The sequence below is a fragment of the Eschscholzia californica genome, unplaced genomic scaffold (assembly GCF_041429995.1).
Source record: "Eschscholzia californica isolate CP2 unplaced genomic scaffold, dmEscCali1.0.p SCAF_5, whole genome shotgun sequence".
NCBI classification, from domain to species: domain Eukaryota; kingdom Viridiplantae; phylum Streptophyta; class Magnoliopsida; order Ranunculales; family Papaveraceae; genus Eschscholzia; species Eschscholzia californica.
In genome coordinates this window covers 38,996,824-39,140,368 of record NW_028238472.1, presented here as the reverse complement: position 1 = coordinate 39,140,368, position 143,545 = coordinate 38,996,824, and the positions used below count along the sequence as shown (strand labels likewise).

The 143,545-nt window shown below is 36.6% G+C and overlaps 10 protein-coding genes, 1 long non-coding RNA gene and 4 pseudogenes across 15 annotated transcripts; 5 read left to right on the top strand and 10 right to left on the bottom strand.

The window, feature by feature from the left end:
• Positions 1-5,440: 5,440 nt before the first annotated feature.
• Positions 5,441-12,535, bottom strand: LOC147539103 (acetylserotonin O-methyltransferase-like). The gene is made up of 4 exons (XM_086643071.1): positions 9,863-12,535; positions 9,377-9,661; positions 6,317-7,093; positions 5,441-5,938 (listed from the first exon to the last, which is right to left on the bottom strand). Exons 1-4 carry the CDS (start codon positions 10,625-10,627, stop codon positions 5,642-5,644), a joined length of 2,124 nt encoding a protein of 707 aa, XP_086499197.1. The 5' UTR covers positions 10,628-12,535; the 3' UTR covers positions 5,441-5,641.
• A 9,859-nt stretch (positions 12,536-22,394) lies between these two features.
• Positions 22,395-23,068, top strand: LOC147539102 (putative F-box protein At4g22030; annotated as a pseudogene).
• A 387-nt stretch (positions 23,069-23,455) lies between these two features.
• Positions 23,456-28,286, bottom strand: LOC147539101 (scoulerine-9-O-methyltransferase 2-like; annotated as a pseudogene). Its single transcript, XR_015225740.1, has 2 exons — positions 27,516-28,286; positions 23,456-24,032 (listed from the first exon to the last, which is right to left on the bottom strand). The product of XR_015225740.1 is annotated as a scoulerine-9-O-methyltransferase 2-like (transcript).
• Positions 28,287-34,751: 6,465 nt separating this feature from the next.
• On the top strand, positions 34,752-36,337 carry LOC147539100 (uncharacterized). Its single transcript, XR_015225937.1, has 2 exons — positions 34,752-34,996; positions 36,105-36,337. It is a non-coding gene; the product is annotated as an uncharacterized LOC147539100 (long non-coding RNA).
• A 4,347-nt stretch (positions 36,338-40,684) lies between these two features.
• On the bottom strand, positions 40,685-41,961 carry LOC147539099 (uncharacterized). Its single transcript, XM_086644681.1, has 2 exons — positions 41,685-41,961; positions 40,685-41,129 (listed from the first exon to the last, which is right to left on the bottom strand). The coding sequence occupies exons 1-2, from the start codon at positions 41,732-41,734 to the stop codon at positions 40,808-40,810; spliced, it is 372 nt and encodes a 123-aa protein (XP_086500807.1). The 5' UTR covers positions 41,735-41,961; the 3' UTR covers positions 40,685-40,807.
• A 1,689-nt stretch (positions 41,962-43,650) lies between these two features.
• PRA8 (PRA1 (Prenylated rab acceptor) family protein) lies at positions 43,651-44,566 on the bottom strand. Its single transcript, XM_086644195.1, has one exon. It carries the CDS (start codon positions 44,369-44,371, stop codon positions 43,826-43,828), a length of 546 nt encoding a protein of 181 aa, XP_086500321.1. The 5' UTR covers positions 44,372-44,566; the 3' UTR covers positions 43,651-43,825.
• A 3,799-nt stretch (positions 44,567-48,365) lies between these two features.
• LOC147539097 (amidophosphoribosyltransferase 1, chloroplastic pseudogene) lies at positions 48,366-54,392 on the bottom strand (annotated as a pseudogene).
• A 2,572-nt stretch (positions 54,393-56,964) lies between these two features.
• On the top strand, positions 56,965-60,222 carry LOC147539096 (protein neprosin-like). The gene is made up of 7 exons (XM_086643069.1): positions 56,965-57,105; positions 58,622-58,708; positions 58,784-59,026; positions 59,125-59,286; positions 59,385-59,426; positions 59,525-59,671; positions 59,792-60,222. The coding sequence occupies exons 1-7, from the start codon at positions 56,965-56,967 to the stop codon at positions 60,170-60,172; spliced, it is 1,203 nt and encodes a 400-aa protein (XP_086499195.1). The 3' UTR covers positions 60,173-60,222.
• A 5,778-nt stretch (positions 60,223-66,000) lies between these two features.
• Positions 66,001-66,972, bottom strand: LOC147539095 (uncharacterized). The gene has a single exon (XM_086643068.1). It carries the CDS (start codon positions 66,970-66,972, stop codon positions 66,001-66,003), a length of 972 nt encoding a protein of 323 aa, XP_086499194.1.
• Positions 66,973-67,813: 841 nt separating this feature from the next.
• ELF3 (hydroxyproline-rich glycoprotein family protein) lies at positions 67,814-73,074 on the bottom strand. Its single transcript, XM_086639862.1, has 4 exons — positions 71,866-73,074; positions 69,951-70,837; positions 69,272-69,323; positions 67,814-69,180 (listed from the first exon to the last, which is right to left on the bottom strand). Exons 1-4 carry the CDS (start codon positions 72,094-72,096, stop codon positions 68,122-68,124), a joined length of 2,229 nt encoding a protein of 742 aa, XP_086495988.1. The 5' UTR covers positions 72,097-73,074; the 3' UTR covers positions 67,814-68,121.
• Positions 73,075-79,889: 6,815 nt separating this feature from the next.
• On the top strand, positions 79,890-85,414 carry LOC147539093 (3'-5' exonuclease domain-containing protein / K homology domain-containing protein / KH domain-containing protein). The gene is made up of 10 exons (XM_086638984.1): positions 79,890-80,184; positions 81,371-81,546; positions 82,390-82,521; positions 82,615-82,665; positions 83,365-83,461; positions 84,121-84,167; positions 84,363-84,579; positions 84,693-84,822; positions 84,954-84,996; positions 85,164-85,414. Exons 1-10 carry the CDS (start codon positions 80,145-80,147, stop codon positions 85,236-85,238), a joined length of 1,008 nt encoding a protein of 335 aa, XP_086495110.1. The 5' UTR covers positions 79,890-80,144; the 3' UTR covers positions 85,239-85,414.
• Positions 85,415-86,911: 1,497 nt separating this feature from the next.
• On the bottom strand, positions 86,912-93,590 carry LOC147539092 (ENTH/VHS family protein). 2 transcript variants are annotated; one of them, XM_086638981.1, is made up of 12 exons: positions 93,169-93,590; positions 92,995-93,043; positions 92,825-92,876; positions 92,337-92,416; positions 92,165-92,243; positions 91,944-92,027; positions 91,683-91,828; positions 91,347-91,604; positions 89,751-89,890; positions 88,357-88,541; positions 87,664-88,039; positions 86,912-87,319 (listed from the first exon to the last, which is right to left on the bottom strand). In XM_086638981.1, the coding sequence occupies exons 2-12, from the start codon at positions 93,033-93,035 to the stop codon at positions 87,066-87,068; spliced, it is 1,695 nt and encodes a 564-aa protein (XP_086495107.1). In that variant the 5' UTR covers positions 93,036-93,043; positions 93,169-93,590; the 3' UTR covers positions 86,912-87,065. The 2 variants fall into 2 exon arrangements, with proteins under 2 accessions (XP_086495107.1, XP_086495108.1); XM_086638982.1 differs by having other exon boundaries at positions 86,912-87,313; positions 93,169-93,307.
• Positions 93,591-103,285: 9,695 nt separating this feature from the next.
• On the bottom strand, positions 103,286-109,606 carry LOC147539091 (zinc finger CCCH domain-containing protein 20 pseudogene; annotated as a pseudogene). 2 transcript variants are annotated; one of them, XR_015225974.1, is made up of 2 exons: positions 108,134-109,606; positions 103,286-103,387 (listed from the first exon to the last, which is right to left on the bottom strand). The product of XR_015225974.1 is annotated as a zinc finger CCCH domain-containing protein 20 pseudogene, transcript variant X2 (transcript). The 2 variants fall into 2 exon arrangements; XR_015225973.1 differs by having other exon boundaries at positions 103,286-103,377.
• A 9,666-nt stretch (positions 109,607-119,272) lies between these two features.
• Positions 119,273-123,005, top strand: MED6 (RNA polymerase transcriptional regulation mediator-like protein). Its single transcript, XM_086642620.1, has 5 exons — positions 119,273-119,713; positions 120,251-120,425; positions 121,483-121,552; positions 122,014-122,123; positions 122,707-123,005. The coding sequence occupies exons 1-5, from the start codon at positions 119,457-119,459 to the stop codon at positions 122,860-122,862; spliced, it is 768 nt and encodes a 255-aa protein (XP_086498746.1). The 5' UTR covers positions 119,273-119,456; the 3' UTR covers positions 122,863-123,005.
• An 842-nt stretch (positions 123,006-123,847) lies between these two features.
• On the bottom strand, positions 123,848-127,317 carry LOC147539089 (inositol oxygenase 1-like). Its single transcript, XM_086643371.1, has 11 exons — positions 126,933-127,317; positions 126,651-126,780; positions 126,400-126,481; positions 125,478-125,682; positions 125,325-125,384; positions 125,005-125,057; positions 124,771-124,893; positions 124,620-124,689; positions 124,442-124,520; positions 124,202-124,283; positions 123,848-124,120 (listed from the first exon to the last, which is right to left on the bottom strand). The coding sequence occupies exons 1-11, from the start codon at positions 126,949-126,951 to the stop codon at positions 124,094-124,096; spliced, it is 930 nt and encodes a 309-aa protein (XP_086499497.1). The 5' UTR covers positions 126,952-127,317; the 3' UTR covers positions 123,848-124,093.
• Between the last annotated feature and the right edge of the window lie 16,228 nt (positions 127,318-143,545).

Below are 143,545 nucleotides of genomic sequence, written 5' to 3'. Positions count from 1 at the left end.
CCAAGACCCCAGTTCTTCGAAGTAAAGCGGACGAAGGTCCTACCCTTTGACTCCGTCGTTCCGGGTGAGTGAATTCCTTCACTGATCATACCTTATGACTCTTGGTTAATAGATTTCATTAATGAATGACTAATCTATCCTTTTGCCTCGAGTATCCAAGACTCTCTTGCTGATCTCGTTGAGTAGAACCATTTAGACGTGTAGGCCTCTTCTATAGACCTACCCGCATTGTCCCAAGGTAGAGGAGGTACTCTGCGAAGGCCGACCCACCTTCCTCGAACAAGGGCGCAACGAGTGTCTTAATCTGGATAGGCGATTACTCAAGATTACTTTTGGGGACTTTTACGCTAGTCTGGCGTTTGTTATAGTGAACTATTTAGCCTAACTAACATCCACGACATAAAGCGTAAATAAGTAAGTAAATGCGCGCGAGAAAGTAAATCAAGCAGACATGGATCCTAGTATGGCCCCTAACCTAGAAGATCTAATCACCCTTGGTTTTCTTCTTGTTTCGCCTTTTGGTTCGTCTGAGATCGCCATCTTTGAACCTCCATTGATTTCTCCCACTCGCCTTTGGATTTCATCCTCGAGTTTCTTCAATGGACTCATAGACCCTAAACTCTAATTACAAGACTCTAACGATTCGCAGATCATATAATATATCAAGGCTAAGAATTATATATGCATGATTATCTTGGGAGATACTTTTGTTGACATCACATGTCACATTACGGACCTTAAGTCTAAATTCGAAGAATTCAACTAATGGTGCTTTCCGGTTTTATGTTTTATGATTAAAATCATCTTTTAGAAAAACTCCGTTTTGGGCTCGAGAAAGCCCGGGTCAATTTCGGAAAAAATATTGGTTCGATTCTTAATGATTTCATAAATCAATTTAAAGAGAAATCCGTTTTGGGCTCTTGGATGGCCCGGATTGATTTTGGAATTATTTGGTTAGAATCGGAAAATTTTTTGGCAAAAACTCCCACTCGAATGATGGTCCCTTTTCGTGGTCCGAAACGCCTCGAAAAGCCCGGGACAAGTCCTAGACAAGTCCTAGACAAGTCCCGGCCCAAGCCCAAAAAGGGCTCGGACAAGGTCCGGACATAGCACGGCCCATAGGGCCGGCATGTCCTGGCCGGAGCCAAGACGCTAGTCCATGTACCAGACGCGTCCTAGACGTGTCTGGTACTGGACCGGACCAGCACTAGGTGTCTCGGACTAGTCCGAGACACCCAGAACCTCCCAGACGCGTCTGGTCGAGTGCTCTGGACGCGTCCTAGACGCGTCCAGGAAGCTCCTTCGCAGCTGCTGGTCGCGTCTTCAAGACGCGTCCTTAGTAGCTGCTTTGGACGCGTCTTCAAGACGCGTCTTTAGTAGCTGCTTTGGACGCGTCTTCAAGACGCGTCCAGAAGCTTCTGTCGCAGCTGCTGGTCGCGTCTTCAAGACGCGTCTCAGCAGCTGCTCTGGACGCGTCCAGAGGACGCATCCAGGAGCTTCTGGTCCGGCCAGGACGCTTCCTGGCCGGACACTAGGTTTTTCAAAACCCTAGTTTCCAAAAAGGAATTTTTTTTTTTTTTTTTTTTATGCAACTTTAAGTTGCTATTTTCCAATTTTAAAACTTTTCTTAAATTTTTGAAATTCCTTTTAGAACACTTCTAATTTTTCAAAATTTTTAGAAACTTTTTAAATTTTTTCAAATTTGTTTTGAGAGTTTCCCAAACTCAAAACTACTCCTTTTAGAACACTTCTAAAATTCCAAATCTTTGTTTTTCAAAAGTTTCCAAAATTTTAAAAAACAACTCTTAATCAAACCAATTTTGGATCAAAATCTAGGTTTTTGAAATTTTTCAAAGAACAATTTTGAAATCAATTTGAAAAAATCTTTGAATCCAATTCATAATTAATCAAATTTTATGTTTAAAACCTTTTTAAATATAACTATCAACATAATCAAGCATGGATTAGTTTGAAATTCAATGAAATTGAGTCTTTTAAAACACTTTTAATCATCAATTTGATTCTCAATTTGAAAATTTATTGAATCCCATCAAATTATGAGTTTAAAATACTTTTAAAAACATCTTTTAAAATACTTTTATAAACTCAATTTTCAAACTATTAAGCATATTAATTAGTTCGATTCTTAGCAAAAACTAGTTAATGGCAAGAGGCTCTGACGCCACTGTTGGGATTTACACCCTTCTACTAGTGTTTATAGCGGAAATATGACATCTAATGTCTACACTAGTATTCCCAGGATCACATGCAAAACTAGTAATTAATCTAATGGAGATAGTAGATTACCTTAATCGCTTTTCCCTCGAACTAGTTGAATTGATTGAAGAAGACCAAGAGCTTCAAGTGTAGCTCCTCTACTTGGGACACGAGCAATCAATTTGATCTCCCACCTTGTTGTATAGCTAGCACACCAATGGTGGTTGGAAAAGAAGAACTCCTTTCTTCTTGACTAGATTGATAGTTAATGGGAATTAGCTCACTTTCTCCTCTCTACTTGATGTGGTAGAGTAAGAAAGCTTAGAGAGAAATTCCACACCTTATTCTCTGCCCTAAGAGTGTTTATATAGAACCCTAATAAGAATCCACCTCCTTTTAGGTTTCCTAAAACACCCTTTAGAATAAGATTTAGGGAAATAGTCGAAAATAGCAACTATTGGTATTTTCTCAATTCCCTAAGGAGGAGGTTCCCAAACACCACGAAAATTGGCAGATATAATGTTTATTATATCATCAACTAACCCTCCAAAATTCAGCCCAATCCGAGTCCTAGAAGTACCCGAACCGGTCTAGGCCCAAAAACCCTATTTTTGGTCTTTTTGTACTATCTTTGCCTAATTCCTTTTTAGGCCTATGAGATATGTTTATGGGACACTCCCATGATTATATCTCACTCCCACTAGTCATATCCTAGATCAATTTGTCACTCTTATGTGTAACCCGTTGTAGGATCCGATCGAAGTTAGCCGCGAATTACTTCGTAATTCGACGATCGTAGTTGGTCTCTAGCTACAACTCTACGATCCCTAAATCAATCGGACTTGATGATCTTCCACATCAATTGTCCTATCCGACAAATTGTTCGCATTGTCACCTTGGTCGAAGGACATCTCCTTCAACTCCTTCAACCCTTCACCCCCTTTAGTTTCTGACATTGTCCCTTCTAGATATCCTACTAGGGAGCGACGCATGCCTTCTCGATACCTTCTTACATGTAGCACTAACCATCCAATTTCTGAGTATCTTTCTTATCAGGGTATTTCTAGTCAATACCAATCTTTTATTGCTCAGGTTGATTCAATTTCTATTCCTCACTCTGTCCACGAAGCTCTTCAGAATCCTAATTGGGTGGCTGCTATGCAAGTTGAAATGGATGCCCTTCAACATAATCAGACGTGGGAACTTGTTGCTTTACCTCCCGGTGAACGCACAGTAGGGTGTAAGTGGGTTTTTAGTGTGAAGTACATGGCAGATGGTACTATTGACAGATACAAAGCCTGCCTTGTTGCAAAAAGATTTACTCAAGTACCGGGAAAGGACTTTGGCGCTACCTTTGCTCCTGTTGCTAAACTAACTACAGTTCGCTTATTAATATCTCTTGCAGCGTCGTATTCATGGCCTTTGTATCAACTTGATGTAAAAAATGTATTTCTGAATGGCGACTTATCAGAAATTATATACATGGACCCTCCACCAAGATTTCAGGCTCAGGGGAGTATTCAGGGAAAGTATGTCGCCTTCGAAAATCCCTTTACGATCTTAAGCAATCTCCTAAAGCATGGTTTAATCGCTTCAGTGATGTGGTCCAAACTTTAGGATTTGTGCGTTGTCACTCAGATCATACATGTTTCATTCGTCGCCATCACGAGGGAAAATGTATTATCCTTTCAGTTTATGTGGATGATATCATAATTACCGGAGACGACTCGTCTGGTATTGTTCAAATTAAAAAGGCTCTTGGGAAATTTTTTAAGATTAAGGATTTGGGTCTTCTTCGATATTTCCTCGGCATTGAGGTTGCTCGATCCTCACGTGGAATATCTATATCTCAACGGAAATATGCTATTGATCTCCTTCAAGATACAGGTATGCTCGGATCCAGACCTGCCTCTACTCCTATGGACCCAAATCTTAAATTGACAACAGAGTTTGGAGAGTTATTACCAGATCCATCACAGTATCAACGACTTGTGGGTCACCTCATTTACTTGACAAACACAAGACCAGATCTCACATATGCAGTGAGTGTTGTAAGTCAGTTCATGCACTCACCGCGTACTGCGCATCTCGATGCCGTTTACCACATTCTTCGGTACGTAAAGACATGCCCCGGTCTTGGTCTCTTTTATGTCACAGGCCCGCAATCAGGTCTTTCTTGCTTTACTGATGCAGATTATGCGGGATCAAAAGATGATAGGAGATCCACTTCTGGTATATGTGTGTTTCATGGTGGTCATCTTATAGCTTGGAAAAGTAAGAAGCAAGCAGTTGTCTCACGATCTTCTGCAGAATCTGAGTATCGTGCCATGGCCCAAGGCACATGTGAGATCATTTGGCTTCGTTCCCTTCTAACTGAATTAGGCTTTGCTGAAACGATGTCATTTACATTATTTTGTGATAACAAGCCTGCCATAATACTATCATCTGACTCGGTCCTTCATGAAAGAACGAAACACATAGAAGTGGATATCCACTTCATTCGGAAAAAAGTGCGTTCAGGTGTTATCAAACCAAATTTTGTGTCATCGGCTAATCAAACTGCAGATATGTGCACCAAACCTGTTGGTCCGTCATTACTGCAGTCATCTCTTGTCAAGCTGGGTCTCGTCAACATCTTCGCCTCAACTTGAGGGGGAGTGTTGGAATTAGGAATATATGATTTTTATTCTTTCATATTTAGTTTATATTGTTAGATTATGATTAGGATAATATATTAGGATAATATATTAGGTGATCTGTATTTATATTCTTTGATATGTATCTAGGCTATATAAAGAGATGTATAGCATGAATCAATATATACAAAAATCAGAATTCAATTACCACCATTAAATGATGTACAAATTTGATTGCTAAAACACAATGAGAATTATGTTTGATTTTCTTTTTATAAACTTCATTCAAGATAAAAGTTGAGGAATAAAAAAAAAAAAAACTCTCAGATATTTGAATTTAGATTATACTTTCTACAATTTAATTTTTCTTCCTGATGCTAATAAAAATCAGCCAAGTCTTTAACATTTCTATTTACATAATTGAAACTTAAAAACTCAAAAGATGCCTTTCAATTGCTGAATTTGATGAACAAATCCAATTTATTTATTTCTATTCTTGAATCTTGTAACATGTATGAGATTCTAAGATCAATGAGACTAATACATCCCACCATCACTAACATAAAAGTACATAACTAATAACAACATAAAGAAATAAAACACTCCATTATCGAAAAATTAAGCTCTTCCAAATCCTTATTGTTTTGAAGTGTTGCAAATTACAAAGCATAAATTACTAAAACAAAGTAGCCATTTGATTCCACGAAACCAAAACGAAAACCGACCTAAAACTCCAAATGTGATTCTTTTTTTTTATGAAGTCAAATGTTGTTGCTTTTACTCTTAAACTAAGGATAAGCAACAATAACAGATTGAATTGCAAATATGGAAATGAATTCAACCTTGCTAAAACCAGCACTCTCAAGTAGATTTTTCCATTCATCTTTAGTCCTTTCTTTGCCTCCTGAACTCAACAACATATCTAGATCAAGACTTAATCTTGCCCTTGTTAGATCATAATCATCTTCATCTTGATCTACCACCATTTCTATTATAATCACCTTCCCTTGATCTCTTGGAATTGTTTCTTTGCATCTTTTTAGTAGTTTTATGCATTCTTCATCTACCCAATTATGGAGCATGAACTACAAAAAATATAAAGGAAGAAGAACCCATGAAATTTAGCAAATTTATCGAATAAGATATATAAAACTACTTACGAATAGAAATTGGCATAAGAATCGAGCAAGAAAAACAGATGATCGATGCCCTATGATTAGAGATTGAATAGATAAACCAACAGATGAATGAACTCCTTGAGATGTTCATTAATCGGATGAGAAAAAAAGAGGGTGGGTTCACTTTACGTGTCAAGATTCTTTTCAAACTTTGACTCTTTACGAGTGAATTATGTCTTAACAGTCAAGATTCAGTCAAACTTTGAAAAGAGACTTGCCCCATCATTTCGGCAAAAAAATTGTCAAATTCTTTTGTGAACTGAGCATTTCCCAAAAAAAATTTACCTTCAAGAGAAGAGCATCAGCATTTGGGATTGATTCAAACATATCACCACCAACCATTTCGACACCAGGAATCTCCTTCGCCGTTGCAACAACATGAGGCAAATCGAAAACAGTACATTTTATCTCTGGAAAAGCTTTAACAACATAATTCATGGCAGCTCCAGTACCACCTCCAATATCAACTAATTTCTTAACCCCTTTTAAAATCTTCTCACAACCATGAACAAATGCAGGCATTACCATTCTTGTATCACAAGCCATTCCATTATTAATCAATTCATTAACTTCTGGTACTTCTTCTGCTAATTCCCACATTGTTTTTCCATGTAATTTCACAAATGGGGTCGGAGAATCGTCCGGAGAAGAAATATAGCTACCCAACTCATGCCAACTATTGATTGAATGTTGGTCGTCGATTCCAAGTACCCAATCCTTCAAACTCCTTTCTTGATCACAAAGTAGTAATTTTGATATATCTGTTAATGAAAAAGTTTCTTCTTCTTCATTAGTTGTGATGGTTATTAGATCCATCTGAGATAAGTATCTTATTAATCTATATAAATTCTGGGTTTTGAATGAAGATAAAGATGGAGAATTTGATAGTTCAGTAAGGGTAATGGGTTTTTTTGAATTTTGAATTGTATCAAGTAAACCTATTTCAATGGTACATTTAAGAACAGCTGAATCAACACTACCACAAATATGATTCCATATTTGACCTTGCCATTGAATTTCTTCTTCTTGATTTCTTACTTGGGTTTCCATCTTTTTTTTCTTCTTTCAATTTGAGTTGAGGAAGAAAACAGAAGAGATAGAGGGGTTCTGATTTTTTTTCTCTCTAGAATTTCACTGTAGAAATTGGGGGAAGTTGGAGTTGATATAAGGTAAGAGATGAAGTGATGATTCACGTGGGATGCAAGCGTGGAGGTCATTGTATAAAAAAAGTAAAAGAACCATAATTGGGGGAGTTTAAACTCATATATGTTATTCAAGAAGGAAGTTGTTGAATACATATTTTATTTAAATTTAAAAAATGGCCAATTGATTCAAAATATTATCCATAATAAGCAACAAAAAAAATGTTAGTTACTTCTTGAAATTACTAAAAGTGTTAAGATAAATATGGGTAATTGTTGTTTGTCTTACATACTAAGATCTATGTTAGCCGTTACAACTTACAAGGCATTGATACATCAATGAAGATGTGATGAGCACGATAGCCGTTTCCACCGAGACTCGATCCCACGACCTTGTGGGCTAAAGTGGGGTGCCCAACCGTTACACCAAAGGGCGGTGGACATGTCTTAAATAATATTAAAAATTATCAATCAGGTCAAAAATCTAATTTATATTATCGTAAATGCCCTTCCTTCTAAAAAAGTCAAAATTTTAAAAAAATTCAACCAAAATTCTAACCTAAAAGCAGAGAGGAGAGAGAAAGAGGTGGGAGAGAGACGAAAGGGAGACGATGGCTAAAATCGATGGTGACTCTTCTGGCGAACCTTCAAGAATCGATTTCGTGAGCTTTGTCGTTATTATGGTACTGATTTGAAGATTCGATTTCGTCATCATTTTTATCTTTTGATTTACATATGGATTTGAAGTTGTTCTAATGTGTTTGTACTCATAAAAGACTCGATTTCTTTTGCGTAGTTATTTCTTCATCGTCGCCTAAATCTTTTGATTCTTCGTCTATTTGCTAATAAAGTTAAGTTGTAAGGTCGTTATCTTCTTCATCATCTTAGCTCTTTATTTATTTTTTCTATCAGATTCTTTAACCCCAAATGCTGTTATTCAAATGAACAAATATAGGTTATTTGAATGAAGGCATCTAGGTTATTCAGAAGAACAAATCTAGGTTAAAGAATCATAAACTTGCTTAAGCAACTTACTCTTATGAAACCATCATATCAAGATCAACTTACTCTTAAGCAAATATAGGTTACAATAACAAAGTAGTTTGTTCTTGAATCACTTACTGCAAACTGAGTTTGCAATCATCTGCTGTACAAATCGAGAACCTAAGTGTCCCATTCTTCGATTTGAAGTTCCCAAGCTAGATAGAAAGAAGGATATTGAAGTCCCTTCTCGTTCAAGTTCCTACGATTTTTGAGAAACCATCATATCAAGATCAAGTTTTCCTCCCTCTTGAAGACTGAGGAATAATTTTGCATAAGATGGGTAAATTAAGTGACCAATTACTATTCCGTGGTATAATTTTCTAGAAGACAGGAATTGTAAGATGTGGGACCCGAAACTTTAGCTCCGACTAGTGTGAAGGGCCCTAGACTAGTGTCTAAACCATGTTTGTAAATTACAAATAACTAAAAGACACATGTGCCGCTTAAGTAAAACATATTTTGGTAAGCAGAAGGTTGGTCATCGCCAAAATGGAAACTCGTAACACTTGGAATGTAAACACCATACGAGCTACTACTGTGGGTTACGGTAGAATGGATGGTCTCGTAATAGTAGTGCAGTCTCGTGTTGAGCATTTTCAGAAAATGGACATCTAGGATGAGGGGGTCAGTGCGGTCACACACTATCTTCCATGCCCCTAATTTTTTTGGTTTCTTAAATCATTTTCTTTTATTATTTACTAGCAGTAAAGATGTATACTTTTGAATGATCCAAAAAGAATGCATAAAAAGTAATCAAATTACCATTGAACTATCACATGACCTAATTCCCCATATATCATAAATCTAAGAGAACCACAAGAACTAATTGTTGGGAAAACTTGACAAAAGAAGAAATAAGTGAGGAAAAAAAATCAGACAAAGAGACATCATTGAAATGCAGATTGGCCAAATTATAAGAAATGAGTCCAAGGAGTGTCCTACCAAAAATGTGATAAGCATAACCGCCTAATTCAAACTCTTACAATAACGGACCTATAGCCCAACTAAATTATGACCTAAAACCCAAGAACATTATTCATACCTTAATAACCTAAGTCAATAACCATAGAATCCACTTCTTCTGGAAATCGAACTTAGAACCTCCAACATTATCCACCACTTCATTAGCAAATATTGGCACAAATAATTAAGGTTGTGCAACAATAACTGATTGTATGGTACAAATAGGAACAATTTCAATCCTGCTAAAACCAGCCTTTTCAAGTAACTTTTTCCATTCATCCTTAGTTCTTTCCCTCCCTCCTGAACAAACCATCATATCAAGATCAAGGCTTAACTTTGCTTGTGCAAGATTATCATCATCACCATCTTGATCTATAACTATTTCTATTATTATCACCTTTCCTCCCTCAGCCGGAATTGCTTCTCTGCATTTTTCTAGAATTTTTGTGCACCCTTCGTCTTCCCAGTTATGGAGAATGTACTGCAAAAGAAATTAATTGAAAAATTATTTGTCACTAATATATATCAGTCAAATTCATAAGCACGAGTAAGATTCAAATCATGATTTCTCTAATGGAAAGACGTACATATTATACTATTCAATCAAAATAACCTTCACAACAATAACGAACGAGAGAAGCATATAGTATATAAGAATTAAGTGTAAGAGGGGCATAGATACCTTCAACAAAATAGCATCTGCACAAGGAATAGACACAAACATGTCACCTCCAACCATATCCACACCAACCGGATATTCCGTTATTGAATTAACAACATGAGGTAGATCGAAAACTGTACATTTTATGTGAGGAAAAGACTTAACAACATAACTCATTGCAATACCAACCCCTCCTCCAATATCAACTAAAGATGTAATTCCATCGAAAACCTTACCACAACCTTGTATAAATGCAGGCATAATCAACCTTGTATCACTAGCCATCATATTATTTATAACCATGTTCAATCTTGAGTTCTCTTCTGGTAATTCCCATGCAGTGTTGCCGTGAACTTTCTCAAAAGGTGTCGAATCCGTTGTATTCGAACAAAAACTACCAAGTTCATGCCAAACCGATACAGTTAATTCGTCTGTGATTCCAATTGCCCAATCTCTTAAACTTTTCTCTTGGTTTCTAAGTAGTAGTTTAGACAAATCTGTCAATGAAAATATTTCATTTTCTTCAACAGTGGTGATGGTTATGAGATTCATATGAGATAAGTATCTTAGCAATCTATATAAATTTTCGGGTTTGTTAGGAAAAAGTAAGGAAAGAGATTTTGATAGTTCAGATAAGGTGAGATTCATAGAGCTACCAGCTGAACTGTGAATGATATCAAATATGCCTAATTCAATTGCACATTTCAAAACTATTGAATCAACACTGCCACATATATGGTTCCAAATTTGGCCTTGCCATTTCATTTCTTGTTCTTGATCTTCCATTTTGATCTCCTAATTAATTACTTCGAGAACAGAATTTCTAGGTTGTGTGGTAGAAACTGTTGGTTTTGAAAACTTGATATGATTTTGTTTCTTTGCAATTGTTATATATAGATGATTATGTGAGATCATAAGACGGAACTGTAGTAAGCGTGCGAAGTCCCATGAGAACAAAGAGTACCCACTACCCACATAACCATCAATATACTATCTATGTTCTACATACACATTTCAACTGCATCTGAGTTGTATGTCCAAAAGGCGTACCAAAGTTAAGTCGACCAGTTGTAGACTTAATAACCATAGGTACTTCACGCCACTCAAGAAAAAGACGCATGTTAGGTTCAACAGAAGTCCCACATGAGTGTGTGTGTGACAATAATCCTACATACACAAACTATCCATATGAACAAAAAAATATAAGTCATGTCTACTTAGTTCAACAAAAAAAGAAGTCATGTCTACTTATTGACAATCAATCAGTTTTGAATTGAATGAACACAATTTTAACAGGAATGATCAGATTGCTGTCATGAAATGTTGACAGATGATCTAATAATCACAATAGGGAATCGTACACTAGCCATATGAATTGAGGGAGATGAAAGGGCCATCTGAATTCAAGCTTAATCATTGTGCCTATGATTAAGGGTATGATTAATTAAAGAATGACTTTAGCTGGATACTTTTTTTTTTTTTGTTGAAGATTATTTGCATGTGATACACATACCAATATTAGATCTGATCTTTTCAACAAAAGTGAAATATTAGATCTGATCACGATAGACCAACAAATCCATTTTTTTTTTTTAATGTTTTCCTATTTGTCGTGTGAATGACATCCCTGTAAACCAAACCATACTAAAGTTCTAATACAAGATCTCGATTTAATACAATTCTAGATAAGGTTAAATCCATTTTTACACTTATTAAGTGATTTTCACTTATTAAGTGCGGGTCGGCAATTTTTGGTCGTTTGTTTTTTCACTTAATAAGTGAAAATTACTTGTAAGTGGTGCCAAAGTAAGAGCAAAAATGTAAGCTCCAACTTGAAGCTTATTTTTTTGCACTTACTTTGTAAATGAATAAAAGTGATTAAAAAGACATAAATACCCTATACAAAATTTAGAAATTACTAACTATTAATCAACTAAACCCTAAATAACTAAAGATAACCTTGAGTATCTTTAATGGCTAGAGATTTCTTGGCAGTCCAACCAACATCTGTTTCACCCGACGAGTTTTTTTCTACTAAAGGTGACGAGATTGATAAGCAAAGGATTTGCTTACCACATGGAAGTGCACCATCAGTTTTGTGCATTCGATCATGGGTTGAAAGTGGGTTCAAGTTGAAGTATCGTACTGGAAACACCACCTTAATATCAATATTCTTTACTCTGATAACAATATTATCCACGCTTGCATCGACAAAACGTCCACGAACTCTCATATCATAGTGACAGGTTTTTACGGTTGCCCTTATCACAAGAATAAGCTTAAACCTTGGAAAACTCTAGATTCCCTTAAAGTAGACAATACTTTCCCTTGGATAGTTATTGGGGACATGAATAGTATCCTGGATAGTGAGGAGAAAGTGGGCGGCTCTAATGCTTCTAATTCTCAGATCCTTAAGATTCTCTCCCACATCAACCAACTTGAACTTATGGATATGGGTTATCAGGGTACTCCATACATATATGGTTCCAAATTTGGCCTTGCCATTTCATTTCTTGTTCTTGATCTTCCATTTTGATCTCCTAATTAATTACTTCGAGAACAGAATTTCTAGGTTGTGTGGTAGAAACTGTTGGTTTTGAAAACTTGATATGATTTTGTTTCTTTGCAATTGTTATATATAGATGATTATGTGAGATCATAAGACGGAACTGTAGTAAGCGTGCGAAGTCCCATGAGAACAAAGAGGACCCACTACCCACATAACCATCAATATACTATCTATGTTCTACATACACATTTCAACTGCATCTGAGTTGTATGTCCAAAAGGCATACCAAAGTTAAGTCGACCCGTTGTAGACTTAATAACCATAGGTGCTTCACGCCACTCAAGAAAAAGACGCATGTTAGGTTCAACAGAAGTCCCACATGAGTGTGCGTGTGACAATAATCCTACATACACAAACTATCCATATGAACAAAAAAATATAATACCTAAGTCATGTCTACTTAGTTCAACAAAAAAAAAAAAGTCATGTCTACTTATTGACAATCAATCAGTTTTGAATTGAATGAACACAATTTTAATAGGAATGATCAGATTGCTGTCATGAAATGTTGATAGATGATCTAATAATCACAATAGGGAATCGTACACAAGCCATATGAATTGAGGGAGATGAAAGGGCCATTTGAATTCAAGCTTAATCATTGTGCCTATGATTAAGGGTATGATTAATTAAAGAATGACTTTAGCTGGATACTTTTTTTTTTGTTGAAGATTTTGGTGGATAGCTTATTATATTAATTGCATGTGATACACATACCAATATTAGATCTGATCTTTTCAACAAAAGTAAAATATTAGATCTGATCACGATAGACCAACAAATCGATTTTTTTAATGTTTTCCTATTTGTCGTGTGTGACATCCCTGTAAACTGAAGTTCTAATACAAGATCTCGATGTAATACAATTCTAGATAAGGTTAAATCCATTTTGGTCTCCAATTTGTGACTAAGAAGGTGTTTGATTTTTGCACTTATTAAGTGATTTTCACTTATTAAGTGCGGGTCGGTAATTTTTGGTCGTTTGTTTTTTCACTTAATAAGTGAAAATCACTTGTAAGTGGTGCCAAAGTAAGTGTAAAAAAGTAATCACTTGTAAGTGGTGCCAAAGTAAGTGCAAAAAAGTAAGCTTCAACTTGAAGCTTATTTTTTTGGTGGCCAATACTTGGACTACTGTTTTTTTTATATGAACAACTATTTTCGAGCGCGGTGCGAGTCAATTATGCTTGACTTAGTTGACTTTGATTTAATAAGGGGACAACTCCATAAAGTCTTAAATACTAACAGTTACTAACTTGTGGACCATTAACAAAATAATAGTTCAAAATTGAAAACCTAAGTTGTCTTCTTCTTCATCATCTTCTTCTTCTTCCTTCTTCTTAGTCTTATTCTTATTCTTGTACTGCTACTAAAAGTAAACTATAGTTTCTACCACTTCCTTTTGTTTTTTATCAAGCCCTAGATGAATGAAGAAGATAAAACTCATCAATCTCCACTTCCCTTATTTTTTAGTAAACTATAGTTTCTACTTCTTCTCTTTGTTTTTTAGTGAACTATAGTTTCTACTACTTCCCTTTGTTTTTTCTCAAATCCTAGACGGGTTTTAATCAAACCCTACATTGATGGATTTTGAAAGAATACAAAACGATTTTAAGGCAAAAAATCGAAGTGAAGAAGAAATTTTCAGAATTTCGTGAGAAATCTACGAAAATATGCTAGATTTTCGTGGCAAGTTTCCTTCTGTCTTGCCAAATTTTCGTAGGAAATCTACGAAATTGGCAAGTAAGATTTTTTTTTTTTTTTTTTTTTTTTTTTTTTTTTTACAAAAACTCAGAAATTAAGATCTCTCGTGTTTTATCGATTTTCCACGAAGCACGATCAACTCTACTTGTTTGTAAAAAAATATAGGATTTTGAAATTTTTTATTTCTAGGTTTTAAAAGTTTAACGGGTTTTAGAGTTTTTAGATCTGATCTTTCTGGTTAGGAATATCCTTCAACAATTCCCTTCCCTTTGTTGATGTCATAATCTTCTCCAAAAAAATTCTCTCTAGAAGTTTGGGTTGATGATGAAGATGAAGTAGTAGAAGAAGACCAAACTTACTTAGGGGTTATGAGGAAAGAGGGAGGTGTTAAAATAATACATCTAATTCTAAGAGGACTTGAGTGAAAATAATAGAGAGTTGTCCCCTTAGAAACTGGTGTCCATATAAAAAATTAATTATTTTAGTTGTCCACATAAGACAGTTGTCCATATAAGAAAAACGGTTGTCCACGTATTGGCCACCATTTTTTTGCACTTACTTTGTAAATGAATATAAGTGATAAGAAAGACATAAATACCCTATACAAAATTTAGAAATTACTAACTATTAATCATCTAAACCCTAAATAATTAAAGATAACCTTGGGTATCTTGAATGGCTAGAGATTTCTTGGCAGTCCAACCAACATCTGTTTCACCCGACGAATTTTTTTCTACTAAAGGTGACGAGATTGGTAAGCAAAGAATTTGCTTACCACATGGAAGTGCACAATCAGTTTTGTGCATTCGATCATGGGTTGAAAGTGGGTTCAAGTTGAAGTATCGTACTGGAAACACCACCTTAATACCAATATTCTTTACTCTGATAACAATATTATCCACGCTTGCATCGAAAACACATCCACGAACTCTCATATCATAGTGACAGGTTTTTACGGTTGCCCTTATCACAAGAATAAGCTTAAACCATGGAAAACTCTAGATTCCCTTAAAGTAGACAATACTTCCCCTTGGACAGTTATTGGGGACATGAATAATATCCTGGATAGTGAGGAGAAAGGGGGCGGCTCTAATGCTTCTAATTCTCAGATCCCTAAGATTTTCCCCCACATCAACCAACTTGAACTTATGGATATGGGTTATCAGGGTACTCCATACACTTGGACCAACAGGCAATTCAGAGAAAACATGATTCAAGAGAGATTGGATAGAGCGCTTTCTAACCTTACTTAGCTGAAGACCTATCAATCCTCCGGCATCACTCACCTTGAAGCTGTTGGTTCTGATCACCTTCCCATCCTTCTTTCTGATTTAGACCATAATCATCCTAAACCGTTCAAATTTCTCCGCACATGGATATCCCACCCTAACTGCCACGAATTTATAGCTTCTAATTGGACTAGTAACTTCAACATCTCAAGTGGGTTTTAAGAAACTCAGTAAGCATCTCACGAAGTGGAACAAAAGAGTGTTTGGTAATATTGAGCTTAATATTAAGAGAATCACGGAATCTCTCCAGAATAGCAATTATAGAGAAGAGATAAGTTGCCTTAACATCAATTAGAAGAATGGTACAGATATCAAGAGAGCTTATGGAAGGAGAAGTCCAGAAATAACTTCATCGATTTAGAGGACAAGAACACGAAATATTTTCACTCGCAGGCCATTCAACGTAAACGCACCAACAAGATATTGGCCATCAAGGATACTAACGGTGTCTGGCAAGAAGGGATCAGCAGCATTCAATCCACCTTTACCTCCCATCTCCTTAATATCAGTACCACTGCCAACACTAGACCAGATCCCAAAATTCTCAACCTCTTTCATAAATCCATCACCCCTTCTCAGAATCAAGAGCTCACGACCCTCCCCGATCATGAAGAGATAGACAGCGAGCAATTAAGGGTCTTAAAAAAGACGCGGCTCTTGGTCCCGATTGTTACCCCCCTTTCTTTTTCCAGTTTAATTGGGACCCGGTTAGCCCGGATATCCACAACTTAGTTCGAAACTTCTTTATTTCTGCTGAGTTGCCTCCTGAAGCCAATCACACCCACATCTGTCTTATCCCGAAAACGGCCACCCCTCAAACCCCAGCAGACTATAGGCCTATCAGCCTCCTTAATACCACTTATAAGATTATTACTAAGATTCTGGCTGATAGATTTAAGTACACATTATCTCCTATTATCACCCCCTTCCAAGCTGCTTACATTCCAGGGAGACAAATATCAAATGATATCATCATTGGTCAAGAGATTATTCATTCGCTCAAAAAGATGAAAGACGCTACAGGGTACTTTGGTCTTAAGCTAGACATGTCCAAAGCGTTTGATCGTATTGAATGGAATTTCCTGACTGATATTTTGGCTAAGCTAGGCTACTCTGATCTTTGGATTAAAATGATCAACAACTGCATCTCCACCTCTTCCATGGCTGTGCTGGTCAACGGTCGCCCGGGAGACACGTTTTATCCTTCGAGAGGTATTAGACAGGGTGACCCTCTATCCCCATTCCTGTTCACTTTAGCCACGGAAGGTTTGAGTCGTCTAATCGCTGATGACCACGACACGGGTAATTTCAAAGGTTTCCCCACCAACCACCCTAATCTAGTTATCTCTCATCTCCTCTTCGTAGACGATTGCATCATCTTCGGTAGAAATTCTCTAGACAACATCTACACTCTCAAAGTCATCCTTAACACCTTCTGTGACTCCTCTGGTCAGATGATAAACTACAATAAATCCAAAATCTTCTACTCCAAGAACTCTGACCCGAAATTCAAGCGGATCATCATGCGCACTCTCAAAGTCAAATATGCGACCACCTCTGAGAAGTACCTTGGAGCTCAGCTATTCATTGAGGCTCAGAAGAAGGTTTTTAATGACATCATCCATCAGATTAAAAACAAACTCGAGAAATGGAACCACTCGTTCCTTTCTCAAGCTGGTCGCACTGTTGTTATATCGGCAATAGCTGCGACCGTACCCCGATACCAAATGCAATGCTTTGCCATTCCCAAAGGCACTAGGAAAAGCATTTTGACTGTCCAAAAATCATTCTGGTGGGGTAGGTCCAAAGCCATATGTACCAAATCTTGGTTTGCGATTTGCCTCCCTAAACACATGGGTGGTCTTGGTATTCATTGCCCCGAACTTGATAACATAGCTATGTTAAGCAAGTTAGCTTGGAGAATCAAAGCTGAACCTCAGGCCATTTGGGTCCAGTTCTTAAAAGCTATGTATTTCCCGTACACGGAGAACCCGGGTCCAGCCAAGTGATGTGACATTTTCATGTCACATCTTTGAGAGCCTAACTTAGACTAATTATTCCTTTTCGAGTGTTATCAATAACATTTTATGTGTTTTTCTTGTTTAGGTACCATATTTGGAATAAAGAACTTAATTCGGAATAAAGGGAGCGAATTATCACTATCATTTCATGTACCCAAAACGAGAGAAAAAGACTTCAAACAAATCAAAAGAGAAGAGGAGTCAAAGACGAGTCCAACGGTGAAAACGGAAGTCCATTCCGAGTTCGGACAGGGAAGTTGTGAAAGAAAGAAGTCGAGGTTCGGTCTTAAAACAAAGATTCTATGAAGGCACCCCCCTTGATTTCCAAGTGTAGATTAAAGCCTAAGTCTAAAACCCAAGAGCCTAGATATGAAGGAATAAAACCCAAGCCCAAAGAAGATGAAAGAAGGAAGAGATTTTGGAGGCACCCAATGGACTCAAGTTTGAGTCAAAGTCAAGGTTGACTAAGTCTAGGGTTTGAGCCAAATACACTATTCATCTTCTTCCTCATTCATCATCTTCAACCTTGGAAAAGAAGAGGAGAGAGAGGGTGGCTAGGGTTGTGTTCTTGGTTGCTAGAGAAAAAGCTTTGAGTTGGGTTTAAAGAGAAAGACAAGAGAGAAGAAGAAGGAGGATCCGGCCAAAGCATAGGCCGGCCAGCACACTAGGCCGGCCGAGCAGCAGCTCGGGCTGCTCGGGAAGGATGCTCGGGAGAGTTGCAACAGCAGCTTGGGACGCGGGAGCTGCAGCACAGCACAAGGGATCGGAACAGCAGCTGCTCCGAGTACGAGCAGCAGCTCGGGCTGCAATCAAGGGCAGCAGATCGGACGCCAAGAGGAGCAGCTCGGGCTGCAAGCTTTCTAGCTCGGGCTGCAGGTGCTAGCACACGGGACAACACCGGACGCGCACCTCCATGCTCGGGAAAAGCTTCCTTTGGCCCGGATCCAAGCTTTTTGGCCGGAACTTCATCTTTTTGGCCGGATCTTGAAGCTTCTTTGGCCGGAATTATCTTAGGGTTTCCGGCCACTATCTTGGTCCGAAATCTTAGGGCTTTTACTCCCCATCATCTTGGTTAGCTTCCCATGTGGTTTGATTTGATTTTGGACAAGAAATTTCTAGAGAGAGAAAGCTAGGGTTAGCTTTAATGGAGGTTGTGTTCTAAATGGAGAAGATGATGGTGGTCGCTATGGGGAACCCAGAATTTGCTAAGGGGAGATCGGCTGAACCTTAAAGACTCATATTTTCCGACGATCTTAGCCTCGAACCACATCGAAAAAGGGGGATTCTTTCATCATTTCCTTTCCATTTCTTATTCAATTACCATGTTTAGCTAACTTTAGTGTGTCGATTATATGAGATGAAATGTGATGAATTCGTGATTATGTTTTAATATGATTTGATGTTTTGATTATAAATTGATGTTCATTTATTTCGATTATCGTTTTGATCGTATTTTCATGTGTCTTGTCAAGCACTTCGCATAGTTAATAGACGAAACGAAGTATTCGATATCGATCGTAGTCTAAGTCATAATTTCATGTGTCTTGTCATGCACTTCACATAGTTAGGCGACTAGGCGACACTTTCGATGACTCGGGATTAACCGATTTAGACGTTTGTTTGACTAAGTATGATCTCCGGATATACATAGTACTTAGAGACATCTACTTTAGGAGTCGAATATCGATTGTACCTCGACACATCAAATCGGACTACACATAGTCGTAGGTTTATCATTATCGATCCCCGGACTTCGACACCCCTCTCACTTATTTGTTGGCCGAATCGAGTCTTACCGTCTCCCGACACTTGTTTCCTTCGAACTCTTCTCTCGAATCTCTCTCGCCCGTTTACATTGATTGTTTAGTTTAGTTTTACTTGTTTTCTTTTCTTATTACTTATTCAATCTAAAACCCCCATTTATCTTTGTTTCCTTTCCTATTTTGTCTAAGTTAGCTGTTCATATCTAGACCGAGGGATAAGACCCTTCGATATCCAACCTACCTTCCTATCCTTGGATCGATCCCGGCTTTGCTGGATTACTACTTGATACCTCCGCTTGGGTGTGCAACCTTTTCGGGTGCATCACCAAGTCTCATCACTCTTGGCAATGAAAAAACATCAGAAAACACCTCAATAATATCGATTATTTTATTACTTGGGAAGTCCAAAATGGAGAAAAGATTAATATCTGGGAAGATAAGTGGATCCACTCTCTCAGTAACCCTCCTTGCAATAACCATAATTCTAACCTCACCACGGTCTCTCAACGTGTCTCGAATAATAACTGGAATGAGGATACTCTGAACAACAACTTCGATGATGCTACAAAGAACCTAATCAAAGCTATCCTCATTAATGAAGATGGTGAAGACCAAAAGAAATGGATCCTCACTGAATCAGGTAAGTTCACGGTTAAATCTATGTATCAACACCTTTGCAATAGCATGAACTCCCCTATGCCCCAGTCTCCCAACTGGAATTTTATTTGGTCTATCCCTACAGTGCCGAGAATCCAAATTTTCATTTGGAAAATATGCTCTAAAGCTCTACCAATGAGAGCGAGAATTGGTCAATATATTGACAATAATCTAAACTGTCCCAACTGCAATGAAATTGGATCCATAGAACACGCATTGCTACACTGCCCTCTAGCGAAAAATGTGTGGTTTTACTTTAACATCATCTCTAACAATATTTCCTCGGTGACAGAATGGATCTTCTCTTCGGAGAATGCATCGAATAAAGGTCAACCGACAAATAACATTCACTATGCAACCATCTTATGGATAATATGGAAAACCAGATGTGATCACTGCTTCCAACATGAAATCAATTCTATTACGACGATAATAAATATGAGTCAAAACTACCTGAAAACAATATCTCCTCTGAAAAACAAAAATATAATCCATCAAGATAAATGGAAACCCCCAGAACAGTCCTGTTTGAAAATAAATATAGATGCTTCCTTTATAAATGTTGAATCTGTAGCAGGTACCAGCTTAATCATACATGATTCGAACTCGAAATTCATAGAAGCGCACACCACTTCAATTAGGAGTCGAACTAGTGAAGCCATAACTATCCTTAAGGGACTGCTATGGGCAGAAGCAAAAAATTATAACGACATCATCATCGAAAGTGACAACATCAACCTCATCAACAACATAAAGAACGACCATCAATGAATACAATGGCAATCCAAAATGCATATTCAAAAAATTCACGAAGTCAAAAAGAGGCTGCATAAGGTGCAATTCAAACACACGGTCCGGAAATTCAATTCTCCTGCAGAAAAGCTATCGAAATGAGCCAGGATAAAGAACAGAACGAAGACTTGGCATAATGTTCCCTGTTTTCTTGTTAATTTGTATTGTAAGAGTACTCTAATTTCTTAATACTAGATGTTCCATTTCAACAAAAAAAAAGGAAGTTGTTGAATTATTTCAACAAAAAAAAAACAACACAAGTTGTCGAATTCATATTTTATTTGAATTTAGGAACTGGGCAACTACTAATTCAAAATATTATCCATAATAAGCCAAAAAAAAGTGCTTGTTACTTTTTGAAATTACTAAGTGTTAACATAATTATGTGTAATTATTGTTTATGTCTTAAATAATATTAAAAATTATCAATTAGGTCAAATATCTAATTTCTATTATTTCTATATCCTTAAAATACCCTTCCTTTTAAAGAATGAAGATTTAAAAAATTTCTACCAGAATTCTAACCTAAAAGCAAAGAGGAGAGAGAAAGAGGTGGAAGAGAGACGAGAGGGAGACGATGACTGAAGTCGGTGGTGACTCTTCTGGCAAACCTTCAAGAATCGATTTCGTGAGCTTTGTCGCTACTATAGTACTGATTTGAAGAATCAATTTCGTTGTCATTTTTATCTTTTGATTTACATATTGATTTGAAGATGTTCTAATGTGTTTGTACTCATAAAAGACTCGATTTCTTTTGCGTAATTATTTCTTCATTGTCGCCTAAATCTTATGATTCTTCGTTTATTTTCTAATAAAATTAAGTTGTAAGGTTATTATCTTCTTCATCATCTAAGCTCTTTATATGTTTTTTCTATCAGATTCTTTTACCCAGATGTTGTTATTCAAATGAACAAATATAGGTTATTTGAATGAAAGCATCTAGGTTATTCAGAAGAACAAATCTAGGTTAAAGAATCATAAACTTGATTAAGCAACTTAATCTTATGAAAAATCATTAACTTATATTATTATTCGATTTCGATTATAACAAAGTAGTTTGTTCTTGAATCACTTACTGCAAACTGAGTTTGCAATCATCTGCTGTACAAATCGAGAATCCAAGTGTCCCATCCTACGATTTGAGGTCCTTATGCTAGATGGATCTCCTAATAAAGAATTTTGAAGTCCCTTCTCGTTCAAATTCTTACGATTTTTGAGAAACCATCATATCAGTATCAAAATCAATGTCAAGATTTCCTCTCTCCTGACACTGACGAATTATTTTTCACAAGATGGGTGAATTAAGTGACCAATTACTAGCCCGGTGTAAGTAAAAAGTTGGTCATCCCCAAATGGAAACTCGTAGCACTTCCAATGTAAACACCATACGAGCTACTACTGTGGGTTACTGTAGAAGCATTTCCAGAAAATGAACCTCTAGGATGAGGGGGTCAGTGCCATGGCAGTGGTGGCACACTATTTTCCATGCCCCTGCTACCAAAGAGAATTTGGTTGGGAAAGTATATGACTCTTAACTTTTTGGTTTCCTAATTCATTTTCTTTATTATTTACTGGCAGTAAAAATGTACACTTTTGAATGGCGGAAAAAAAAGGCCGCGGCTTTGGGGAATAAAAAAAATTCTCTGGGGAATGAGGATTTTCTTCAAAACTGTTCTAATGAGATTTACTTTTTTGTTTCTTTTTGTTGCTAAAGGGCTTGTAATTTTGAGAGTTAAAAAAACAAAAATTAGAAGAAACCATATGATAATGGAATCTATTGCTAAAAGAATAGAAATGCACAATAATATTGTAAAGCAGAAAAACTATTGAATACCCTTTTTCTCAATTCAATTAATACAATCACAATAACTGCAACAACCATGACAAGACTTGCATCTACTGGTTTAATAATGGGTTCGCCTTCATCTCTCTTGGCTCTCAAGTTATCATCATCTCTGTTATATTCAGCAGCAACAGGGGTGTTGTTAGTGATGAACAATATTCAACCTTCACAACTTGCCCAAGAACAACCAAATGCAGTAAGATTTTTCAAGCAACTTTATGGACAGATCCAAACTAAACTATCTCTCTCTAGTAGTACTAGTCCTCTTACCCAAATGTATGTAAAACTAGCAATGGAAAGGGTTTTGGCTCTTGATAAGGCTTACCCTCTTCCATTACTGGGAGGAGTAATAATCGAAAAATTTCAAAAGAACGTCGAACCTGCAATCGCCCGGCAAAAACAAAAACTAGACCAAGAACAAGAACACAAAGAAGAATTGATTAATGGGAAGATAGAGAAGAATGGGTAGAGTATTAAACTTGGAAAGGAAATGAGAGATATAAGTGAAACATTGAAAAGTAGAGATTCTGAAGTGGAATATTTTTCGAGAGAAGAATGGGTGGAGTATTTTCCAGATAAGAGAATAAGATGAACAAAAAATTTTGTTGAAGTTATGGAGGAGATGAGTAAAGAGAGGAGAGGAACTAGGGTTTCTGATTTTCTCTAGAAGAGGGAAGGACTTGGGATAAAAATTTTACAAAAATTATTACTCAAAGCTAATTACATTAATTTCTAATGTATTATGTATTCCCCATAAAAAATTATTCCCCAGAGAATTTTCAAAAAAATATGGATTCCCTCAAGAATTTATTCCTCGGAGAATTTTCTTTGTTCCCCAAAGCCGCGGCCAAAAAAAAGTAATCAAATTACCATTGAACTATCAGACGGCCTAATTCCCCATATATCATAAATCTAAGAGAACCACAAGAACTAATAGTTGGAAAAGGTTGACAAAAAAGAAATAAGTGAGGAAAGAAAATCAGACAAAGAGACATCATTGAAATGCACATTGTCCAAATTACAAGAAATGAATCTAAGGAGTGTCATACCGAAAATGTGATAAGCACGATAACCGTCTAATTCAGACTCCTAAAATAACGGGCCTATAGCCCAACTAAATTATGACCCAACCCCAACAATATTATTTATACCTTAATAACTTAAATCAATAACCATGAAAAATCCACTTCTTCTGGGATGGAATCTAGAACCTCCAACATTATCCACCACTTGAACTATCATATATTGGCTCAAATAAGTAAGGTTGTGCAAGAATAACGGATTGTATGGCACAAATAGGAACAATTTCAATCCTGCGAAAACCAGCCTTTTCAAGTAACTTTTTCCATTCATCCTTAGTTCTTTCCCTCCCTCCTGAACAAACCATCATATCAAGATCAAGGCTTAACTTTGCTTGTGCAAGATTATCATCATCGCCATCTTGATCTATAACTATTTCTATTATTATCACATTTCCTCCCTCAGCCGGAATTGCTTCTCTGCATTTTTCTAGAATTTTTGTGCACCCTTCGTCTTCCCAGTTATGGAGAATGTACCGCAGAAGAAATTAAGCAAAAAATTATTTGTCACAAATATATATCGGTCAAATTCATAAACACGAGTAACATTCAAATTGATGTAGACGCAGCGGAATTAAAATAAGAACAATAAAATAAACGAAGAACTGTAAAGAAAACGATAAATAAACTTAAACTTAATTAACTTCAATGGTTTTTCTCTTCAATATGAATAACAAAATAGAATAGACCTCATTTTATAGGATAATAGACTTTCCTAGATAGACTCAAACTAGGATTCCTAAATAATAAAATACTTAAAACATAGAAACTCCTAAATAAAAGAAATACCAATTTACGGTAACTTCCTAATCCTATACTAACTAGGACCACTATTGTGGCCGACCGGGACGTGGGCCCACGTGTTATGCGCCTGCATCAGCTCCCCGTTCCCCAGAAGGTTCGTCCCGAACTGATTGTTGGATGGAGGTTAGTTCAGTAGATCCTTCTGCAATCGGCAACAAGATGATAATCTTCTTCCTCCATGGAAACTCATAAATATTCAAACGTCCTTTGTAAGTAGCGTCCACATCCGATTGCTAAGGGCATCCCAAAATAATATGGCATAGATCCATGTCGGTAACGTCACAAGTAATATCAGACAAATAGAAAGAGCCAATAGAGAGTGAAAAGGTACACATGCGATCAACACGTGTAGCAGTACCGGATTGAATCCAAGCAGTACGATAAGGATGTGGTTTTGGAATAGTAGGAATACCCAAGTAAGCAACTAGTCTAGATGAAATCAAATTCTCCATACAACCGTTATCAATAACGATAGTGCAAACTTTGTCTAAAACCGTACCTCGTGTAACAAACAAATTTTTCCTTTGAGAAATATCGGGTTCAAGTGGAGTAAAAGGTATCCTACGAGTTACTAGCATAACACGTTCACCTGAATCGAGGTCAATATTGACATGATCGACCTCCTCACCATCTGAATCCAAGGGAGGATGTTTCTCCACTAAGTTTGCTTTACCACGTAACGGGCAATTATTAGAATAATGACCTGTTTCAAAACAACGAAAACACTTAACTGGAGGTGGTTTTTTATATGGATTCTCAGTTATATTCTTAGATCCGTCATCCGTTGGTTTTGATAAATCGGAGTCATCTGGAGGTGGCCTAACATAATTGGACCGATTATAGTTTCCCCGATAGATTGATCGAGAATCGGACTCAAAAGAACGAGCCACACTAATACATTCAGAGACGGAAGAGAAAGGACGGAGGTTGACAAGATCCTTAATGTCACCTCGAAGGCCATCTTTGAATTTTTCCATTTTCATGGATTCTGTATCGGGGAGATTAAGCCGAGTACTCAAACGTTGAAACTCGGAAGCATATTCTTCAACCGAGCGTCGACCCTGGCGACAACGAAGATGTTCCAAACATAATTGATTTTCGAAATCAGGAGGGAGGAAACGTGCCATCATAAGCGGTTTAAGTTCAGACCAAGAGGATAATGGAGGGAGATTTGATAATAGTCGTTGTTCAGATTCCTGTTTCCACCAAGTTAAAGCCGTTTTTGAAAGATATCCGGTAACACATCGTACATGTTCTTGCCCGTGTACCTGCATAACATCAAAGAAAATCTCCAATCGGGCAATATAATCCAAGAAGTTTTCAATGTTGATTGAACCGTCATATGCCGGGACGTCCATGCGTATACGGTAAGAAGAATATGGTTGTTGATGATCATTATCGACTTCGGGATGGTGATCTTCAGGTTCGGCCTGAGTGGGACGAGTTGGAGGAGTTGTTCGGTGTCGTGGGGTGGTTCTAGTGGGGTTCGGTTCTCGGTAGTTGAGACGGGTATTGTATCGATCAGGTTCATCAGATTGGGTTCGGGTGTGAAGACGAAGTTCATTACGGTTCGTGTGTACGGTGGGTAGTCGGGTTCATCAAAGTGGGTTCGGTGTTGGAGTCGAGTTTCTTCTCGGTTATGGTGTTGGGTTAATGCGAAGTCAGGTTCTCGGTTACGAGGAGGAGATGGGAAATCGTTGGGTCGGTTGGTGAATGATTCGGTTAGATGGGTTCGGGAAGGTGGATAGGTGTCGGGGAAACGGTGATCTTGGTGGGTGAGGGTTTCCGGTTCTCGACCTTGATACGGTTGGTGGTGTTCGGTTTGGCGGTTTGAGGAAGATGCACCTCGGTTCGGTGTGCGGTGAGAGACAAGGATTGAGAGTGTTGGCGAGGGGATGTATCATTGTGGTTTCTCGAGAATTCAAAGTCACGGTTTGGTTGGTGGGTATCGGTTGGTAGAGTGGTTGAGTTAATGATATTGGTGGGTTCTCGAGGTCTTTGTGGGGTTGGTGAGTAGTATTGTCGAGGATCATGGAAGGGGTATGGTTGGGTCGTACTCGGTTGGCTATAGGACGGGTTGGTAATGGATTGGTGAGGAGAGAATGACTCGGCTCGGGTCGATGTGTGGTGTTCGGTGAAGGAGAAAGGGGGTGTGGTTGGAATGTTTGTAGGGTTTGTGTACGCTAATGGGAAAACCGTTGAGAGTGGTGTTGTCGGGTTGGTGTATGAAAAAATCGGTGGTGGGTTGGTGATGGTGTGACCGAATAGGGGTTTTGGGATTGGTGTGGTAATGCCAACGGTTGTGTTGGTGGTGTTTGGAGGTGGTTGTTGTGATGAGGTGGTTGTTGTGATTGGAGGTGGTTGCTGTGATGAGGTTTGGATCGTAGTGGAAGATGAAGAAGTGGTGGTAGAAAAGGGAGACTTACATATGCTTTCGAGTTGTTTAGATAACTTCATGATGGATTCATTGACTTGATCGAATCGATGATCGATATGGTCAAATTTTTCCATGTTTTCCTTCTTGTAATTATCGAAAGCTTCTTCCAATTTTGTAACCTAGGATAACTTCTTGTTGATGTTGTCCCATCCGGAAGCAAAAGTTGGTGTCCTCTCTTTAGTTGTTGTAGGAGGAATGGTAGTATTAACCATTGTGATTGGGTTTTAAAAAAAATGGCTCTGAATACCACTTGATGTAGACGCAGCGGAATTAAAATAAGAACAATAAAATAAACGAAGAACTGTAAAGAAAACGATAAATAAACTTAAACTTAATTAACTTCAATGGTTTTTCTCTTCAATATGAATAACAAAATAGACTAGACCTCCTTTTATAGGATAATAGACTTTCCTAGATAGACTCAAACTAGGATTCCTAAATAGTAAAATACTTAAAACATAGAAACTCCTAAATAAAAGAAATACCAATTTACGGTAACTTCCTAATCCTATACTAACTAGGACCACTATTGTGGCACGCATGGACGTGGGCACGCATGGACGTGGGCCCACGTGTTATGCGTCTGCATCACAAATCATGATTTCTCTAATGGAAAGACGTACATATTATACTACTCAATCAAAATAACCTTCAAAACAAAAACGAACGAGAGAAGCATATAGTATATAAGAATTAAGTGTAATAGGGGCATAGATACCTTCAACAAAATAGCATCTGCACAAGGAATAGACACAAACATGTCACCTCCAATCATATCCACACCGACCGGATATTCCGTTATTGAGTTAACAACATGAGGTAGATCGAAAACTGTGCATTTTATGTGATGAAAAGACTTAACAATATAACTCATTGCAATACCAACCCCTCCTCCAATATCAACTAAAGACGTAATTCCATCGAAAACCTTACCACAACCTTGTATAAATGCAGGCATAACCAACCTTGTATCTAGCCATCATATTATTTATAACCATGTTCAATCTTGAGTTCTCTTCTAGTAATTCCCATGCAGTCTTGCCGTGAACTTTCTCAAAAGGGGTCGAATCAGTTGTATTCGAACAAAAACTACCAAGTTCATGCCAAACCGATACAGTTAATTCGTCTGTGATTCCAATTACCCAATCTCTTAAACTTTTCTCTTGGTTTCTAAGTAGTAGTTTAGACAAATCTGTCAATGAAAATATTTCATTTTCTTCAACAGTGGTGATGGTTATGAGGTTCATACGAGATAAGTATCTTAGCAGTCTATATAAATTTTCGGGTTTGCTAGGAAAAAGTAAGGAAAGAGATTTTGATAGTTCAGATAAGGTGAGATTCATAGAGCTACCAGCTGAACTGTGAATGATATCAAATATGCCTAATTCAATTGCACATTTCAAAACTATTGAATCAACACTGCCACATATATGGTTCCAAATTTGGCCTTGCCATTCCATTTCTTGTTCTTGATCTTCCATTTTGATCTCCTAATTTACTTGGAGAGCAGAATTTCTAGGTTGTGTGGCAGAAACTATTGGTTTTGAAAACTGATATGATTTTGTTTGTTTGGAATTGTTGTTATATTTACTATGATTATGTGACATCATAAGACAGAACTATGAGTAATTAGCGTGTGTAGTCCCACGAGAAAAAAAGTACTCACATAACCAACAACACGTACCAGAGTTAAGTCCACCCGTTGTAGATTTAATAATCATAGGTGCTTCAGGCCACTCAAGAAAAAGACGCATGTTTAGGTTCAAAAGAAATCCTACACGAGTGTGCTTGGTGACAATAATACTACAGGGTATTCATATGAACAAAAAAAAGATAATATCTAAGTCATGTTTACTTATTGACAGTCAATCAGTTTTGAATTGAATGAGCACAAATTTAACTTGAATTACCAGATTGCTGTCATGAAATGTTGATATATGATCTAATAATCACGATAGGGAATGTGAATTCAAGCTTAATCATTGTGCCTATGACTAAGGGTATGATTAATTAAAGAATGATTTTAAGTGGATACTTTTAATTTTTGTTGAATATTTAGGTGGATAGCCTATTATATAACTAATATTAGATCTGATCTTTTCAACAAAAGAAAATATTAGATCTGTTCTCGATAGACCAACAACATTTTTTTAAATGTTATCCTATTTGTCGTGAAATTACCAAATTTGAGTATAGAAGGTAAGTGATGCACGTGGGATAATTAATGATTTGGGAATACTAATTTGAGTAAGAACCTGTATTCCGTACTTTCTTATTAATATGTATTGTAATGGATCTCTGACTTAGTGTTTTAATATATTAACCTTTAACAAAAAAAAAAAAAAAAAATTGAGTAAGAACCTGAGTCATGCACGTGGGATGCATCTATAAAATAAAAAAAAAATCTCAATTTAGGTGGACTAGCTTACCTGGTCGGGCTTTGACTGGGCCTAGACAGTCGGGGTTCAAATAATGTCGGACCATGCTGGCCTATAATAACTTAAATACTGGTCCAGTCTGGGCCCGACATCAGAAGCGCTAAACCCGAACAGAGGCAGTCTGGTTCGTGGGCAGGCTAACTGGCCAGACTAGAGCGGACCAATACATTTTTTTTTTGATGAAATTGGGGCGGACCAATACATGTTATGTTGACATTAATACATGAACAAGAAAATATATATCTATATTTTTAGAATGTTTTTAACAAAAATAGTGAGATTTTATTTCTAAAAGTTTAGAAAAATATCAAACTTGTGGCTACTGCCCGCTTAATAATTAGTAGTGAAATCTTTACTAAAAACTATCAATTATGGTAGTTAGAGGATGTTTGATTTTTTTTAGCACTTATAAGTGCTACCACTTACTAAGTGATGATCACTTATCACTTCTAAGTGCTTCATTTTTATTTTTATATTAATTTTAAATGTCATAAAAATGAGAAATTGTCTATTTCGACCTTAAAGTATTTACATGTTAGCATTTCATATTAATTCATTATGCTCGCGAGTTTGGACACAAAAGGATTACGGTTTATGAATACTTTGTGTTGAAAATATTAGCTTCAAATAATTAAAAATTATGAACGAGAAAGAACCTACGTTGCATCATGGAGTTTGGGTGGTTCCGTGATTAGTGAAGGAAGATGTGAAAAAAATTCAGGAGAAAAACTGAGGTGAAGGATGAGTGAAGAAGGAGAAGAGTCATCGCTAAAGATCACAAAAAGATTTTTTACTTATCAATTGTTTAAGATTTTCTTTTTAGTTATAAGTATATTGGTAATTATTATATTCAGAGAAGGATAAAGATGTCTTTTTTAGCACTTAGAAAGGAAAACGCACTCAGCTAGCCCTTTAGATTAGGTATTTTATATATTTCAGAGGTTATATCTATATTTCCATGTTTATCAGATTAGGTATCTTAGCAAACAAGAAATTAGTATTTAAGTTTTATTTCTTTTCAAGTTCGAGTATATTTTAGGTTTGCTTAAAACCCTATAAAAGGGAGTCTATTATGTTGGTTTTTATTCATTCAGTTATTATCAATAAGAAAATCGTCTTGTTTGCATCTTTTATCTCAGTTATTCTAGTTTTCTTAGTTGTTAATCGTAGTTATTCCTTATAATCCTCTGTGCTACATCAAGTGGTATCTAGAGCCTATTTTTTTAGAGAACCATGGTTAATCCTCGTGGTACTCCATTAAAAGAAAAAGTTCCTACCTTTGAATCCGAATGGGAGAACATCCGTAATGGATTTTCAACAATCACAAACTTGGAGAAAGCCTTTGCTCAATCAAACCAAGAAACCAACAAAAAGTTTGAAGATATTCAACTACTTCAAGATATGAACACCAAACTTAACTGTACGTCTTCTTCTTCTAGTTCCTCTCGGGAACACATTCCTCGAACCACCACATTCGAACCACCCATATCTTCTTCACCCTTATAACTACCAACCACCAACATCTTTAGTTCACTTTCTAGGACCGAAAACCTAGACTACTCACCTTCACCTAGTCGTATTACTTAACCTATAAACGTCTGTAGGTTCCTACCATTATTAGGTAATATCGAATTTTTCCAAAGTCCTACGCCCCAACCAACCATAAACCCTATCTATCACCCTTTCCTAAACCTTACTATGCAACAATATACAGCATCCTGCCACCCTAGTAACCCCATGCCAAACCGTGAGAATCATAGTCTTAGCCGAGACCGAGACCCAAACCGAAACCCTAATCCAAATCCTAGGACACTTAGTCGACCACCTTTCGAAACCGACCTTAACTAATGCAATCTGAACCATGACATTAGCACCTCACATGAGCAATTCGTATTATCGTGGGTCTTCTTCTTCTTCATCATCTTCGCATAGTATTCATATTGATGTACCTACTTTCAATGGGTCAATCAATATAGAAGACTTTTTTGACTATGTTTCTAGACTAGAGATATTTTTTGATGTTATGCAAGTTTATGGACCGGATCAAGTTCGTTGTGTTACGGGATATTTATCGGAGACGACTCTTACATGGTGGAAACAAGAATCCAAAAACAAAAGAATTAGTGTTTTTCCGCCTATCACTCCATGGTATGAACTTAAGCCGAGAACTAATTATGTTCTTCTTATCTTCAGTGTTGACAAGGTAATCGATCAATTGAAGAATATGCTACGGACTTCTATCGCCTAAGCACTCGACTTAATTTACCGATTTCGGATTCCATGAAAATTGAGAAGTTCAAAGATGGTCTTCGTAATGATATAAAGGACTTTGTCAATCTTCGTCCTTATTCCTCTATTTCTGAATATATAAGTGTGGCAAGAGCATTTGAGAACGATTCAAGAGTTATCTAGCGTAGTTGTTTTCCTAAAGGTAATTCTATTGGATACTCAACCGAAGAATCTAATTTACCTACAAATTCTGAGGTAAAGTCAACTATTGAAAACCCATATAAAAAACCCTTCCAGTTAAATGTTATAGATGTCAAGAATGAGTATTACTCCAATGTTTGCCCTTCAAGAAGACAAGCTAACCTAGTTGACAAATAAGATGAGGATGATTTAGATAAAAAGGACTTTGAGAAAGTAGTAACCACGACCGAAAATGGAGACCGAGTTGTCTTTGTTCTCCGAAAGTTATTTTTTACTCCTTACTCTATCGAAAAATCCCAACGATGCAACTTATTCGTTACAAAAATGAACTCTACAAGGTAAAGTATGCACTATTGTCATTGACAATGGATCTGTTTAAAATTTTTTCTCTTCTAAACTTGTCAAGCATTTGGATATCCCTACTCTTCCCAAAAATCATCCGTACAAAACGGCTTGGATTCAATCCGGGTCTGCTACTCGTGTAGATCGTTTTTGCAAGATTCTTATTTCTATTGGTTCTACTTATTCAGACGAGATTTCTTGTGATGTTACGAACATGGATATGTTGTTCGGTTGTGGTGTCTTCTAGTGTTCCTAGCGGAATCTCAGACATCTCATGTCGAACACTAATATGGTCCCAAGATGATTATGCATAAGCTAATAATTAACTAAGAGTTTAGGATTACCTTAACCGCTAGTTTTTCCCTCGAACCTTTCTAATTGAATGCGAAGACAAAGAGCCCCACGTGTTGCTCCTCTACTCAAGACACCTGAATGATCTACTTGATATCCCAATGGTGGTTTCTTACGAAGAAGACCTTGTTCTTTATTGACTAGTAAGATAGCTTGGGAATTAGCACACTTTCTTTTGTCTACTTGATTTTGTACAGTAAGAAAGCTTATTGAGAAATTCCACACGTTATTCAAGTCCCTAAGAGACATTATATAGAACCCGAAGTTAGAGTCCCAAACTAATTAGGTTTCCCAAAAAGTCCATTTTGAATAACATTAAGGAAATAGTCGAAAATAGAAACTAGTTTCTATTTTCTTATTTCCCTAACATGTGACCGTCCAAACCATGCCTAAAGGGAAGATTTGACCGGCCCCATTAGGGAAACCGGCCAGCCAAGGGCGGCCCCAATTCGGGCCCAAAAGGTCTCAATTTTGCCCCCGATCCAAAACCCTTCTTTTGAGCCTTTTTGTTGGGATTTATGTGTCTTTAAGACTCTAACTAGTGTTGCAAGCGGAATCACAAACATCTAATGTTTAACACTAGCTAACTAGGATCATATTCAAGAGCTAGTAAGAACTGAAATCGGGCTAAACTAACCTTTATCGCAATTTTTCCCTCGAGCCTTTCCAATCGCGTGTGAAGATCAAGAGCTCCAATTATCGCTCCTCTACTTGAGACACCGAGTAGGTTAACTTGGTCTCCCTTCCTTAATGACTGCTAGGAATTTGATGGAAGGTTGAGAAGAACCTTTCTTCTTGACTAGATTGATAGAATGAGAGCTTCTTCTCAACCTTCAATGGAATTCTAGCTGACATTAAAGAAGGGAGATCAAGTCACTTACTCGGGTGTCTCAAGTAGAGGAATGACAATTGGAGCTCTCATCTTCGGTATAAAGGAGTTGGAATCTTATTCGGGGAAAGCGAATCCATGTATTTTACTTTCAGTTTCTAGTTCGTTATTAGTTCATGTATGCGATCTTGGTAGACTAGCGTTAAACATATGATGTTTGAGATTCTGCTTACAACGTTAGTTAGATGATAAAGTAGTCTTAGAGACATACAAAACCCAACACATTATTACACTAAATACGAATGAAAAAACTCAAGTACAATGCCGAAACTTAGACCTAAAATGGAAAAGTTTATACCAATAACTATTGTCTTATCAAATAGTCCAGTATATAAATTCATCATATAAATATAAAAAATCTAGTTTGATAGTGACAAAAATTATTTTGCATATTTGTTGCATAAAAAACTAACATTAAAAGGTTTAATTAAGAATTACATACCTTGTAGCTGGTAAAGATCCTATAATATAACCAACATATGAGTACACTGTAGAGACTTGTTTTAGCAATAAAATTAAATCTTAAATTAACTCTCATATAAGAAAATTTAGAAAGAGAAAGAATAGAAAATAAGGCAAGTGAGAGGGAGAGGGATAGAAAGAAAGAGAGAGAACAAGAAAAAAAAAGTTAAGCTTAACAGAAAGTTAAACAAATATGTGAGATAAAGAAAGATGTGAGAGAATGAGTACTTTGAGACTTTAAAGAGAGAATGAGATAGTAATTGAGTATGATTAGGTTTTGCTTTTAGGTTGAATAAAAAAAAAAATTGGGTAAATGTTTAGGTTAGTATGTTTCCTTTTTTCAATTGAATTTCCTTTTTCAGTTGGAATTAAGTTGTTAGGTCCTAGGCCAGTAGGTTACAAGGTCTCTTTCAATTGCTCACGCAGGGGAGAAGTCACGTGCAATTCTCTTGGATTCACGGACTGATTTAAAGGAACAACTCCTTTAAAAAAAGTCGTCGGGTTCCTATAAAAATATGTACTTTGGGGCCCTTCTCTAAATGGGGCCAAAGCAACTACTTTGGGCCTGGGTCGCCCCTGCACATAAAGGTCAACCGAAAAGTGACCCAAAATCATAATAACTTCTTGAGAACTCTTAAACCATCCAAGTGAAATTACTGGTGTCACAATTCAACCATTTACATTAAAGAAAATGGTGTGAGACAATATGCTCAGAATGAATTTTTTTGCTAAATCTAAATACTCATGTGCACTTGGGATCTTGCTCCACAGTAGTGCATCAACTCTGCAACTGAAGAGACTATAGGATCAAACTTCGATGGAGCTGAAAATCCATCATTTATTAGCCGACCTTTAGGGTAGCTTCCATGGCTTTTAGAGTGTTTGGTTATTTTTAAGACAGTTTCATGGTTATTACGAGGATATTCCATCTTTTGATGTATTTTAACCCATGGACATATAGTTGGGGTGCAGGCAGTGCGATCAGACTCGACCCCCACTACAAAGGGCCCTCCAAGAAATTTTTTATTGTAACATACATATACTTAATTTGTGAATCAAGTACATAGATATATCAATGATGGCATCCTTGGGGGGTATGAGCTTCTCTATGACTTCTAGAGAGAAAAAGTAGATACAATGCCTATTAGGACTATAATCTATTTCAATCTTGATCATGTTGGGGGTTCTAAATCAAATCTCTTGCTGCAACCCACAATCATAACCTGAGGGGTACCAGATCTGGGTCTCTTTTCACTGGATTTTCAACTTCGTTAAGTCAGAAGTAATGGTAGAGTCGTGCCTTTAAATGACTTGAATATCTTTGTGTTGGTGATTTGTTGGTTATTTTCTTATTTGATGATCTAAGTATCACGTGTCTTACTACATATCTCTCGTAAAGCTTTAGATTTAATTAATCTTCTTCTTAAATACAAATTTGTTTGTTGTGTTTAGTGGTTTTCTTCCATCTGTTGTTGGTAAACTCTGAGTTTATTCTTTAAGTTTCTTAGAAATTGTTTTTCCCGTACCCTAACTCTTTTTCCTCTTTATTCTCCTAAAATCTCAAGCATCTGCCATGGCTTTATGAAGTTCATGACTATCTCTCTGACGCCGGTGAAGAACACTGGCAGAATTGGGATGAAGAAATGTGTCCTTGGGTTTGAACCCCCTTTGGGTTTTGATGTCACGACTCACGTGTCCTCTTTCTGATCCAGATGATCACTTATCTTTGAGAGGCACGTTTTTTATTTCTGGGCCCATTTATGTTCAATAAGTCTAGAGAGCCCTCCTGTTGGGACTCCCTATCTAAACCGTCTAATGATTTGGACAAAAAGACAACTACTTTTTGGGGTAAAAAAGTGGGAGAGAGAAAAGTACTGTAATTTTTCTCTCTCCCACACGTGAATAAAAACGACATATTTTAACGCCATTAGTGAGAGGTTTCTAGGATTACTTTTCAACTTTCAATCTCAGCCCTTTAATTTTTTAAGGACTGAGATTGAAACCCCTAAATAACTTTTGTAGCCCTAATTTGTTAGTCCAAACCCACTTGAGTTCTTGAGCTGCTGGTTCCCCTTCGAACTTTTTTCATCCTACATTGGGTGATAATTTCTTAATCTCTATAATAACTTGGCTCACTTTTACTTATCTAATTTCTTCAATTTTACATTGGGTAAATTGAATATTTGCACATTGTTTGATCGACTATGTCGTGTGTTCGAATTTTTTTTTGTCATGGTTTAGTTCTAACTAGTGTGATATTATTATAGGAAAGTTTTCTCATTTTTAGATTTAATCTTGTCGTAAATTGAGTATTTACACATTGTTTGATCGACTATGTTGTGTGTTTGAATCTTTTTTCTCATAGTTTAGTTCTAACTAGTGTGATATTATTACAGGAAAGTGACGGACTGAGTTGGAGGTTCAATTCTAGTACTTGACGGAGACAGAAAGAAGAAATGGAAGATGGGTGATCATTAATATAGTTAGCTTTCATGGTTTTTAATTTTTTGCCAAAATATATTGATAGTTGATTTTAATAGTTTTAGATCAAGACTAGTATTATTTCAGTTTGTATTTCTTTTTGGCAAACCATATTGGTAATTAAATGCACATGAACATATTTCACTGAGTCATAGTTGATGAGTTACATTAATCCAACCCAAATTTTTTTAATTTAACTTCATAAACCCACTCAAAATTTTAGTTTTCTTTGTTAGTTTAGAAAAGTGGGCAACAGGGCAACAGGAAAGTAACTAACAACCAATGGAGGATCAAAGTATTAAAAGTAAAGCAGTCTAACTGGCCTTTCAACAACAAAAAAAGAGAAGTCTGAGTGGCTTGGGGGCTGGAATAGTAGAGTTATTTGGGGGTTTAAATCTCAGCCCTTCAAATATTTAAGGGTTGAGATTAAAAGGATTAAAAATCATCCCAACAAGACTTATTAACGGTCACCTTATTAACTGCGTCAGAATCGGATTTGTTCACATGTGGGAGAGAGAAAAGTTATTTTTTTTTCTCTCCCAAGAAGTAGTTGTCTTTTTGTCCAAATCATCAGACGGTTTGGACAGGGAGTCCCAACAGGAGGGCTCCCTAGACTTATTGATTTATGTTTTAGATGGTAGGGTTGGGTCTCTTTATCTGTTAGGCACTCCTTTCGACCCAGAAGAGTTCAGAGGGGCTTCACTACTATTTCTTCTGAGTCATCCTTTTAACCCTGGCAAGAAAATTTTGACTTTTCTAGGAAATGTCTCGGTCTCCTAATACTCAATTAGCACTGCTACTATGGTCTCAGTTATGACCATATTTTTCACCAGTTATGGTTCTCTAGTTCACCATTCACCCTTTGTAGCTTGTCTGCATGATTTTTGCTAGCTTCGTTGAGTCTTTCAACTCAAATTTCGTGATGATCATATTCAATAACTAAAGAAGAAGAAGGATAATGAGAAGAATGTCAAGATAGAGACAAGGCAAAATCAGATAGGGAACTGTAACAACAACAAAAATAATAGTAGGCATCGTAATAATCACTTCAATGGGAAGAGAGATGGCAAGAGACCACGAGTAGATGGATGGAACAATGGTAGAGCAGTAATAGTAATTGGTGGACGACGACGACACCCACTGAACACGGATTGTAGAAGACCAAGACCTTTCAAAGGAAGTTGTTAAAATTGTCATGATCAAGGTCATAAATCATCTGATTGTCCTATGAAGAATGTGTCCCGAAAAACAGACGACAATGTGGCCAGAACCCACAAATGAGGCGACATGGACGTGGTCAACAATTGCAATTGAATGTCGTAGTCCTTATAGATGCTCGAGAGCCTGCTGAGGTGGTAGAAGGTACTTTTCTTATGCATACCAAGTTAGGTAAAATTTTACTTGATTTTGGTTCCATGGGCACGTATAGTCTGTTTCTTTTCTTAGTACCATCGTGTTTGATCTTTCTACGAAACCTTTTATTGTGTCGTCACCTATGGGTGTCTAGAGTGGCAAACCATATTTATAAGGGGTGGAATATTAGGATAGGCGAGCAGCACTTGCCTCAGACGTCTTTGTGCTCTCGTTAGTGTGGTGTGATGTGATCTTAGGCATGGACGACTTGCTTCATATCATACACTCGGTAACTAATTTTCTCAGACATACACATTTTCTCTTTCAAAAGAATTATTTGATGTGTCTGGACTTACAAAACAAACGAGGGAGATTTATTTGGGTAACATAGAACTAATCGAGCATTTGGTAGTGAGTAAGACACTTAGTGCCAAAACTAAGTATTCCAAAGAATCCTAAGATTATCTTAGAAGAAGTACAATGTCGTAAAATCACGCTAGATTTTTCATATATAAGAAATTATGAAAGAAAAAACTTGTGATGCATGCAAGATTATGTGTGGCTAATAGTTTTACTGTACTTATCACATTATTATTTTTGTTGATCAAGTTTTATTGTGCTTATGTAGTATTCGTTCTGCATGCTACACAGATATGTACTAGAACTAAAATTGTTGCAATTACTTAGCTACAACTATAGAGTTCGCACCAAAAAGGTCCTATAAACCCAATTTATTACTATTGGGGACTGTTTTGATATCCACAAAATATAGGAGGCTTTGTGGTGAAAATCTATAAAGGTTTAGGGGCGACTCTAAGAAATTTCACGAACCTTAAGATTCTTTTATTCATGATTTTAAACAAACCTAGGGTGCCACAATATTTCGTAAAAGGTCACGGCTTTGGAGAATAAAGAAAATTCTCAAGGGAATAAAGACTTTCTTTTAAACTGGTCAAATAAGATTGAATTTTTGTTTCTTTTTGTTGCTAAGGGGATTCTAATTTTGGGACCTAAAAATAAAACAAATTTTAGAAGATACCATAAAAAAAATTAGAAGGTATTTATTATAAAATTTAAAGAAATCTTCCTAGGGATACAAAAATAGGACAACTTCCCTATTCTTTTCTTCATCTTCTTCTCCAAAGTTTGATTATCTTCTAATCACTAAACCGTAAAAACATAGAGAACAAACCTAATGATAATGAAGAAGGCATAGATACTAAAGAATGGCCTGGTCTTGATGATATTGAAGAGGTAATATTAAGTTCACATTCTTTTCGATTTTTCGATTCTTCAACTCGATTTTCACAGTTGCATCACGAACAAAATTCGCAGACACGAAATATTTTGTGGTCATCAGCACGAAACATTTCGTGACGTTCCTTCACGAAATGTGTTCCCTGTTCACACGAAACCAATTTGGTTCTGATTTTACGAATTTGCCTTATTATATAGATTATTTCAGACTCTAATTTCTCTTTTAGACTCTTCAATTTGACTCAAATGATTCTTCAATGCCTGAACGTACAACTATTCCTATGGGATTGGGTGTATCACATATATTTCTGAGAGACAAGGTAAGAATACATTTTTATTAGTACCATTATGTGAATGAATTAATTATAGGTTGAGGATAACTTATTTTCTTATATGTTACAATAGTTTGATTCAAGGAGAGAAGTAATAGATTGGTGTAGCAAGACATGTAAAGAAACTGGATTTGTCATTGTGAAAAAAATGAGTAAGTCTAAGAATAATGAAGGAAAATGGTCGTTCACATTGCTTCGGTGCATTCGAAGTGGTATATTCTGTAGCCACAAACCAAAAAATTGAGTTTCTAATACAGTTCCAAGTAAAATGAGGCGTATGGGTTATACTAAATGTGATTGTCCGTTTGTCATAAAATTGAAATATGTCGTACTTCATGAGAAGTGGATTATTGAAGTAATCAATGGACATCACAACCACCAACTTGAGAAGGATCTCACAGGCCATGGATATGCGTCGCGGTTGAATCAATTTGAATCTGAAATGGTTAAGAGTTTAACTAAGAGTGGATCGCGTCCTAAAGAAATACTGTTGCACATAAAACTAAATAGTGATCGTCGTAACTGGTCCACTATGAACACTGTTTACAATGCACAACGAAAATTCTAGTGTGGCGAAAGTGAAGGTAGGTCAGCAATGCAACCGTTTATGAAGTTGTGCACCGACTACCACTGTGTAACGAAACATAGATGTCACAAAAAATCTGAAGAGATAATAGATCCATTTTTGGCACATCCTAAGAGCGGCGCGGTGCTTCCCTCAGTATGTTATCAGTGATTGTACTTACAAAACCAATTGGTTTAAGCATCCTTTGCTCCAGGTAGTCTCGGCCACTTCGACTGGGAAGACTTTCATAGTAGCAAATGCATTTATAGCTAGCGAGATTACAGATCATTACATTTGGGTTCTACAGTGTCTCAGAGATTTATATAATGTTGGAGATACTCCAACGGTGTTTGTAACTGATAGGGAACACGCGTTGATAAATGCGATCGTGGTCGTGTATCCAGATGTGCAACATATCCTTTATTTGTGGCATATAAACAAGAACATTCGATCAAAGGCGGAAAAACAATTAGAGAACATTGTCAAGAATATGAAGATGGATGAAAGTGAGAAGAAACTTGAGAAAGAGAAGATGGTTGATGAGTTTTTCAATGAATGGAACGTTTGGTTTCAGTAGGCTCCAGTCCCAAGGTTTCCTTCATCAACTTCAACACAAAATCCAGGTGCATTGAACTACTTGTTATTTCATGTACCGCCTTCACATCTATAGGGAGATCGAATATGTGTTTCACATCTTCAAGTCTGATCATCATTTCCCCGAATGGTAAATGAAAGATGTTGGTTTCAGGATAATACATTTCCGTAAAAGCACTGACAAGAGCCTCGGCGGGTCTCCGGTATACATAATTAATGATGGGTAAAAATACATCATCATACCTTTTATTGTATGTACACTCTCCACCAAGCACCCATCGATCAATCCAACCAGTCGTGGCCTTAACTGTTAATAGTCGATCCAAACTATGAAAAATAGAAGTTTCATTAAAAAACTATGTAAAAAATATTAAACCAAAATGGTTGAGTTCGACAAAGAAAAATACTGCGCGTTGCCCTTCCATATATGGTTTGCAATGTGCGAAGTATAATATTGAAGTAAGGATCGGTCTGCCGAGACTCCATCGAAGTTCGAGTGATCACTCGATCCAGCAGGTTATTCCTCCATGTTTATCTCGTTGCCCTGGTCATGACCCCCCCCCTCATCACCAGACTCATCGTCTGATTCCTTGCCAGACTGGCTGGCATGCTGGTCTGTAGACTCTTCGTCCGACTCCTCGCCTGTCTCTTTGTCTGACTCTGTCGGCTCGTGAATGTGTTCATCTTTTTGTGACCGCCTCTCAGCTTTTCCCTTGGAACATATCTCCCCAAGCCGGCGACGTTCAGACATTTTAGGAGGTCGTCTTCTTCTAGTAACGACTGCCTCATTATGAACCAGGGACTTTTGAGCCAGAACATCCGCTTTATACTTTTTACGTCTGTAAAACAAAAACAAAAGAAACATGTGTGAGTGGTACTGAAAGATAGTCTAATCGAAATGCATGTTCTTTTCAACAACTAAACATTATATCTCAAACCCTAAATCAATATGAACACTAAAAATAGTCTTACTTCATTATCTAAGATTTAACAAAAGAATATCTGAATCAGAAGAGTAGGCTACTAATGGTTTCAAAAGAAACTAACTGAAACAAGGATCATTTCGCAGCAGGGAAAGCCACGAAACTTTCGTGATTGTGTCTCACACGAAACATTTCGTAGTTGAGACCCACGAAACAGGAAGCAGATTTCGTGGATCGCACCCACAAAATCTGAAGCAGAGAAAAGCCCTAAATCTCAATTAGAAAGTCATAAAAACCATCAAAGTAGGCTATATATGCTTCGAAATTAAAGGATATAGATCATACAAGGCCTAACATGATTCGAATCACAAAAAAAGGTCCAAATCACACAAATTTCTAGGGTTTAGAAGATCTGAAAATTTATTTTAGGGCTAAAAATAACTTGATTTCTAGGGATTAGAATCTACTTACCTCTCTTGAGTAGGATTAGTGGATGAAGATACCTTCTTTGGACGTCCCATTGTAAGATATTGAAAAGATTTTGATGATTTCTAGTATTTTTTTCCTCTTTATCTCTCTAACTTGTTGGTGAGTTTAGGGAAAGAGTAGAGGAAAAAGATTTTTCTGATTTTCTAGGGAAGAGAATGGGAGATGAATAAAAAAGATTAGTTGAAGTTATGGAGGAGAATATGAGATGAGTAAAGAGAGGAGATGAACTAGAGATTTTTGATTTTTTTCTAGAAGAGGAAAGAGAGGAGGGAAGAAGAAAAAGGAGGGAAGGACTTGGAATAAATTTTTTAAAAAATTTATTACTTAAAGCTAATTTCTCAATTTTTAATGTACCCTCTCTATTCCCCATAAGAATTTATTGCCCGTAAAACTTTCAAACAAAACTGGATTTCCTCGAGAACTTATTCTCCGGAGAATTTTCTTTATTCCCCACAGCCGCGGCCTTGTAAAAAAAAAAATTGTCATTTCCACGAAATTTTTGATAAACCAATTTTGATGGGCTATATCCTTAGCAACCTAAATGGCCAAATGAGATCTATAATGAAGCAAGTCATATTATAACAACAGTTACTTCCATGAGCAATGGGGCTGCCAAAATTTAAACTTTACAAGGAGAACACATCACTTTTTTTTTTCATTAAACCAAAGAATCATTAATTGCACAATATTTCTTTGGGTAATTTTGTAGGCAATGCCTAAAGTTGTTAAAGGCAATGTATTTTCTCTCATCAAAAAAAAAAAAGGCAATGTATTTTGCTTCCAAGACTTAGTCAAATCAAGTTGACTAAATTTAGTTAGAAGCAATGCCATCCCCTTCTTCTCCGGCAAAAGTCGCCGGCCAACCGGCGACCTTAACTTTGAAAAAAAAGATAAATATTTGTTTTCTTATTCTACCTTCTTCTCTCTTCTTCTTCTTCTTTTTCTTCTCAACCGTCTAGTTTCCCCTCTCTCTCTCTCTCTCTCTCTCTCTCTCTCTCTCTCTCTGTCTCTCCCTTCTCTTTCAAAGAAACCAGACGATATTTGGTTTGAAACCAGATCTCGTCTGGTTTCGTTGCCAAACAAGATCACATCTGGTTTGGAAAACCAAACAAGACGAGATCTGGTTTGTAACCAGACCTTCTAAGTCTGGTTCGTCTGGAAACCAGACATTCCCGGTGAAGGGGAGGACGAACCAGACATTCCCGGCGAAGGGGCTCCTCCCCTTCACCGGAGATACGAGATAAATGGTAGAGAGAAGTAGCAAAAGAAGCAAGAACAAGAAGAAGGAAGAAGCAAGAAGAAAAAAAAACAATTAAGGTCGCCGACCGACGACGACCTATCCATTTGGTCAAACATCGAATGAGATATTGCCTCCAAACACATTGCTTTTAACAAAATTAGGAATTGCCTTTATCAAAATTGCCTCTAACAACTTTGGACATTGCCTATAAAATCTCCCTATTTCTTTTAGGAGACCGAAAGAAAGAGAAAAGTGACTATTTGAAAGAAAGAGTGGGATATCTGAATTGCAAGATTTCCAGAGGGAGTGGGAGACATTGTGGATGAAAGGTTGAGAGAAAAGTCACTGGAGCGAGTGGTCGAAAAAAAGGTCTCAAGCATTTATAAAAACCAACTACCCATATAATTTCTTATCATTAAAGCATTATATGCCTATCATTGGACCGTTAGGTATGAAGTGGATACCTCTTGGTGCCTTTAAAGGATTCCTACACGCTCTTAACCCAACCTCTCTTGGCACTTTTCGTGGGCCACAGACTGAGCCGTGTGAGCAACCTCAGACTGCCCCAATCCGTGGGGCGCGAAGAGAGAGGGAGGCCCAAGACTAAAATGAAAGGGCACCCTTCTCTCAAGATTATTATTGTCCCACAAACTTTTATAATACCTTTGTATCACCCCCATTAATAATTTTTACTTTCTAATTCATAGATAAAAAAGAAAGAGTAAAATCATATAATTGAAGCAACAATGATAGAGACATCCAAAAGTAAGAAGCAAGACTGGAAAAGAACACCCCATAAATACAAGAAATAACATAACATTTTCTTAATTAAATTACACACAAAAACAATGATAAACAACTTCAAGACCTTCACAATCAAAAATCAAGAAGGTTGATAGAGAGGAAGAGAACCTTCTTCATCAACATATAAATCATCTGTCTTTCTGAAAACCCCATGAATCAAAACCACCAAAACCCCAACCAAAACTGACACCAATATATTCGAAATTGCACCGGTGAACAATAACCCTCCGATCGTCACCACTGATAACACAATTAGAACAGTTTGATCACTAATCGTACGGCTCATAATCACTAAAGGTTCGTCACGAAGGAAATACAGAAACAACCAAACACCCATTAATATTATGAACACAATTAAAGAAATTGGATGCCAAAGCAAACTCAAGAAAATTATTAACAGAATTATGATGGCATAATTCATACGGAAATAAGCTGTGTTTATCTTGATTTTTGAGATAGCTTCAGCAAACCCAGATGGAAATCCTAATGAATGGAAGCTTGGAATCATCTGACTCCATTCTCTTCTTGTACCCAAATCAGATTTGATTCTATCTTTTGCTTTGGATATGAATTCAAGATTTACTGGTAATTTTGATGAAGTGGGGATTGTTCCATATGTTGTCATCCTTTTCCTTAGTGTTTTGTTTGATGGGGATTTGAATGTTTGGTTTTAGAGAGAGAAAAAAAGTAAGTTAAGTTAAGAAGATTATGGTCATGTGCTAATGACGGAAGAAGAAAAAGGAGTTGTGGGAGAAGATTAATTGGGAAGTAATGAAATTTGACTTTTAGTTGTGTAAAATGGATAGTATAATTGAAGACTCTTGATGAACCATATTATCAATAAATATACTCCACATTTACCTACCTTTCTTTATCTTCTGACAACTTTAATAATATGTTTTATGATATGATGGGGTCTTGGGACAATATGACACAATCACATTTAATTTGAATGATGGGTACAAATTCAAAAACATACTTGTATTTTATTCAAAAATTAACATATCAGAGTTAGGTCAACACGTATTGTACGTCACCCGAAAAAATCTTGTTACGCTAAAAGAAAAAAAAACAATCTGAAATCAAGAATATAATGTATAGGTTTGCTCCATTCATTACCAATTATTCTGCATTGAATGACCGGAAACTTACATATGAGTAATACTAGTGTATGAATAGCAGCACTACACTCTCCTTTCATTTGGTATCAAAAGAATTTGTGCAGCTATTAGTATCATATTTATACCAAGTTGTACTTATGCAAGTCCTCATAATTCCACTTAGCCTATCTAAGTTTTGGAGATATTGGTAGCATTAAGTATATGTATAAATGTTCAGACCCACCCATTACTTCCAAAACTCATGATTGGCTAGCTAAAAACTAGTTTATATAACATGAACTAAACTATACAAGCCTAAAATCATTATATGAATATTTGTAGGAACTCATAATATATCTGTTGATACCTCTATTATTTGATGAGGGAAGCAACATATTTAAAGTAAATGGACACTCCATGCGGTCCCAAAGGCTGAATACTGACCAAATAGTGCAAAACAAGAGAAAAAAATGCAAAAGAGTCTGACAAGCACGTAACGTTAGTAAATCGACATTTTTACTCGATTGGTCGTGTTATATGAGCTTAATGAGGATAAACACTAACATCCGGTAGACATGAGAGCTCATTCTGCAAAAGGGGAAGTAGCTCGGATATGCACTCAGCTGTCTCCTATGTGCATTTGATTGTGAACCACACAAACTTGAATAATGAAAAAGCTAAATGCTTCTTTTCTTAGATCCAGCACATGCTCAAGATGAAGATAATTGTAGCCTGCCTAACACCCCTAACAAGGAAGCCGGGTAAAAGTTCGTAAATCATGTTGGAATTATAAGGTAGATCAATGACCGATAAATCAAAAAACGAGAGTAATTGAATAAGTTGTTGTGTTGTGGTAGGGAGACCACCGTCTTGAAAGTGATTTCAGAACTACCTCGGTGCAAATTGTATAGCCCCGATCACTCCTTAAGATTAGCACAACTACTGTTTTCTTCTCGTACTGAAGAGAACAATATTGGTAAAGACAGAAAGACGACTCATTAAGTAGAAGAAGATAGTTTCTCTGTTTTTCGATGTGTCATTCTCTATTAATTGCGGCCAGAGTATATTACCCCAGAGAAGACTGAGCCGACTAGGAAACGTGGATGAGAAGTTAGGGTTTTGGTTTTCTAGATAAACTTAGAAAGATCTTGCTTATCCGACGAAAATTTTGTTACCAGAGTTTTATTAAAAATAAAATTACTCTAGATAGCAAAAGGAGTTTCATTTTATTTTAAATTCCACAATCCCCAAGCCCAAAACCCCAAGTCCCGAAGTTCAAGCCTGCCCCCCGCGTATGTGTGTATGTGTGCAGGCGTGTCGAAGCCCTTCTCCATTCCTCTTAGTTGTTTACAATAGATTATCAAGCAACCTAATATATACACTAGCAAGTTTCACTAGTCTAACCATGTGGGACTTTTGGATTGTCAAGAGAAATTGGCTCTGAATTCATCCCTCCTCTAGTGGTGGTCCCCGCCGCGTGTATGTGTTTGTGTGGGCACGTGTGGGCGTCTTCTCTACTCCTTTAGTTGTTTACAATATGTTATCAAGCAACCTAATATGAATACTATCAAGTTTCGATCCTCCTACCATGTGGGACTTTTGGATTGTCAAGAGAAATTGGCTTTGAACTTATCTCTCCTCTAGTGGTGGTCCCCACCATGTGATAAATACTAAACAAAAGTGTGACCCCGCAAACCAATTCTTATATACCCAACAATCCCCTACAAAATAACTATCAAAGACGGTTGATGTCAAAAATTATCAATTTAGTGTCAGTCAGAAGGGTGAATCCACAACGTTAAATTCCGTCGTGATTGATGAATCTGCTTCGTCGAATCCCGCTCTTGGTCCTTTGAACTTGGGGAAAAACCTGCAAGGAGCTTGGAAACCTCTTTAACGCTCAATACAGTCAGATTGTCCTTCCAATTAAAGAATTAAGTATTGAGTGAACTGTGGAGTTCGTACCTTGTTCAAGGTAATATGGTGACTTTTTATAGGCTGCTTTAGCCGACTATTGTTAGGTGGCGTGATCGAGGTGGTTCAGACTATTGTCTCATAGTTAGAAGATATTAGGGTTTTCTTTTGTGGTTATCTCGTATCTTTGATATTTTCGAGTTCCTCTGTTTTAGGCTCCTTCATCGATATCTTTCCGAGTTGATAGATACTCTAAGAGATGTATCCTCTTTCGAAAACTCTTGAAGCTCAAGTTAGTTGAATACTTAAGATCCCCAGCGACTGGCAGGTTTGATTAGATTCAGGATTAAGTCGGTAAGCGTGTGGCATGCTTCTATACCTCCTCATGTTTCAGAATTAAGGTATCGGTCTGGCTTACATGGACCCCTTAGCCTTCACGTAAATCCCAGGCAAAACCTGGTAGTATTTGAGTAAGAGCAAGGCTTAGGGCACCTAACATAATCATGCCGACCTCCCAATTCTAGGCTTGAGTGGCAGACCTCCTTCAGATTCGACCTCCCTGTTGACTTGATGAGGCTGACCCACATGCTTTCGGTCTTTTCTTGACTCATTGACCTCAGTCAACTGATGACCATTTTTTGGATCATCACGATGAAGGAGATGTCCTTCGACCAAAGATGCAATGCGAGAAATTTGTCAGATAGGACAATTGATGAAGAAGATCATCAAGTCCGAACGATGTAGGGGTCTTGGTGTTTAGCTAGAAAATAACTACGATCGTCAAATTACGAAGTAATTCGCGGCTAACTTCGACCGGATCCTACATCGGGTTACACATAAGAATGTCTATTTGATCGGATGATATGACTAGTGGGAATGAGACATATAATCATGAGAGAGTCCCATAAGCATGTCTCATAGGCCTAAAAGAAGTTTAGGCAAAGATAACACAAAAAGCCCAAAGACGGGTTTTGGGTCGGGGGCAAAAAGGGAGACCTTTTGGGCCCGGATTAGGGCCGGCCTTGGCTGGCTGATTCCCCTAATGGGGCCGTCAGATCTGCCCAATTTGGGTAGGTTTGGACGGCCACAACTTAAGGAAAGTGGAAAATAGAAACTAGATTATTTCCTTAATCTTATTCAAAAGGGACTTTTTAGGAATCTAATTACGGTTGGACTCTAACTTAGAACTTTGTATAATGTCTCTTAGGGACTTGAATAAGCTGTGTAATTTCTTAATAAGCTTTCTTACTCTACCACATCAAGTAAAGAAGAGAAAGTGAGTTAATTCCCAAGCTATCTAACTAGTCAATAAAGAAGAAGGTGTTCTTCATATCAAACCACCATTGGAGTTCTAGCTAGTTACAAGGTCGGAGATCAAGTAGATCATTCGGTGTCTTGAGTAGAGGATCAACATGTGGAGCTCTTGGACTACACATTCGATTGGAAAGGTAGCGATTAATGTAATCCTAAACTCTTAGCTAAATATTAGCTTATGCATGATGATCCTGAGAATGCTAGTGTTTTAGCTATAAACTCTTCTTGATCATGAGGAACAAAAACATCCCTTTCACCATGACTTCCCTAGTCGTTCGTGTGACTCTCCCTTTAAGGAACATTGGTACGACTTTCTTCATGACTCTCACTGGCACTGACCTTTTTGTTGAAGATCTTCAAGCAGAAGTGGAAGGTGAAGGTTTCATCAGAATCTATCGTCTGGGCGATTTGACTCTTCGTACTAATCTAGAGCTAACGCTTAATGCTCGCCTCTTCTGCCCTCTGGTGCAATCCGTTAAGGGGGATTCTTGATGACTCAAGGCCTATTTGATGTAGAACGCAGCGGAATTTAAGAATAAAATAAACTAATACGAAGAACGATAAAATAACGATTAAATAACTCTAAATAACTGTAAACTCGATTAAACTTGATTGGGTTTTCTCTTCAACCTGGGAATAATGGACAAACTAGATATCCCTTTATAGGATTCTGGACTTTCCTAGATAGACTTGAATTAGACTTTCCTAAATAAATAAAATACTGCAACTTCCTAAATAACTAGACTCAAATCTGGACCTTTCCAATTATTGGAAATACTAAAATAACATAATTTCCTAAACCTAAATTCTCTAATAATCATACTAAAATTGGGACTTCCTAAAGCTACTCTCCATGGCCGGATGGCCCATGGCCCGGTTTAGTCATGGAAAAAGCCACCACGCCGGGTGCCCATGCATCAGCATCCCCTTCTCCCAAGAGGTTCGTCCCGAACCGTTTGATGAAGAAAAATATCATAAGCACCATATTCTCCTCTATGGGAAAATTAACCTTGAGTTTCGTCTTCCAAACCATCACGACGAAATCCCCAACCTTCTTTGCTTTAATCTCTGTGCTAGGTGGTGAAACAGAATATTTTCGGGTAAAGCAAGCATAACAGAATTTAGACGAATCTTCTGTTAGCAAACTCTTCCAACTATCAAAAGCAAGTGAATCGGAACCGATAAACTGCCTAATATCCTCAACACTTAACTTAATTGAAATCAACTCTTCCGAAGTAGGTGTATCGACTCCATAATAACAAGCAACCATGGATGGATTAACAATTCTCATATGAACTTCTTTTGCACCTGATTCATTCAATAACCTAACAATCTTAGAAGAAATCGTTCCTCTCACAATTGAATCATCAACCACAACTCTCTTCCCTTCCAAAACAGCTTGAACTAGGGCTAATTTCAAATTTACTTCAAAATCCCTAATTCTCTGAGATGGTTCTATAAAAGTTATACCAACATAATGTGACCTAATTAAACCTTGTTCAAATGGAACTCCAATTTTTGATGCATGCCCAAGAGCAGCAAGAACCTCAAAATCAAGTACAACAATAACAACATCACAATCAACAGGAGTTTTTGTTGCTAAAATCTCACTGAATACTCTCCTTGATTTATAAATAGATCGATCAAATACGATGGAAGTTTTTGGTTGAAAGTGAGGTATGGAAAGAGTTTGAATACCATCATTATCAATAACAATAACCTCACCTGGGTGAACTTCTCTCTCATATGTTGCTTCAATAAGATCAAGTGCACAAGTTTCACAAGCAAAAACACAAGCTTCAGTACGTCGTCCACCCATTACTAATGGTCGAAAACCATGAAGATCACGAACTATAATGAATTTATCTTCAGTAAGAAAAGCCATTGAGTAAGTTCCTTCAAGTTGTTCACATGCACTAACAATCCTAAGAAGAAAAGGTCTAGCTTTTGAAATGGCTATTAAAAGGGAAACAACTTCAGTACTATAACTAGTATAAAAATTTGAACCATTTTCTTCAAGCATATCTTTGAGTTTAGGATAATTGACTAAATTACCATTGTGGGCAACTCCAACAGATCTTAATGGGTAACCAGCAATAAGGGGTTGAACGTTTTTTAGCATAAAAGAACTGGTGGTGGCATGACCGATTGCATAATCGCCGGCAAGTTCATTGAGTTTCGATTTGTTGAAAACTTCTGCGACTAATCCAACTTTGGCGACGGATTTGAGGATATTTTCATGAACAGTAACGATTCCAAATCTCTCAATGTCACTAGTGAAGAACACCTTTTTATTACTACTCTTTAATGCATGAGAAGATTTAAGAAGTGTTTGAAGAGTAGTTCTAGGGTTCGGATTATTATAAGTAATGTTTTTGAAGACCCTAGAATTTGTGTCCACTTTGATACGGGTAGTGATGTTTTTGTTTTTCAACTTAGTGTTAAAATCAACCAAAAATAATTCACCTTTCGTAGTTTGTGATGAAGTAATTGCGTAAATACCTATAGCTTCAACTTCTTCGTACGCTTCTTTTTCTTCTTGTTCTTCTTCTTCGTCGACTTGAACATCGTTGTGAGCGTCTTCTTCAACTTCTTTGTGTTCTTCTCTTTCTTCTTCCTTATTGAAAGATAAAATAGACGATGAATATGGTGGACGTATTATTGTTTTGATGTCGTTCACCACATGTTGAACCTTAACTAAATCGGGTATTAGCGATGGAACTGTTTCGAAAAAAGACGGTTGTGGTTGTTGTGGTGGTGAATAGGAAAGAGAAGATGATTGTGTTGGTGGTGGAGGTGAATACGGTTGTATAAGAGGTGGTGAATACGGTGCCGGTGTAAAATAGGGTACGAAGGTTGCGGTGGTGGTGGTGATTGTGGTGAATAATAAGTGTATGAAGGTAGAGGTGGTGAAAACGGTTGTGAATAATAAGAGTACGGAGGTGGTGTATAAGAAGAATATGGATGTGAAGTTGTATAAGACAATGGTGGGGGTGGTGACGGTGATGATGAATACGGTTGTGGAGGGGTTTCTCGTTCGATTTCTCCCGGATTCCAATGATAATTGTACGAGTCGTTATTCGCATATAAACATGATGAACATAAGCATTGATTCGTTATCTCTTGATGAGTATAATTTGATTGAATATAATCATCTTGACGAATATAATACGATTGATACTGATGTAACTGGTCTGGAAAAAAATTTCCAGAATCATTAGCCAAAAACTTTGGTGGCTCTGAATACCACATAATGTAGAACGCAGCGGAATTTAAGAATAAAATAAACTAATACGAAGAACGATAAAATAACGATTAAATAACTCTAAATAACTGTAAACTCGATTAAACTTGATTGGGTTTTCTCTTCAACCTGGGAATAATGGACAAACTAGATATCCTTTTATAGGATTCTGGACTTTCCTAGATAGACTTGAATTAGACTTTCCTAAATAAATAAAATACTGCAACTTCCTAAATAACTAGACTCAAATCTGGACCTTTCCAATTATTGGAAATACTAAAATAACATAATTTCCTAAACCTAAATTCTCTAATAATCATACTAAAATTGGGACTTCCTAAAGCTACTCTCCATGGTCGGATGGCCCATGGCCCGGTTTAGTCATGGAAAAAGCCTCCACGCCGGGTGCCCCTGCATCACTATTGTTTCAAAGTAATGGGATATCTTCTTCGCCGACGGGAAAGAGCTACGCTCGTGAATTGGTGGTTCTGTCGTCAGTTACTCTGATCGATCCTCTGCCGGCTCTTCCCCTATCCCTTTCTTCTTCTTCTTTTTTTGATATATAAATTTTGTGACCCTTTTTTATAGTGAAAATATTTCCTTCACGACATCAGTGTTTTTTGATGTTGTCTTGTTTTCCTTTTGCCTATAGAAAATGTTAATGGGTTAGTCAGATGACCTAACTTACTAATTGTACGCCCTAGCTAACTAGGATGTTGGCCGCAGATTTTATATCTTCAGAGGAGGGAATATAAATGAGAAGTTGATTTTGAAATTTGGAGATTTGGTTATGGAAAAGGTTTAGAATCTCCTTCAATGTGTGGGTTCTGGAGGAAGTAGAGATGCGTTGAAGATGATCTGTGAAGATTTAAGCAATGTCTCCTTCATTAGAGGTCCACACGCCCTCTCCATTTTTAATCGAAGATATACAATTTTTTCTTTTTCTGCTAATGGCAAGGGAGTGGAAATATTTTGTGTTCTTGTTACAAGGCAACGAAGGCATTTCTAGATTCCTCTTTCCATAAGCTCCCATACTTGCGGTAGAAATTCTCTAGCTGACGATTTAACATATTGTAAGAGGCTCTGTCAGTGGTATTTTGGAGTTTTGTGGCGATGTTTCTAATTTGGTTTTCGATGTTACCAAACACCACTTTGTTCCACTGGGAGAAAGGGTATTAAGTTTAGATTGGATATGAGAGTTATTCTGGTTCCAGTTATTCTCTATGAAGTTATGGCACTCTGGGTGAGACATCCAAGTTTGGATGAACTTGAAGGGCTTAGATTGGTGATGTTTGCGTGATTTGGTGGTAAGCAGAATGGGATTATGATCCGAGCCTACACCGGGAAGATGGGCAATTAATGGGTTAGGGAAAAGAAGGAGCCATTGATTATTTGATAGGGCTCGGTCTAGCCTCTCCTGGATAAGTGTGCCATTAAATTATCTGTTAGACCAAGTAAAGGGTGAGCATGAGTAACCAAGCTCCGTGAGCCCAATATCGATTATGAGCTTATAGATTTTAGAGAAACAGATAGGAGTACCTCAATACCGCCGATTTTTCACTAGGGTGAAAAATGCAATTGAGATCTCCCATGATAGTCCATGGATCGGAAATGGGGCGACCAAGGATTTCTATTTGTTTCTGCGGCCTGAATTTGTGATTTTTATACGGGCACCCATAAAAGCCAGTGAAATAGAACATGTGGTCACTGGTCATTATGGGGTTGTAAACATTTTGTGTTAATTGTGTTATGGTCCAAGAAGAGGATCTCAACTTTCAAGGCTATATTCTAGAAAAGAGCCAGCCCACCACTTTGTTAATCGGTTCAACAGTATAGGCCTTGTAGTTTTTATGAAGGTTGAGCAATTTCCTAAGATTCTTCTTCATGCTTTTTGTTTCTGATAAAAATATCATGTCTAGGTTTTTATCCTTAATGAAAAACCACAAATGTTTTCTGTTGAGGTACTTACCACATCCTCGGACATTCTACTAGAGAATGGAAATGTCAAGAGGATATTACAGGAGGCAGGTCCATAACAAAAGTGAGAGCGGGAACCGGGTCCACAAAAACAAGCAAACAACAAGCCAACTACTAACAGGAAGGAGTAAAGTAAACAAGTACTAAACAAAGAAGGCCAAACCTAAACTAGAAAAGCAAAGTAGAAACAAGAAAGAAAATAACAGCAATGCAAGCAAATATATAACAAGATATTAGCCTCAACTGAGCTTAACAACTGAATATGATCACTGGAATACTAACTCATATGGACATGAACACAAAAGAAACAGGAAAGTAAGTTCCTACAAAACAAAAGCAGTGATCACTAAGCATGAACATTAACCACCAAATCTGAAAGTAAGGAGACGAAATAAAGTATTGTAGCTAATAAAAAGTGAACTCATAAATACGTAAAAATAGATAAACTGAGATGACTACATTCGATTGTGCATCAACACAATCACCCCAATTCAATATTGAGATTCTGTGAAAGCGTCAATGAGTCTTCTGGCAGTGTTAGTGCGCCACTGTTGGGAAGAAGAGCAGTAGTACTCGAACATTGACCTATAGAGTCGATGCCTGTGGATTGCAGTATTTTCCCAAAGCCTCTCTTTCTGTTTTTTTGGAGGGGAGAGTGTGTCGTCTGGTCTACTGTCTACTTTGATTTGTGGTTTCAGTTCCAACTCCTTTCTCTTACGATTATGGGGGAACAGTAGGTGAGGTGGGATTTGACTAGGACTAGAGGAGAAGGGTTCACAATGGTCAAGGAAAGATTTGTAGCTTGTTGCTAAGAGGGATGGTCTTGAGGGATATCCATAGGTTCAGAGGGGTCACCCGAACTAAGGTTCTGCTGATATGGGGCTATGCCTGATTGGGCGGTCCATTAGTCGGTAGAGCTTGCATATAACACTTGGAAATTTAATGTACCTGAACTTTATTTCCATCCCTGCATCAGCGAAAAATGGGTTGACAATCGCCAGGAGAGGGGTGTGAACATCATACAACAAGTGTACTTGCATGTATTGCTTTTCAACCACTCCAAAGTTCCTTGGTCGAATCTGCAGGATGGGGCCCATATATGAAAAGATTGTGAAGAAATCTAATAAGTATAAAAGATAACTCTAAGCCCTAAATCTCATTTATAATTTAAACTCGACAAAACAAGAAGAAGAGTATAACCATTATTATGAATATAAGAGAGAATTAACCAATTCGTCGAGAGTAGGGAATCACCAAAAATGTCACTATAAAAGCAAATGTCCATTAGAATAATCCTCTAAATCCTAAATCTAATTTATAATTTAAACTCATCAAAACAAGAAGAAGAGCACAACCATTGTTATGAATATAAGAGAACACTAACCAATTCGTTGAGAAGAGGAATAAGATGTGGCCAGGTATCTCACTCTAAATGCAATTGTCGATTAGAATGATTTAAAACCCAAAATCTCATTATATACACCCATGCGCAATGACCCCATCCATTATCTATTAATTTTCTCTAATGTGGTCCAATATTTTTCTTAGAGAAATGGTATTACTAGTGGAGCATCCATGCCCAGTGGCCCGATACATCATCCCCGTTTCTCTCGAAGGACATTTGCTCTTGATTTTGAAGAGATTTGGGCCCTTTATGAAGGACACGCCACATTGGCTCATGAAAAAGATCAGTGACCTCTTCAAGTAAAGGGAATTCAACCGGTTTCATCACCAGCAACATGCCCATGAGAATCCAAGGCCTACCATAATTCAAATAGGAGGAATGTTTTCTTTGGTTTTATGATGAAGGAATTCATCAGGACGGGTAAGCAAAGTAGTCACAATCATGAAAGAATTTGGATTGAGCAAACAGGCGACGCTTCAAGTAGGATAAACCTACATCATAGGGGCAGCACCATCTTGCAACGAAGTCAGAGTTGATTGTTTGCTTTTTTTTGGTAAAAAGATGGTTTTGGGTATGAGATAGTAAGGTGTCCATGGGTAGCAAAAGTCATTTGAAGCACCATAGTGACAGTTGGAGAAGACGAGAAAGTCTGATTTTTTCCTTATATTTAGGTTGATATTTATAGTGGAGGGAACATCAATTGGGGGTTGATTAGCAAGAACAAGCCAAAAAGACAAAACGAAATGCCAAAAATTAATCATAAGATCTGCATGCGGGGGGAAGATAGAATTAACACTCCTTAAACAAGAAATTGAAGGCTTAAGTTGGATTGCTTAGTTGTCGTTTCTGGGGAGCGGCCCTCAATTGCTTGTTATACTTAGATCTTTCGGCCTGTGGTTGGGCAAAGGAGTGGTTGAGGCTGATGCACGCGGGTGAGAGAGATATCTGATGCTTTCAACAAAAAAAAGAGATGTCTGATGTGAGTGTTGACCAATCGGATTAACTCTTGTCTTGGCACGATGAATACTAGGATTTTGGTTTTGTGATTTTGGCGGCAGATTTAAGAGGGGAAAGTTGAATCATTTTAGAGGGGTTGAGAGTGGATGTTATGATTAGGATCTGTGAGTTGGAGGACATAGTGTTAATGGTTGGTTATTAAGGAGGGGAAGACTTTGAGCGACCGGTAGCTAGGGTTTTTTAGAAGAAGGTAAGGAAGAGTGAATCGCCTACTTACGTCAGGCGAGAGACGCTGTCTCCTTAAAAATTCTTCAACAAGAACCATAAAAAAATCTCTGAAACGAGGTACGACGTTATTCATTAGGATGCATATAAGCCCATTGTTTGTATGATTCAATATAATTCTTTTCAAAAATTAGAATAGTGACATTAATGAGATAGAGGACAATTAACTCTTTCCGGAAAAATTCTTCAAGTAGGATCTTTATACTCCTTTTCTAACATATGTATTCTCTTTACTGACGAGCAATGCTAGAATAGGCTACAAGTCAAAGCTTACTCATGACCTAAACAAAATCAGCGATCCTGAATTCCAAGTCAAGTTTTTTCTTAATGGATTTTTTTACTTTCCTGATAGACGTTTTATTCATACTTGTGTTTGGATTAGGTCTACTGTGTCCATTCTATCATTTTTGTTTACTAAATTCTGCTCATTATTCTTAGATTTAGGAAAAACTGTGCCATTTACTTTCGGACATAATTTTTAGTCTAAAAGAATCCGTGAATCGGAGCTGCAAACGCATACCTAATTAATGTTTTCTTACTAATTAGGAGTAAGTTATTTCCCAAATTTTACATTTATAGAAAATACCAACAATTTAACGATGAGATAATCAGAAAACATAATTAAACAACAGGTACATGGGAGAGCATTTAGATCTTAGAAAATGAATATAGGAAATCTGGATAATCAGAAAACATAAAAAATTAAGAATCTCTATTAACGCCACCTAAGTGAGAATCTCAATTAGAACTTGACACATAAGATGAATAGAGATTTTTTTGAATTTTGCATTGGAGATGCTCTTATATGTCATTTAATTAAGATCCTTCTAAACTTTTTTGTAGAAATAAATTCATTCTTAATATATATAAATGGTAATGTAAGCTGTAAAAATATAATGATATTGGCCTGTATCTATTCAATTAAAATATTCTATATTATAAAAGATTAGTATTAGTTTCTACTAAATTTATATTCGAAACACACTGTTAATTCTATCATTACTTAGGTTTAGAAAGTTAGGATGGCAAACAATATCAAGTCTGTGGTGCATTTTTCAATTGTGTGGAAGCTGTTTGTTCTTTTCAGTGGATTAGTGTATGGAAAAAAGATTTCCATCAGTGATAATATTATCAATGATAATCCAATGGTCAGGACAACTGAGGTAATTCCTCTCTAATTCTTTTTAAACATATCAATACGCTAGTCATTACAAAGGCTTTGTTATTGACTACGATAGTCATTACAAAGGATGATTTGATATATCAATACGCTGTGATAAGCATAGTAATAGCCGAATATAATCCTGGATTTACACTTTCATCGGATCGAACCTAGGACCTTCGTATTGGAGAGTAAATGCATTACCGACTGGGGCTACCAGTTGTTGGCTTGGTTTGTGAAATCAATATAATTATCTTTTGATTTTCGTTAGATGCGCATAATTTGAAAAAAAGGTAATTGAATATTTAGATATGGCATACAAGAATTTGTAAATTAAACTTCTCCACTAATCTTTGAAATTAACTAAAAAAAAGTCATTTCACTAAAAATTGATAGAAGAATCTCTGTTTGTTTAATTTTCTTGTAATTGGTTTCCTTCTTTGTGAAAAGGGATCCCTTTGGAAAACAGTGAGTGGAATAAAATATTTTGGGCTCAAAGATCACACCCACATAAATCTAATTATTTCTAAATGTTAGGCTGCTCACAAAATCATTGAAATTCAAAAAAGCAAAAAACATATTCAATCCGGCTCTTCGGATTCCCACTTGAACCGCCTGTGAGAGAAACAAGAGTTTCTCTCTCCTCTCACATGTTCAGTCACGTGGAGAGAAAAATCTTTGTTTCTCTCACAGACAATTCAAGTGAGAGTCCAAAGAAGCGGGTCACGTAGATTTGTTGTTAAAAAACAAGACTGTTACTTATTTAAGTGAAAATAATTCACATATATTAGCAAAGCAAGACATTTGACTTTTTAACATAACTTGTTCAACGCGTTAAAGTGATATGTTGAAGTTTGAAGATCGATGAACTCATTCAACTATTTTTCCATCTATTTGAAATTTGAAGATCAACAGATTTGTTGGAAATCAACATATGTGCATTTTAAAAAAAAAACATATATGCTAGAATATTGGGATTTTTTGGCTTATGGGTTTGGACGGTGAATGAATATATATTAAGGTTTTTGACTTTTCTAACTCAATTTATTATTGTTATTATTATTATTGTTTTTATATTCGATTATGGATGGAGACTTGGTTTATTAGATTATAGATGAAGGTTTTGATTTGATTTTGCTGTCCATAACATTGGCTATTGGGTCAGGAAGAAGAAGAAGAAGTTTCTTTAGATTTGACGAAGATGAAGAAGCTTTCAATTGATTTTCTTTGCTCAGAATTTGCAAAACAATTGTGCGAAATCAGGAAATTGAGTCTGCATTATTCAAACCGAGTTTGCAAAAAAAGGGAAAAATACGAATTTGGGTCGGACTGGCCCAACACAATCCAACCTGTTTGACACGACTAGAAAAGCATTTATGGTGTGGTTAAAAGTAACAGCAGACATAGGGGCGGGAGTAAGCCAACAAAAAAAACAAGTTGCACAGCTAAGATCTTGTGTCCTTGGTAGGTAGGATTAGTTTTAGCCCAGACAATAATTTGGTATTATCTTGTTGCAGGCTGAAGATTATGAAAGGATCGACTGTATCGATATATACAAGCAACCTGCATTTGATCACCCTTTATTACGTAACCATAAAATACAGGTTATTCCCGTTTACCAATCACATTTAACCTAATTTATGAAAATATACTTCATTAATTTTGTAATTATGTCACAGATGAAACCAAACTCTTACCCAAACGGAATGAAGACAAGCGAAAACGTATTTAATGACCAACTCTCACAAAATTTGCATAAAAAGGTAAATTGCCCCGAAGGGACAATCCCCATCCTTAGGGAACAAAAACAAGACATATTAAGGTCTTTGCCAAAGAACGGCAGAAAACATCATCATCCTCGTCCGAGTCACAACAACACCACTAAAATTTTAGAAGATGACGGCGGACGCCCACAACACGAGGTAGAAAGTTTAACTTTTATTTCTTAAAATGAATTCGAGCTCGTGAAGTAGTTAAATTTTTATTTAGCCTATTGAATAAAATTTCTTGTGCATAATAGTATGCTACAGTAACATTAAATGGAGGAGAGTGGTATGGAGCTGAAGCTAAGATTAGTGTCTGGAGTCCTAAGGTGGTGTCAACCTCAGAGTTCAGCTTATCCCAAATTTGGGTTAATGCAGGCGAAAATGATGATGTTAACACAATAGAGGCTGGTTGGACAGTAAGTTATTTAGATTTTTCTTTCTATTATTCAAAATTTGTAACCACATTATACATCTATATGTATCGAAAATTTTATATACGTGCTAATAATGTCAGGTATTCGATGGCAGCGAGACTCGGTTATTTTTGTACTGGACAGTAAGTAGAAAAACGGCCATTTTCTTTAATAATATGATGACTTAAATTCGATAAATATCATGTTCATGTTTAATGTGAATGTATGAAATTCATTGCAGAGCGATAACTATAGAAGTACAGGATGCTACAATCTCGACTGTCCGGGGTTCGTCCAAACAAATAAAGATATAGCTATAGCTTCGCCTTTACAACCAGTTTCTACTTACAATGGCGAGCAAGTCGACTTATTTCTCACAATATTTAAGGTATTGATCATACTCTAATTACTCATAAAGCTTAATTTCAGTCAGGAAATTCAAAAAGGAGTTAAAAACATCAACCATTAGCAAATTTGTTTTATTATGAAATTACACATATATTGACAGGATAACACAACCGGAAACTGGTGGATCGTAGTACAAGGAGTTCCTCTAGGATACTGGCCTAATTCCATCTTCACAGCATTGTCAAAAGCAGCAACAGGAATTGAATGGGGAGGAGAGATAGTAAATACACAATCTGAAGGAAGACATACAACAACTCAGATGGGTAGTGGTCACTTCCCATCAGAAGGATACAGGAAATCAAGTTATTTTCGAAATCTCGGAATTGTGGATGAAACAAATACTCTTAAAGGTCCATCAAGTCTTGTACCTGTTATATCCAAACCTTCTTGCTATGATCTTCAACTTGGTGGATCCAGCATCGCTGAATTCGGTTCTTTCTTCTACTATGGGGGTCCTGGATTTTCCGAAAATTGTCCATAGAATTATTTTTTATGTCTCTTTTTAGCTTATGTTTATGCTAGAGAGCAAGATGGTTGGTGTTTTCTTGTTATGATTGGGATATATACAATCAATTTAATCTAATTTAGTATAGGGTGGTTGTTTTCCTAATTTCTCTAGTAATTGTGTTTTCATCTCAAGGCTTGGTAATAGTTTGGAGTGTGAGAATAGTCCCACTTGTCAGATGGGATATCTAGCCGCCAAGAATATAATGTGTAAATCTTCTCCACTCATTGCAAATTGGTTTTGAGTTGAATGACCACAAACTGAACATAGAGATCGCGCTATATTTATATATTTTTTATCTCTTCTACACGATCATTTCTGCAATCTAAAATATGAGTGGGTGCTCGATTTTTGAACATCAAAGAAGTCCGTTCTGAGAAAGGTTCGAATCTTTGTAGTTATCGAACAAATTATGCTAGTCTGATTCCACAAAATATGACGAAATTACATCGTCTTGTTCGATTTTTAACTTGAGAACAAAGTGTCGAAGTATGGAACTTTTTTCAAGATCCATATCAACGGCTTGTAGGGTTCGATTATAAACAAAATGAATATTTGTTAAAGGATCGTATGCATTTAAAATATGATAATAACATCTTTTACTTGAACAAGTCACGTTGACCACCACTCTAAACATTTCTTTGAAGGATGGTTGTGCAGCTTGAAGATTATGCATCAAGTTGTAAAAAAACTTTTAATCCAAAAGAAACTAAAATGATAAAAGTACTCATTTGGTGTCTTTTTCAAAAGTTTGTTGGAATCATTTGTAACAGGGTCTTTTTGAACTTACCCCCTCATCACTAATTGGTAACTGAGTTTACCCCCTCAATAATTGGTAATATTTTGACAAATGACAAAGACATTGAGGTTGTGTTTGGTGTATGTGAAATATATGTGACCACCAAGAGCAATTATCCTTCAATAAGATTCCTTGTAGTTATTCCACCTTACTTTATTGTTTGGTTTGGTCGGTAATCTGATTAGCAAACATTGATTTTGTTTGTACATTATTTAATTTATGATTTTATTATCGCATGTCAAACATGTCCTTAGTAGTTTTGTCAAAAATCCTAAAAGGAGTAAACTCAATTACTAATTAGTGTCGAGGGATTTTAACAAAAAAAAATTAGTGTTGAGGGAGTAAGTTCAAAAAACCATTCATAATAAAACATATTGACTGCACTTAAGAGGGTAAACTCAATTACTAATTAGTGTTGAGGGGATAAGCTCAAAAAATCCTTCATAATAACTTATTGACTACAACTAGAGAGGTCTTATCAGTAAAATTTCTTTTTATTTGTGATTTAGGCACGGTTACGAATTTTATAATTCTTCGTATTGCCTCTCGAAAAGAATCTCACAAAACAAAGTAACTGTATAAGACGATATATCGTAAAAGAGTCTGTTCTAACAAAATGTGGACTCTCCGGTTGGCACATTATAGGTCACACATCATTTTTCACACATCAATTAACTTTTTTTTTTGAAATAAAGCTTTCAATAAAATAGGAGAGTAAGGTTTCTTACAAAGAGGACGGCCAAACAGACCAAATAAAAAAGAAAGAAACCAAATACACCAAAGTTAACTGAAAGGACATAATTAACTAACTTCTATCTAAAGGGGCTGAATAGCCAACTGCGCCAGTTTGTGTGCCTCAACGTTAGAATGACGAGGGCAAAACTGTAAATCCACACGAGCTTGAGAAACCCTAGTATTTAGGGACCGAATCGCACCCAGCAACCTCCACGGGATCTCTTGAGAGCCATCCGATAGAAGGTCCACCATAATCTTTGAATATCCTTCAAGAATATAAGAGCCTTCACCCAATTCTTCCATTAGGTCTAACCCTAAATCGAAGTTGCGCATCTCACTGTGGAGAGCTGAGATCGCCGGAAACCTAGTTGATTTTGTCCCTAAAACAACACCATCACTATCCCTTGCAATAGCTCCTGCCGCCGCTGATGGAGGATTATAAGCTCCATCAACGTTTATTTTTACCTTTGATCGGGGGGGGAGGCATCCAAAGATCATCCTGCATGTTAGATAAAACCATTGATGGAGGGAGATTAAAGGAGTTAGAACAAACCTCTTGGTTAATCATCCACCAGCACCTCGATAGGTCAGGAGGTTTCGAGTTGAAGATCATATCATTACGTGCTTTCCACCATACCCAGATCAGATGAGTATATAAAATCCAATCTAAAGATCTACTACCTTCATTACTTAATATCTTTTTCATGTTAGAAATCGGATCATCAGAAAGAGATAAAAGTTTATTATTACTAGTGAACATGATGAAATCTTTAAGTTTTGGGCAAGATCCGAATAAATGCATGATAGTTTCGATCTCATTATTGGAACAGAGCTTACAAAAAAGAATAACAGATTGGTTATATTTCCCAATATTGCCTAAAGTTGCGATCCCATTATGGATGAGTTTCCAAATAAACTGTTGAATCCTAGGGTTCATGTTAGGATTTTTCCAAAGTTTAGACCAAGGAAAATCATTAATGTTATTAGGTAGATTAGGTCTGATCTTAAGTTGATGATAACATGATTTGCTAGTGAAACGGCCATGGTCAGTAGCAGTCCAAATAAGTTTGTCATGAGAGACTATATGATCAAAATAAACAGATTTAATTGCATTAATAGAGTTAGATTCGAAATATGTGTGAAGAATGTTATAGTCCCAATCAGTATTATCTATATTTCGAAGATGCCTGACCTTTTGAATATTACTAGGGAGATCCTGAATGGTTATTGGGGTTTTATTAGGCAAGTCTAAAAGCCAAGGATCCGAGACTATATTAACTGTGTTACTATCTCCTATAGACCAAATAATATTGTTCCAAAGTAAATCTCTAGAATGAAGGATAGCTTTCCAAATAGGGGTAGAATGATTAGGAATATCAATAGACCAAAATGTACCTGATTTTATGTATTTTGACTGGAGTAGTTGTACCCACTTTTGAGATGGTTCTGAGAGAAACCTCCATGTCATCTTAGCAATAAGAGAATCATTGACTTCCGAAAGGGATCGAATCCCTAAACCACCATATTTCTTAGATGAGCAAATAGTCTGCCAGTTAATAAAATGTAATTTCTTTTCTGAAGCTGAATGACCCCACCAGAAGCTTCTTTCCACTTGTTCTAATCTTTGAATGGTTATTTTAGGTACTTTTTTGATAACTGAAAGTGTATGTACCATAAGCTCCCAAAATAGACTTAATTAATACTGTTTTACCTGCTTGCGATGTGAGTTTGGACTTCCAATCTGATAAAGTATTTTTAAATTTCTCTGTTAACCAGGAGTAACTGTCGATTCTGTTGCCAGGCTTCAGGAGAAAGGAACCCAAGTATTTAGCTTGATTGGTCATAACAGGAGCTTGAAGGGAACTAATAAATTGGGATCGAACTGTGGAGGGAACTCTTTTGCCAAAGTAAATGGAGGATTTGTTAAAATTAACCCGCTGACCGGAGAAGTTGGAATAGGTATCAAGAATCTCCATGATGATGTTAAGCTGAGTGGTATTGGCTCTCCCAAAAAGAATTAGGTCGTCCGCAAATAGTAGGTGTGAGATAGTGGGGCTATTCTTATTTATTTTGTAACCACTGTACAAACTGTTTGCTTCATAATAAGAAATGAGAAGAGAGAGCGACTGAGATACTAGGAGGAACAGGTAGGGAGACAAAGGACATCCCTGCCTGATTCCCCTAGAAGCTATAATACTCCCATGAAGTGAACCATTTAGCTGAATGGAGAACTGAGGAGTTGAAATACAAGACATAATAAGGCGAAGAAAATTACCTGAAAGACCAATGGATCGAAGGACTTGATGTAAGAAGTCCCAGTTGACCCTATCGTAGGCCTTGGCCATATCTATCTTTAGCGAAAACCCTCCGTTTCGAGCCTTCGAATTGTGCATTGAGTGAATGATTTCTTGGGTCATGACAATGTTGTCCATAATTTGTCTAGATGAGACAAAGGCATTCTGAGTCCACATGATGCATTGATCCAAATAGGGGCTAATCATGTTCGCCAATAATTTCGTGATGAATTTATAGATTGAGTTGCATAGTGAGATCGGCCTGAAATCCGTGGCCATACTCGGTTGTCTGATTTTGGGGATAAGGGCTATAGTAGTAGTGTTAATGGCTGGGTCTATCTGTCCCGAAGAAAAGACATCTTGAATATAAGAAACGAGATCAGACCCTATAACGTCCCAACAGTGCTGATAAAAGTGAACTGGCAAACCGTCTGGACCAGGACTCTTGATAGCTCCCATCTTCATAACTACTCCCTTAATTTCTTCATAATCAGGCACCCTCGAGATGTAGCCCATTTCAGTATCCGGGATCACATGATATGCATTTAAAATCTCAGTCGGAGCTTGGGTCACTGACTCTGCTTGAAATAGATTCTGAAAAAAAAGAAACCAATTCATTTGTAATTTCTTGCTCATTAATTGAAACAGTACCATTAGATAATTTTAGCTGGGTGATTTTATTCTTCTGACGACGGTTAGACATCGATCTATGAAAGGCTTTAGTGTTACGATCTCCATTATGAGTCCAATGTTGTTTAGACCGTTGTTCGAGTTTAGTCCGATGAACATCCTCCAAAAAAATGAGTTGTTCTTGGATATCACTTTCAATAGCCAGAGATTCGTCTGTAGGGGGGAAGGACTGGATATCTAGTAACCGCTTCCGAAGAGTATTAAGTCTATTAGAAAGAACCCCAAACGCCTTTTTGCTCCAAACAGAAAGACTATTCTTAACAAGGCAAACTCTTTCATGGAAAGAACCAGAACTCTCCTCCCAACTATTCTTTAAAGTATCAAAAAATTGATCATGCTTGGACCAGAAAGTCTCATATCTAGATATAGTATTCATAATTTTCCCTTCTACATGAAATTTAAGTAAAATGGGGGCATGGTCACTATTATATCTAGGGAGGTGAAAGAGGCCAGAGTAAGGATGGTCCATTAACCAAGAATAGGAATAAAGGGTCCTATCCAAACGCTCCCGGGTTAATGAAAGGAAGACCTATTATTGGTCCAAGTAAACGCCGGGCCGTTAAAGCCAATATCAATGAGACCCGATTGGGTAATGAAGTCCTTGAAAGTCTAGGTAAAAGGAGTATAAGAACTCCCACCCCATTTTTCAGAAGGGGAAGCAATATTATTCAGGTCTCCTATACAACAAACAAGATTATTATTATTAATAACACGGGGCAATAGATCAGTCCAGAAATTACGACGATCGCTCACTCGGGGGGGACCGTAAATACAAAGCAAATCCCAAGTAGGGGAGTTATTAAAACCAGAAATAGTGATATGAATAAGATTACAAGAGGCAAAATTAATATTAACGGACATATCATCAGACCAATATAAGAGAAGACCACCACTACGACCACGAGAAAAAACAGGAAAATAATTATTAAGACCAAAATTAGCAAGAAGAGGAATATTGTTAGAAGAGGAAATACGAGTCTCCGATAAAAAAACCAAAGAGGGTCGGATAGACCTAAGGAACTGATATAAGGTAGTCCTTGTCGGGGTGTTCCCTACTCCCCGACAATTCCAAGCAAAGCAACTCATGGTGCTTTCGGCATTACGGGTGCCGTAGCCCTTTCAGTAGAGGAGTCAGAAATACTTAATCTTGAAGTTCTTTTGAAACTTCGCCTAGGATGATCCGGCACAACCAAGTTCGAAAATTCATCAGTGTCCTTAGAAGTGCCTCCAATATTCATCTCATTCTCGGCAGAACTAGAGGTCCCTGTTTTGATTCCTATCACCGTTCATTCTTGTGTGATCGCTTTAGACCTCTTAGTCTGAGTAAGATGATCAAGAAGATCTCCGAATGAATCAGAGATAGGAGGGGCATTGGGTGAATCTTCATGGGAAGTATAAACTCCTTTTCCTTTTTGATTCGCTCCAACAATGGAGGAGATGGTGTTGAATGATTCCAATTCTTTACCTGGACCCCTGGAAGAAAAAGGCACTCGAAACAAATCAGAATATTTTGGCCGAATGGCCTTCATGACCAATGAACGTTGTTCATCACTTAAATTCCATTTTAAAAGATCATTAAATCGAAGAACAATAGGACAAAATTTCATCGAATGTCCCACTTTCCCACACGAGACACAAAAACGAGGAAGGCGTTCAAATCGCAATTCAATAAGAATAATTTTATATTCTGAAAGTTTAAGATATACTCCCATTGGAAAACGCTCGGAAAGATTAATTTCAACTTTCACACGCCCAAAGACACTCCATCGGGATTCATCTTCCGGAGTAGTAGGAATATAGTTGTCGATTTTTGATGCTAGTCTGTTCACCGTTTCGGAATTAAGAAAACCTAAAGGAATACCGTGCATTTGAACCCAGAAATTGGCCGAGTCCAATGAGTGTTCTTCCGGAGCCAAATCAATATTGCATTCTTTTAGGATGACCAATTCTTCAGCAATGGTCCAAGGCGAACTGTCTAGGGCCAAACCAAGTTCACTTGAAGTTTCGAATCTAATGAGGAATTTATTATCCTGTAATTCAGTGAGATTGAACTTATTCGGACCATGAATGACTCGAGCAAGTCGCATCATTGCTTGACTAATATCAATTCGTCTCGAACTCATAAATTTAATAACCCCTCTCTTATTATTTTGGGAGAAGGAACTAACTAAACCAGCCCCTTCCGCCATGGCCGGAGGTATATCCTCTGTAGACAGGGCAGCAAATTGTTGGTAGAAGAGTTCATTAGAGGTAGACATAACGGTTAATAATGGAGAGTCTGATGAGAAGAGAGGAAAGAAGAAGATGAAAAGAGACTAATCTCAACGATGAAAATCTCCTAAAGAGAAAACTATAAACCAAAACAATGAAAAGGTAGGGATAACTGCCTGTAACCACCTCAGAAACTGTTTAGATTTTGAAAATCTAATCGGTAACCGTCCTAAAGAGGAAGCGTCACCTATCCCCTACAATCGCTCCGCCCGGCTCTAGAGAGAGTTAACCTCCCAAGACATTTTTGGTGTACACACATCAATTAACTTGGATACGTTTTAAGGATAAAATACTTATAACTACCATAAACGGTCCCAAAGGCAAGTTGTTGTTTGCCCCACTCTAAAGTTCATATAAACTATCATAAACGTTATTATTTATACCTTAGTATCAAAAATCAATAAATGATGGATTTCTACCTCCACCAAATTTGGATCCCCTTACCTTGAATATTTGGAATTTACAACCAACTAAACAAGGTGTTGTTTGCCGCAAACATGAGTTGTTAAAATATCCGACTAAGAGATATTTTAGATATAAGACACAACTAGACAATTATATTACTTCATTATCCTTGGATGAATCCAATGTCTACAACCATATTCAATAGATCACCATTCAAACATTGGGTAAAAAAATAAAAGTAAATGAGCCTTCAGAATTAATTATCTTATGTGAAAGTATGCAGGTGAATTGGTAGATAGTCCTGCATATAATATTAAAGAATTCTCACCTGCAAATTATTCTAGGGCAAAAATGAAAATAGAACCTTCCATCACCTACAAATCTAACCTGCACGTAAATAAACCCGTCCCTTTTGAACCAACAAAACCAAAACGATCATTTAGAGTACTTTCAAAATAGAAACAACAATTCTTACATAGTTCTCATTATAATTCATTTTGCTTCATACACACATCCGTCGACTGAACTGCACGCGAAGACAAAAATACATCGAATGACATATCGGACTTACTCTTCTCTATTCTTTTACGGGATGTATTTACAAAAAAGGAAAAGAAAAACAGTCGGAACTTAAAGAGAGAAATAGTGATACAAAAATATCAAAAGATATGGATAAAGAGACGATTATACTGTCCATAACAACTTATAGTTGGGCCTGTGACTGTTAAGAACTATGTCGATTCAAATTGTTGTCTCTCTTCCTGTATAGACCGAAAAATCCTTGCAGCTGATTCATTTGCAGATCTAGGGTTATGAGGAATAACTTTGATAACTCGGGTATTTTGCTTTTCGGCATTATTTACTTGTAGGTCTCCATCTTGATCCTGCACAACTGGAGCCATAGGAAAAAGAGGAAGAGCATCCATCGATTGAGAAACATTACCTGCATGAGCAGCAACTCCATTTACCTTTTCAGCAGGACTACTTGCTGTACTTCCTTGAAATTCACTTTCTTTAGTTGTCGGAAACTTAGATATTCGTCGAGAAATAGCTTCACTCTTTTGGTTTTTCGACATATTGCACGAATTTCGGGAATGCATATTGACATTGAAATCTCCTGTTGATAACTGTTGGGTCATTGGGTTCACTTGTTCAATACCAGAGGAGATACCTGTGTTCATAACGGGCATTCCAAATGGAGGAAAGTAATTTGGGGTAACTGGGATGGGAGAATGATGACCCATTTGTTGCTGGTGAGGAGCTGGAAATCGATAACCAGGATTTAGATAGTCCCTAGATATTGGGGGTAGGCTCATAGGGGCACAACCTCCTCCATAAAATGGTGTCATATAACCTGGGGCCGGAGGACAAGGCCCTGAATATGGCTTGTAAATAAGTCCTTCGGAAGGGGACATTACCGGAACTAACCATTGATTTCCGGGTTGTGGATGATAACACCAACCCGGTTTGTCGTTATTTGGAGGCGGTGTTGAATGGAGATTTTCAGAATATGATGGACCATAAGTTGAGTGTGGGTTAATAATTCTTCGTTCTATTTCATTATCACTGAGAGAAGGAAGAGATGGTTTTTCAACTGCATTTTCTGCTGTAAAATCACTGCTTCGGTTAGGTTTGGAGGAAACGTCCCTCTGCTTAATGGGTTCTGGTAGAGACTTAACAACAAACTTTGATGGAAGCTTTATTAATGGGGGTTCTTTCAGAGAAGGTTGAGTTAAATAAGGACTATCTTCGAGTAACAAATTTGGTGATCCAGCAAACAACTTTTGAACCTGTTTCAATATTGATGATGAGCTCAAAAATTCAAAATGACTTCTCTTGATCAACTAAATAGCAGAATTAGAGAAATTGATAGAAAGATACCTTTATCAATCGATGCAACTCAAATACTTGAACAGAAAACACCCTCTGCTGACTGAAAATAATAGTAAAATATAACAATCAACTACTTGTATGAAATAATTTAGGCAATAGGGAAACGTACTGTTTTATACGCATTAAAAGTATTTAACAGGAAACATACATAAAAATATTAATATCCATCAAAGCACAAACCATTGGACATTAAGCGTACCACGATTGCAGGCCCACATAGTTTTCAACCACAAGCAGAAATTATCTCTATATCTAGGACTGGGTGACGAAAGGATATAAACAAAGAGGATCCATTTTATTGTATTAAATAATATCAGTCAGAAATAAACCAGAAAACAACAAAATTTTAGATTTTCTGGAAGCACATATAGTCCTACTAGTTTAAACATAAAACTTAAGATTGCAGATATATGTACTGTTTAGAATTTAAGGTTCAGAGTAAACTAAAATTTAGATGGTTTAAACGCTGATATATCTTGTATCATTTGATGGCCGATGCAATATGTTGTATATCAAGCAATATGTGACTTGGCCCACGCCATTACATTAGGGAATTCCGACAAATAAGCTAATATCGGACATAACTGATGATCTGGTTAATTTCTCACTTTTGTAACTACCAATCTATAGAAAACATGTATAACTACTGTAAAAAAAAGGTACTTACTTGGCGATTGCCTTTCTTGCTTTCCAAAATTGTTTCTGACCGATTACTCCAACAACATCATCAGGTGATATGTCCAAACTTGACACTGAATCTAAAATGGAAGTCTCGGAAACATCATCATTTCTGTCCAGCTCTTCCACTTGTGATGCCCGATGCGTATTGTCCTCGTAGTACTTATTTAGGGTTCTGAGACCATTTCCAGGAAAAGCTCTGGGTGAACTTCTTGGACCATTGGAAACACCATCAGAACGGTTGTTTTTTTCTGGTAGAAATGCTGGTATATGTTCTGAATATAACTGGCTATTAACCTTGTCTACTTTATTATTATATCTAGGTTCTGCCGTCTTTTCTCCAGTTGATGGATGGGAAGGAGTCTTCTCTGGGTAGTCGGTACGAGTTGAAGATTCTCTCCAATTTTCTCCTTCCTGGTTTCTTACAATTTGGCTTGACCTCAGATCATTGCTGGTTGATTGTTTCAGGTGATTATCTCGGGCATTATGAAGCTGTGAAGAAGTGCGAGTACCAGATTCGACCCTCGACGTGCTGTTGAAAGGAGCAGGTATCTGCTCCTTGCTGGTACAAGAACTGGATCCAGGCTGAGGAAATGTAGGAACCATGAAGTCATCCTCGTCTCCGACCTTCTTCGGATAAGAGGTAGTTGCATTTGGGAAGTAGGGAGTGCGAAATGAACTGCGTTCAGCATTTGACGAAAGATGCTGACCCACAGGATTCGATGTCTGATAGTTTGCCCTTTTGTGTTCAAAATCCGGTGTCGTTGTTTTAAAATTCACCCCATCGGATGAGCGAGAATTGAACTCATCAGACGGATGAACTGGTGAAGGAGGAATGCGATATGGGGAATATAAAGTCCGTTCATTTCCTCCGCCCTGTAAACATATCAGACATACTAATCAGTTATAACGGAGGAAAATGAGCATTAAATCGAGAAGTTAATTATAATTGATGTTGTAATCCCATAAAAGGAGAGGCAATAATCAGCCGAATGTCCAAAAAATGTTTGCATCCAACATTGTGTTCATATGCATCCACAAGAATCAGCATTTATCTTAAATCCGGAAAAGAAGTCTATTCTTCCCAAAGACCAATTGTAGAAAGTGGAAGTAAGCAAAGCAAAGATGATGGTTCTCCTCTAATAGACACAATCTTCGAAACAACCAACGAAGAAAAGAGTCTATTACGAATAAACATTTGATTTTTTTTTTCTTGGAAACCCGGGACACAACACACAAACTTAATCACATCAAGAAACAACTTCTCACTCAAAAAAAGCAGACGAAAACAACTATAAGGCTCATTTTCTCCAAAAACCAATTCCATAATGAAAACTATAGTCCCACCATATTGGGTGCTCTTGGGTGTCGCTCACCCCATAAGCTAGCGCAAGAGAGAAGGCTTTTCCTCACACTTATAAACTGATCATTTGCTCCTCATCAACCGATTTAGGATTATGACAACAATCTCCCCTTGCATCAATTTTTAACTTCAATTACTATTGGGCTAGGATTTGTTATTTCCTGGACAGTTCGATTCATAAGTTAGCCTCACCTCTTGAACTAGCCTTTGCGGTGAGAGAGCCCTAAGACCACCCAACCCATACGACACTAAATCCTAAAAAGCCGAAAATTCCCCAAGAATGCATCATATGACCCAAAAGAAAAAAGTAATCAAGCACATGAAAACAATATTCTTTCTCAATAATCACTTAAACATCAATGGGTAAAGGAATCACAATCAAAGTCAAACATGATCACCTACTAGCTATTATAATAGTAATCAGAACCAGATAACCTAGGTAATCTCTTCTTCCTAAACAAAGAAACCATAGAGAAAAGCAAAAGACCCATAAAAAAATCATGGCCTTAAAACAACTCCAAACTTAAATTAACAAACTCACCTGACTCAAAGAGGCTGAAGAAGCAGAAATCATGGAACTATTGTTGCTCTGAGGTACAGGTAATGTAGAAGCTGACCCAGAATTGAACCTTTGAGAAGGAATACTTAGTTGTTCATAAAGAGCCATCTTGTTCCTAGGAGGTGCTCTTGGTCCTCCTTTCTCTGTATCATTAACATGAAGCCTTGGAAACAAAGGCCCTGTATTTTTCTCCTCATCTTTTCCACTTCTCATGTTTCTTCCTTCTTCAATTTTCCAACTTCAACAATACCCACTTAAACAAACCCTAATTTTTCACCAAATTCAGCTTCTTAGAACAATACCCAAATATCAAAATTCCTTCTTTCCTTTAAATAAACAACAATTTCAGAAAAAATTCTTCACTTTTACACAAACGAAACTTACTTCAAATAACCCAAATCTAAGATCTTACAACAAACTAGTGATAGAAAAGAAAAATCGAAGAGAATCAACCCTAATAACCAAAAGGGGAAAACCCACTAAAAGAAATTCGATCTATTTTGTTAACAAGCCAAAATACAACAACATACAAAAGGAAGATAAGAACGTTAAGTATCTGTCTGATAAGGGAACCAGTAAAAGGGCTTTAAAAGATAGATTCGACGAGAGAAGAAGAGGAATTGTTCAGTTGGGGAAGCTTTCGACAATCATGATTTTCCTAATTTATGGAGAGAGAGATAGAGAGAATAATGAAGAGAGAGAGAGAGAGAGAGAGAAAAATGAGAAAAAAGCGTATGGTATTGCGGTCTTGAAGGGACCATTATGGATAAAACTAGAAACACTTTTTAGAGATGGAAAGTAAAATGAAAGATTGAGATTTTATTTGGGCAACAAATGGGTATGTGAGATTAGAGAGAGAAATTGTTCAAGATTTTTAGGTGTTTTTTTTTTTTTGTTGTAAAGAAGATTTTTAGGTTTTTTTTTTTTTGTTGAAACAGAAGATTTTTAGGTTAGAATCCAAAGACATAAAGGGTAGATTTTTTTGGGATTTTGTATATGACCATGACACAAACATAGATTTTGTTAACCTATCTATGATTGTACATAAAAATAGGAGATTATTTAGTAAAATGTTAAGGGGTATTAATCAAAGAATCTAATTTTAATCTGATTCTAAACATTATCAATCATTACACTTTTAACCCTAGAATTAGTAATTTGTAGAATTTTACGGATTATGTAGAATGTTTCAACATTAAGATTTCATTACGTAAATATCTAAAGTTGTTAGTAGCTCGAGCACATCAGGATTCTAGATCTAATTATTATAAAACAATTTTTCTTAGTTGTTTGATTAAGTTTTTTATATGTAAGAATCACATTTTAACACGATGGGACATGTTAAACATTTATAATTAGGGATGGATCACTATTGGTAGGGTAGGTGTAGGCTATAGTTCGAGGACTTAAAATGTTTTCATCCAACCTAAATGACTTTCACAAAAAGAATTTCTTTTTTATATCTCTTATTTAGGATTTGTTGTTCAAATCAACTATTATTATTTTTCTTGTGTTAGGAGTAGGAGGACATAAAAGTTTCTTTCTAGCTGTTTTTTTAATTATTTTTTATTTAATTAATCAATTACAATGAATGTTAAAATTATTTAGCCTTATTTCTTTTTTTTTGCAAAATTATAATAAAATCACTAATATTCATAAAGGAACAAACAACCAACCACTAATATTCGTAGATTTTATTCATTTTTTATCGTTTGAGTCAGGATCGTGACTGAGAATTTAAGAGTCCCGTGAGAAATTAGGATATGGATCTTTTGAAGAATAAAAAAAAATACAAGCAAATACTGAAAAATGTATAGTTTCTTTGTAAAAGATGTTATTTCTTTGTACAAGGTATAGTTAGAATTTAAAGGCAAGTGTTTAAATATGGTATCTTTTGTATCATGATTTTCACATATATATGACACTCATAAAACACCAAATTATGTATGAGATCGCTTCCTAAGTCGAATATAGGTTTGCTATGTTCTAAAATAGAAAGTATTACCACTTCACCAGCTGCTTCAAGGTCACGGCACCCCTTTCTCCGGACTTGTTTAAGAGGACGCACAACTGCGTAATACTTGAGATTTCTTCGCCTTCCTTGGAGCCAACTGAGTGTCGACCTGTTAACAATGTATAAAACAAAGACTTACTTTCATGAACCAATATAGCCGATTGGTTTTTAGATAAGCGATCAAATTAAGTTCATACCTCCTTGACAGGTTCTTCCTTCTCAGACAAGGTTAGTTCAATGTGACATGGAGAAGACATATATGCTGTGAAAACAGAATCAGGTATTACTATTAGTTGCAACTCGATAAAAAACGGAAAGGAATGAAGGAGTAGAAGAAGAGATTTTCGACTTAGGGTTAATTCTTCCATGGGCACGATAAGTTCTACGTCTTTGCTTCTGGGCTTGGTTTACTTGAATGTGAGAAATGTAAAGTGAATCTACATCCAAGCCTTTAACCTGTTGAGCATCAAATATGGAGATTTAGATATAGGAAATCCATCAATAAGAAAAATGAACGAAAGTAACTAGAAGAGAATAAAGCGTACATCAGCATTGCTTTCGGCGTTCTTGAGCAAATCAAGAATGAGACTTGGAGACTTAGCAGGCCATCGTCCTTGTCCATTTGAGTGACGGTTCTTTGCTTGAGCAGTTCGCCCAACCCCACCACAATAACGTCTGAAAGGAATTGCTTGCTTGTGTGCAAGAACATCCTCTAGATATCTTTTGGCCTTGACTAAGGGCAACTTTCTAATTGAGAAAGCGGTCTCCTTTTTTTTCGACAGGTTAAATATCTAATTACCTAATACCAACCAATAGTAATTTAAAAGACAAATATGTTGACATGCCATAATTTGTTTTATCCTATATTACCCTTCACTCTGTATGATAAAATAATATGAGAGGGAGAGAAGAGTTGTATTGATTGAGTTGATACTTAGCTATTACATATGAAGCTCTTAAGAAACCAACACTAATAATAGCCCATCCAATGTGGGACTATCTAAGATAACTCATATGACTATCTATTCTCTAACACTCTCCCCCTCAAACCAATATACTTATCAAGATATTGATAACTACAATGGATTGATACAATAATCTTTACTCATTACAATAACATCTAAACACAAAATAATTGAAATGCAAAACAACTTTTGTTCTTCTCTTTTACTTCATTGGTCAATGGTGACTTGACTTCCTCCATAATACTCCCCCTCAAACTAATGGGACTTCCTCCATAATACTCCTCCATAATACTCCTCCATAATATTCCATGAGTTTGTGTAAATTCCCTTGATGATGCATCAAATTCGTACTATTAATGTTGGTGTAGCTTTAATGTGTGTGCTTGAGAGAAATAAGAGTAGAGTAGTGGTAGTTTTGCCTTCCGGTAAAGTCCGAATGATGTTGGAATCTCACAAATGACCAGTCCAAATTCCTGATTTTTTTCGAAATCTACCCAAATCACTTTGTTTTCGATTTGGTTTGTTTCAAACCCTAATCCCACACTTGAACTCGGGTCAAAGAGGAAAAGAATGGTCGGTTCTCACCTTAACAATCTCAAATTCTACTCTAGTCCTCAGATTTGGTTTGGTTGCAAAACATCCCCCGATTTACACGGTTTGCATATTTGTCTCTTATTTTGACTTGACCTAACTTCCAAATAGTCTCTCAACTAACCTTAAAAACATGGGATGTTACACATCCTTTAAAAGTCTAATTTATATGTTATATTCTAAAGGCACTCCACATTTCCCACAACTCTATCAAACAGTTAAAAGTATCATTTCTTACCCCAGAAAAACTGATTTCTTATCCATTAGAAAAAATTAGATTTTCTTACTCACACATTCCCGCGTAACAAACGGACCCTTATAAAAATCTAAGAGAGGTTACATAGTGGAGATGACAATTTCTCCAGGGTCCACGGATATGCATTAACTTGAGAAATTCGATGAAATTTTGATTGATATTGATTACTCTGATAGATCTAACGAGACAAGTTAACACTTAAATCGAACTGCAAACCCTCCGAACGGAAAGAAATGCCTTTCTTTTTCACCTGACAAGTTCTATGCCTAGGTTCTCATTGCCGCCCAAAAAAGCCCTTTGGGTTCAGTTCCAAGAGAGATTCTATCGAAAGACGAAGTAGCTTCCAAAAGGGAAAAGGGACGAGAAGGACTTCGGACGGATAGAGAGAGGGGCTAATATACCAAATAAGATTGCTTTCTCGAACCCTCTCCTTGAAGGCATTCTAAGATTGCAAAACCTTGTTTGTGGTATAACCCGTGCCTCCGGCACGAACACTTTCTTTGTGCAATTTATGTAAGTAAGCAGGTGGTAAGTTGAAAGAAAAATAAAATAAAAAGATGAGATAAAATTGTGGACTAATGACGTAACAAAAGAAGAAAGAAGGATAATAAACTTATGTCCTAGATTAAAAAAAAATTATGAACAAAAACTTTTTACGTTTGGATGATATAAAGTTAATCGTAATGAAAAATAAATTGATGTATTATCATTTCTCAATATCTAAATGTATCTTCTAATTACTAAGTTATATCACTATAGATAGATATATACATAAATAAATTAAGAGGATCTGGTATCCGACATGGGAGGAAAAAAATAGTAGGAAAAATCGAAGGAAAATAAACCATACTTATTTTTTCGAGATTATAGAAAGACCCTTATGATAAGATACATCGTAAAAATAAAACAAATCTCTATTTGTATTAATCATAGGGTTATTTCCCAAATGGCCCCCAACTTTGTGACCAGCTTCCTGCCTAGCCCCCTACTTTATCAATAATTCCCATATGGCCCCCTTTTTCAGTTACCGTTAACTTTCCGTTAACCAGTCATCATTTATCTCTCCTCCATCTCATCGCCTCTCTCTGCCACCTCATCATCTCGCCACCTCATCGTCTTCTCCGGCAAGGTCGCCGGCCGGCCAATTTTCCGACCGGCGACTTCAAACTTTTAAAAAAGTTTTTTTTTAATTATTTTTCTCTCTCCTCTCTTTCTCTCTCTAAAAAAAAAAAATCTGTCTAGATCTGGTTCATTATGAACCAGATCTGACCTTGAAGAAGGTCTGCAACAGACCTTGAAGAAGGTCTGATTTCAGACCTTCTTCAAGGTCAGATCTGGTTCATTAAGAACCATATCTAGACAGAAAAAAAAAAAAATTTCTTTTTAGAGAGAGAAAGAGAGGAGAGAGAAAAATAATTTAAAAAAAAAAACTTTTTTAAAAGTTTGAAGTCGCCGGCCGGAAAATTGGCCGGCCGGCGACCTTGCCGGAGAAGACGATGAGGTGGCGATATGATGAGGTGGCAGAGAGAGGCGATGAGATGGAGGAGAGATAAATGATGACTGGTTAACGGTAACTGAAAAAGGGGGCCATATGGGAATTATTGATAAAGTAGGGGGCTAGGCAAGAAGCTGGTCACAAAGTTGGGGGCCATTTGGGAAATAACCCTTAATCATAAGCATAATATAATGAAAAGTGTATATTAGAAGTAAAACTCTTGAGCCAAAACTGAAAAATTAAAAATACGCGTTAGAAGTTCTTAATATGATATGTTAAAGTTCAATTTTTTTCGGACATACAATAAATCTTAATGTGAAGTAAATATAATTAGGAGTCTCACCTTTAAATTCAGACAAAAATGTGAACAATATATGGAGGAAGAACAAAGAAAGATGAAAATGAGACATTTTGTTTCATCTCATTCATTAATAATATTCTAATCTAAATAATCTTATGTAAATTTGCCAATCCTAGTGACCATCCAAAAGTGCAATTTTCCACTGACCTTCTGAAAATGATCAAAGATATTTCAGACACTTCAATAAGCACGGAATTAACAAACAAAAATTATCTTAGAAACCTATTACTTGCTCGATTCTACGAGAATTTTCTATGAAAGTATTTCATGGAACCTAAATGATCAAAAAATTTGTAACTTTAGTTCATCTCGTATATAAAAGAAGAAATACAAAATAACATATCTTATACACCAACGAAAGAAATTAAATCTAAAATCGATTAGTGAATCACATGAGACTTGCAAATAAAGGAAATAAGGCGGTCTTTCAGAGAGCGGGAGAGAAAAATAATTGAAACATGAAAAAGATAGAAATAAGATCAACAAATGGGAAAAAAAGAGTGATATATGTTTCAGAACAAAAGTTTACACCCCCATGTATAAACAAATGGCTTATATAACCCTAACCCATGTGATTCTCACCCTCAACCATCCGTGTGGGACTAATTGCTAGTGTTTGGACAAAAGTCCCAAGAGTCAAGGAAACTTGGAAGTTAAAGTCTCAAAAGTGAAATAGTCCCCCATCACCTTCTTATTGGAAGTTAAAGTCTCAAAAGTGAAATAGTCCCCCATCACCCTCTTATCATGAAATGCAAGTAGGAGGTCTTATAAAATGTTGAGAATTTGTTGTAATGTAAATGAACCAAGCTTAAGTGTGTGAGATAGCTTGGGGGCGTGCCTTTAATGACGGTGCTTTGAAATATTGAGTTTGCATGATATCCGATTGTCCCGAACTCGAGCTACCCGACCTTTGTAACGGGCATGGGCGACCTTTGGGCATACCAAAAGTGAAGATCACCCTCCCGATAGACCCGACTACTCTAATAGCCAAACACTTAATCTACCCGACCTGCCTGAGCCTAAGCTACCCGTGGGTGCCCGATTCCCACCCCTAAGTGCGACAACCTGGGTTGGCCCAATCCTGATCCCAGACCAGACTGGGGTTCAGGCTAGTGTCGGGTCAGGCCGACCCAACCTTCTTTCAGCCTGAGTCGGCTGACCTGGACTCAACCCGATAAGCAACACTATGTGTCTTCTTATGAAGTTTGACAGTGCAAGCCGAGTTTGCAAAAAAGAAATAAAAAGGAAAAAATACCAAGTTATGAAAAGAATCTGAGTTATGAAGATTGCCTATTGGTTTTCTTCGATAGATGTGTGAACAAATACGAGAAGTACAAAAATTGTTTCTTTTACGCCAATTCCTGGTAATGTTTTTTAGGTTTTTCATGTTCTCTCTCTCTCTCTCTCTCTCTCTCTTTGATGATGATGCGACAGATTTAAGCTTTAACGAAAACGAGTTGCTTTTGTTTTCCAAATCTTATTCTTTTGAAGTTTGGGTCTAGTTTGAGTTATTTTTTATGAGTTGTTTTTGAAGATCTGGTTCGAATTGCCCTTGAAGTTTGATTCGTTTCACTCTATTACAGTTGATGATTTAAACTTCATATGTATGGAAAGTTACATATTCAAATGAGACAACAAAAAAGTGCAAGAAGAAAAACAAAAGAAGAATAGATCTTCAAACAATATCATAATAGATAAATTTGCATCTGCAAACATAGATTGCGAGATTTGCAAATCCAGTTTGCAGCTGCAAACCGAGTTTGCATCAAACTTACTTTTGCATCGGTTTGCAAATTCCATTTTTTTGTGGATTTTGTTTTAGTAAATGGTGTTGAAAATGAATCTGATGAGAAAGAGCATAAAAATCTTAATTAAATAAATAAATTTTATTGAAAGTCGATATCTAATTATATATGTAAAGTTTGAAGAGGAAAATTATACAAAAAATAATTATAATTATTTTCTTCTGAATAATAATTATGAAATATTTATAATTTTTTATTTAAATGATTTTACCTCAAATAACTAAAACATCCTCCAAAAACGTAATCGATTTATGGACCAAGGTAAACTGTTTGGGAGATGAGGATGGTTAAAAATGGGTCCATCGAGCCAACAACGGGTAGCCCATCTGGTAAGTGCCTCTACTTCGCAACGCGGAGGTCCAAAATTCGATCATTTGGAAGTGTAAATCCAGAAATATTGAATTTAGTACAAACAAAGTAGTTTATGTGGGCTTTAGGCCATTTAGTTCGTCGAGCGTCAGACTATTTAATTCGTCGGGCTTTAAACCAGTAACAAATGGGCAGTTATCGTGTTTATCACATCGTATTGATGTACCGATGTTTTTGTAATGACCATCGTAGTCAATATTCGGAAAAAAAAAAAAAAAAAAAAATTGGTCCATCTTATTACTTCTCCGGGACAGAACTATATTTCATTTCTATGAGGGTTTATTATAAAAACAGAATCTCCCCGCCCAAATAATGAGAAAGCGAGCTGCGACGTTCTGATTTAGAACAACTCCACTGACGAAGGAAACGCACAGCGACGAAGAAGATCTGAAACAAACCAAAGGAATGGCGACGCCGCCGCTGCCGCCGCCGCCGGAGAACACAAGTAAGGATCCTTTCATCAATTAACCAATCAAATTCTTATTCTTATTCTTTTTCTTTTGATCGATCGTAATAATGATCGATCATCAATTTTGTAAAATTTCATTTCTTGATTTTGAAACCCTAGATTCTATGATTTGTTTTTTCTGGTGTTGGAATTGGAGTTCTTGTTATAGAAAAATTATGAATCGTCTTTTCTTTCAGTCGATTTCACTCTTGCTTGTATGAAAAATCACTTTGATTGATCTTTCATTAGTTCTTCTTACTCGTTTAGTTCCCTGTTAATGCGATGTTCTGAATCGTTTCCTTCCTTTCATCTGATCATCTTATTCTGTTACTTTTCACCATAATTTAATTTACTCCTAGTTGCGAATCTGTTTTCTTGAAGATCAATTCAAGCCGTTGATGTACTAGTCATCTTTCTATTGATCAGTTAGTTTACGCCATGATCTTTTAAAAAAAAGAATTCATTCAAGCTATTTTGACCTATTTCTGGGGCATTATGTTATTTGACTCTCGTCCAGCTTATTTTGTCAAAATCCTCAAGAAAAATTCAACATGCATGCTGATAATCTCTCTATTATCTTTTGCTGTTTGATTAATTTGTGTCAGAATTAGTGTTGCGGCTACTTTGTGAATATGTCTTTTATTCAGTTTTATCGTCTATTTGCTGCGTTTTTGTCATGTACTATAAAGAAATGGCCAAGGTGACAAGGTTGTATACTTTTCTCTTTTTAATTTATTTCTCGTTTGCTTAATTGTTAGTTCAAGTGATTAAGTCTGTATTAGACTGTGTTCTCCTAAAGTTTTATTTATGAAAAATTCCGTTAAGCAATCTCGCAGCCTACACGATTTAGTGGGCTAGCCCGTCTGGCCACCAAAATGTGGGGCGTCTGTACGTCTATATAACCCGTTTTTATGTACAAGTAGCAATTCTCTTTCTTTATTTGTAACTTTTTAGGATGAGCACAAATGTACTGACAATAGTAGTGTACATAAAAATCCATCAAACCGCCAATATGCCTGAAGATCCTTATGTTTTGTCTTTTTCCTATGTTACGTAGACATCATTATGTCTGTTTCCGGTGTTACTTGGTGCGTCTCAAATACTTATGTCATTGTATAGCATGTTCGAACTGTTTTGACATGCCTTATATTTCTAATTTGATTGGTCAATCTTCTACATGTAGGTGTTGAGGAATCTGATCGTCTTGCTCAGTTGTCGTTGGTTCCAATTCATATTGTTACTCAAGCATCTCAACTACCCGTTGATTTTTTGGAGCCGTCCCCTGAAAATAAGCTGAGCATTGGTTTTGATTGTGAGGGGGTTGACCTTTGTCGTTATGGAACACTTTGTGTTATGCAGGTAACTTACTTAGCCGTAAGACTTCAATATATTGCCCTTAATCTAGATTTTGGCAGTCCGGTGAAGCGTTACTATCTTGTGCATGTACATATAACATGTGGGTAACTTTCTAATTCTGTATGACCCACAATGCTCAAAACGAATCAAAATAGTAAAAACCGGGAAAATATGATGTCGAGGGTTCCGGGAATGAAGAAGACAGAACTATTGCAGTCTTCTTGAAATTTGTTCTGTTGTTCACACACACCTTTGTGTAAGAGAAAGAATTTATTATCTACGATTCATATATATGAGGACATAGAGACACTTGCACATACTGAAACCACATCAGGAGCTGCTGGAGATAAAGGAGCTAACCATTTAACACACAAATAACATGTCTTACTATTTCCACACCATATGGTCATATATGTGATTAGTTTAACTATGCTTACAGTTGACACTTGACACACCCTGGGTAGTTGCCGGTTGTGCAATCTCTTATGCTGCTTACTTATCAGTACTTAATGCCTTACTAGGCGTGATTATACTGATACATGATTATTGATATGTGAGCACTCTTACATAACAAACTACTTAAAAGAAGGAAAGTTATCTAAATGAAAGAAGCTTTATGAGTAGATAAAACTTAAAATGGAAGTTTCTGACAAACATTTTTAAACAATATTGGTGATACCTATTGGAAATAGAAATTACAGATGGGTTCTATTCCATATTTGATTGTCTTCTAGCAACTTCAGAGTTTAGTTAAATAATTGATTATATTTGTTGTACAGTAATACTTTTGTGCCACTCATTATCCTTTTCTCCTCTTGATTAATAAGCTTTAACTACACTTGGCAGCTCGCATTTCCAGATGCAATATATTTGGTTGATGCTATTGAAGGTGGGAATGACCTAGTTGCCGCCTGTAAGCCTGCACTTGAATCTAATTACATCACAAAAGTCATTCACGACTGCAAACGAGATAGTGAGGTATCTAATTTAATTTGGCTTGCAAGTTTGCATGTATAAGTGAGAAAGTGTCAGTACTTGCTCATGTTCTCCAAAATGATTTCTATTTTGCAGGCATTGTATTTCCAATTTGGCATCAAATTGCATAATGTGGTAGATACCCAGGTAAGCCTTAGCATTTTATTTTCTGAATTAGATACTTCCTGTCTTCTATAATATGACAGAATTTCTTTTATTCTCAAATATTCTTGATACAGCCACCTGCCCACCTCATGTAATTTCTAAAAGTACCCTCAGCAAGCACAATTCGCTCGGGCAGTACCTTAAAGGCCTAACCTCAAGAAACTCAGTTGCTTGATGAAAAAAGACGGACTTAGTGTTAAGTGGAACGATGAAATTTGTATCCAGATGCAGCCCCGAATGTAAACCAAGTACATTGACAGTTGATCAATGTCACTTCTTACTTGCTTCAGAGTCCACTCGTTTCTGCACTTAAGCTGCGTGCAAGTGATTAAAGTTTATAAAAACTGAAAAAAGAAGAAAGAGAAGTCCATAAATAGATAAACTTAGGAGTTAGATAAACTAAGAGAATGACGGCGTAAATTAGTTCGAACTGGTGAAACACATACATTGTCTTTTATTTGAACAATTTGAATCAATATATTGAAAAAGGATTGTGTGGATGAGCCACACAGGTTAGAAGCGTAAATAGATTTATATGTTATAGTACTCTATTCTCCCAATTAAACACAAAATCATAGGTTATGGTTTTCTACAGTGGTGTTTGCTAGAGGTTATAGGTTTTCTACAGTTAATAAGGAAATCCTAAAATAGAATGTTTTTTCCACTGATTTTCTTATTCAGATCGCTTACTCTCTGATTGAGGAACAAGAGGGGAGGGCAAGACTACCAGATGACTATATATCTTTTGTTAGCCTCCTTGCTGATCCGCGTTATTGTGGTAATATATCATTTGTTTTGTTTGCATTCTGATTGAGAAATTCTGCCTTAACCTCTCAGTTCTTTTGCATATTTGTTTCTTTCTTTCTCTGGTGAAGCTTGTAAGTTAAAAAAGCCACAAGACTGGAATACACTTGAAATTAAAAAAAAAAAACTCACTTAAGAGCAAACTTGTACTGATTGATCAAGTTCAATTTTTACATTTCCTTTGGAATCCTTAAGTTTTATTCTCGTCTTATACTACATAGGAATACAGTCTTGATATTTATCCTGACTGCCTTCAGATGTTAAGGATTTTTCTAGTCGTCAGTAGTTTTATTCTCATCGACGGTGTCATTAGGTTTAGAAGAATCATATTGCGTTTTACTTTTGAACTTCACAGCAACTAATTGTCATACATATATATATTTAAATTTATTTATGACATTTATTCTTGTCATTTTAGTAGATTGATCTGACAACTGCCAATATGTGTTAATTAGTTTTAGACTGACTTGCATTTCGTGCCCACAGTCCATACAACTTGTTTCTTCAGCATTTGTTCCTTCTTCTTTTGAAGTATGCTATAGTATTCTTGAGATCCTCTGACAAGTTATCTTCTGGTATATATCTAGCGTTTTTTATGCTACTCCGGTTTTCACTATAAGGATGTGAATGTAGGTTTATCATATGATGAGAAGCAAGAAGTGAGAGACCTTCTAAGAAAGGTCAGTACTCACGGTCTTCTTATTATTGTGGAAGTCGTAATGTTATTCTAAATAAAATCACATTTTTATCTTGGGGAATTTAATGTAAAAATATTTTCGTAGATCAAAAGCCTGTGTATTTACCTCAATATTTCATCCTTGTATTTACCTCTCTTGGCAAATAAGTAGCATGGCTCACACAATCTTTCTTTGCAGGATCCTCAATATTGGAAATACAGACCATTAACTCAACAGATGATCCGAGCAGCTGCAGATGATGTCCGTTTTCTCCTCTATATCTACCAAAAGATGTTAGAAAAGCTAAGTGACAAGTCGTTGTGGCATCTTTCAGTTCGGGGTGCATTATACTGTCGATGTTTCTGCATCAATGATAACGAGTTTGCAGATTGGCAGCCCATCCCTCCACTTCCAGGTCTATATTTTTCATACCTCATAAGAATTGTACAGTTAAAACATATACATTTTAGTATCTTAATTATGATCAGGCTGTCGAAGTATTTCATCATTTATTTATTTATTTTGCAGATAGCATAACAACCGAAGAAAAGATTCCTGAAGAAGAGATTCTATCTGTGCTGCATGTTCCACCAGGCAAAATGGGATGTATTATTGGAAAAAGAGGGATTACTATCAAGGCAATCAAAGACTGTTGCAAGTAATCTCACTCTCTCTCTCTCTCTCTCTCTCTCTCTCTCTCTCTCTCTCTCTCTTCTACTCAATACACATACTATATTTTCGTTCTGTTTGTATTGATCGTTTCTTTCTCTCTCTCACTTAAATGTGTAGTGCGGAAATTCTAATAGGAGGCTCGAGGGGACCACCAGACAAGGTTAGTCCACAGACATTTCTTGAATGCATAAAAGATTGTGCAGTTTACTAAAGTCTCATATTTCCGTTCCACTGGTTTAGTGACTATTAGAAAAAAGATTGTTGTTTGTTATTATCATGTTGAATTGAAAGCCAAGTTCCTAAAAAGTGGTTTTGGGTGTTGGATAGGTATTCATCATTGGGGCGATGAGGCAGGTGAGGAAAGCAGAAGCGATTCTTAGGGGAAGGCTATTGGATATATGATTGATGATACTTCCCTTATCCTTCTTGTCTGACATGGAAGTAACAAAGTTTTGAGTTCTCTGGGTTTTTTTGACAAGATATATACTACATGAATACCCTACTCATACTACCCTTGTTTTCAGAAATTATGATTCATTACAGGCTAATATCGACCAACATGTCATTTCTTGTTTTAATGGTTGCTTTTGTTGACGGCTTATGTGGGCCTAAAATGGGGCTCCTTTAGTAGAATCTTTCGATAAGTATGGTAAGTGAGCTAAAGTTAGCAACTAGTCAGATGGAAAAAGGGAAGGCTTAGAATAATAATGTTAACTGTAGTGCTTGCAAGCATTGACGAAAACAAGAATGACATGAACTAGAAGCGGAACCGTCGTGTTCTCATATTATTGTCCTGCGAGCTTTTTACATATCTCTCGTAATTTGGTTACCCAGTAATTCACTTTTTTGGGTTTCTATTGAATCGAGAAGTAGGTTTGGTTGTACATCTTAAGTATCCACCCAGTAATTCAAATTGAAGCAATTCAATATCCTATGGGGCCTCTATGACTTTAGATTATTGTCATGGGAGAGCAAGTGGGTTGCCCAGAGGGGGTCACCTAGCGGCAGCTTTCTGATGAGGTTAAAATGCCGCCCCGTTACTTAACAGTGTCTTGCTAGAGGCCATAATGACGATGAATGGTAGATTACAGTCTCTCTCCGCCACAGCCTGTAACTATGCTCAATGTTAGATCATGTCGATTACAATCTCTTAGATAAACTATTATTCTCGGGCCTTACATAGGCCTAATATTGCACAAGCTTATAAGTTGATGGTCCAAAATCAGGGGGCTCATTTTTTATCTTCATGAAAATTTCTTATATTCCTCGTTGATAAATTTCTGTTGACACCTAATATGTTTATGGTATAAATGAAAGATTGATTTCTTTCCAGATGTTTATGGTATAAATGAAAGATTGACACAATCCAGTCCAGGCTAGGTAGTGAACCCATAGGACACACTATCCAAGGTGTAGTGAACCCATATACCAACAAATCACTCGACGACATAAGGTCACAAAGTGAAACAACGGCTTCTAGTTTCCAAAAAAAAGGCTTCTAGGGAATGTTGGATGATGCATCAAGAAACAATGATCATGATATGGATCATTTACCAACAAATCGCTCGATGACATATGGTCAGAAAGTAAACAAGGATTTCTAGGGAATGTTAGATGATGCATCAAGAAACGATGATCGGTATGTGGATCATTTTTTGTTGAATGAGGTTTCAAAACGGACATACATCTTGACTTGTCTGACTAGTAGTCTGCATCGACTCGACTGACTAGCAGACTGCATTTCCGGTTGTATAGTAATTTTAGCTCTTGGAGAACTACTTAGCAAAGTACAGTTGTCCGTGTGTTGATCAGGAGTTTGTTCCGCGTGTTGATCAAGACTTTGCTCCGAGTGTTGATCAGGAGTTTGTTTAGCTTTTCTGACGAGACAATTTGTCGGGAATGTCATCTTCCTCTCAAACTAACCTTTGGGCCAGAGCCAGATATTGTCATCACAAATCAATTTTCATCAAGTACACAGGTACCTGATGATCAGTGTGACAATGGGAAAAGGAAAGAGAGTTCAAATATGATTTAATGTAAGCTTCCGACATAATTTTCATACATCGTCCTTCAAATTGACAAACTCAGAATGAGATATAGAATTTTAAATCAAAGAAACATACATATCTTCAATTCTTCACAGTAAATAAGCCAGAATAAGCCAGCAGTTGGCAAATCAAAGATTTTGAAGTATAGAATATGAAAATGAAGCAAAGAAATGTAAACAACTCATTTCTTGAAGCTACCATAAGAATGTGATTGGTTCAAAGTTGAGAAGAAATCGTCTCCACTGTTACTCGTTCCTGTAGAAGTAAAACCAGACATACCATAGCCATATCCAGAACCAGAACCAGAACCAGCACCAGCACCCATTGCTCTCCCCATATAAAACGAGGTTTGTGCTACTTTATCTTTCTCGTCTGGCATGTCACCGAGCCCACCAACAATTCCGATATCGGATAGGTTTGTTTTCTTTGCTGTAGCTACAATTATCATACAAAAAAAATCAGTTAATAAACTGAAAGAAACTATCCTACTGAGCAAGTATAACTTCAATTTCCCCAGATGTGAGGCAGCCGATCAAAGCCACACAATTCAATCATGAGTTACATATAGGAAAGACAGAAGTCCCGAAAACCAGACAAAAGACTGAAATTGTCGTAGCAGCATGCATCTCTAGAAGTGAAAATAATGTATCAACGGTGCATGGCGCTACGGTTTTTTTTTTGTGAAAATGCTTTCATTCAATTTATCGGAAATCTATCAAATTTTTATATTAGTTGATTCTTTACTAAATGTATGCTAAAGAAAATATTAATAAACTTACGAGCAGTGATGTTTAGATCAATGAGTCCACGACTGAGTGAATCTGCCCAAATTCCAGATTTCACCTGAAAAGTATTCTTCTTAGGTTGGTGCGGTTCTGTTGAAGGCTTCTGATTTGGGGTGCTAGAGCTGTCAGTGGTAGAGGTACGTGCCTCTTCCGAAGGCACTTGATCTGTATGAGAAGTGAAGTCCCCAAAGAGGTCAGATCCATCAAAACTAACCGCAGCAAAAGGATCGACCAAACTGGATTTTATTGGCTCAGAGTTTGCAGATTTGGTCTCTGTTTGAGGGATTGGATCAGGAAGAGAGAAAAAGTCCACGGGCAAAGCAGATGAAGTAGGCATTGTAGGCCCAGATGCAAAGAGGTCAACATTGGCCTGCATGAATAAACAGAAATAAATTTCGAGATCCAGCAAAATCTGTATTAAACCGACTCCGAGCATATTCACCCATGTAGTTCAAGTGCTTTCTCAAATATGTCAAGTTACAGAATGATATGCAATTCGTTATGTAACTCAAGGAATTTCTTTTCTTGCTTCTGAATTAAGTAAACCAATTGAAGAACTCCACGAAAAAAATAATCACCATGGATATAATACATGTGTAATTATCACGAGCAGGTGAAAGTCAGATCTCCATAAGCTCAATGCATTTAGTAACTAATTGCATTTTCAAGAGGATAAGAGAATCTTACCTCAGAATGAAGATCTGCTGTAGTTTCTAACTTAGGCGGGGCCGATACAAAAGTTGCATCTGCAAACAGGTCAACCTCGGTGGTGGAATTTCCATTTAAAGTATTTACTTCTGGTGCTACAGATATTGGGGCATCCATTAGGTCACCGAACAAATCCACTGGGTTAACATTCGCAGCTGCTGGCGCTGTCACATAAAAAGTACATCTTAAGATAACCCAATATTGAAAGGAATCTCAAGATAGGTATCCAGACGGAAAATGCATAGACCCATGTAATATGCTTCCTACTAAGATGATTCACTACGCTCACGTCACTCTTCTTAAAAAAAAACTCTTTAAATGTCATGGCCCTAACTACCATAGCGCAGGTGTTGGTGAACAGTATAACCCTCTATTTACTTTCTTGTTTTTTCTGAAATATGTTAGAAATTTCAATGGTTTACATAAGATGTAACCTATTGCAGTTCCATAAAAGGTTGTACGACGTCGAATCTCTACCTCAGGAAAAAATTGAATCCTCTATGGCAGTTAGCAAATCTTTGTAGCGCCTCTGGTGGTAAAATGAATAACTAAGAATATATTGAAGGACTATGCAAAACTAATTCAACTGAGTCAACGTTCGCGACCTAGGATTCCATAATGATCAATCAAATCAACTTTTTCGTTTCCACACTAATATGTAAGTGACACACATCTTATGTTATTGAACATGGATACACCAAAGTTTACTGCTGTCAGTCACAAAGGCACTCTAACGGATAAGTGGGGAGGATAGGATATAAAGTACAACCTTTATTTGCCACATCAAAGCAGCACTGTCTCTTACGACCAAATACTATGCCACCTGGTTACTCTCTTTTAGTATATTTCTGTCGTGAAAGATACTCATGCTTCACACTCTGTTACTAGTGGCGAACATTAGAATCACTTCAACAGTATGATGTAAGATTTTTTTTTTCTGCATTTTCTTGTGCTTGAGCACAATCATGTTAGGATTTAGGATCATGCAATGCCACTGTCTTAATGTCTTTTGTGTTAAATGTACCAGTTGTTTATACATAACTACAAAATTGGAAAAAAGAATTTACCTAACGACTAAGAAAACAACATACATATAGATATATTTACAGTGGTGTCCCCATTTTAGCCTTTTATTTCTCTCACTGCCCAGAATTTGTAGCGGCACCAGATACTAATGGTGTAAAACTAAGAGAGAGTTACAGAAGTTAGTGAGTTTTACTAGTTCCAATACATCATGCTTCTACAAGTTTCTGAAGCTGAGAATGGTGATTGTCGCATTAGAACTAGTTAATAATGCACAGTTTTTCAAGGATCAATTCTGAATGACAAAAGTATGATACTGCTCCAGAGGAGCATAATTATCAAATGCATACCACTATTGAAGGTTCCGCGTGGATCAAAATCGTCAAAATCATCATCAGCCTCATTCGGTGCAGTTGAACTTTGAGAGGGAATAGAACCATAATTCTCATCAGATTTATTTGATTTTGTCGACGACGAAGTCTTTGGATCCCTACAACAAAATTAACATTCACAATTTCAAATATAAATGAGTAATGGTGTGTTTGGATGAAGGAGTCATAGATACACTGGCATTTATGATTCCTTTGGACTCATGAATGCTAGATTTCATGAATGCCAGATTTCATGAATCCAAATGATTTTCCTTAGTCTACTCAGTAAGCAATAGGAATCCTAGCATTCATGATTGCTTCACCCAAAATCCATTGGTCCTATTTGGCAACTATTACAGGACTCCTAGATAATAATATAGTTGTTTAGGAGCCAAACTGCAATATAGATCCACTCGACGATAGAAAACGTGTAACACTTTTCTTGTTTTTTGAACAAGCATCTATTTCAACAATAAAACCCTGATGAAGAACAAAATGTGAAAAGCAGATGTGTCTCTGCAAAGTACTCCAGCTCTCCAGCATAAGTGGGTTTAATTGGATAACAACTAATAGAAACTATAACAGTTAAAGGAGATAATGTTGAACACTGTCTAATGATGAATTGGAGAGATAAGCTCCGATGACTTTTTCCCAGCTTAGTTTTCCGGTTAGTTCTCCATTAAAACAGTTTGTGAACTATGACTTCTCCACTAAAACTGTCCCCAAACTAGTTCTTAAGGAGAACTTTAGGGCTCTACTCCGGCCAATCTTTTCCTTGACCCCTTTCATTTCTTGCTGTCTAGGGATTAAAAACATATCATTTCACACAGATGGGAAATCCTTACGTGCTCAGAAGTTGAGCACTAACCTGTTGAAACTGGTTGAACACAGTAATGGAAAGAGATGGAAAGTTACTCTCTGCCGAGAAGGCACCTCTCTCCTCTGTTTCCTTACGCCCCCCCAAATGGATGGGGTAGCAATGAAGAAATATTCCACAGAGGTATTCTGTAATCCTAGTAAACGGCACCTCTCTCATCACTATTTTCTTCAGCCAAATCATATCAGAATTTAACAAAGGAGAATGCCATGGTAATCAGATTCTAATAGACAAACAAATAACTAAATCTCCCGACTTCATCAGAAATTACAACCTTCACTACGTTACGGACGTTTAGATAAGGGTAAGGCCTTGACGGTAATGATTACTAGAAGCTAACTGAATCACAATTCAGAACCAAAATTTAGAACTTCGTTTTCCATACTTGGTAGTTGCACTATTCAGGCATGGTATTGATTGTGGCCGGGTGCAAATAAGCCTAAAGAGGTGATGGCAAAAATTGAAAAGTAATACTATATCACGATCAGCAGTTTCAAACAGGGTATAGCAAATACAGATCACATCAAATTCACAATAAGTTATTATAAGTTTATAACCTAAAGAAAAACTAATCCAATTAAACATTTTTCATATATAACTGTATTATGTATAGACATATGATGTAACTCACATAGTAGGTATCTGATATCTCGAAATGTGCAAAATCTATGAAGAACATAAAATTTAACGGTACAAACCTGCCATGGCGTGTGGAACTCTTTTTCGAGGTTTTCACTTCATTCTCACTTGACAGCCCCCTACGTGACTTAGAGCGACTATCTTTTCCAAATTCCTCTCCTCCAAGCTGGTCTCTATCTTTATAACTGTCTTTGAACATTTCCCCATCTTTTTTACCACCAAAGCCTCCATATCGATCATTTTGCTGGAAGCTACTACTACCAAATGAAGAGGCGCTTGACTTATATGACATTCCAGACGAAGATAGTCCAATGTATCTACACAAATATCAACTGCATTTATGCACTGACTTACAATAAAACAAAAGAGTACAGAAACTTACAAATTCAACTCACTTATCACGGTTTGCCGCAGCCTTATTTCGAACTTCTTGTATTTTGTTCTTATCATGCAATAAGCCCATGATGGTTTCCACCTTCTTTCTTACATTGATTCCCATATCCTTCCCATTAGGCTCAACATACTCAAAATCTGAAAGTGACTTTACCAACACAAAGCACATTAGAAAACTCAGCAGATGCCACGACTTAAATGACAATCATTATAATGGGAATCATCAAAAAAAGCAAATGGAAAAAATAGAGAAGAGGATATACTGAAATTTGATAAGTATGCTCGATGATGTTATCAACTGCCCGTTCCGATCCATTTGCCACCAAATACTCTATAACAGTCAAGGCCTAGTAAAAGAAGATAGTTTCCCAAAGTCAGATACGAAACTAGCATGATAAAGTGAAAAAGGGAAACAGAGATTCGACTGAACTATCAGAGGCGAGTACGTGACCCTCATGGAAAGCAATAAGAACAGAAACACTACCTTATATATATAACGCCAATTTCCTCCTCTCTCCGACAGTCTCGTCCACAGCACACTCATAATCATCTGGCAGTCGATACTACAAAATAATTTCAACCCAAATTACAACTACCAAAAAAAAAAACAATAGTAAGCATAGTATGAACTTAGACAGCTTTAAGTAATGACTTACCTCTTTTTAGTTGCTTGAGCTATCTCTGTCAAGTCAGATCCATGAGGACCCCACGGTTCATCATTTGTTGCATCCAGGACCTTCACAAATAAAATTGGGATACAATGTCCGAAAATAGTTCAAGAACAAGAAAACCAAGCCAAAGCACAACCACTTATTTCCCACAAAAGTTATATTGGGATTAAGAGAATTATAAGTAGCTTACCTGATGGGAAATAGATAATGATCTATCATCGTAAAATAAATCAATAATTCTATAATGTATATGCTATCATGTTAACAAGATTAGGAAATAAAGAATATGTGATTGTTCTGGTTGAGTTAATATCATGTCAAATAAATAATGTAAAATCTCAAATCCATGAAGTTGAAGTACCCAATTAGCTTGAAATTTGAAAATCAAGATCAAGGGTTTCTGAATATTATGAAAGAGCACCAAATTGATAAGAGTAACACCTAGAATACAATCAGGGCAGATTATTGGTTACCTTTTGTTCCATCTCAGGAACCTTGAGAACTTTAATATTAACCTCTCTCTTTCTGCAAATTATAATTAAAAAACGAAAAACCAAATTACATCAAGATTCACTAATACATATAGAACATAGATCTGCCCTAATTATATATTTATATGGAAGTGTTTAAAGAGAGAGCTCACATTTCTCGTACAGCTTGATCAAATACCTTCATGAAATCCATGACTGAATCTGCAAATAATAATAAGAAGAAAAATTGTTTGAATGATTTGATTACAAAATTTTTAGAATCATCCAGATCTAGTAATTGAGTTTTAGATAGATGATATGTTTAATCTGAGTGACGAATTTTGTACCTTTTTAGTGCAGCAGATCGGGTGGGAAAACGAAATGAATCCACAAAATTTAGAGAGAGAGAGAGAGAAAGAGATGTGAAAATTGGCTTGACGGTAGCTTGACGCTTTTTCAGCCTTTCAGGCGTCAAATGGCAATGGCAATGGCAAAAGTTGTAAAACGATATTTGAGAAAGGGGAGGTTTAAGGGCGCCTCTGAAAGTGTTGCGGGCGCCTCCCTAAAGGCAAATTTGAGATAGTTTGTGAGGGGAAGGACGCGCCTTTAAAACTTCTTTTTGATAAAAGTACTACCCTTTTTCTTAAGATCAGGACCATGAATACTTTAAACCAAAGGGAGTTAAGCCACCTGTGATATTAATTTTTGAGAAAAATACTACCTTTTCTTCTAATCTCCTTTTTTTGTCTTCAGCCTTCTTTTCCGTCACTTCTCTATTAAGACCTCCTCTACTTTATAAATACTAAGCAAGTATGAATATTTTGTATTCTCAACCAAAAAAAAAGTCAGCATGGATATTTTTCAACAAAAAAAAACTAAAAAAATAGCAAGTATGAATATAAAATACTTGAATGAAATTTTGATAAACAAGTTGTAGTATGTGAAATATTAACATTAGGTTTCAATGCACAAAACTATGTCATGTACATATCAAAAGTCTAACAATAAACTATGTCTTGTACATATCAAAACTAACCCTGACCAAGTCTTTCTCTTCTTTTTTTAACAGGGAAACAACAAGAACAAACAAACTAAGGACCAAATCCCTGCAGAGCTGATTTTGTTAGATTATGCGCGAACCAATTATGCTTTCGATTGAAATGTTTGAAAGTGATATTATTGAAGAATGTCCTCGAACTTCCTATTTATGTCATCACAGCCTGTGAAGTCCAATGCATATTGGATTTACTCTGTGTTAATTGTGTGATGAGACTGGCTATCTTCATAGCTTCTAAAACGACTTAAAGTTATGAAACCATCGAATATCATCTTACCTCGCGTACGATTGAGTTATGAAACATTAAGACCTTCAACGTATTTAAGGACAACACATAAATAGATATGAAACCTTTAACGAACTTTAAAATGAAGAATGTGTTTACAGAACTTTAAATACTGAAAGAACTTATTTGCTAATCTTGAAACCTTTAAACAGTTGGGATAGTTCATATATATATATATATATATATATATATATAAAAGAAAGATTACCATAAAAAGTTTAGAATACATGGGCGGGACTTGAGATTTTTATTCAAAATTTAATGAAAATTTGTCGCTAGAAAGAGAAGAAATATTTCAGGTCCAAAATTTTTAGAAAAAGATGAGAAGTTATTAATCTTTTAGAGAGAGAGGGAAGAAGATAATCATCGTAAGAGACAATTATTGAAGTCTATTGAAGACAATGAAGATATCCAAGATATCTCCCCAAGATAGAAAGAAATACAAAATATAGAAATTGCAATTTATTGTTTCTTCTTTATATTGTTTCCTTATTTACAATTTCTCTACAAACCCTATTGTACACTCTATAAATATGTACTCAATTCTATCAATGAAATCACCTTTGATTATTATTCTTTATTGTTCAACACTTATTATTTAATATGTGAGGCTTATTATGTGCATCCTTCGGACAATGCAACTTCTGTTGGTGTTAGCTCCGTTCTTACCGGGGCCAGACTATGCTGATTGGGCTCTCGGCATACAAGATGCTCTTATCATAAAAAAATAAGCAAGGTTTTATCAATGGGTCGCTCCCTAAACCAACGGATCTTGCGAAACTTCATGCATGGACCCGTTGTGACACCATGGTGACTGCTTGGATATCCAATTCTGTCAGCGAGGAAATCCGACGTAGCACGAGACGTTCGGCTTCCGCTTTTGATCTTTGGAAGAATTTGAAGGAGCGCTTTGCTACGTCTAACGCTACCTACATTTATCAACTGAAGAAAAAGATTTCTGCCTTTACTCAGGAGCGCCTGACTATTTCCGCTTATTACTCTCAACTGAAGTCTTATTGGGACGAATTAGATGCTATCATTCCAACCGCTTCATGTGCTTGCCCTGTTGGCAAAACAACCATCGAATATCAGCTTACCTCGCGTACGATTGAGTTTCTCGTGGGTCTTCATGAGCGTTATTCTGCCACTAGCAATAACATCCTTCTCATGGAACCACTACCTTCTCTGGCCAAGGTATAGAATTTGGTCATTCTAGAAGAGCAGAAAACACAAGGTCAATGCTCCCTTTGACTTTCACACTTTCAACGCCAAGATCACGGTGACTAACAAGTTGAAAGAAAGTGATTTACCTCGACCTAAAAATAAGCGAATTCGTCCATATTGTACTAAGTGCAACCTTCATGGACACTCTATTGACACTTGTAACAAAGATGTCATGTGCACTCATTGCAAACGTCTCGGTCATTCTGTTGATGTCAGGTATTTCCCTTTCTCATCCTTCTGTTTGGATTGTTGATAGTGGTGCTTCAAACCATGTTTGTTTTTTCCTAGATGCTTTTAGCTCTTATGCTTTAGCACCACCATCTTGTTATGTTCAAATTCCAGATGGCGCGACTTACTTAGTTAACTACATTGACAAAGTCGTTTTTTCCGACTCTCACTCTATTGAGCAAGTTTATTACGTCCCTAATTTCAAATTTAATTTGATGTCTGTGAATCAGACTTGTAAATTTTTGAAATCTGGTGTTTATTTTGATTCCACTCATTGTCTTTTTCAGACGATCTCAAATCATCAGGAGATTGGTCGAGTTGATGTTATTGTTGGACTCTACATTCTCCGTACGACTTTTACTGCACTTGCTTTGAATAAGTCACTCGACGTTTGGCACCGCCGACTTGGACATCCTAATTTAGGCCGTTTACGTTCTTTAGCACAACGTTTCCCATTCATTTCTTCTAATAAGTCGCATGAGTGCGTGTATGCCCTATGGCAAAACAATCTAAGTTGGTTTCTAATAAAAGTAGTAGTTTTAGTACTTTTGCTTTTCAACTTATTCATGCTGATATTTGGGGACCCTTTCTGGTTCCATCTTTAACCAACAAGCGTTATTTACTCACAGCTGTTGATGACTTCTCCAGATTTACTTGGGCATTCCTTATGCAAATCAAGTCCGAGACTAAGACACATTTAAACTTGTTTTTTCAGTTTGTTTCTAAACAATATCATAAGAAGATTAAATTTATATCCTCGAGTCCTGAAAATACTTTTTCAAAAACCCAATTGAGACTTTCCGTTCTGATAATGGAGCCGAGTTCTTATCCAATGATCTCCAAACTTAGTTCCATTCTCATGGAATTCTTCATCAACGAAGTTGCGTCTCCAGACCCGAACAAAATGATGTAGTCGAAAGCAAACATCGTCATTTCCTCGATGTTGCTCGCGCCTTGCGTTTTTTAGCATATCTCCCTTTAAAATTTTTGGGGGGAATGTTTAAAAACGGCAACCGATTTAATCAATAGAATGCCGACCCCAATACTTTCATACAAATCTCCTTATGAAATGTTATACGATCATCGAACTACTTAGCTTTCCGAGTTTTCGGTTGTTTATGTTTCGCAACCAATACAAACATCCTAAAAAAGTTTGATCATCGAACTAAACCTGGAATATTTTTTGGTTATCCGCCTGGGAAGAAAGGATACACCATTTACGACTTAGAGACGCACAGTCTCTATGATTCCGGAATGTGCGGTTTTTAGGACAAGTTTCCTTTCACTTAACGTCAATCGACATTCTCTGAACCTACCTCGTTACCTCCGCTTACATCGGACGCCTATTACTTCAGTCCAATCGACGATACTCACTCGCCTCATCTGGACTTGTCTACTCTCCCGTCTTTGGTCGATGAACATTCCCACTCTTCTATTGATACGACGACCCTCCCACCTATTGTGCTAGACACTTCATCTTCCGCTGCTTCTCCATCGAAGGAATCTCACGAGCTTCCTTCTGACACTGTTATTCCCTCGCAGGGTATTTCTCCTCTGCAAGATGATTCTCCTCCGAAGGACCCTTCACTTTCGAACTCTGACACCGCCCCGGTTTCAGTTGCTTCTCCCAAAGAACTTTTACCCACTTCTCGACTAGTCCGTACAACGAGACGTCATGCCCATCTGGCGGACTATCTTTGTTCTTGTACTACTGCGCCTACGACTTCCACCAAATATCCCTTAACTGACTATGTTAGTTTTGATAAATTTACATCTTCCCATCAGGCATTTCTTACTTCTGTTGTCAACACGGAAGAACCCACATCCTATTCCGCCGCCAAAGTTTTTCCAGAATGGCGTGCTGCAATGGATAAGGAAATTCAAGCCTATAAACAAAATCGTATTTGGTCATTAACTCCCTTACCCCCGGGTAAGAAACCAATTGGTTGTAAATGGATGTACAAAATCAAATACCGCTCTGATGGAATAATTAAACGTCATAAAGCGCGACTCGTTGCTAAGGGTTATTGATGAGACATGAAAATGTCCCACCTGAATCTCTTAACACGGGTTAGTTAGTCCAATTCGAGCGGTTACTCTAATGATTTGTTTGATTTTCTTTCTCAGGTGTCTTTTACGGAGTTCAGTGTGAAAAACGATTAAAATCGGGAGAAAGGCATGCTAAGGGCATTTTGGTCATTTGTTGGTTATGCTAATCCTGGTTGACTTTAATACTCAGATGAAAGTAGAGTTCAAAACGAATCCAACGGCGAAAACAGGAGTCCGATCGGAGTTTGGATGAGAGAAATATAGCTAGTCAAAGTTGGGGTCAAGATTGGTTGACTAAAGGCTTTCACTGACACGTGGCGCGTTCATGGGAGGCGGATCTGACGGCTCAAACTAGTTTCTGGCTACCTTCGGTCACAATAAGGAGTACCTAGGGTTGTCCAGTGGCATAAGAGCCCATGCACCCGAGCACATTATAGTACGGTGTCCCCTGACAATCTAGCGACCGAAAGTTCTCCTGCCCACATGTCCTCATCACTGACCTGCGACCTGACTTCCTATAATGAAGCGTGAAGCACCATATCATATCCTCTTGCCAGCTACCACGTGTGGCCAGCAACTACATCACACGGTTAAGTCTCTTTTCTCTTATCCCTTCCCTATATTTTGGAAAGGGAGATGCTAGAGTGCCCAGTTTTTGGCCCATTAAATTGCCCAGCTGATGTGGAATCACTAAAAGACAAGGGTTTTTCAAAGTTTGACTACGGTGGGGACCGCTTTTATTTCTAAATAAGGAAAGTTGGGCATTTTAATGGGCAAAATTGTTGGGCACTCTATCATTTCCCTTTTGGAAACTATTAAAGAGAGAAATATATATATATATATATATATATATATATATATCTTTAAAGTAAGTATATATATCTTTAAAGAGAGAAATATATTTGTTTCTCCTATCCTCTTCACTGATTCTTCAAATCAAATTGGGAAACCAGAGAAGATTTTCTTTCTCTTGAAAATGAAAGATAGAAATTAAAGGAAAGAATGAGGAAGGATATTTGTAGAGAGAAGGAAGAATTAAAATGGAAAGAGAGAAAGATTGAAAGTGATAGATTGGAGATCTTGACAGAGATGGATAGAAGATTCGAAAAACTAAGAGAGAGAGAGAGAGAGAGAAAGATACGTTGGAATTAAACATAGAAGATCTTGGATACCTTCCATTCTTTCTCTTTCTCTCATATATTAAGAGCAGCTCGATTTTGGGTATGTTTTGAATCACCAAAGGAAGGAATGAGAGATCAAGAGATTCAGAGAGGAAATTATTGGCTTATTGATATTTTCGTTGAGAGAGAAAGAGAGTATTCTCTAGATTCTGATTTCTACAAAGAGGAAGTTTGTGAGAGAGATAAAAGGAAGATTGATTGATTTCTATTACAGGGAATCATGAAGATTGCTACTGTTATAGGAGCCGGATATATTTTCTAGAGAGAGAGAGAGATGCAATATGAAGTTTCTGAATTTCTCTATCCTTTCTCTTTTATTATCTCTGTAACAAAATTAAAAAGAGAAATCAAGATGGGATGCGATTTTCTATAGCAATCAAGATTGATTCGGATACTTAAGATAGAAAGAGATTTTGAGAGAGGATTTGATTGAGTTTATTTTAGAGAGAGAAATCAAGAAATGTTTTATCTTCTCTGGAAATTCGATTGGAGATGGAAAGATTGAGAGAACCAGATTATCCATCACACTGAAGAAGAGATTGATGGAAGATTGGATTGGGATATTTCTAGAGAGAGAGGATTTTGTATTTTCTTCTAAAACAGAAGAGGTAGAGAGATTATTTGAAAAAGAGATTTTATTTCTATTGCTAACTATTTTTAGAGAGAGTCACAGTGAGGATAATCCTGGAGATTCAATTAATATCTTCTCTATTCTCAGAGAGGTAGGAAGATTATGAAGATACTGATTGGGGGGGACCACTGTTCTTCTGTTCTCTTATAAAAACAGAGAGCATATGAGGAGGAAATTATCTCATCTTTTGGGGACAGGAATTAACAGAAGAGGGCCTTCTCTCTATCTTCTTATTCCTCTCTGAGCTTCAAGGAATATTTAGAGAAATAGAGAGATAAGAAGAATAGAGGTTGGAACAGATAGAGTTAAGACAGAGAAGAGTTTTTTGTTGAGTCATTGTTTTATTTTTCATTGTAATCTTCTTCTTCTTTCATTGAGAGCAATTCTGGACAGGAAGAGATTGAGAGATAAATAGTGATTGTTTTAGTGTGAGAGAAAAGGGAAGTAAAGTTTGTGAGAGGCTTTGCTTGTGTTTTCTTGTTAATTATTTTGAACAAGAATTTCTTTCTTCTTCTTCATTGGATTATCAATTATCAAAGAAGCTCATATTCGGTGATTTTCTTCATCTCATCCATGATTATTATTTTATGAAAATGATTATAATGCCTTTGATGAGTATGAGTTACTAATTCTGTCACCTAGAGTGCAGATGAATCTTCAAGCATGAGTAATTAGTTTATTTCTTTTCTCTTCATGATTTTCATTTATGTGCGTTATTGTTTAACTAGGCTTTAGTTGATTCCATCGAATAATTATAGTAACTTCATCGTTTATGCTTATGACTTGATATGTCATGCTTAAGATTAGATTTCTTTGATGATTTATGCTTGAAATTTGATAGACGATAGTTGGGATATGATTATATAGGAATCGATGTTTGTGTAGTTCATTCTAGATATTTTTGTTTAAAAGGTTCAATTTTCCGATATTTAGATAAGGTTATTTTTCTAGATATATTGAGTTATAAAAATTATGGAATCATGTTACAAAAGAGTTAAATCATTTATGATATGTTGAGGTGGATTCTGATCTCTAGGTCATCTCCCCCCATTTGAGTTCATCTTTATTATTTTGTTCTTTATTATTTTATCACCAAAACCACAAAAATAATTTCAAAACCAAAACCGTGTTACATCCAAGTTTTAGAATAGGTTTGACTAGTCTCTGAGGATCGACCCCGGTCTTACCGGGATTTTACTACTTGACACCCGTGCACTTGCGGGTGTAGACCTATTTAGGGTAACCTTTTAGGCCCATTACTCAAGTTGAAGGCATCGATTATCATGATACTTTCGCCAGAGTCACCAAATTGGTCACTGTTCGTGCACTTCTTTCCGTTGCCCCTCTATCTGTTGGATGTGAATAATGTTTTTCTCCAAGGCGACTTGGATGAGGAAGTCTACATGACTATTCCTTCTGGTTTTTCCAGGACTGGTGACCACAAAGTATGTCGTTTGCACAAATCACTTTACGAATTAAAACAAGCTTCTCGACAGTGGTTTGCTAAATTTTCTACCGGCTTACAGGCTGAAGGTTTTAAACAGTCATCTTCTGATCATTCCTTGTTTTGTTTTTTTGATTGTCCGACTGCCATTAACGTCTTAGTTTATGTGGATGACATCATCATCACCGGCAATAATGCCTCGGAAATTTCATCTCTTCAACTACGTCTTGAGAAACGTTTTTCTCTTAAAAACCCTGGGAAGACTTCAATACTTTCTTGGAATCGAGGTATCTCGTTTCTGAAAGGCATTTTTCTTTGTCAACGCAGATATATGTTGGACATTCTTCGCGACTCGGGCATCCTCGAAGCTAAACCAAGTCTTTTTCTTATGGAACAACATTTAAAGTTATTACCGACTGATGGTACACCATTAGACGATCCGACTTCGTTTCGACGTCTTATTGGTCGCCTTCTTTATGTCACGGTGACTCGTCCTGACATTTCCTTTTCCGTGAATTACCTTAGTCAATTCATGCAGAATCCCCACTCCATATGCGGCTACTCGAGTTATCCGTTATTTGAAAGGCACCATGAATCATGGCCTCCTTCTTTCTTCGTCCATCACTCTGACCATTTCCGAACTTACCGATTCTAATTGGGCCAGTTGCCCTATCACCCGTCGCTCTACCACCGGCTACTCCACCATGCTTGGTCCGAGCCCGTTGTCTTGAAGTCCAAGAAACAACCGACTGTTTCTCGATCCTCGGCTGAGGCAAAATATCGGGCTCTCGCTACACTCACTGCGGAACTGCAGTGGCTGCAATATTTGTTTAAAGACCTCTGTGTCCTGATTCCAGAACCCTTTCAAGTCTTCCGTGACAATATGGTGGCTATGCATATTGCCGCCAATCTTGTCTTCCACGAACGAACCAAGCATATCGAAATCGATTGCCATTTCGTTCGTGAGAAAATTGAATTTGGTCTTATTAAGACGACTCACATTCGCTCCGCCGATCAGATAGCTGACATCTTTACGAAGCCACTTGGTTTTGATCCATTTCATCGGTTACTCTCCAAGTTGGGCTTGATTCAGATTCCTTCCCCTGCTCCAACTTGCGGTGGGGGGGGGGGTATTGAAGTATATTGAAGACAAGGAAGATATCCAGAAGATATATCCCCAAGATAGAAAGAAATACAAAATATAACAATTGTAATTTATTGTTTCCTCTTTGTATTGTGTGCACTCTATAAATATGTACTCAATTTTATCAATGAAATCACCTTTGATTATTATTCTTTCGTTCAACACTTATTATTTAATAACAATAACCAAAGAGCAAATCGATTTTGGAAGGTTTTCTTCAAAGATGGGACCTAAATTTGATACTATATGTCATCTTGACCAGGAAAAAGGTGAAGGTAAGCATGCTTGTGCACCGTGCAGGGATATAACAGGAAAAAATTGCATCTCCCGTACTATTTCTGACATTCTGGACCTGCTTCAAATTTCTAATTAAGACAGGAGGCATCCGGATTACCGGGTGATGTTTTTGGATCTCGTAGTCAATTTTCTTTTATTAATTTAATGATCTCTGCAATCCAACAAAAAAAATTAGCACAGTACCCTGACCAACAATCAGTACAACAGATGAATTTATACTAGTTAGATTTGATGTGGTTCAACAAAAAAAAAAGTTAGATTTGATGTGAATTGGTGGAGAAAACAGACAATTCAACCTGACCCAAAACATAATAAATCAAGTGGGACCAAAACCGTGTTCTCATATATACAAAAGTCTAAAAGTAAGATAAAATAATCTCGAATTTCCATCATCCAAATCCTATGAGCCAGATACTTAAACAAGGGCAAGAAAACCTGGATTTCATTTTTGTTTCATTTGTCTTTCTAATTAGGAGACTAATAGAGTTACTTAGAATTTGTTAGTTATAGGATGAAATAGTTTCTCATTTAAATACAAAAGCAGTCCACATCGTAGTTAAATTTTGAAAAAAATGTGTTTTAGTAAACAATGAGTCATCATGTAATCCTGTAAGTAATTGTAGCATCTCCTATGTAGGCATCTCCTATGTAATTGAAGCATCTCCTATGTAAGTAATTGTAGCATCTCCGGAATGAATATTATCATGTAGGCATTAAGCATACATTTTCAATCTAGATTAAACTTCATCCTTAGTAAATTATGATGATCACTTATTGGTCGAGCATGGCTAAAACGGAATAAACCCGTTTAAAACTATGGATCATCGGTTCGAGATACGCTGAATATTCAAAAGGAAACTAGGATCATCCCCACGGCAGTAGTTCAGTCAATATTGAAGAAATTGAACAGAGTTCATGAAATAAGTAGTACATCACACTAATTGATTAGAAGATCATCCAAATTGTTAAGCATATAGGACTATAGGAGAGAGAGAGAGCTCTCCAACTCATCAACCTAATAAATACTGCCTCTCAGGGGCAGATCTATGTGGAGACCAGGCTGGCCAGTTGTCCGACATGATCTCCACATATACAAACTAAGCTACCACTATCTACAACAGATTGCATGCTTCCAACCCAAAGACACAAGTTCGAATCTCTGGGTCTGCCTCCTTGCTCTTTTTTTCATTTTCATTTTGGTTCCAACTCTCACTCTCCTTTATATACTTTAGGCTTGCCCGACCTCATATGAGATCTTGGTTCTGCCCCTGCCTTTGTATACAAGTTTCCATAAACTTTTACACAATAAAAAACGCAAATTAGAAATGTCAGGAACGGCTATTATTGATTCAACTCGGTCTAGCGAGTTTTCCTTGCTCAGATTTTCATAAATCTTTGACCTAAGATTTCTCCCCGATTCAACCACCTCGATAGCTGGTTCTTCCTCCAGAGGATCACATCAATCCCAAAAGTCCAAGACCCGATTCCAGAGCGAGTCTAAGGAGTCTGAGTTGGTATATGCTGAGGAGGTGAGGACGGACCTCTTCATCCAGGGCTGCATATCTTTCGCATTTTAACGTTGTTTTGGGGGGCGCGAAGATAAATGGATCGGGCCCATTAGCCATTTTTTCATGGGCTTGGTCACCATGTGAGCCCATTAATCGTTGATTTCTGAGGGCGCTCCTACTGACGTAGTTTTACCCATATAAGAATGTAATATAAACTTCTGGTAGTGCCTTTCGCCTTTTTTTTTTAACCAAGCGAAACCATATTTGATTCACCAATGATTCAACCACAAGTTACATGGATGATAATTTTTATTTCTTTGAGAATTACATGAGAGTTACATACGATAAGTTCATTGAACTTTCGAATGTAAAGTGCCTCATGAAGGGAAAGAAATTGACCAGACACATACTCAAAAAAAAGACCCTAAAGGTCGACAAAAGATCCTGAAGATCGAGAATGAAAAGACCCTAAAGGTCGACAAAAAATATAGAATTAATACTAAAATTGCTCCAACCGAGAGAACCACCGTCGTCGATGAGTGTCAATCGCAAGGCCAACCACCACCATCACTGCCGAACAAGTCTTTGAGTCCTTCTGTTTAGGCTTGTTACTTGATAGATCCAAAGATTCAAGAAGCTTCAAACAGCTAAATGTTATTATTTCAATTCTTGTTGAACCCCAAATATCCCAAATCTCTCTTCATTTCTTCCTCTCTCACTCCATCAATCTGTTACTAAATCTTTCGAATCCTTTAACAAATTGAAAGAATCGATGTGTAGTGAGTCCAGAAAACAATACCTAGAAACTCAATCTCAGAAGGAAAACAATCCTAGAAACTATTTATTGATGGAGAACAAACTACAAAAGAAACATAAAAGGGTTCCAGCGAAGAGAGGACCCTCCGCTGGAGGAAAGAGACATAGATCTGAGTACGGTTGAAGAGAGTGAGAGACGGTTATTTTTTTACAGAGAGAGAGAGAGAGGATTCCGAGAGGTTTTATTTCTCCGAAGTGTTGCTTCATCTCTTCCAAAATCGAATGAGAGAAAGAAAACCTTGGAACCTCTGGATCTTTGCAAGAACGACAATCAACTAATCGCCATGATAAATCCAAACCAACCTCCACCGCCACCACCAATACCTACTCGACCACCGTCACCATCTATTACAATTCCTCCACAACCCCATATAACAAATCTATCTCCATCGCCATCACCACTTTCAAATGGATGATTCATGAAACTTCCTTCTTCATTTCCTATTTTAATGGCTCTTGTTATGATCACATCAATGGTTTAGAGTGTTCATTTTAGTTTCTGTAATATTGTTATTGGAATTAGAATTGTTCTTCGCTATCCAAGAAAAAATTTCTTCCTTCCTGAACTTAGGGTTCGAAATGGAGAGTTCGTAGTCATAAGTTGACTTCAACGTAATCAATTTAGGTGAGTCAATTGTCATGAATTGTTTTACATGAATTGTTCAGTGATCTCATTAGGGTTCGAATTTCCACATCTTCCATTGGCTGCAATTAGTTTGAAGATCGAATTTGAACTTTTGAGAGAGGGAATTCGGTTGTCATCTTCTTTAAAGAGGGAGTTCGAATCCAACTTTTTCGAGTCATTAGTTTAAAGATCGACTTCATATCCATTAGTTTGGAGATCTCATAACCATTCGTTTGAACATATCGTAGCTAATTAGTCTGAAACAAAAAAAGAGGGAGAGAGAGATACGAGAGGAGAGAGAGCGCGTTAGTAGAGCGTGGGAAAAGGCTTTTCACATGTAGAGGTTGGGAAAAAGTTTAAGTTTTTTTTTCCTACATTTTTTTCCATGAGAAATTTATTTTCACACTCTTTTTGTCTAATCAATCACCCGAAATCTGTTTTTCTAAGAAAACGACTTTCTTAACTCTATTTTCACACGTATCAAAGGACCCTTATAGTAGTTAGATTTGATGTGAATTAGTCCAGAAAACAGACAATTCAACTGAACTCAAAACATAATAAATCAAGTGGGTCCAAAACCGTGTTCTCATGCGTACAAAAGTCTAAAAGTAGGATAAAAAAATCCCTCATTTCTATCATCCAAACTTTTACTTCAAAAAAATAAAAATAAAAAAATCAAATGTAATGTTAGTAACCTATGACCTACTTGCAACAAAAAAATCCTATGAGCTAGATACCTAAACAAGGGCAAGGAATCCCGGTTTTCTTTTTGAAATGGAATCCCAGTTTCTTGGAAAAACCATACCCTCGGTTTTTCACAGGAACTGCGTTTGCCTTTCTTTTGTAAGCCGCAAGGTGGTTTTTTTTTTGGCTTTTGGTATAGGAAGAGCACTACTTAGTAAAGACAATGCGTTAGAAAGGTCAATTTATGTATTTTCTCTTCCTTTACTAAATTAATTTAAGGGGGGCGTTATAAGGATCACATTTAATAAATAGTGTTATAATAGATGACTTAGATACAAATTAATAATAAATCTAATATTTTATTCACTTGTAGTTTATGTCACATACACAACCAAACCCCTATCGTCAATACTATCAACATCACCATTAGTATTAAAAACTTGCAAAGTTTACCATCACTATAGTCTTTGTTCGAGCTTTTAATGATGCCTCAAGATCTCATGGATGAGGAACCACCAATAATGAAAGAGGCAACCTACATCAAGAAAGAAGATTCCTTTGACTTAAACGTAGACATCGACTTGAACGAAACCATCGACTTAAACAAGGACATCAACTTAAACGAAGTTATCGACTTAAACAAAGACGTTTATCATGAAGATAATATGTATCAGGTAAAGAAATATAATTTTCTTGTCTTCCTCTATGGTTGAACAAACGTTTTAGGATTTTAGGTCGTTTTTTTTCGTAAAGAATTTTCGGTTGGATCGACTGAAAAAGACAACAAATTTCGGTAGGATCGGGTTAAAAAGACAACAAATTTCGGTCGTAACGGCTGAAAAAGATGACAAATTTCGGTTGGGTCAATTGAAAAAGATAACAAATTTCGGTCGGTCCTGCTGAAAATAGTAACAAATTTCGGCTGAGATGGCTGAAATTAGTCTGTTTTTTCAACCGCTTTGGCTGTTTTTTTTTTTAAATTTTCAGTTGGTATTCATGAATTTTTATTTATGCTAAGCAAAATTTCTTTTATGTAAATGTCACTTATATGTTTTTCGAGTTACATCCTTGTTTGTATTCTTCATTACAATATTGATACTTGAAATCTTCAAAAATTACTTTAATTAGTGTTAAAACCCTAAAAATCTATGGAGAAATCAAGCAATAACAAGAATTACAAACTCTCTATGGAGATGAGTGTTGTTTTAGTCATTTAGGGTTTAGGGGTTTTCTCTTTTTCAGGATGTTTATCTCTCTTCTCTCTTTGATTTGATCGAAGGTTTTGGATCGAACAGAATTCTCTCTTCTCTCTCGAAGGTTTTTAGTCAAACAAGAGCTCTCTTCTCTCTCTTTTGGTCCAAAATAGTTTGATGGGAGGAACCAAAGTATAAATTTGGAATATTTAAAAAAAAAAATGTTTATCTCTCCCTATTCTAAAAAGAATGTTCTCCCTATCTAATGCACTCTCTTTGCTAAAGAATGTTCTTCCTATCCCAAAACTTTTTTTTTTGTTGAAAACAGTGAAAAGGTAGTAAGAAATTTTATATCACTTTTTGTTTCATTTGTCATTTTGAATGTTATCATGTAGTTCTTAAGCATACATTCTCAATCTAGATTTAGTTCTCCCAAAATGAAATTTCATCTAGATTTCATTCTCAAAATGTACTAAAAATTTCGTCATAAATGAAATTTCATCTAGATTTCATTCCCAAAATGTACTAAAAATTTCGTCATTAGCAAATTATGATGATCACCTGTGTGCTAACGGAATAGACCTTATTAAAAGTAAGAAGATGCTCTAATTAGTTAAAGGACTACTTAAGTAGTGATATAATGATTTATTTTTACTTAAAAGGACTACTTAAGTAGTGATATAATGATTTATTTTTTATTAGAAAATAAAAAAAATTCAAAATTTAATTACACCGATTCTCTATGTAAATGAAAACATGTCATAGTCCCACTAAGAAATTATCAGTAACTTTAGCTTTCCCTCAAAACTATAGATCATCCCATGGTAGTACTCTATGTGAAGAAATTGAACCGACTTCATGAAATAAATAATACATTCGCACTAATTGATTAGAAGATCATTCAAATTGTTAACATATAGGACTATAGGAGAGAATTCCATAAACTGCCTCTATATACAAGTTTCCATAAACTTTTACAAAATAAAAAACCCAAATTAGAAACATCAACTATTCACATATTTCATCACCACTACGGCACTACCACCTCAAATGTCAAACCCATCTTCTCTAATATCTTATGTTGTTAGTCTATAACCAATCAAGAAAAATTAGGGTTTCAGGATAAACCCACAAAAGATCATTCCTTAGTATTTTTAGTCAAAAATCAGTACTACTACAATTAAAATCGTAAAACCGATTCAGTTCTATCTTCATTTCCTTTCACTACCCTTCTTTATTCTTTACTTGACTAGCTCAAAAATCCACTCAACGTCAGGAACCGGTGTTACTGATTCAACTCGGTCAAGCGAGTTTTCCTTGCTCAGTTTTTCATAAATCTTTGACCTAAGATTTCTCCCCGATTCAACAACCTCCATAGCTGGTTCTTCCTCCGGAGGATCACACCGATCCCAAAAGTCCAAGTACCCGATTCCAGAGCGAGTCGAAGGAGTCCGAGTTGGAGTCGAAGGTAAGCTACTGAAATCGGGTCGAAGAGTAGAAGATCCCCTTGGCGAAAAAAACCCAGAACTAATTGGAACACCCCATGAAGATGGACCAGATTTAATCTTGTTTAGCTGCAAATTTCGCAGAGACAATATAACTTCATTGACTGAGTTCGAACCAATGGAACGAGTCAAAATCGGACTATTATGAGCCATAAGAGGCGAATCGGGAGGAGATATCGGTGGTGAAATCAGAGTAGAAGTAGGAGAATGAAGCATAGAAACTCCGTTACTTAAACACGTATCAAAAGCTTGTCGAAGTGGTGATCCATCGTAACTCGGAGGTGACTCAGTAACCGATTTAGGGCTTCGTTTAGGTAAAACTCGGAGTTGATCAGATGTATGAGCAAAGAAGCAAATACGACGACGACAATTAATTCCATCTTTACAAGGCTGCGTACGATAGCGAGATGGGTGCAACCAACACTCAAATACGCCGTGTGCGTACTCACACGTATCTCCTCTTTTACAGTTCCCTTTACGAAAATCAGGACACGGAGTACCGGAGTAGTGAAAAATCCGAGGATCTCTCCGGCGAGCTTTCTCGCCGGGATGAGCGTACGGACAGTCAGTCCAGTCATGAGAACGACCTCCAACACACCGGCGTATTTTAAACTCGTACATACGAAACTCATCACAAGAATCCGATATATCGGAATCTGATTCAATATCGTTTGAAGGAAGATAACGTTTTAACGCTGTTAAAGCTTCACCTGATAATACTGGAGAATATTGCCCACCGCCGGAAAAAACAGAACTACCGCCGGAACCGCCATTTCCAACTGTTAGGTCGTAACCCATATCAGTCGTTGAATCATCAAAAAACGACCATGGAGGAACATTCTGATGATTTTGACGTTGTTGATTTCCTTCTGCTACCATCATGATTTTCTCTCTCTAGAATTAGGTTATTCAGACATGAAAGATTTGAGTGAGATTTCGGTTGTTTATAAACACGATGAAGAGAGTGGTTAGAAAGTAACCGTGGTTAAGTTAATTCTAACTATAGTTAGTGGAAAGGTGACCCCACTATTGTTTCCGGTTACTTTGAAGGCGGTGAAGTGAAAATCTCGCGATAATATCGGAATGAGATACTGGATTTGATGAGAAAAATTGAGAAGAGAGATTTTTGGCGGGAGAAGCTGAACGGATTACGTTAGGGTTTCTATACGTGGAGGATAAGCATGGGTTGGCAGACATGCAACTTAGGGACGAAGCACTGAATAGCTCAGAGTATTTTCAAAAAAAAAAAGAAAAGCTCAGAGTGAGGGGCTAAAGGCACCCAACGTAATTGCTTTTGGCGCTCAGATTACTAAGCAGTGAGTATAAATAAAGTTAAAGTTAATGTAAGAATGAAAGGTCTTAAGCTATGTAAAAATAAAATTAATTTCTGTAGATTTTGGTATATGTCTGGGCGTAGGGGGATTTTGATGGAGGTAAGATGATGCAATGAGGAGAGTTTTTTTTCCTTTTTGAGAAATGGACAACGATGTACGTTAGTCGTTACGAGGCATCGATATATCATTAAGATGTGATAAGCACGATAATCGCCTAAATTAAATCAATAATTGAGGAGGCTTAAAGCCTGACAAACATTTATTTTTATTTGTTTAAATTACATGGAATAAATTTTGGTGATAAACTGCTTGCACCGAGATTCGGTCCCAAGACCTCATAGACTTAAGAGGGATGTCCTACCACTACACCAAATGGTGATGGACGTGAACTTTGTTTGTTCATCCCAATTTTGTTGGATTTTGACAAAATTAAAGTTTTTTTTTCGAATTTAGAACAAGAACTATTTATTTCAAATAAGTTGTTAGTTTCTACTTAAATTAGAATATTATGTTATTATTTTATATCTAAAATTTAAATAGAAAATACCAATTAAAATACAAAACAAAATTGACGTGTAATTTATTTAGTTTAAGTAGAAGGATATAACTACAAAAAGTTTCATCTTTCTTCATATATGAACTTGACACGAAATTTATTTATTTATTTTTTTTATAAATTTTTTAGGATTAAATTTGTATTTTTGATCAAACTAAATATTAAACTAAAATAATCTGAAAAAAAAAGTTATAAGAATACAACTCCACCCATAGATGGCGCTTGGTGGCTGCACCAGAATCGCATCCCACTAGTTGGACCAGGCAGTCCTAGAGACATCCCAAGTGGACATAACTTGACTTGTTTGTCTGTATTAGTTGTGTCTTTGTTTTTCAACTTTATGTTGTAATTCTCGTTAGACTTTTGACATTTAAATGAAGTTTGATTAAAAAAAAGGCCGCGGCTTTGGGGAATAAAGAAAAATCTCCGGGGAATAAAAACTTAATGAACATATTCATTTTTAATCCGAAAGTTAGTTCTTTTGATTTTTGCCCCTAAATCTTCATCTCCTTCTTTCATCCTCTCTCTCCTATCTGTCCTCTCTCTATCTCTCTCACCTTTTCTCTGTCTAGGTTTGAAGATTAGGGATTTGAAGATTCGGGATTGAAGACTAAGGTTGGAATTGAAAATTAGGGATAAGAAACAATGATCAAATCTAGAGTTTGAAGGAAGATTAAGGATTTTGTTACTACATTTTCTTTAGGCTGGGTTTAACATGAGGGTTACATGGTTGTAATTTTATCAAATTCGACATGGCACCGTTAAGATAGCAACAACATACTGAGTTTGAAAAGATAGATAGTAACACACTTATTATTTTCTTATATGATTGTTTAGAACACTATCATCTATGCAACACTACTATTAGGTTAAATAGATACGGAAACATGATTCTTCATATTTAAATCCTGATTTACGTTAAAAGCATTTAAATTTAACCTATAAGACATGTGAGAGAAAAATTCCTGATCTTCAAACCCTAGATTTGAGTTATTCATTGTTTTTTATCTCTAATCTTTAGAAATCCCTTGTCTTCAAATCTCTAATCTTTAGAAATCCCTAATCTTGAAATTCCTAATCTTCAAACCAAGAGATAGGAACAATGAGAGAGAAAAAATGAGAGAGAGAGAAGAAAAAAAAGATAGAGACGGCGAGCTGGAGAGAGAGGATGAGAGAAGGAGATGAAGATTTAGGGGCAGAAATCAAAAGAACTAATTTTTGGACTAAAAATGAATATGTTCCTTAGGTATTTATTCCTCAGAGATTTTTCTTTATTCCCCAAAGCCACGGCCAAAAAAAATTCGGACATAGAGTATCTAATTATAAAGATTATATTGCATTTAAGAGTCTTTTTATGATGTAGGGCCTATATTTTGACAGTTTTTCTCATTCCTACTTTGAATAGTTTTGTCCCGAAAAGTAGCATCCTGGCTTTAATGAAGGAACACCATGACGTGCAAAGGATGTTACCCTAATTAGAAGGTATCCACGTATAACCTATTCACATGGTATAGGCCACCCTATCCCCGTACGGTTGATACACGTACCCTCGTCCTTTTCTTGTGACACGCCAGTATCATGATTATTGACTGAAACGTTTGTCGTCTCTCCTGGAGGTTCCTGTGTATTGTTTACACATTTGTCATGTTTGTTTCATATGAAAACTGATAGTGCTTGCCTTTTTGGGTTTGGCTGTCACGAGTCCAAATTGTTTATTTTGCTACCACGGGCACTCCCATCCAAAACCTCTCATTATTTTGTTTATATCCCTCTTGGCTATCATCTTCGAGGCAGAGGGGTAGCTATGTGGGGGCGAGGGTAGGCTATAGCTCCCCCCACCCCTACAAAACACACAAAGCCCCTCTAACAATTATGTTACTAAAACTTACAAGATAGTTAAAGCAGTTCAACAAAAAAAAAAAAAAAAGAAAGATAGTTAAAGCCCAATTGACATGAGCCGCATACATTGTTACTCAGCAAAATTCCCCATGGGTTCGATCCCCTTGGCTGCTTTTTATTTCTCAATGTTTTATTTCCAAAATTCGACAACTGCCCCTAACCTCAATCTTTTCTTCCCTTTGTAAGTTTTCTTTATTTTTGGTAGATTTTTTTTAGGCAAAGCTCTTTTAGTAGGTGCATGATATCACTGGAAATGTTTCCCTTGGCTTCAAAAAAAAAAGTAGGTGCATTATATAGGCCTCCAAATATACTTGTGAGAAATTAAATATGTTAGACAAAAATAATTGTACGACAAATTTAAATATGCTAGACAAAAATTATTTTCGGCAAAGTTCTTTTAGCAGATTTCAAGTTACTAATCAACTCCAAGGAAAAATTATTTTCTTTTAATTTAGCCTCCCCTGAACATTAATCCTGAATTCGCCACTGCTTCGAGGAGAAGAAAAATAATTTTGTTGTACAATCTAAAATAAAGAATTTATCTTTAACATTCTCAAATTCTTCCTTGCAAATTAACAACAATCCAACATAAATTACCCTCATTTAATTAACTTCACTTAATTTTTAAAATGTTAACCTCATTTAAATAATATCAGTAATCTTTGTGATTTAGATTCCAAAATTAATAGAGGAGAAAGAATTGGAGAGGAGAGAAAAAGTGAGAGAGATAACCGTATGTTTATAGAGGAGAGAGGGGGAACCCTATTTATGGAGAGAAATATAGGAGTGAGAATTTCGAACTGAGTTAGAAGTCTAACCGAATTGCTAAAAGTAAGGGGAAAGTTTGTGCAATCGTGAGAGAGAGAAGATTCGTGAGGTATGGTTGTATTATGGAGATTGTAACCAAATATTCAAAAACAATTAATTGTTTACACTAATACCCTTCTGTATTAAGTCAAATTACATGAAGAGGATTTTATATCAGTCGTTCGATCTAATCAAAAGTAAATTTCCCACAGAAAATGAACGACCATACTTACACCTCACATAACCGACTGACCTGTTTTCATATACACGATTTTCTTTCTATAGTATAGAGATTCACTGTTAAAAGACATCTTTCAGAACATCTGCAATGCAACGTTTTTTTTTATTTCTATAGCAAAAGAGGATGTCTTTTTATAATATATCTTTCTCGTTGTCGGCTTTGGCTATGATTATACTCACAAACTTAGAACATCTCCAATGCAAACACCTGTGGACGGTAGAAAATCACACAATTAGTAGATCGTCGATTGATGGGCCACCGACAACTTGGGCTTTAGACCTCGAGATGGACGAAGTTCCGGTTGGACCTGTAGACAGACAAAAACAAGTAAAACCGTGAAGTCTTGGGGACACTGGGATGGTGTCTTGCCAAGGGCACTCCGACGGTCAAGTCAGCAAACTATAAAAATAAGTATTTAAATGATTGAATGCCGAGGGTGTCACCGTGTTGTATCGTCGGAGGGTGGCTAGACTCGTAGAGTGGCCGGAGCTTCGACTCTACGGGATAGTTGGTCGGATTGATCTCCTGGAGCAGGTCGAGAGGTCGTCTCGATCGGAGATTCTGGATAAGGAAGAAGTGGGATGTAACAGGGACTTGAGAAGGACTTCGAGAGTGATGGAGCTTGAAGATGTAATATCGCCGTCTAGAGTGATCCCCTAGAAGATTATCCTTCAAGTCTTCTGGAATTCGAAGGTCGATTATCGTCGTCTAGAGCACTGACGATACTAAAGATGAGAGAGAGAAGAGTGTTCAGTCGTTTTCTAGCTGGTATTCGATGCCTTTGGAGTCTGAGTCTCCTTCTATTTATAGGCGACTGATGGACTCGTGGAGTCTGTTAGATCCGAGATAATTGGGGTCGAGGGTGACCCCCAAACCCTAAGGGAGACTCGTTCTCGGCCGTCGATCTGTCACCTGGAGTAACTCGATCGTACGATTACGCCGCCTCGACTTTAGGCTCTTCGTAGTCTGAGATCGCCTAACGGTACATAAGGCGACGTGGGGTTTTAGAGCGACTTCGTCAGATGAGTACGTGGCGAGGTCTCCGGAGTTGAGGTTGACTCGGTATCCGGCAGGCTCGGTTGAGGGCGACCAAGGGGTGCTTGGAGCATTATAACTTTTAATGGGTTATTGTTCGTCTAGATGGACGTTCACAAGGGCTTAGAGCCATTTGGACCTTTAGTTGGCCGAATTCCACGTTGGAGAGTGTCCAACTAGTAGGCAAGTGGGTCGGGCCCAAATGATAATTGTTCGAAGTAGGCTCGGTCTAGGCGACCTTTAGACGAAGTGGGCCCAACACGATTTTTGACCACTACAACACCCAGTTTTAAAAATTTTGAATGTCACATACGATTTTCAGAGATATTTCTTAAAAACTCTCTCCAATGCAACAATTTATCTAGATCTCTAAGATGAAGTGTCGAGGGTGGAATAGAAATATCTCAAGATGACACTCTAGAGTGTCTTGTTGAGATATCTCTGATTGTCCAACTCATCAATAATTGACTTTCATCCAATAGAAATCGAGTCTTCTATATTTTCTAAATAACTAATTATTTATTTATAAAATTTTCTATTTTTGTCACTTAGGAGTGAGAATCTTAATTGAAACTTAACAAATAAGATAATAAAGATCTTTTTGAGTTTTGCATCGGAGATGCTCTTACCTCCAAAAGTTGGGTTTACAAGTCTTAAACTTATCTCCAAGGGTTTAGATGACATCTTCCAAACTTATCTTCAACGGTTAAGTTTATACCTTCTAAACTTATCTCAAGCGGTTTGAGATTATGGAATTGTCTGTGCCCACTGGCTACGGGTTATAACCTCGTCGTCTTATGTGTCAATTCTCAATTGAGATTTTCTTTCCTAGATGATACTAATAGAGCATCTCCAACGGCCAATGCACCACTTAATCTTAAAAAACTAAAGTAGGACTTTTAATGTTTTTTACTTAAAAAACTTGTTTTGTTTCAAAACTCAGCTTAGATCTCTAAAACGATGTGGTGGTAGTTAAATGAGGATGTCTCAAGAGGATACTTTAGAAATAGAGTCTCTACTTGAGACATCTCTGATTATCAAACTCATAATTTTCAAAATTTAAACCAATACAAATGTAGTCTTCAGAGAGCTTCAAAATACTAAATACTTTCTTTATGAAAATTATCATGCCCCATAAGTAAGCAAAAACAACTTTAGAGTTCTGCATTGGAGACAAACAAAAATTGGATGATCTTTATCTTGCCACATAAGAATAAGAAATTTGATTGAAACTTGACCCATAGAACTAATGGAGATTTTTTAGTTTTGGATTAGAGATGCTCTTAAGATTCCTTATTCAAAACACATCTCCAGCGGAACACTTTAAGAACTTCAAAAATATTTAGGTGTCATTTCTCAAATAGGTAATTTTTTGTAATGTTGAGCGAACAAGTGAGGTCGTGAAGGGAAATCTCAAATATTGAGTCGATGTCTTAAAATTAATTGATTCCACGTAACCTTATGCCCAAATTAAGTTTTGAATTTGAAAGATTTTTTTTCTTATTCTAAAAGTCTTAGGTGACACTTAGAGTTTTTCAAATTGAGTCTTGCATTGGGGATAATCTAATGCAACACTTAAAAAAATTAAGAAATTATTTAGGTGTCATAAAATGAATAGATTTTTTTTATTATTGAGTAGAAAAGTGGGGTCTTCAGGAAGAATCTCGAATATTGAGTTTTTTCGTGAGACATCTTAGAATTAAATGTTGCCACATCATCTTACGACTCAAATTTAAGTTTAGAATAAGAAAAACTCTAACAACTAAATGTTACTTAAAATTTTTCAAATTGGGTCTTGGGTTAGAGATGCCACTGCACCAGAGTTTAACTTTCTTTTTTCTTTTTGGATCGAAACTCTTGACGGGAAACTATGGGTGGATCCTTAGGGGGGGGGGGGGGTAGTGGTTGGGGACTTTGGGGGACATTTTCATGTCCCCCAATGTCCGTGTTATTGGTTGGGGACATTTGAAATGTCCCCAAATGTCCGTGTTATTGGTTGGGGACATTTCAAATGTCCCCAAATGTCCCCAAATGTCCGTGTTATTGGTTAGGGACATTTCAAATGTCCCCAAATGTCTACGTTATTCGTTCGGGACACGAAATTAGGGACATTTCAAGACAAATTGGTTTTGGGGACATTTGGAGACATTTTAGTGTAAATTTGGAGAGCTTTTGGAGAGACAATGTCTCTCAAAATATGGAAGACACTTGGGGACATTTGAGTAAGGAAGATAATAAAAATAATTATTATTATCAAATCATATTATAATAATATTATCTTATTATTATATTACTACATTATTATTATATTATTATTATTATTATTATATTATTATTATTATTATATTATTATTATTATATTATTATTATTATTTTTATTACTATTATTATTATATTATTATTATATATTTAAGTAAAGAAGGTAATAAAAATAATTATTATTATTATCCAATCATATTATAATATTATTATCTTATTATTATATTACTACATTATTATATTATTATTATTATTATTATTATTATTATTATTATTATTATTATTATTATTATTATTATTATTATATATTTGAGGAAGGTAATAAAATTTTATTATTATCAAATCATATTATTATAATATTATCTTATTATTATATTATATTATATTATATTATATTATATTACTATTGTATTATTATTATTATATTATATCACTATTATATTATATTATATTGTATTATATTATATTATATTATTATTATATTAATATTTAACTATATTAAATAATAAATATTTACCAATTGTCCATCAATGTCCACAGATATCTACAGATGTCTACGAAAGTCGAAAAATATATATTTAGAAATATTAATTAATTTTTTTTATTTCATATGGTAAGACAGTAATAATATTAAAATAATAAATATCAACTAAATATCTATCAATGTCCACAGATATTCACGGATGTCTACGAAAGTCGAAAAATATATTTTCAAAGTAGTAGGGCAAATTTCATCAAAAAAAAAAAGTAGTAGGGCAAATTTATTTCGTATGATTAGACAATAATGATTACATTAAAATAATAAATGTCTACCAACTGCCATCAATGTCCTCAGATATCTACAGATGTCCACAAAAGTCGAAAAATATATTATTGAAATATGAGTACAAATATATTATTTCATATGGTTTGACAATAATGATAATATTAAAATAATAAATGTCTACCAATTATCCTTCAATGATGAGATAATAATAATAGTAATAATAATAATAATGATAATAATAATAATAATAATAATAATAATAATAATATCTACTACACATTTTGTCCATGGATTCAATATGTTGAAATGTCCCCAGGACATTTTGTCCATGAACCAAATGTCTTGAAATGTCTCTGAGACATTTTGTCTATGAATCAAATGTCCTGAAATGTCCATAAAGACATTTTGTCTACGGACAAATGTCCCGAAATGTCTTGAAATGTCTCTGGAACATTTTGTCTCTGAGTGTCCTCCAATGTCCTGAACCACTACCCCTCCCCCTCCCCCCCCCCCCCCCCCCCCCCCCCCTTAATTTTTTTTTTATGTCAAAATCACGTTGTTGGTACAAAAAGGCTAAGCATTTTGTATGGGCCAAAATACGTCACCTGGAGTCCCCCGAAAATTCACGATTAATGGACTTAAAAGTGACCAAACCCATGAACTGTGTTAATGTGTCCGACCCATTTACCTTCGGGCACCACGAAGCTACGTTAAAACACGCAAGCACATCCAACCCTGGATAAAGAGGTCAGTCCTCACCTCCTCAGCAGACCTCCTTCCGTATATCTGTAGGGGGAGATGTTACGGTCATTCAAGATGACAATATATCCGGGATACCGTCATCTTGAATGATGGTAACGTCTCCCCCAACGGATATTCAGAGGGAGGTCTGTTGAGGAGGTGAGGACAACTCATCACCGGGTAACAGTCGACCCAGGACACTATAAAATGACTGAACGAATAATGATACAGGACATCTGGTGATTGACTGATACATCTGATCATCGCCAAAACACATCCAATTCCCTGCCAACTAACTGATAACTTACTTTCTCATATAGTCCAGCTCTTTCGTAGAGTTCCTTTATATCCCATTATCATATTTTTCTCCCTCTCATCCAAGTATTATTACGTATTACGACCTTACACCCAGGTACAAGACATTATCAAATATTGTTAGCATAGGGTAAATTACCTTGTCAAGTACCCTTGTCAAGTACAAGACTTTGAGGAAGCGAACATCTGCTTTTTTCTCCTATAATCACGTTATCAAGGGTTCGACTACTCCATTAAAGGTCTATCTCTCCTAGAGATCAGACCTTTTCTACATCACCACATGATTATTTACAAGGTCAAACCCCTAAAGTTTTCCATTTTATTTATGGTACATACTCTCAAAAAAGGTAACCCCACCAAGGCTACTTTATTTAAGTATTGTCATATTTTCTCTCCAAGCAAGTCAGTCTAATCCGTAGAGATCGAGCTCCGATCACTCTACGAGTCGTGTCATACTCCCACCATTCTCCTCCACGGTAATATTCCAAGAATATCATTCACGTGTCTATTATTTCTCTTGCGAGAGCCTGCCCGATCCCCGCCTATGAATGCCCGATATAAGGGGCCGGGCTAGCCCGATCCTGGTATCGGTCCCATAAACCACATTTGGGGCGGGTTTGATCGTCGGGGCTGTAGGCTCTCGGGCCGTTTTCCGAGCCGTAACAGGAACCATATACATCCTGGTTCCTTTGAAAGATGGAAGTTGGATTTGAGAATTTGGAATCCTCCTCGTACTTAGCATTTACAAGGAGTTCTCTAACGATCAAGTAGAGAGAGAGAGAGAGAGAGAGAGAGAGAGAGAGAGAGAGAATGGCGGGAACGCCGATGATGCCCCAAAATCAAGGCGGCGGAAACCCTAGTATGGACGGGACTCCTCCTATTCCACCACCACCGGGGACTGATATGACTGGAATCTGCTTTCGTGATCAACTATGGTTGAATTCTTACCCTCTCGATCGAAATCTTGTCTTTGATTACTTTGCTTTGTCTCCTTTCTATGATTGGACTTGCAATAACGAGCAGCTCAGGATGCGATCAATTCATCCACTCGACATGTCTCAACTCTCGTAAGATCAAATTAAACCATTTTTTTTTATTTAACAACTGAACACGAGAATTACTTCCTTTTTTTTCTAGACTTTTACATGTTTAAAACGGGAACTAGGGTTCTTGTGAGTACAATGTCTTAACGTTTACTTGAATAGTTTAGTTTAGGGTTTAGGTTTTTGCAATTAGCTGCATTTTGTTGTCTGCTAATATATTGAGACGTGACCTAATTTGGCAATTAAGATCGTTGCTTCTGGATTGGAATTTCTCGGAAAGGGACTCTAAAAGTCATTACGATCATTACATGGCATAATTACTTTTATGAGAATAGTCCCAGATGAGAGAAGGGTGATCTAGTAACCAAATATGAAGACCCTTACGGTTATCCTATGGACCCTATGGCCCGTTTATTCTTATCTTTACTTTATCGATACTCTAAACATAAGTCAATAAATGATGGATTTCCACTTATCTGTTCCTAAACGTTTTGAGTGACAAGTAAACATCTTTTAGTTGATTGAGATTATAGAATAAACCAAATATAATTTCTTGTATAGGAAGATGACGGGGATGGAATTCAACTTGAGTGAAGTTATGGAGCCACATCTATTTGTCTTTCGAAAACAAAAGAGAGATGGTCCTGAGAAAGTGACACCCATGCTCACTTATTATGTTTTAGATGGTTCAATTTACCAAGCTCCGCAGCTTTGCAATGTCTTTACAGCTCGAATTGTAAGGTTTCTCGTTATGTTTTTTGTTCTTCCAATTTGATGCTTTCTTGTGTATCTCGTGGTTTCTGTTCACTCTACATTGAACACGTCACATCGTATCGTTGATGAGAACATCGAGACTTGTTCTTAAGATTCATATGAAGTTGTCTGATTTGATTGAATTGCTGTTTTAGAAAAGTGATGAGAAGTGCTTCACATATATATGGCGAGCCCCCAAGTGGGTTTGTATGAATCTTAAATAGATGTATTAGGTCACTTTGGATAGGTGGATGAAAGGTTTGTATTAAAGCTTTTTTTTCAGCCTAGGGGGTAAACAACCAAGTCAAAAATAGTTGAATAACCATCTAGAACTAGTTGGGATAAACAGCTGCAGGAAGAGACCGAATTGGGTAAGGGGTAAATTGGTCATTGACCGGGAAAAACTTTGTTTAATATGAAACGAAAAATTTATCTCATGACCTGCAAGATATTTGTATCGGAACTCATTTACGCATAAGTTTCCGTTTAAACATATAATTCCTGCTGGATCCTCTTTCTCTCCCTCACCTAAGTAGTGAAAACCTTATCCTGAGACGCTCAGACGCCTCATTTCCCTTCAATCAGTTACTCTTTTAGCCTCTGAATCTCAGTATAAATGGTAATCTACTTTTTCATCCTTAAGATCAATTTGCTGTTTTGAATCTGTCATGCTACATTTCTACCTTTTGGCTTCTTGCTTATGTCTCTACTTGATTTTTTTTGTCATGAGCTTATATTGCTTATGTTAAACTAGATGCGTCAAAGAAAAAGTACAGACGTATAAATTCGTCAAACTAATTGAAGATCAGATTATATCCTGTCCTCTGGTTTTGGTCTTCTGTAATGTTGATACTAGTCATTCCCCACGGCTTATCCTTGTTCAGAGGTTGAAAACATATACTTAAGACCCATATCCTTGTTCAGAGGTTGAAAACATATACTTAAGATTTGTGTAGTCTAGATTTTGTTGGTTTTGCTACTACAAAATGTGAATTACCTTTGCTGGAATCTGTTCATCCTGATTATGTGTCATACAACAGGGAAGGGCTCTTTATCACTTATCGAAGGCCTTCACAACTGCTGCTTCGAAGCTGGAGAAGATTGGATATGGTATTTGATTGCTTTTAATCCTCAGTTCATTACTTTTGTTTCTTTTACTTTCTGCTTTGCTGTAATGTTCTAATTTTAGAACCTAGTTCCTTTCAAAAGAAAAGTTTAAAACCTACTAGCTAATCAAGAAGTTATGAAGATGGTAACCATTGGGATGTCTTCTCCCATAATGTGATAGTAGAGCTCTCGAAGCCGTGATAGTTTAGGTATAGGACACCTGAATGGCATTCATTTGATTTGTAAGAAACCGCCACAAAGATGTAGCGTTCATGATCCCCAATCACAACAGTAGACTTTGGACTTAATTTTGTGAGGTTCAATGCTAAATCCTTTTCCTACGTATACACACATATCAAACCTCAAATTCACGTAAAGGTTTGTATTCTTATGCGGCGATTATGACCAAACAAGTGTATTCAATTACTTATGTCAGTTAAATTTCTGTATGATTTCTGATACAGTTGATGGTGAAAAAGAAAGTACTGGGCTTGAGACGAAGACTGGTAAAGAAACAATTGATTTCAAAGAAGTCAAACGAATAGACCACATTCTTGCATCATTGCAACGCAAGGTAACTTCCATTTTGCTACTTTTTAAGGCTATGGTTCATACCATCATATTCCGGACATATTTTTATGCCGCTAAGAAACTTTTTTAAACTACATGGAAAGAAGGTGATATTGTGGAAATGGTAAGATCTGGTTGTCGGCGTAGTCTACAATGGAATTAAGATACTCATTTTATAGTCGATATGCTCGTGGTGTCCCCTTATTAGGGCCTGAGGTGAGGCATAGAATTCGGGCACATAACGTTGAGGCAGGAACCGTTCATACTTCATAGGATTTGGGCACAATAGAATGTTACATAGTGAAAAAATATGTTTTGCCTTAATGCTATGCCCGATCTGGCCCTGAGGTTTGATCCCAAAGACTCTTGTGCTAAGTTACTATCTCCATGAGATGTAAAGAATGAACTATCTAATTGCCTCATAGTGTTCGGGTCCGAAACAGGCATAGGATTCAAGGCAACTGAATTTCTATTACTTTGATCTGATCATGAAATCTGGAATGACTATTTTCTCATCGTTTAATATCCCAAAGTCAGTGATTGCTAGTTAGAAGTTACAGTATTTCTGTTTTTTCTTTTATTTGCAGCTCCCACCAACCCCTCCCCCACCAGCATTTCCAGAAGGTTATGTTCCTCCAGCGTCTGAAGCAGATAAAGGCACCGAAAATCAACAAGCAGCTGACAACCAACTTCCTCTCGATCCCATTATTGACCAAGGTCCTCCCAAAAGGATGAAATTTTGAGCCTATATAGGTCATTGTTGGTTTTTTCTGGTAGTCATTTCATCGATATTAAATTAAGCAAACACTACTAGTTATATAGCAAGAGTTGAACAGCAAAATGTAGATATTCAGAATCTTTTAATCCGTGTTGAATTTCTTGGTTAGATTTTTCTTTAAACATCATGTAGATAGTAGTTATCTCGTTTCCTTGAAGATGTTAATGGCAAGCTGAACATCGATTGACGACTCATACTATTGGTTAGCCTGGCCAGGTACTGAGTTGCTCAGTAACTTGCCATGGGCTTATAAAAAACAATTGGTTAGCCTGGCCAGGTACTGATGTTAATGGCCAATCGATTGAATTGAACCGAGTCACATTGAACTGGGCTGAAATCTTGGTTGGATTGGCTTTCAATTAAACTAAGAACAGTACATAAACCACCATAGCTGACCCCTCTTGGGCTCTGACCACTTGCTTGCATTTTCTGTTGACAAGCAAGTCCTTGGATTGTCCATCCGAGAGCCTAAACAAGACCTCCGATTAGAACCAGTCCAAGACCATTCGGACTAAGTAGTCCAAGGGAAGGGCGCCTACAAAGTCTTTCTTCAAGTTGAATTGATTGAAGTCATTGACTCCAGCCGGAGGCCTACAACAGAAAAAGTAGGACATATACAGAGACACCCAGAGGACTCGACAAAAAAAAAAACCTAATTTAGATACCTGATGTCAAGTTTGAGACTTGTTTTGTTTGAAGGGCAATCGCATGGGTGTGACTCGTGTTATTTGTCGATTGGCCAGTGTCAAACCAAACTAAGGACCAAATGTGATAGAGCAAAGAAAATCCCAAATATATTTGGGAGAGAATTTCGAATTACCAGTCGAATCTTTTCTTAATTTAGGAAACAAATCGAGTGGAAGCTGACACTGATCTAGAACCATCATCTGAAAATTCCCCTAAATTACTGTTTTCTCCGAACGTAAGCATCAAATAAAGCAAAATACTCATTTATGGAAGTCATCATCTCATTTCTCTGCTTCGTTTTATTACATTATCATTATTGCCGGACATTAAATTAAAATTTCGTCGAAAAGGAAAAAAAGAGAGTCAAACTGCAAACAACAACATAAATAACACTTCAAATAAAAAGCTTACACCCCACCAACACAATTAACTTTATATCTATATATTAAATACTAATCTTTCAGAGCAACTAATGATGATGATGACACCTAATTTCTTCATCCTCCCTTTTACCATTTGAGTTTGGCTGGGAAATACTGCAAAGAATCACAGTAATTACATATGTTAATTACCAATAACAAATCTTGATTAACAGAGTAACTCATTAATTTATTTACCTTCTCAATGAGAGAGAGGTAGTATGGTTTAACTTCTTCCTGGTTAACCCTCACCTTGCTCTTGCTGTACAAGTCATATTTGCTGTTCTCCCAACAAAAAAAAACATCTAACATTATACTATTTTACAGAGATGGTAAAAAAAAAAAATTATTTACTGTTTATTTCTTTTTAAGTCAGATCTGAAATCTATCTCGAAGTCTAGTTGACTAAAGTTAGATATGAAAGTGAGTGAGATATACTTGAAAATGTGAAGCCATTTAAGCATTTCTTTGTCGTCATCATTCATGAGGTGGGTGTAAGCTCCAGAACGGTGCATTGCTGTATACAACAAATCAAATAACTTCAACAACATTTTCGATCAAAATAAAATAAGAACTGAGAAAGACTCAATACATCAAGATGGTCTAATTAAATCACCATAGAAGGAATGGAATCTGATTATGAAGAGACCAGCTGCAGGTAGTGTTGTGTTGTTTCCCTTTGCCACCTGTCACATACACGCCATGTCAGCTATAGCTAACATGATTGATTAAGTCGCTATATTAGAGAGAATATCGAAATATTGTACCCGATACATGTATTCATCGTGTCCCCATGACATTGTAACTTTGTCAAGACCACAATGCTCAGAGTAGATTCCAAGCTTGGTACTGTAAGCTGGATTCTGGCTGTCTGGGTTGTCCTTAAAATACTATGTTACGAAAAAAAAAAAAAAAACAAGTTAGAATGATTCAAGTTAAAAGAATGTGAAAACACACAATTGACAATGTGAGAAAGAGGACATTGAAAAGTCTTTGGATACCTGGTGATGAACAATGGATTCATCAAAGGCACATCCTAGAGGGTAAGTATCACCTACAAAGAGAATGAAGAATGTTATTAAGAGGATTGAGAAATGTGGGACTAAGTAGAGTGGGGATAAAATGATAAATTCCTAGGAAAATGACTTTTTTATTGCCCGTCACATGAAATGACAGTTTTACCCCTCATCTTATACGAGACGGCCTTACAGATGGTAAAGAAGAGGTGGTATCAGCTTTGATGTTCTTTAATACCGAGTGAATTTTAAACAATCCAAAAGTATCATAGAGATTTGAAAAAGAAAAGGGTGAGAAGATGTACCAACGACACACCACTGAGGCTCTCCACCGAAGGCCGGGTGCAACAGAACTTTACCCAAATCTGCGAATAAAATTAGATAGATACAACATCATGACATCGACTTTACATACATATACGGTTAGTTTTATGAATGGGGGAGTGAATGTGGATTACCATGGATGAGAGCAGTAAGATGGAGCCATTCTTCATTAGGGTAGTCCCTTCGAATGGCTTCAGCAGTTTGAAGGAGATGTTCGATTTGGGGTTCATCGAGATCTGGGTCACTTTCATCAACAAATTCATTCAAAAGTTCACAGCATTCCCATATGGTCATCTCTGCTCTGTTTAGCTTCCCATACTCTTCCTTCTTCTTGTTTGCCTGCAACCATTCATCATTTACATTATCAAAAATAGTTTGTCGTTCGCCTAAATAAGATCTAAGAGTTAATTTTTTTTTTTTAAAACAGATAATTAAGAAAATGAAAACTTGGATACAATCAGATCGTTAATGTTATTGTCCAGTTATACTTGTCCACTTAGTGGATTGAAAATGGTGGGTTATCTAGCATTTCGGTAACTTACATGTATAGTTTGAGCATTTGTATGTGTAACTTCTAAAATTAACTCGAATTCTAAAACCACTCTTGTTTATCAAATCCATATTTGTGTTTATTAGCCCAAAATACATACATTTAATTTAATACTAATAAAGAAAATTAGGTTAAACGACCCATCAAATGGGTGGGCCCAGCCCACATTCAATGACAGATGTTGCCTCACACGTGGGTCCCTTGGCTTAATTTTGGGAAACTTCTACCTCCTCCTACTCACACGGTTCAAGTCCCTATTCTCTACAAAAAGTAATATTCGGTTTTCAAGTCGAGGAACTAGAAAGTGTCCTTTTCACAAATAAGGACATAAAGAGTACTTGAAATAATTATTAAGGACAAACAAAAACCAAATAGAATCTAGAATGAGAGAATAGAAAATGTGATCACCTAAATTACGGGGAAAGCCCTTAATAAAATCATAATAGACCAAAATGCCCTTTAAACGAACTTAAGTGTAAATAAAAAGAAAATGATAACTAACTTACGAATTCATAGTTTTGGTAGATATGATTTTTCCTATAGAATTGTTCCACACTATCTTTTCTTTCACTTTCCTTATTATAATCTCTGCCAAAAGATTAGAGAAAATTATTGAATCAAGAAAGCAAAAAGAACCGTAAAGGAAAATGGAAAGAATCCATTTTTGAGTTGACAAGAACCAGAAGTTTCAGGTTCGATTCTCAGAGGAGGAGAATTCAATAGTTTATTGAATTCGGGTTATTTTAGGTATAAATACCTGAAAGAATTACCAAAAGCATTGATATCTGGGACAACAAATCCACCATCAAGTTTCAAATCTTCATTTTCTTCCGCTCCGTCAATGATCTCCTTGCTTGGGCTGTTGTTGTTTTCAGAAAGAACTGGTTCTACAAATATTCAAAAAAAAAAAAACAGATTTTGATGAAAACCCATTGTTCATTGAGGTCAAATAAAAAATGGGTACCAAAGATCTAGTAAAATTAACAACAAACTAGTATAATATCAATCTACCTATGATTAGTGAGAGAAAGTGACATACCTGGAACAATCACAGTCATGGTGGAAGAAGAAAATAAAGATTAAAGACCAACAACAACAAGAAAGAGAATTCTAGGGAGAGAAGGAATGAGATGAGACCTAAAGAAATGGAAATCAATTTATAGGGCTAGGAAGCAAGAAACTCACGGACCTTAAGATTTTTCCAATCAAAACTAAAAACCTGTGGTTTTCCTAGAAATTACTTGATAACCCTAGAATTTTATTTACCCATATCAGGAGTTTATGAAAATTTAAATTCCTAATATATCCTAACAATGATCAGTTTAAACCCTAAAATTAGCTGTTTCTTAGTAATCAATCTTATCGTCAATTTTAATACTCTTCCTAAACTGCCCTAATTAATATGGTTATTAGTAAATTAAATCAAGATTCAAATACATCACATGTAATATTTATCTTGAATTAAAAGATATAGATATGAAATCTTAATATCCATCAGTTTCGTGATTAAAAATGGATAAGAATTATTGGCTGTAATTAGAGACGATTAATAAGTTTTATCCTTGTTTTTATCAGGTACTAATCTCGACCTATCTTTTTCTTTATGAGATTGCACTCCAAGAGCTATTACATGTCAATGACATTGATACATCACCGTTTACATACAATCTATATTACAAAAGAGAAAGGTTGTGACTTCGACAAAATAAATGTTCTTAGATGGTGAGTTGTATAGTGACTTGGACATACACATAGGCATACAATCTCAGTCATTCAAATGAATCTCACAGTTAACCCTTAAATCAAATCAACGGCTAAATGGGATGAACGGTTGTTGGGACGTCATTCCCTCAATGAAGATCTCCCTCAGTTAAGATCGATTCCTATCATATAAGAGCATCTCCAATGCAAAACTCAATCTTAGAAATTCGGAGTGCCACATAAGATTTTTTGAGTTTTTCTTAAAAAATCATCTCCAATGCAAAACTCAACTAAGATCTCAAAGATGATGTGTCGAGAGTGGAATAGAGATATCTCAAGAGGACACTTTATTTTCAGAGTGTCCTCTTGAGATATCTCTAATTGTCCAACTCATCAATATTTAAATTTCAACCAATAGAAATCAAGTCTTCGTATACTTCCAAAATAACTAATTATTTTTTTACAAAAATAACCATGACACGTAAGTAAAATAAAAGAGTTTAGAGTGTTGCATTGGAGACATACAAGAACTGAGGATCTCTATTTTCGACACCTATGAGTGAGAATCTCAATTGGAACTTGACAAATAGGACGAATAAAGATTTTTTTGAGTTTTGCATTGGAGATGCTCTAACTCTCTCTTCATCGCCCTCAGACTCTCCTTCTTCCACCAAGTTCCTTCATTCACTGTACCATTTCATCTTCATCAATTAATAGGTACAAAATCCTTCGGTAAGACCCTTTTGATTATCCCTTGCTTAAATATTGTAATCTTTTGCTCCAAAATCTATGTTGTTCTAGATGTAGGCTTACATTTTTCACTTTACGTTTTTGTTTCCTTCCTGCTAGTGTTCACTTAGTGTTGTTCCTTCCATTAATCCTTAGATTTAGCGAAATTTTACTCATTTCATGGTATAATCGTTAAATGTCATAAGGTGTTTGACAATCTCTCATTCCATGGTATAATCGTTAGTCTACTTTTACAAATGAAAATTCATTCAACTTTATAACCGTCCTCAACCAATTCATAGCATATAACATCCCAAACAGAGCGTACTTTCCGGAGGCACGGGTTATGCCTAGTACATCATAAGTTGGATGACAGCTATAATCGTCAATATCACAATTCGTATTATTTGTCAAGTTCCAATTGAGATTAGGTGGCAAAAACAAAGATCCTCAATTATTGTATGTCTGCAATGAAAAACTCTGAACTTGTCTTTTATGCAACATGGTTATTTTTGTAAAGAAATAATTAGTTATTTTGAAAATATATCAAGACTTGATTTCTATTGGTTCATATTCAAATATTTATACTTCAGCCATCGTGTCACCATCCTCGAGTAACAACCCCATGTAAAGAACATAATGAATTTTGGTCTTTCTGTCAGAAGAAAAGATTTATTTTTGGACATGAACTCCAAGAGTTACTACATTTGTTACATGACATGGATACATCATGAATATATTGGTATATAAATCCACCGTAAATTAAATAAGGTTGGTAAGTGCCATCACCAGAGACATCTGAGCCCGAAAGGCCTATAAAGACTCCTAAGATCATCTCAGATTCGGTAGTGGCAGTCAAACCACTACACCAAGTCATGGTGGACAAACCCAACATCTAGTAGTTCAGTAGGTAGTGCATCTACTCTGCTTATGGAGGTCACAGGTTCGATCCCAATGAAGTATCCAGGATTTATTGAACTTTGGTAGAAATAAAGTAATTGGATGAGTTTTAAAACAGTAGTTTAGTTGAGCTTTCGACCCGTTTTTTATAAAGGTTGCTTATCACGTTCTATTGATGTATTAATGCCTTTGTAATGACTATCCAGTAGTCAATCCCAAAAAAGTAACGGTTGTAAAGAGAAAAAATTGATAGTACCAAAAGAAGCTGTAAATATTTGCATCTAATCAATTATCCTAAAACTAAAAAAGAAACCCTTATTAAATTTGTTATATTTAATAATTGACCTACTATCTTTTTGGACTGTTTTGGAGATCATTATTTATTTGTTATTTTCCTTTGTCTATCTTATAAGTGTTATCTTATAAGTGTAAATAACATAGTTTAGTTGGCCTTCAAACTCTATTTTAATTAGACTTTATGTTTGTTCATGTTAATTTTGACAGTTATTGTGCATATCACATCTTTGATGTATCAACACTATTGTAATGACTATCGTACGTCGTAGTCAATTTTCCAAAAAAAAAATGAAAATATTTCCGCACTACTTATACTTCGATCAATTCTTATAAGTTAAAAGTAGTAACAACAAATATATTTGTTTAAAAATTTGTGTTATGAGAAAGTAAATGTCATATTTCTCTTTATTGAAAAAAGCCCAACAAAAAAGAAACCACAAGTAGTACTGTTTGGTTGGTTTATATACTTTTGGTCACCTAATAATTAATGGCTTTAATTGATTTGATCAAAGTGAAGCCAAAATTTCTATATATCGGAGTTTTATGTCTAGAGAAGGAATTGGACCCTTTTCTTTATTTTATTTTATTTGTTGAAATAGACCCTTTTCTTTATTGATAAGTTAAAAACAACCAAATAAAAAGATAAAACAAATGCAGGTTTAGACATATAAATTTGTCGTCAAGCAAGCACTTGGTGACACACAATTTTCTTTCGGGAATTTTGAGGGTTTGGGGTCATAAATTCACCTCATGGTCAAAAAGTGAGTGGAGTAACAAGGTTGGAGCGAATATAGACTAGACGTCCAGAGGCGTGGCCGAGATTTAGGGGCCCAGTGCAAAACGATCACTGGGGCGCTATAGTATGATATTTTGAAACTGGAAGATTACTGGTATATAATTTTTTCAAGAATAGAATGATTTTTTGAACATAAAAAATGTCACCACATAAATATATGAATTGTGCAAAAGTTATTTATATGCGCATTATTTACATCTAATTTAGTAAAAAAAATGTTCGAAATGTACATGATAACTAAGTTAGTCCATCTTTCAACAAAAAAACGTTTTTTTTACGTTTTTTTTTTTTTTTTTGTTGAAAATAAAAAGAAAAGTACGTTAGTCTATCAACAGAAGATACCATGGTGGGATGCTTGAAAATTATATAAAACCATGAAATAAGTAACATTATTTCTTAATTTTCCAGCCCAAAGAAAGTTGGGTGCCAAAGAGGTTTTAGAACTTGGTTAAATAACCATGATCAAAAAATGTGTTTTCTGAGATTTGAATTAAGGACCTCACATGTGTAGGGTAGATCCGTGATTTAATACCATTAATTCACAAGTCGTTTATGGGCGAAAATAATATTAGAAGGAAATTGATGTAGTCGCGGCGGAATTAAAGGTAAACAATAAAAGTAAAGCGAAGAACAATGAAAGAAAGATTAAATAACTCTAAAACTGAAAACTTTATTAAACTCAAGGGGATTTTCTCTTCAATATGAATCATAAACAAAGACTGGACCTCCTTTTATAGACTACTAAACTTTCCTAGATAGACACAATAAGATTTAGGTTGTGTTTTTTAATAAGCTCCAAAGCTACCACAACACCGCCCTTTAACTTTTGCGGTACAACCTAAAGAATTATTAGTGTCGGGCAACGCTTCAATTGCACCTCCAGAATTATATAGATCAATCAAATCGGTCGGGGTAAAGGAACCCACATGATTGTATTCAATGATTGGAGATACAATATAAAATTTCCATTGTAGAGCACCTAAAGAAACTTCCGCCGTTTTGTTTGTCGGTACTATAGATAGTAACCCTGAAATTAAAGCATAAACTGCACTATCTCCAGTCCAGTTATCACCTGTAATCTCTTTGAGGAATTCAACATTGCTAGGATTGACAGAACCATAAAGTGTTTTTAACTTTGATTCGTTAACTAGGCCTTCAAGAGGTTCTTGTTTCGTTTGCCAACTTCCTGCTCCTTTATAGTTAAAAATACCTACAACTCCTAATAACTTGTTCAAGTTCCAAATCCTGATCAAATTGTTGCTATCCATGACAGGATCTTCGAACAAACAATCATGAGTAGGTTGAGCTGCATATCTCGTTCTTAGAACAGATCCATCTGCTTCCACGGTTACTGTCAAGTCACCCATTAGGTTGGGTTCTGATTGAGCATACCCCGTCAAAGAAAGATCAATCAGTGTGTCCTCTAATCGTTCGGAAATAGGAGGTGAATTTTGAGATTCTTCATTGTTCCTGCAATCCATGTCACTCGGCTCGTCTTTAACATGTTCATCGAGAACCGTTGGTGTCTCTTGGTGCTTTTCTTTCTCTCCACTCTGATCAGATTCCAAAAGCACAAAAATCTCATTCTCACATTTGTAGTAGAGGTTATCTGTACTGTTATCAGTAACAACCTTTGCATCCCTAACAGAAGAATAATGACTCGGGAAAGTCTCGTGTAAAGTATAATCAGTAACATCAGAAGTCAAATCCCCTACAAAATTTATGAAATCAGCATTACTATCTTGACGCTTCACTCCCGAACCAAAAGATGTCCAATTAATTCTAAAAGTATGCTTAGCTGCTCAGCAGTAGGCATCAATGACCCATTATAAGTCTGTAAAATCCTTTCTGCTGCAGCATGACTTACAAACTCAACAAACCCATAACATTCATATTGACCCGTTTGCTTATTACGAATTACTTTTACATTAACAACCTCCCTTGTATTAGCAAAACATCCATGAATATATCTCTCATCCATCCAAGGTTGCAAATCGCTGATCAAAAGAGTTCGAACCTCATCGACATTAGTTGGTTGAGGGTCTGTATACGATTGTTGTTGTTGTTGAGGCATCATATAAGGTTGAGTTTGTTGTGGTGGTTGGTGTTGGTTCCAAGCAGGAGGTCGAGCTTGATTTGTGTGTGGTTGCATCATAGCCCATTGTTGTTGTTGTTCCTCATTAGAAATTTGTTGATGGTTATAAGAGTATGAGATGGTAGGTTGAGGTAAGAGAGCAATGGGGGGACTTACATAACTGAGATTGGAAGTTGGATTTTGATTGGGTGGTGGTGTTTGACACCATAATGTTGTGGGGGAATCATGAATTGGTTGGTGGAAGTGGAAGAAGGTGAGGTGGTTGTTGCCTATAGTTGGGTTTGGAATATTAGGTATGTGAAATCCATGGGTGCCTAAATAATTCAGGTTATAACATTCACGGCTAGTGTTTTCGTATGGGTGGGGAAGTGGACTAGGGTTTAGTGAAGGTGTTGAAGGAGTTGAAGGAGATGTCCTTCGACCAAGGTGACAATGCGAACAATTTGTCGGATAGGACAATTGATGTGGAAGATCATCAAGTCCGATTGATTTAGGGATCGTAGAGTTGTAGCTAGAGACCAACTACGATCGTCGAATTACGAAGTAATTCGCGGCTAACTTCGATCGGATCCTACAACGGGTTACACATAAGAGTGACAAATTGATCTAGGATATGACTAGTGGGAGTGAGATATAATCATGGGAGTGTCCCATAAACATATCTCATAGGCCTAAAAAGGAATTAGGCAAAGATAGTACAAAAAGGCCAAAAACAGGGTTTTTGGGCCTAGACCGGTTCGGGTACTTCTAGGACTCGGATTGGGCTGAATTTTGGAGGGTTAGTTGCTGATATAATAAACATTATATCTGCCAATTTTCGTGGTGTTTGGACACCTCCTCCTTAGGTAATTGAGAAAATACCAATAGTTGCTATTTTCGACTATTTCCCTAAATCTTATTCTAAAGGGTGTTTTAGGAAACCTAAAAGGAGGTGGATTCTTATTAGGGTTCTATATAAACACTCTTAGGGCAGAGAATAAGGTGTGAAATTTCTCTCTAAGCTTTCTTACTCTACCACATCAAGTAGAGAGGAGAAAGTGAGCTAATTCCCATTACTATCAATCTAGTCAAAGAAGAAGGTGTTCTTCTTTTCCAACCACCATTGGTGTGCTAGCTATACAACAAGGTGGGAGATCAAATTGATTGCTCGTGTCCCAAGTAGAGGAGCTACACTTGAAGCTCTTGGTCTTCTTCAATCAATTCAACTAGTTCGAGGGAAAAGCGATTAAGGTAATCTACTATCTCCATTAGATTAATTACTAGTTTTGCATGTGATCCTGGGAATACTAGTGTAGACATTAGATGTCATATTTCCGCTATAAACACTAGTAGAAGGGTGTAAATCCCTACAGTGGCGTCAGAGCCTCTTGCTATTAACTAGTTTTTGCTAAGAATCGAACTAATTTATATGCTTGATAGTTTGAAAATTGAGTTTATAAAAGTATATTAAAAGGTATTTTTAACTCATAATTTGATAGGATTCAATAAATTTTCAAATTGAGAATCACATTGATGATTAAAAGTGTTTTAAAAGTCTCAATTTGATTGAATTTCAAACTAATCCATGCTTGATTAAATTGATAGTTATGTTTAAAAAGATTTTAAAACATAAAATTTGATTAATTTTGAATTGGATTCAAAGATTTTTCAAAATTGATTTCAAATTGTTCTTTGAAAAATTTCAAAAACCTAGATTTTGATCCAAAATTGGTTTGATTAAGAGTTGTTTTTAAGTTTTGGAAACTTTTGAAAAACAAAATTTTGGAATTTTAGAATTTTAGAAGTGTTCTAAAAAGAGTAGTTTTGACTTTAGGAAGCTCTCAAAACAAATTTGGAAAAATTTAAAAGTTTCTAAAAATTTTAAAAATATTTTAGAAGTGTTCTAAAAGGAATTTCAAAAATTTAAGAAAAGTTTTAAAATTGGAAAATAGCAACTTAGAGTTGCATAAGAAAAAAAAAAAAAAAAAAAAATTTCTTTTTGGAAACTAGGGTTTTGAAAAACCCTAGTGTCCGGCCAGGAAGCTTCCTGGCCGGACCAGAAGCTCCTGGATGCGTCCTCTGGACGCGTCCAGAGCAGCTGCTGAGACGCGTCTTGAAGACGCGACCAGCAGCTGCGACAGAAGCTTCTGGACGCGTCTTTGAGACGCGTCCAGAGCAGCTACTAAGGACGCGTCTTGAAGACGCGACCAGCAGCTGCGAAGGAGCTTCCTGGACGCGTCTTGGAGACGCGTCTGGGAGGTTCTGGGTGTCTCGGACTAGTCCGAGACACCTAGTGCTGGTCCGGTCCAGTACCAGACACGTCTAGGACGCGTCTGGTACATGGACTAGCGTCCTGGCTCCGGCCAGGACGAGACCAGGCCTTGATAGGCCTCGGCCAGGACATGCCGGCCCTATGGGCCGTGCTATGTCCGGACCTTGTCCGAGCTCTTTTTGGGCTTGGGCCGGGACTTGTCTAGGACTTGTCCCGGGCTTTTTCGAGGCTTTTCGGACCACGAAAAGGGACCATCATTTGAGTGGGAGTTTTTGCCAAAAATTTTTCCGATTCCAACCAAATAATTCCAAAATCAATCCGGGCCATCCAATAGCCCAAAACGGATTTCTCTTTAAATTGATTTATGAAATCATTAAGAATCGAACCAATATTTTTTCCGAAATTGACCCGGGCTTTCTCGAGCCCAAAACGGAGTTTTTCTTAAAGATGATTTTAGAAATCATAAAAGATAAAACCGGAAAGCACCACTAGTAGAATTCTTCGAATTTAGACTTAAGGTCCGTAATGTGACATGTGATGTCAACAAAAGTATCTCCCAAGATAATCATGCATATATAATTCTTAGCCTTGATATATTATATGATTGCATGCGATGTGAATGCGGGAAACTAGTATGGCCATAGATTTATTTCTTTATTCTTGTTTTAAGCACGGATGGGTGCGTGCTTTGTAATTAATTTTAATTTCAAGTTTATACGATCTGCGAATCGTTAGAGTCTTGTAATTAGAGTTTAGGGTCTATGAGTCCATTGAAGAAACTCGAGGATGAAATCCAAAGGCGAGTGGGAGAAATCAATGTAGGTTCAAAAATGGCGATCTAAGACGAACCAAAAGGCGAAACAAGAAGAAAACCAAGGGTGATTAGATCTTCTAGGTTAGGGGGCCATACTAGGATCCATGTCTGCTTGATTTACTTTCTCGCGCGCATTTACTTACTTATTTACGCTTTATGTCGTGGATGTTAGTTAGGCTAAATAGTTCACTATAACAAACGCCAGACTAGCGTAAAAGTCCCCAAAACGTAATCTTGAGTAATCGCCTATCCAGATTAAGACACTCGTTGCGCCCTTGTTCGAGGAAGGTGGGTCGGCCTTCGCAGAGTACCTCCTCTACCTTGGGACAATGCGGGTAGGTCTATAGAAGAGGCCTACACGTCTAAATGGTTCTACTCAACGAGATCAGCAAGAGAGTCTTGGATACTCGAGGCAAAAGGATAGATTAGTCATTCATTAATGAAATCTATCAACCAAGAGTCATAAGGTATGATCAGTGAAGTAAGTCACTCACCCGGAACGACGGAGTCAAAGGGTAGGGCCTTCGTCCGCTTTACTCCGAAGAACTGGGGTCTTGGAATCACTTATTCAATCGGGGACGATTTTATTGAATAATGTGGGAAAACTAAGTTTTTCAAAAACGATAACGAGTTTTAAAACTTTGCCATTTCTTTATGTAGTTTTAAGATGACACAAACGATTTCAAACATTGAATCACACCTAAGGGAGGTGCTGATTCACTTCCTAGAATAGAAGAATGAATCCGAGAATAGTTCTCAGATTCAAAAGGAAGGTCACTAGAATACCCAATCCCAATGTTGACTCATACAAAAGATAGATAAGACCTTAGATGAGTCACTCAGGTTGTTACGGACAAGCTGAGCAGAACATACGGGAATATCCAATCTAAGAAAGGTTCTTGAGATTTGGTACAAAAATCTAAGAAAGAGATCTTGAGATTCAAAAGGGCAAAAGGATCAGTCAAGTGAGACAAACATTTGATCAAGAAAAGCAGTTGCCGAGTACATGATCAAGAGTATTCCTCATTGCTGTGAATGTTTCTAAAACAATGGCTAGACCATTTAAAAGGAAACTACCTTTAGCACCTGGAGGACAAAAGGAATGGAATTATGAATTCCGGTTCCGTATCCTTGCTAACAAAGTTAAAAACAAGTATCGTAAAATTCCTTCATCAGGTATTTAAGACCAGATGAGCGGCTCAGTGGGAGCTTAAGGGAATTACATACTTGACTAAAAGAAGTAAAGATCCAAGAGGGAGCAGAAGCAGTAATGCTAGGGATGCTGAAAGGGATCAAAGTCTTCTTTTAGACACTGATCTAGCTTAGAACTTAATAGTAATTATTTTGTTCTTCTAGAAACATATGATGTTTTAAACCAGTGGTAAAATTAACTGAATGTTAACATTGATAATGGCTAAAATCAAGAGATTCAAACTCATTAAACTTCAGCATTGTCAATTAGGTCTTAAGGACTGAATTGACAAAGTCACCCTTTTCAAAAGGCATAGAGACTAGTAATCTATTAGGACTCATACGGTGTTATGCAGACCTATAAGTTTACTTGCAGAAGCTAACGAGAGAAACTTCAAATACGTACTCTGACAACTTCATGAAGTATGGAAACGTACAAATCATAAAGTATAAGTCGGAATGTTTGAAAAGTTTAAACAAAGTACAAATCGAAGTAAAAGAATCATTTTGACCAGAGAGTTTAAGTCATCCGATTAGATTGGAGTGGTAAAAACTTGAGTCAAATACTTGATAACCATCAAAGGAGTTGAGAAACCGTTTCCCAACTCGCTCCATGGAACACATCTGAGGGATGGTGGATTCAGTGGGAGTAATCGAACATTGCTATGCATAATTCGATCAAAGATGGGTTTAAGCCAGTCTTCCGAATAATTTTGGACATATTCTAGAAACGATCGTTTTCATACTTACCAAAGTCCGTTTAAAGGCTAAAACTTGTAACAGCGTTACAAAAACTAGCTAATATCTGACGCAATTTCTTTGGAAGAAATTAGGGCTTCTTCCACAACCAATCAAGAGAACAAAGTGTTTGTTGCTCATGATAGTATTCTTCTAGTAATTAACACACCTAGTAGTCTGGGAGATAAGCACTAATTATTACAAGAATAAGTGGGAGAAAAGTACAAGTCGATTTAATTCGATCATGAGAAAAATCATGAAGAGTCATGAAGAACAATCATGAAAACTTGTACAAGACGATTAAATTCGACCAAGAGCAACAAACTGCGGCTCCTCGGAAAAGGAAAGGTTAAAGATATGATCTTGTAAACCCACCGCACAAAAGCGAATGTCATTCGCAGGAGAACTCTCAAAGCGAGTGAAAGTGTCTCTAAAGGAATATCTCAAAGTAGTTGAGAAAATTCCAAATTGTTGTTCAAAAGCCCTAAAAGGTCAAATCTCAAAGACTCAGAAAATAAAGGTTATTTCTGAAGAGATAAAAGACCTGCGCAGAAACGGAAACTGACTCTAGATTTTGGCTAGAAGCCAAAATCATCATGGAATCCATATCTCGTCAAGACATGAAGCTTGATAATTTAAGTCAACAGAAGACCTAAATTGGTTTTCCAAAATAGAAAACTGAGAAGGATGGAAACATTCATGTTTCCCGAAACGAGACAAGAAGAATAAAGATTCTTCCAATCAAGTTATGTCCACATGCATGCTTCAAAAATCTATCGACGGATTAAAAACACGCAAGAGTTAGAATCTTCGATTCAAAAGGCAATCAGAGAAATTTGATTCCTGGAGAATGAAGAAAATCTTGAATCACGAGTTTCTAGAAGGTAAGTGGGAGTAAACAAACCTTCCGGGTCCGTATACAGAGTACATACAAAAGATTGAGTACGACATAAGGTGTTGTATAACAGTAACGAACTGACTCAATAAAGGACCACACACAAAAGGATAAAATGCCATTTTGGGGATCTGAAGATCTATAGGCATAGATCAAAAGGATGATAGGATTAGAGAGACTCAGTACGCTGAGATGCTTGAGATCCGAAACAGAAAATCTAAGACTCGGAAAGTCTAAAAGAATTTCGACCCAAAAACTCATGACAGAGGGCGTTGCAAAATCGGAGTCTGAAAAGACACCGATGAGCTAGCACGCATGAGAGAGACATTTATGTTCGAAAACATAAAGTCAATCATGTTGGACATGATTAGCATTTAAACATCCGAATTCGGATTGGAAAACCGAAACACTACTTAGTACATCCTAGAAGGCTAAAGGATGAAGTAGTACAAAGTTGAACATGTCATCGTAGCAAACTTCCAGACATGGAAGGAAAGTAGGCTAAAAGTGTTTTAAGCCGGGAACTGTTGCAAATACTACACAAAGAATTAAAGGCCTTAACTCTAGTAAAGATTACTAGATATTATCAAGGTTGAAGATAGTAATCTTCAAATTAATTGATAATAAGCAAAGTTTAAAACCGACTACCACGGTAGTCAAACTAAACTGTCACCTAAGACATAGTATGAGATTCATACACAGTCTAAGGCATGAGGTGTAATTTTAAACCTCGACAAGTAAAACTGAGTGGGTAAAAGGAGTTTTACGGAAGAGGCTCAGATTTACAACTCTCGTTATCAGAAATAATAAGAATTATTTCACCAGTCGTCTAAACTTGGTTTAGTGTTTAAACGACAGTCCATCGATAATAAAACGTTCCGAATAGGTTTGTCAGATACGTGATCTGATGAATGAAACCCTATTAAGTGAACTTGGAATATTTATTATCAAAAATCCCTGGTCCAGGTCATTGCATGGACAACAATGACTCACGAAGACTAGCACGGGAGTCGATGGGTTAGCGCAGTTTCATGGGCTATAGGAATAGTATATTCTATTCGACTACGTGGGTGTATAAAAGGTTTATACACTGGATAACCCTCAAATGAGAAGTACATCATTCGTGATGAACGTCAATACTTCTCATAAAGACAATTGGAGAGATTCCTCAAAACATGAGTGCTCCACTCATCTTATGTAAGGAATGCCCGACTTTGGTTCCGTTAAACGCCGCGCCGTAAAAGGAGGTTATAAAGACGGATACTGGGAAGGACAGGATAGACATGAAGTTAAGTGGGAGCGCAAGAATGGATTGTGTCACCCTAATCACATTAGGTACAAAGTGTCTCAAGGCCACTTGATGAGTAGCAACTGAAAATGCGTGGCCGCGCTCAAACGGATTAAAAGTTAATCGTTTGTCTTTTACAGTTGTACTCGGATATCAAGAAAGTCTGAATGATGTGACGTATCAGATGGGATACTAAATTGACACGGGAATCGAGGCATTGCACTTGTTCTAAGTCCAAGTGGGAGTCTGAAGGAGTTGAAGGAGATGTCCTTCGACCAAGGTGACAATGCGAACAATTTGTCGGATAGGACAATTGATGTGGAAGATCATCAAGTCCGATTGATTTAGGGATCGTAGAGTTGTAGCTAGAGACCAACTACGATCGTCGAATTACGAAGTAATTCGCGGCTAACTTCGATCGGATCCTACAACGGGTTACACATAAGAGTGACAAATTGATCTAGGATATGACTAGTGGGAGTGAGATATAATCATGGGAGTGTCCCATAAACATATCTCATAGGCCTAAAAAGGAATTAGGCAAAGATAGTACAAAAAGGCCAAAAACAGGGTTTTTGGGCCTAGACCGGTTCGGGTACTTCTAGGACTCGGATTGGGCTGAATTTTGGAGGGTTAGTTGCTGATATAATAAAAATTATATCTGCCAATTTTCGTGGTGTTTGGACACCTCCTCCTTAGGGAATTGAGAAAATACCAATAGTTGCTATTTTCGACTATTTCCCTAAATCTTATTCTAAAGGGTGTTTTAGGAAACCTAAAAGGAGGTGGATTCTTATTAGGGTTCTATATAAACACTCTTAGGGCAGAGAATAAGGTGTGGAATTTCTCTCTAAGCTTTCTTACTCTACCACATCAAGTAGAGAGGAGAAAGTGAGCTAATTCCCATTACTATCAATCTAGTCAAAGAAGAAGGTGTTCTTCTTTTCCAACCACCATTGGTGTGCTAGCTATACAACAAGGTGGGAGATCAAATTGATTGCTCGTGTCCCAAGTAGAGGAGCTACACTTGAAGCTCTTGGTCTTCTTCAATCAATTCAACTAGTTCGAGGGAAAAGCGATTAAGGTAATCTACTATCTCCATTAGATTAATTACTAGTTTTGCATGTGATCCTGGGAATACTAGTGTAGACATTAGATGTCATATTTCCGCTATAAACACTAGTAGAAGGGTGTAAATCCCTACAGGTGTAGGGTGATGGCTTTGTGTCAAACAATAAGGGTAATACGGTGGTGGTGGCGGATATGGTGGTGGAGAATAAGGTGGTGGTGGTTGTGTCGGCACGGGATTTGTAAAAAAAACGGGTTTGATTTGGTTGTTCTAAAGAATAGTAGGAAGATGGAGGGGAATGACGAAAATATGACTTACTTGCTTCGTCTTCGGGCCCCAATCATACGAACATGTCGAATTCTTCTTTGGATTATGATGTTCATCAATTTTTTGTTTGTCTTCGTAGTAATGTTTTGAATAGTCACGTTCGCATTCAAAATCACCCATATTTGACTCATCAAAATTTTCTTCCTCATAGTAGGGGAAGTTGTCTTCTTGTCGATCATTGAAATAAATATCTTGGTAAGACAAATCATCTTCCTCGTAATGCGATTGATCTTCAAAAAAACTTTCATCACTGTAGGATGAAGAATCCATTGATATAAGAACTAACCTTCACGATAATATTAAAAAAAATCCAGAATTTTGATGGCTCTAAATACCACTTGATGTAGTCGCAGCAGAATTAAAAGTAAACAATAAAAGTAAAGCGAAGAACAATGAAAGAAAGATTAAATAACTCTAAAACTGAAAACTTTATTAAACTCAAGGGGATTTTCTCTTCAATATGAATCATAAACAAAGACTGGACCTCCTTTTATAGACTACTAAACTTTCCTAGATAGACACAAACTGGACTTTCCTAAATAATAGAGATACTGAAATAATGAAACTTCCTAAACCTAGATTCATTATGAATCATACTTAAATTAGGACTCTTATTACTAAACTGTTAATCTTTGGCCGACTAGGCCATGGTCGTGTGGCCTTGTGGGGCCGTCTTGGATGCGCCTGCATCAGAAATATTACTTAAATATACCTTTATCACAAGTGGAGTCTTTTAGGAGTGTGCCGGCACCAGTTGCACCCCTTCTGCCACGCCTCTGCGTCCAGTTGACGGGAATAATATTTTTATCCGTCAGGCTTAGATGATGTACGAGAAACATGAGGTGTTAGAAATAACACACAACATTTAGATAATATGACATTTTATTATGTGTTATGAAAAATCCAAAATTTTTAGAGAGAAAACAAAATCAAAACATAATGAAGAGAGAAAGAAAATCCTAATAATTAATGTGATCAACTCCTCCACCATTACATTTTTAAGAGGCTGCCACTATAAGCTCATGGGACTTCCGCTCAAAGATTGACAATGGTCGAGTCGATCTCCGTTCACTCACGACACTTATAGGCGCTCTCCTCGGACCGGTCGGTCCCAGACTTATTTTAAAGTCTCAGACCCTTAAAGCGATCTCAGATCCAAAGAAGAAAGAAGAAGAATAAACACTTATATCAAACCTTCAAGCTAGGTCTCAGACTCTTGCATCAAACCTTTTGTTGTAGAAAAGAATAAGCTAATATTGGTTTCAGATACATAACACAAGCTCAGATCTTCAACCTCTAAAGTCCTAGATTTTTCTTGCAAGATCTTTGACGAGAAAGAAAGATAATGAAATGAAGAAGAGTCAAGGGGTGCGCTCGAAGGCTCCAAGAGCAGTTTGGGTCCGTGCGGGAGGCGCTTACAGACAAAGGCCCCGAGAGCAGTTTGGGTCTGTGCGGGAGGTGCTTACAGACAGAGGCCCCAAGAGCAATTTTGAGGTGCGCCTATAGGCACACCTTTTTTTGGAAAGAATATTCATCAAGGACATGAGTGAAAGAGTTATATCAATAAAGGGGTGATTTTGGAAGCTTTTATTAGGAGAAGGACAATATGGAAACTAAAAATGTAGTAGTGAAAAGGAACAGGACTTACTCCTAATTACTGGCAAAAAGGTAATCCTTGGATGTATTTATTTTAGTTCCCTGTCCTTGATCTCGATTTCAGCTCTACTTTCTCTCTCTAACCTCTTCTTGTTCTTGAGAAAGATATTCTATCTTATGGGTGATTTTGTCTTGTCCTCAAGTGGACAGCCAAAATTGTTTCGACCACAAATGCTCTTTCCCAGAGTCAGTATATTACAGCTCAAAAGTCTGTAGCGAGTTAAATATAAACAAACAAGAAAAGATATTTCCACTCCCCATTTTATTAATTATATAATATATGAAGTTATGAGTTTTTTTTGTCGAGAGTACAACAACAATCCATTACAAACTAGTACACGCAAAGAAGGATGGAGCGGAGATCCATATGCGCTTCTGGTTGTTCGTTCTGCCCCATTTTACCAGTAAGTCGGCTTGCCGGTTGTGTTGCCTAGAGATGTCGTGAGTGAAGATAATACCCACGAACGAGAAGATAGTTGCCTTATTTGTAGAGTTGTTTGGAGGTTTGCCACTGAATGTTTGTATCTTTTCAATTGAGGTGATTGATAATGTTGTTGTTGTCGTTTTCAATGTGGACATGGTTGAATTCTATCTATCGCTCATAAGATAGCTTGAAGGATAGCTAAGCTTTCACATTCTTCGGGATTCTGTCATCTGGTCGTGTTGGTTAAGACCGCTAAGAATTTTCTTTAGTCATCGTGTATGACACATCCTATACCTGCTATTTCAGTGATTTTAGTAAATGAAGCATTGATAGCTAAGCTTCCCCAAAATTTTGTAGGATCATTACATTTTATTTTTTAAATAAGGAATCTTGGTCCTCCCGGTTACTACTTGATTAAAAAAACTATCAGCTAGAGTTGATAGTATACAATGATTACAACCTAATGATAATGATTCCATAA

What these genes read in the sequence shown, in the direction of transcription:
- LOC147539103 (XM_086643071.1), bottom strand. Translation starts at nt 10,627, where the DNA reads ATGGAAGATCAAGAACAAGAAATGAAATGGCAAGGCCAAATTTGGAAC. An exon ending in CCATACAATCAGTTATTGTT is followed by an intron (nt 7,094 to 9,376) that starts GCACAACCTTAA and finishes TCAAATTGAAAG; the next exon opens with AAGAAAAAAAAGATGGAAAC. An exon ending in CTGATGCTCTTCTCTTGAAG is followed by an intron (nt 5,939 to 6,316) that starts GTAAATTTTTTT and finishes TATTTTTTGTAG; the next exon opens with TTCATGCTCCATAATTGGGT.
- LOC147539099 (XM_086644681.1), bottom strand. Translation starts at nt 41,734, where the DNA reads ATGGGACGTCCAAAGAAGGTATCTTCATCCACTAATCCTACTCAAGAG. An exon ending in ACTAATCCTACTCAAGAGAG is followed by an intron (nt 41,130 to 41,684) that starts GTAAGTAGATTC and finishes TTTGTTTTACAG; the next exon opens with ACGTAAAAAGTATAAAGCGG.
- PRA8 (XM_086644195.1), bottom strand. Translation starts at nt 44,371, where the DNA reads ATGACAACATATGGAACAATCCCCACTTCATCAAAATTACCAGTAAAT.
- LOC147539096 (XM_086643069.1), top strand. Translation starts at nt 56,965, where the DNA reads ATGGCAAACAATATCAAGTCTGTGGTGCATTTTTCAATTGTGTGGAAG. An exon ending in TACGTAACCATAAAATACAG is followed by an intron (nt 58,709 to 58,783) that starts GTTATTCCCGTT and finishes ATTATGTCACAG; the next exon opens with ATGAAACCAAACTCTTACCC. An exon ending in CAATAGAGGCTGGTTGGACA is followed by an intron (nt 59,287 to 59,384) that starts GTAAGTTATTTA and finishes TAATAATGTCAG; the next exon opens with GTATTCGATGGCAGCGAGAC.
- LOC147539095 (XM_086643068.1), bottom strand. Translation starts at nt 66,972, where the DNA reads ATGTCTACCTCTAATGAACTCTTCTACCAACAATTTGCTGCCCTGTCT.
- ELF3 (XM_086639862.1), bottom strand. Translation starts at nt 72,096, where the DNA reads ATGAGAAGTGGAAAAGATGAGGAGAAAAATACAGGGCCTTTGTTTCCA. An exon ending in CTTCAGCCTCTTTGAGTCAG is followed by an intron (nt 70,838 to 71,865) that starts GTGAGTTTGTTA and finishes ATATGTTTACAG; the next exon opens with GGCGGAGGAAATGAACGGAC. An exon ending in AGTTGCATCGATTGATAAAG is followed by an intron (nt 69,181 to 69,271) that starts GTATCTTTCTAT and finishes ATATTGAAACAG; the next exon opens with GTTCAAAAGTTGTTTGCTGG.
- LOC147539093 (XM_086638984.1), top strand. Translation starts at nt 80,145, where the DNA reads ATGGCGACGCCGCCGCTGCCGCCGCCGCCGGAGAACACAA. An exon ending in GCCGCCGCCGGAGAACACAA is followed by an intron (nt 80,185 to 81,370) that starts GTAAGGATCCTT and finishes TTCTACATGTAG; the next exon opens with GTGTTGAGGAATCTGATCGT. An exon ending in CGAGGGGACCACCAGACAAG is followed by an intron (nt 84,997 to 85,163) that starts GTTAGTCCACAG and finishes GGTGTTGGATAG; the next exon opens with GTATTCATCATTGGGGCGAT.
- LOC147539092 (XM_086638981.1), bottom strand. Translation starts at nt 93,035, where the DNA reads ATGGATTTCATGAAGGTATTTGATCAAGCTGTACGAGAAAT. An exon ending in AGCATACTTATCAAATTTCA is followed by an intron (nt 91,829 to 91,943) that starts GTATATCCTCTT and finishes GTGTTGGTAAAG; the next exon opens with TCACTTTCAGATTTTGAGTA. An exon ending in ACGCGGAACCTTCAATAGTG is followed by an intron (nt 88,542 to 89,750) that starts GTATGCATTTGA and finishes TTTATGTGACAG; the next exon opens with CGCCAGCAGCTGCGAATGTT.
- MED6 (XM_086642620.1), top strand. Translation starts at nt 119,457, where the DNA reads ATGGCGGGAACGCCGATGATGCCCCAAAATCAAGGCGGCGGAAACCCT. An exon ending in CTCGACATGTCTCAACTCTC is followed by an intron (nt 119,714 to 120,250) that starts GTAAGATCAAAT and finishes TTTCTTGTATAG; the next exon opens with GAAGATGACGGGGATGGAAT. An exon ending in TTGCATCATTGCAACGCAAG is followed by an intron (nt 122,124 to 122,706) that starts GTAACTTCCATT and finishes TTTTATTTGCAG; the next exon opens with CTCCCACCAACCCCTCCCCC.
- LOC147539089 (XM_086643371.1), bottom strand. An exon ending in GCTTTTGGTAATTCTTTCAG is followed by an intron (nt 126,482 to 126,650) that starts GTATTTATACCT and finishes ATCTTTTGGCAG; the next exon opens with AGATTATAATAAGGAAAGTG. An exon ending in GCCTCAGTGGTGTGTCGTTG is followed by an intron (nt 125,058 to 125,324) that starts GTACATCTTCTC and finishes TTCTCTTTGTAG; the next exon opens with GTGATACTTACCCTCTAGGA.